The 140,746-nt window shown below is 41.3% G+C and overlaps 4 protein-coding genes across 5 annotated transcripts; 2 read left to right on the forward strand and 2 right to left on the reverse strand.

The window, feature by feature from the left end:
• Positions 1–11,047: 11,047 nt before the first annotated feature.
• Positions 11,048–25,191, reverse strand: mlycd (malonyl-CoA decarboxylase). Its single transcript, XM_080475822.1, has 5 exons — positions 24,597–25,191; positions 19,487–19,599; positions 18,032–18,188; positions 17,430–17,582; positions 11,048–12,637 (listed from the first exon to the last, which is right to left on the reverse strand). The coding sequence occupies exons 1-5, from the start codon at positions 25,140–25,142 to the stop codon at positions 12,092–12,094; spliced, it is 1,515 nt and encodes a 504-aa protein (XP_080331948.1). The 5' UTR covers positions 25,143–25,191; the 3' UTR covers positions 11,048–12,091.
• Positions 25,192–36,232: 11,041 nt separating this feature from the next.
• On the forward strand, positions 36,233–58,346 carry LOC308116471 (DNA topoisomerase 1; the record flags this gene model as incomplete). The annotated part of the gene is made up of 14 exons (XM_080474702.1): positions 36,233–36,360; positions 36,564–36,679; positions 39,038–39,159; positions 41,922–42,044; positions 42,179–42,366; positions 43,431–43,575; positions 47,098–47,241; positions 47,696–47,881; positions 51,746–51,814; positions 55,227–55,341; positions 55,970–56,097; positions 56,240–56,340; positions 56,903–57,052; positions 58,244–58,346. 14 exons carry the CDS (start codon positions 36,233–36,235, stop codon positions 58,344–58,346), a joined length of 1,818 nt encoding a protein of 605 aa, XP_080330828.1.
• On the reverse strand, positions 57,965–60,741 carry hsbp1b (heat shock factor binding protein 1b). 2 transcript variants are annotated; one of them, XM_080474704.1, is made up of 5 exons: positions 60,713–60,741; positions 60,554–60,634; positions 59,663–59,729; positions 59,316–59,442; positions 57,965–59,201 (listed from the first exon to the last, which is right to left on the reverse strand). In XM_080474704.1, exons 2-4 carry the CDS (start codon positions 60,596–60,598, stop codon positions 59,321–59,323), a joined length of 234 nt encoding a protein of 77 aa, XP_080330830.1. In that variant the 5' UTR covers positions 60,599–60,634; positions 60,713–60,741; the 3' UTR covers positions 57,965–59,201; positions 59,316–59,320. The 2 variants fall into 2 exon arrangements, with proteins under 2 accessions (XP_080330830.1, XP_080330829.1); XM_080474703.1 differs by having other exon boundaries at positions 60,554–60,722.
• A 309-nt stretch (positions 60,742–61,050) lies between these two features.
• Positions 61,051–116,204, forward strand: LOC308116473 (solute carrier family 66 member 2; the record flags this gene model as incomplete). Its single annotated transcript, XM_080474705.1, has 5 exons — positions 61,051–61,153; positions 67,799–68,065; positions 68,584–68,717; positions 99,155–99,371; positions 116,030–116,204. The coding sequence occupies exons 2-5, from the start codon at positions 67,857–67,859 to the stop codon at positions 116,202–116,204; spliced, it is 735 nt and encodes a 244-aa protein (XP_080330831.1). The 5' UTR covers positions 61,051–61,153; positions 67,799–67,856.
• Positions 116,205–140,746: the final 24,542 nt, after the last annotated feature.

The raw sequence follows: 140,746 nt of genomic DNA on the forward strand, positions 1-140,746 counted from the left end.
AGAACTCCTGGGAGAAAATGGAGAAAAGCGTGAACATGGGTGGCATTAACCATCCCTACTTCACATTTTCTGACTAATCCGACACACACACACACACACACACACACACACACACACACACACACACATACATACAAAAAAGAAGATGTGCCCGAATGATGTTTTAAGAATAAGCAGGGAGAAAAGAAAGATGTTATTCTTTTCTCAGCTCTGGGAGAGATGGAACACATTCCTCTGTTTTTTCAAACCTTAAAGTCACTCTGGGTCAGAGCTGTTTCGGTTGCATAAAAAGGGCCTCAACAAAAGCAGTTGGCATTAATGTTGTGACTGATTGGTCTTGTGCGTGTATGTGTGTCTCCTGTTAAGTCATGTCATGTGTTCTCAGCAGGAATGAAGTGCATGCATAAGGATCTCACCAGCTCAGTTCATGCAGTATAGCCTTGGAGCAACAGTTTGCTCTGAATTCCAATGGTACTAATTTGTGCTTCATTGTGGAGCAGGCCAGTCCTCCTTGTTTGGTCATGAAGCACTTTGAGACGTGCATACGAGCAGCATAATACAAATGAATTTAGACACTGTGCACCTTCTCACCCCGATTCAAAGACCTCTTTAAATCATTCATAAATGCTGCCTATGAAGAGCGGTAGAGTGCGCCAGGAGCAAAAGGTTGAGAAGAAGAAAGTAGCAGATGCTTGACGATGAATACACGTGAAGGTGCTCTGCTGTGTTCATCCATCTGCTTGTCTCTGTGTCCTTCTGCTTGCGTCTATTCAATTTAGTCACCACGAACGCTCAACATCCATTCGCGGGTGTTTGTGGAGCGCCCGCTTGTGTGGAGAGAAAGTGAACACGGATTTCATTAAGCGTAAAGCCTGGCATTACAGTGATCAATGACTCCGCTCATCGGTCACCTCGCGTGCCCTAAGTGACCACACCATCAGGATGCGTGAAGGAAATACAATAAAGAAAGTAGGGAGTGGCTGAGATGGAGTGGATGGAGAGAAGGGAAGTGCTTGAGCTGATGAAAGTGAAGGAAAGTGGAGGAAAAAAAGCAAAGGAACGAGACGGATCAGGAATAAGTGCTCACAGTGAACTCCTGACCCCTTTCTGAGTTCAGTAAAATACAGACCTTGCGATTACAGTATAGTTTTGCTTGTCGTTCTTCTTTAGTTAAATCATGGAATATATCCCTGCAGAGTAAATACACGGCTTGTGTAAATGTTACCAAGCCAGGTGTTGCACAGTGTATTTATACAGTACACTTATTGCTGAAAAATGTTCCCGACTTGGTGCTATTTTTCTTTTCTCCCCCCACAGTTGCTATTAATTATGTAGATTAAAGTCACACTATTTTCTGAACAAGTTCATTTTGCATTTGTGCTCAGGTTTGAAAAAGCCATTACGTGCGCAACCCAACAAAAGTGCCACCGTTTCACTTTAAGGACCACACTTATGGCTCGACTGCTTTGAATCCATCACGATGGCTACATTAATATGTGTGTCTCTGAGATTACTTCTGGTCATGTTCCAGCGCATATCACTTCTAAACTGCCTCTTTCAGCTTCAAATCAACCAATTAGTGGCTCTTCATACTAGTATAATTTTTTTATTTTTTTTTGGTGTATATTTTTAGAATTTAAAATCATACTAAAGAGGGGAGATAAAGATTTAGCAGTTGGGCATTAAGACATAACGTTGCTCACATTACTGGAGGTGAAGCAAGCTTGTAACTTAAGGGTTGTTGGTTTGAATCCCTGGACGAGCAAGAGATTGCTTGTCCCCACTCTTAACGTTCACCGCTGCTGGTGTACTGTCATTTTCGAAAATGAGCTCAAAAGGCGCTTAGTCAGTGGGAGTCTGAATGAATCAACACTGAATCAAATTACTCACACATTTCAATGATCTTGTTTACTGGAGTCCACAGATTCCACCAGTCCTTTTAACTAACGTAATGGTTCAAAAGTAACCAAGCGGAACAAACTAATTTCTTTCAAAGATGATCAAAAAAGCGTTTGGCGTGATGCTCACCCTGAAAAGAAATCGCATCCTGCCCTCCATAAATACTTTCTCCACCCACAAATGATCCATCAAGTGAAATATATTTTAAGGAACAAAATAAATAGCCAAAATCAGAAGTTCTTCCTATACAGAGCGAATTTATTCATAAATTTTCATTTGAATCATATTTGGAACTGATATATACAGCAAATGCCCCTAATTATAAAGCAAAAGGTCTTTTCAACAATGGAAGCCTTGTTGCCGCCTGATATTAAAGAAAATTCAGTTTCTTAATACTTAGTCTCTTAATGCAGTATATGTTGTACAGTAGTAGACAGTAGTCAAGCAACACAACCATGCATGTAAACAATACAAGTCTCCACCTACACCCAAAAATCACTCAGTCTTCAGCCAAGGGCCCTAAAACCCCAAAACGCACGAATCTCAATGTAATCCTGTGTACATTAATGAATAAAACAGAACAATAATTGATTCTTTTTCAACATAGAAATAAATTAGGCATCCCAACTGTTAAATTGACAACATCCCACCTACATTTCCAATCAGTAGCAAGGGTGTCTTTGTGTTTCACCTTCCTCAATTAATCAGTTCCCATGATGTTTGGTTTGCTGAGATGAAAGAGTGTCTCTTCAACTGCATTTAATTCATAGCACTACGACTGTATGTGTGGGAATTTAATGGAAAAATGTAAGTGCAGCACCATAAATGTCTCCCTGGACCAATTGCCTGAAAACTTGTATTTCTATTATGATCCCCTCATTGGAGTATGTCAGTAATGTATTGGTTAAAATCTTGTTCATAGTAACATTACTATGAATAGATTAGAGAAACGTGCAGTTTGAGACTGGCCAATCACGGTACAGTATTTCATGTAAGAAGACTGCCGTGCATTGACTTTTTCCTGTAGGGCAGTGACTACTCCAGAGAATGCACCAGCCCGATAGATGAGCAGTCCTTATGTTAAACTCAAATGACGTCGTTGTTGCTTCATAAGAGTTCAAATAAACTAAAAGTCTGACACTGGCAGTAGTCATTATGGCACAGGCCAAATCCAGAATAAAGGTGACATTTCTGGGAGATGCCATGTTATCAACAAAGTTGATTTAGGTAAAACCACTGGCTCAAGTACTGGAGGGTGTGAGGTGGTTTACACATGGACTTTCTGTTTTAATTCGTTTCACTGTGAGCATCAACTTGCAGAATCTGAAAAACATATCTTGGGACAGACAATCCATCGTGCTGAACACCTTCATGTACTTTATTAACACAGCTTGTGGTAACGCTCTGTGGAAATGCAAATCAGCTCGACTTTATGACAGCGCCGTATCAGAATCTGACCTCCGAGTATGCCAATAGAAAGGAAAGGTGTCTGTTTCTGTGTGAGCCCCTTTTGAAAGTATCTTCCTTTTTTTGGCTCGCTGTCAGGGGATTCTCAGTGGGGAAGATTCTTGCTCTCAGTGAGGAAGACCCCCCCCACACACACACACACACACACACACACAATCACACACACACACACACACACACAAACACACAGCCATCATCTCTATCCAGCCTCCTAAAGACACAGCAAGGCCAATTAACCTCCCTCATTACCACAGCCATATAGGGCTTCCGCTCCAAAGGAAAGAGCGAGATGAGAAACCGGATGGGGGAGTGGCAGAGGTGTGTGGGAAGGAGTTGGAGGACGTGTTGATGGGTGGCAATACAGTACAGGGAAGGAATAAATCAGCAAAATGGAAAAAAATAAAAAAAATAAATAAGAAAACGCAATTTGTCACACCATTGTCGGATTTCTCTCTCCCCTTCTCTGCCAATGCAGGGGGAGCAAGGCTTCGCGAGTTGAGGCTTGCGCGTCGCCCAGCTGCTGGATCTATTTAAATGAGACTCACAGCTTCATGAAGTGAGACGGTGTATCCTTTCAATATGCAGCCGTGCAACCGCTGTGCATGTCTGGATGAAGGGAGGTGGAGACAGGGGGAGACGGAGAGGGTGCAGTGTGAACTGATCTGAGGGAGGGAAACAGAATAAACCAATTTTTGAAGATAACTCTGCAGATGCATGAGTGAGATTGAGTGTGTGGGGGAGGTCTATAGCCTTGATGGGTGGCTGGGATGCACACAGTGACTATAAAAGACAAACCACGTTGACAGGAAAACCCAGACTTTTTATTCATTTTTTATTTTTATTTTTTTTTGTGAAAGAAAGTAAGAGGAAAAGTCTCTCAGTCGCTGCATATGTTGTCCAATTCATCACAACAACATTGCAATTTGGAAGTTATACTGTTGCTGGGCTTTCCTTTCAGACGGTACCTGTGAGATACCTTTGAGGTTATCATAAGAAATGAATTAAGAAGATCATTTTATATGAGGCAGTCTAAAGTATTCAAGTAGATTCTTCAAACTATTCTAATCACACTCCACTGAATTTATATATAATGATCAACAGCAACAGCTTCCAAATGGTTTTTGTGAAGCAAAACTTTATGTGTGAGAAATGGCAGCGTCAAGGTCATCTAAGAGTAAGGCTTGGAGATTACATTTTTGAGAGCTTCCTGCGAACTGGGTCATGCAGTTTCAAATGTGCAAATATCAAAAATATCCACAAACGTCTGTTGGATGAGTCGAAATGTAGGATTGAAAATTGACTTTTTTTGAGTTTGACCCATCGGGAGAGTGCGAGTAAGGATATCTCTGCCTCTGCAGCACAGTCTGCGAGTTTATTGGCCACTTTGTCGATATAGTTCAGCAGTTACTTGCTTTAAAATTTAAAAGTGATCAAATTGACCTTGGCATTGCCCATATTGTCAGCCTGAGCCACCACTGGGGTTGCCATTTGTAGTTTGGGTAACATGTACTCATCGAATTAATCAGCTGATGAAATACTCTGATCCGGCTGGAGTGTCACATTTTTAGCCAACTACTGATTTTCTTTAAAATAATGAATTTTGTGCTCATGCAAACTTGCGTTTCCATATTATATACCCTATATTATTGCACTTACTAAATGTAGCTCCTGGTATTTAAGAAGCTAACATTAGCATTTCGCTCAAATCACAGATTTGCCATCGTGGCCGTACAGTTCCAGTTCTAATCAGGCTCAATCTGTCGTGAGATCCTCGGTTAAATGGCAATGTAACGGTAAATGTCAGGAGGAACCCCTTTAATCAGGATCACGTGGTACAGCCTTGTAAAAAAAATAAATAGAAAAAAATCAGGTGTTTCCATCACCACTACTGAATTACCTGGTTAGTTTTCTTGTAAATGCTCATTTCCTGTACTTTTTTTTTTTTTTTTTACCCCGCTGTGTCAGTACTTAAATATTGCTGGAATCCAAAGTGAAGCGAGCAGATGAAACGGTTACAACATCTGCTTTGATGAGTATCCTAACATCTGGCTTGCCTCCCAACCGTCAAAAGTTTGGGGATTTTGAGTCACGCGCAGCAGGAGGTAATTTAAATTAGCAGCGCGAGAGACGGAAAGGTGTTTCCACATTTTTTTATTTATTTTTTTTCCAGGTGGCCCAGTTATCGAGGGTAAAAGACGAGGTGAGGGAGAGCACGGGAATTGGCTTTTCAAGGACTTCGGTTGTTGTGTGAGCGATCCTCACCTCGGACTGTGATCCCTCAAATGCATGCCTATGTACGTTTTATCGAAGGTGTTTAACTGTCTGTTATCTACAGGAGCCATGCAGGGGAGGAGTCGAAGTGTTTTGTGTGAGAGACACGTGGAGACAAGGTGAAAAAGTTCTCACGCTCTCATCTCAATCCTTCTGGCAACTGTATCCGACCTAAAGTGGCTGTCACCCCAGGGTAATGCCACTGCTAGCTCTGCCTGTTTACCTCTTTTTCATTCAATAACCCAATCTGATACAAGGCGTCGGGTCAGCTAATACTGACTAATTGGTATGAATGAAGGGGGGCGGAAAATGCCATCAGCAAGCCAAATGAGTTTTAATTACAGCCTATAACCAGATATAGCCGATCTGTCAATCTCCACCTGACTCCGCGACAGGGACCGAGGGGGTTGGGTGGGGATGTGCTGAAAAGACCAAAGGGATTTGGGAGAGGGCGCAATAAGATGGTAAAAGATGGAGAGAGTGTGGAAAATGAGAAGAAGAAAAAAAAAGGTGCAGGAATAAAGGCATCTGGATTGCCAAAACATCTGGGAAGCATTGTTCAACCTAGGAGCAGCACTCACTTTGAATGAAACTCTGCTGCCCTCTAAAGGCAATGACTTCACAATTTAAAAAAAAAATAAATAAATGTGGCAGTGCATTTGAGAGTGCGTGTGTGTGTGTGTGTGTGTGTGTGTGTGTGTGTGTGTGTGTGTGTGTGTGTGTGTGTGTGTGTGTGTGTGTGTGTGTGTGTGTGTGTGTGTGTGTGTGTGTGTGTGTGTGTGTGTGTGTGTGTGTGTGTGTGTGAGTCTGCACATGTAGGAAGCGTGTAAGTTTGTGTCCTGATTGCTCGCAAAACCGTGAAGCCCTTTGAAGAGGGGCGAAGGGATTGGATGGGCTTCGGGTGCAGGGTCGGGTTACCGGAGGGGAGGAGAAGGAAGAGAATAGTGATGATGTGAGGTGAGAAGCATGAAGGAGGGCCGGGGACAGCAACCAGGAAGAATGGATTAACACACTTGGATGAACCCTCCACTCTCTTTCTCACACACACACACATATACGTGCACACACACACATACACACACACACACACACAGAAGTCAGTGGCCTGCAGGTAAAGCCAGCCCAGTATCAACTGAAAATCCCCCTTTCCTCACATCATCACTTACCTGCAAAGGCTGCGGTGAAAAGACCACACAATGACATTCAGAACATGTGTGCAAAAGCCTTCATTGTAGAAAGCCACCCAGCGCCAAAATGCGGGGTACATTGATTTCCCTCAAATGTCAGGATTGAGTGTTTCAATGAAAAGTCACACCCTCTAAAATTTCAGAGGACACACTGCGATGAAACACTTCATAATTCCTGTTATTTCCATAAATCAGTGGATTTTTTTTTATCTCAACAAATTAATATTCTGAAACTTTAATTGCGTGAGTGTGATAATGTTTGGTAGCTTTTGCATCTTATTATGTATTCTTAGTTAACAATGGATAATTGAAGGAAACATCAGAATACTGAAAGTCGAGCTAATTATGTATTTCTGTTATTATCTGTTAATTGTGTTTCTTTTGAACAACAGTAACAACATAGTGTTTGACCTTTAGCTTCCGCGATGCAGTTCCTACTCCTGGTTGATTCATTTATCATGGAAAATGTGACTAACTAGGCTCGGATATCAGCACTGTACACACAAAAAGTGGCATGTCAAGCACACTTTTTAAGGACTGTAGCAGGGGATCTTAGTTTGAAGCTGTTTAGCGTGATATTCGATCATATAATTTAGATGTATTAATGAATCTCAGTCCTGAGTTCTATATTTTATTTAAAAATTCCCCCAAAAAAATGTGTATGTTCATGCTTTCAGGAGGGATAAACAATAAAATGTCTTAATTTTGTATAACTGAATGACCAAGTTCAACAGTTATATATACTGTATATGATATAGAATATATATACTATTTAAACAAGAATGTGCTAAAAAGTGCTGAAATTGCTCAACACACACTCCCCTGTTTCTCAATGTAAATACTCTCCAGACTTCATATTGTTCCCCCCATTGGTTTCCATCATTTGACCAGGTCCTAAAAAAAAACATTTGCTTCAATTTGAACTTGTCCGCTGTTTACAAGCGTAAATAAAGATATTACGCCACATTTTATCCACTTAATTTTATTTGCACAGGGAACCCTTTTGAAAAGGAAAAAAAAACTCTCTGTGCTGTAAAAACCATATAAAAAAAAGCTTATGTCACACGACGCTTAGCCGTCTTTAAAACAATAATTGAGGTCATCTAAGCCGCTCCTTGTTCGCCCTCCGGATATCAACCTAAAGGGGGCAGTCTTTAAGTACCACCACTCAGCAGTAACAGAAATAACTTGAATTCAGAGCCCCAGGCTGCAGATAAGTCAGCATCAATCCTGTAAATCCGGGACTAGCTGTTCCCCATGCATTGAGAAACAACACAAATTTACATCAAATCAATATGTGGAGTGTAAATATTAAGCTTTTATCCTTAGAATTTTTCCTGAAACAAGCACATTTGTTGTCAGTTAAGTAAGGTCACACAGAGAAACAGACACTCGCATGTTCACATCTGTAGACGATTTAGATCCACCAATTGGAATCAAGTCCTTGTTTTGGGGGAATTCAAACACATCTTTGGCAAGCATCGTGAATAACATGTAAATTCAAGTTTCTGTTTTCTGAATGTATGATGTAAGTAGGCTGTTGCAGTGAAACAAAGACAACAATTCAACTATTTGTCGGCATCAGGCAAAGATCGTGGTTCATCGCGTTCGGCAGAAATTCAAAGGATTCAGGAAGGTGCAGTTTGGAGGGGAAGTTGAGTTGAGAGTACTCTCATCTTGTCTGGATTTCAGCAGATAATTAGATTTGTGTATTTGGGTCTTATTCGAGCCGCTCTCTCTCCTGTAATTGCCTTTGAGGTTGTCGCTGGTGGATTGGATCTGACTTGGCATTTTTGCGCGCGTTTTCCACGGTGGCTCAGCGATCACAAGAAATATTGGACTGCACTGAGTTGGAATGGGTTTGTTTGTGCGCCGTGCCAATGTTTATACTCCATAAAATTTAAAATAATCAAGCACTTCAGTGAAATGGAATGAAAGTATTTTGTTTGGGAGGAAGATGTTACACAGTGTTTTTAGACTTTCTGAGGTGTTATACAATAGCTGAATTCCTGTGTACTGGCCTATCAGAGCAGCGTCATCAGGCCAGCACTTGATATCACCTCAGACTTGTATGGCAGGTGAAGACAAAGGGCTTTTCAAGTTTTAGACCATATCAAGATGAATTAATATGTGAAAATGACAGAGCCACCAGTCTCCTGACTTTTCTGGTCACTGTGATCTGTAAAAAATGGATTAGTTTCATTTTGTAAGGCAATTTCCTCTCAACGAGGACATGAAATGAATGCTCCAGTTCCACACACACACACACTTAATAGCCTTGGGGGGGGGGGGGGGGGGGGGGGGTCTGAATCGTTGAATTATTTTTAGATGAGGCATGAATTTCCACAGCAGACACTTTGTAATCAATTGTAATTAGGTCTTCCAATACTTTTTGGGGGGGAAGTATTGGCTCCAAGACGTGTCAGACAACGGAGTAGTACAATATTGAACTTGGCTATGAATCCGTTATCAACGTGTGCTGGGACTGGAAATGTGACAAAACGCTAATCCGATCAGGCAAAAGGGGAAATCATCAGTGATCAGAATACCTCCTGCTGCATTTGTCCACAAAAAGGTCTGACATAGATGTGTACAGCATTTTGATCTTGAATCTTTGCCGGTATCAAACACCGTCTTTGGTGCATTGAGGTTGAGGCCTCATCTTACTGCATCTAATCGGCCCTCGGACATATTCGTTTGTATGCTGCTCAGATACCTTTATGCATTTCATCCTGTTGAAGCCCAGAGGTGACAAGCACCCTGTATTTAGTTTCATCCAGTTTTATCTGCTGAATACGGGATAAAGGATGAAAAGAATCCAATATCCAGAGATATACAGTAGAGTATGGATGTATGGATGTATGAATGTATGGATGTACGGACAGTCAGTGTCCTGACCCAAGAAAGCAAAGTTAGAACTATGACATGAACAGCCATGAGCACACTGCAACCTAATGAATAATGAACGTCATAACTCTACCAGGCAAATTCTTTATAAACAATAATGTTCAGAACATCTTCATTGAGTTTTTTTTCTCTTTTCTCAAAAACATGTAAACAATCCCAAAAGATCTTAAGTTGTCACAGTGATGTTTTATACCAAAACCTCCTAATTAGAAATATATTCGTTGTATTTGTCTTCTATTATTCGAGTTAATTTTCTTTTTCCTGTTACTTTATATTTTTTGAATTCTCCATTTATATGCTTATATCTCTTGTCACACTGTAGCCTTAAATATAGTTGTTTTTTTTTTTTTGAGAAGACGCAGCAGCTTGTTGAAATGAACTTTTCCTGATTTTCCCCAAAATTTGGCAAAAACTCATCAGATCTGGGAACGCTGCAATACCCTGGACAACATAGAATAACCAATTAACCTCAAACACGTGTTTTTGGCTGGAAGGAATGCCTTGTAACCATAAAACTTGCAAACTCCTTTCAGAACCTCAACACCTACCTACCGTACGTACGTGCGACATTCAGTGATAAAACTTTTTTCTTTAACCTTTGGTTTGATTGGACCCCATAGAATAACATGAAGACGTGATAAACCAAAGTGGGATTGTTGTTCACAGTAATTATTTGGACAGATTAGGCTTGGTTGCAAAGACATTTTCAAATTAGTCTCATTTAAGACCTAAATGGCGGACTTGATTAGCAATTTTTTATTTATTTACCTCTTAAAACAATTAAAAGGCTGACTACCCGCTATGTGGCCACGGACGGTCTCGTCCTCTGAATATCCTCCACTTGGGAGCTTTGTGTCAATTCGTTTAGCACGACTCCACGTATCCGTAAATCACATTTCAGTGCTGTAACTGCTCGCCCTGTGAGCAATTTGTCTTCTTAGTCCAAGGGGAAATACCTGACTTACTACTTTAAAAAAGTCATTACTTCCACTATAGGACATTATTTAGGAAGGAGTTTTTAATTAAATACCAGTGGACTTTTAACCCAACCTGCTTCATGGTCGCCGCCGTCGGTCACTCCAGAGCAAAGGTGACGCAGTACAAGCCCCCCGCTGCCAACCCGCAGGTGAAGAGGTTTCTATGGCAACCCAATCCACAGAGTCCATCCGCCCTCACTGTGAGACGGCCTCTTGGTTGTGCCTCCCCACACACACACACACACACACACGGACCCTGGAGATGTATGGGTCTCACCAATATCTCCAGAGACTCTCAAAATGTCTCTCAAGGACATCCTTTAAACAACTGTCCTTTTTATGCTTCTTTATTCTCCTCCCCCTTCTTCACAACTGAACACCATCAATCTAGCCATTTACTTTAACATTATTTCTCACTCCATTAGTTTCTAGGACACAGAGCGGCACAAAAAGAGAAAAGGGGGGGTTGGAGATAGAGGGTGTAAAAAAAAAAAAAAAAAAATGAAAAAGTTTGGCTCCTTGGAGAGATAAAATGTAATTTCACAGTCAACTTGCTGTGATACATTATTTCACAACAATGGGGTGTAGGCTGATATGAGCCCTGCTTGGCCCCCGTGCAGAGCAGTTAGAACATCAGCGATGGATCCCCGGGGGAGGTTCGTCACTTCTGGATGTGTTTGCACGTGAGGCCATAATTATCATGGAAATAACCTGAATAGAGGCACCAGGAGGGTCTGGTGAGCACCGTCTACGGTAAAATACAGGCAGTCACACATGCGAATAGAAATCCAATTTTGTTTAGTTATTTAATATGAAATAATATTTACAGTCGGTGATTTCATGCCTTTGTGTATCGAGATTCAGAGGGAATAAGCAGAGTAACAGCAGGTGTCGATAAACCCAAACAAAGAAGAAAAAAGATATAATTTTCCTCCACTCTTCACAATTGCAGCAGTTCAGCAAAACGAAAGAATCTAAGCATCATTTATTGTAGTGGTAGCGCTCCCTCATTGCTCCTGCTTTACCATTACACACACTGTTATCCAAGAACATGCCATGGCATTGATCGATGCCTTGTGCTTCATTAGCCACAGTCTGTCCTGGGAATCACTTACACAATATCAAACAGCTTCGGCAAGAAATCTAATGAGGCAAATAGCAGATGGGGCGAGTTACGTCACATGAGAACCGGTCTAATTTGAATTCAAAAAGAATATCAGCCGACGTCTTTTTGGTGGGGCCACTGAAGCTTCCTTTTGGATTGTACGCAGAACGTTTAAAGTTAATTCTCAAAACTGATACACATGTGCAAACAAACCTGCAGAAACGACAACAAGAAAAAAATGGAAGGAAAAAAAAAAATTCGGTAAGTGAATCACCTTCTCACAATTTGCTGTTCTTCTGAAACTGGGACACAAGTCCCATCACCTGCTCTGACGCAGTGATGACCTTGTTCTGGAGGTACAGAGCGCTGTTTTTGGAGGTCTCGTTCAGAAAATAGCGATAGTTCACCATGATGCCGCAGGCGTTTGTCACTCCCCTGGGGCTGGTGTCGGCGTGCCAGTTCAGCCGCCACATGGTGGCGCCGTTCTGCAGGTGGAAGTTCGCCACTGGGTTGAGAGCGTAGCCTCGCCGCTTCTCCCCGTAGAGGTACCAGGCACAGAGACGCATCAGGACGGGCTCCAGGACGCTGGACAGTCTCTCCGACCGCGTCCACTCGCTGGTGCCGATCAGCTTCCGCAAGGCGTCGACGGCCAGCGTCCCCGGGGCCGAGTCGGTAGCCTGCTCCACCTCCTTCCACTCCTGCTCGGAGAGGAGATCGGAGCCCCGGCCCTCCTTCCTGTACTGGCTGAGCAGGCCTTGGAGCCAGGAGGAGAAGCCCGGGATGGGTGACAGGCTGGAGAACTGGACCATGTGAGGGAACTCGCTCTGGAGGAGAGAAGGGACAAATGTGGCATCAATTTCAAAGGGGGTCATGTTATGCAGCTTTTCAACACTTTCACATGGGGGTCGTTGGTCCAAAAAAATGTTGTGCTCAAAGTTTATTGCCCCAAATCCGGCTTTTCTTTGATTTTCATCTGACATCTATCCTTTATACAAAATACTGCTATTGTGATGATGTGAAAACTGTGAAGAATTGAGGAGCTTCAGAGTAGATTTGTTTTTTTAAAGGGCGTAGATACACAGAAAAAAGCAAGGTCTTATTTTATTCAGTTAACACAAATGCATTTTTACTGGCATAAAGACACACTTTCTATGAAGGAAAAAGAAAATACTTGAGAGCTAACTTGCAAACGCTTACAGATTGAGACATTTAGTAAGTCCTTTAAAGGTCACATATAGCTTAATATGTGGCTATTAAAACTTAATAGGATCATTTTGTGTGGGAGTAAAATGTATCCATTAAGTTTCTGTGATATTTTGCCAGTGAGGAGTCATAAAATGATGGTGGCCTTGACCTTTAATCAACAAGCTGTGATCAGTTCATCTTTAAGTTAGAGTGAATAAGTTCTACTTGTATTAATCATGTACCGTATCTGGAAAACATCACCTTTAGCAAGAATGACGCAAACAAAACAATCGGAGCATCATGGCTCACTGACCCTCGATAAGCAAGTTGGGAAGAAAAAGTGAATTATGGGGATTTAAAAAAAGGAATCAAAATCATATGGCTTATTTTCAAGCACGGAATATGTAATTTGCATTCATTTAGAGTCCTACGCACACCTTCCAGAAAACTGTGGGTGAGACTACAACATAAGGAAAACATTTGATAACACCAAGAACGTAAAGTGGGGGGAAAAAAAAAAAAAGGTTTGCAAGAGTGAAAACGCATAAAACGAACGCTCAGCCTTGACATCAAAGCCCAAACAAAGTTTTCTTCTTTGTGCTCAGGCAGCTGCTCGGGCCTTTAAGTTCCTCAGACAGACGCAGCATTACAAATCAACCCCGCCGCTTCGCGATCTGCCTCTCTGATGGAGATGGATGAGCTCCTCTCTCCCTCCTCCTCAGTCTCTTGCACTCTCGCCTTTAATACCTGTCCTCTTTCTGAATTGCGTCCTGCCTGTGTCTCCGTCTCGTCTTTGGCCACCCGCCCACCCAGCCGCCCGACTACAGGAGTTGTCTTCCACCCCTCTGCTGTCATTGAAAGAAAAAAAAAAAAAAAAAGGAAAAGAAAAAAATCCCCCCACTTCTCTCCCCAGCCCATCTTCGAATCTCGGTGTCCAAGTTGATAAGTGATGGAGCAATGTGGCCGTCAAAGAAGAGAAAGGCTGCTGCCAATGAAAGTGGAAGTGTCAGACAACCCCTGGAGGGACACGCCGCTGTCTGTCCGCCTTGTGTTGAAACATTGTTTTCCTTCCTTTCTCCTTTATTTTAAGCTTTCTGCACTTCAAAATCCAGTCTCGCACTCTCCCGTGTCCCGCCGCCTCGCGTACTTCTTCTCACTTGACTACATCGCCATCTCACCTTCCTCTCTCTAACCTCCGCTTATACCTACCGGCTTTGGTAGGGAGTGGTAGGATGGAGGATAAAAGCAGTAGGAAAGGTGACAAGAAAGAACAGGGATGGAAAGGAATCAACCAGAACTGTGCTCCAGGGCCTAATCTCCAAAGACAAGCCAGAAGTCCTCTCTTCACCTTCACTCACGGCTGTGACCTTTTCGTTTCCACTCCATCATCTATCCATCATCACAGCAGTCCCAGCGTGGCCGTGCTATTCCTCCGTTCACCTTTTACGTGAAGGTAAAATCCTGTCAGAGACCCGGGGTCTCTGCAGAATACAAGTGTGCTTTTGTGTAGCCTCCGAGGTAGAGCAGCGCATTTACACTCGCAGGGTTGAGATTCCTGCTCGGCCCATCAAAAATGTATGCACACACAAGCTGCTTTGGATGAAAATAGATTTTTTTTTAAAAAAAAAGGTTGGAAAGTCACACAGAAGTAAACTTTTTACAGGGAAGAAATGCCAAAATGCAGTCAGTGCAGGCCAGTTGCTTTTAAATGGCCGTATAAATAGCCGTGATATTAAGTTATCAGTTTGACATTCGTTAAGATTAAGATTCTGACAATGTTAAAGTATAAATATAATATATTTAATATATTTAATACATTTTAGATAATATAAAACACCTCTGATAGACCTCCAGTTTGAGCCAACCACAATTCAATTTACTTATCTTAATCAACTCTAAAAGATTGACTGACAATCACTAATAATGATTAAAGATTAGGGTTTTTTTTTTTTAAACACAGAAATTATATGAAATTCGCCACTGAAAAAAAAAGTAAAAGAATAACTTACAGTGGTTTAGTGCTAAACACTGTTGCCTCAAGAATAAGATTTTTTTTTCTTAAATTACCTTTATTTACACTAAACAAATGGGAGGGTTTTTTTTATTTCTTTTTAGAAGAAATCATGAAGATAAGAACTATGTAGAGGGTTAAACTGCAGTTCATTTAATTAAACCTGACTTTTTTTATTACAAGAAATCAGTATGAGTAGAAACATTTCTAGTCTCTACCTAAAAACCCACCATTTGTCAAATTATATGCCTGTAATTACCACAAGATGTATTTTATTGCTTGTGGATTTCAACAGCCATTAACCATGATCTATTTTTTAAAGACACATGAAAAATAAAGCATTCGGTCATAAATAACTGTTTCATGTGAACCAAAGCATGCATGAGAAATAGGATTAAGGTTAAAATAGAGATGATAAGAGAGTGCCTGGATTAATTGTTAACTCCAAATTGCTCATGTGGTTTGTGCGTGGGTCATTGTCTGGCGGTGGCAACCTGTCCACATTGCAACCTGCGATATGTGCCGGTTCCTTCATAACAAGTATAGATAGGATAGATTTTTTGGGGGGTGAAATGTCAAAGCAATGAGTAGACGGCTGCAAAGGTGGCTCCCCTGGAGTATTAGAAATACAAACTGCTGACAGGTTTATTTTTTCATATGCTGGTGGCGACTGTATATATGAAGAATTAATTTGTACAATTTCAAAAGATACAGTTCTATACCGTTTGAACAAATGAAGACTGATTATTGTGAAGTGTGGCGAGTTTATTGTTCATGTTGTGCGGACAAAGTTGGCAGCGTGCAGCAGCTTCTCTCGCTCTCGATGTTTGTAGTATAGTTGGCACGACTACTGTCAGTGAACAAGTTCAGCTCAGCTGTGTTACGTTAAGTACAAACAGCCTGAGTCACTGTTGAACTGATCATCACTATAAGCTGTTGCTGCTGTGCAATACTGTAGATATGAAAGTTTTTCTATCTTAGTTTATTCTATTTATAGTTTAGCTTGGTTATTATATTCCATCCTGTTTCTCCTAACCGGATTTATCTGTTTCGTTCTCATAAGGTCACGTGATTTGAATGACAATAAAAGGAATGACGCATCATTTCAAAACAGTTTTGCATTCAGACGGCAGTGGAGAAAAGAGAAACGCTGAAAACGCAACATCACCTGCTTTCCAACAACAAACAGAAACTGTATTTGCAGGGTTTACTACACGCCATGTTTCCATTAATGAACCTGCCAATGAGAAAACAATTTGCAGCAATCGAAGCAGCCCTGTTATATGACCAAATAAAGTGGAAGCCGCTTAAACCTGATTTTTATGAGAAACGCTATAAAGAGCTATTTCCCATCTGCTGGGTAGAGAGGCTTTTGATGTTCCATTCACTGTTCCAGTCATTTACCAAGTGCTAGATGGAGAGGCCTTACATGAAGGGCTCTTCTGTGCTTATTGAGAGGGATGGATGGGATTTCATTACCGCCTATCCAGTGAGCAAACCGCTCTGTTTATGTGGATATGCATTCATGTGTCTCACAACAAGGAGGAGATTTATGATTCGACCCCGAGAACAAAACAGGAGTGAAAACGTCTTGTAAAAAAACGGAAATTTCCAAACCACAGCCGCATCTCTCAGTGGACAAAAAAAAACTGCTACGTCATCCACAACGATGATCTCCGTAGAAGCTCTGTATCTGTGCGCTGTCATGATAAGGAATGATTATATCATTATACGGGGATAAGATGGCTTTTAAGCGTCACTCTGCAAACTGGGTGCTTCATAGTTTAATGTCATCAGATAATCCTTGTTGACTTTATCTCATTGCTCCTCTCACTTGAAGATGTATGGAAGGACCTCTAATGGATATTATATATTTTGCATGACTTTAACAAATCAGATCACAAAATTCACAAAAGACCCTTTTATATTATGCACATATTAAAGCGTTTGTAATAAAAGTATAGGATTTAATAAGTTGTACCTCCTCCCTTAATAGTTCTTTTTTATAAAGTGTTTACAATATACATTTTATCCCATGCGATTACCATGTTGGATTTTTTTTAAACGTTTGAAATAATACATTCAGTCGTACCTCAATCAGAATGTTGCAGGTTCCATTCCCCCTCCTTCCACCTGTCGAAGTGTCTCTGAGCAAGACACTGAACCCCAAAACTGCTGCCTGCCGATGTGAACTGAGCACCTTGTATGGCTGCCGCCTCCACTGGTGTGTGTGTGTGTGTGTGTGTGTGTGTGTGTACTGCTCAAGCGGTGGAAAAGCGATATATAAGTGAATCCAGTACGTGTGTATGTGCGTTTTATGGAAAAACAGTCATATTTATAATGATGTAGACTACTTAACATGACTATTTGGCGGGCTGTCACATCTGCTTCCCAAAAAGTGTGATTCCACTTTCACCCACCTGCAGTTCTCGTACTACCCTCTTGATGAGGTAGTTGCCCAGTTCCACCCCTTGCAGGCCGGTCTGGGTTGAAGAGATGGAGTAAAAAATGGCCGAATTTATCTTATTTACGTCTTCGTCTGAGTCGAGGGTGGCAAATTCACGCACAATGCTCTGGGAGAGGAAAGATAAAACACACACACACAAACAAGCCAATTTGTGCGTCACTCATCCATGTAGAAACTTATTCTCTACCTTCTTAGTTGCACAGGTGAAGCCGCGACAGGATTCATGTACTATTTGAAAGCTGCTGAAGCAAAACTGTGGAAATCATTTCACAGTTTTACACCATGAAATATTCTCAAATCGAAATGTTGTCAAAACCGCCTTTTCCTCACGCAAAACACAAGCGGTAGGAGGAGTGAAACACTCACAGGTCTCTCCCACAGGGATGTCGGGTTTAAAGGTCTGGGTGTTGTTTTTCACGTCGGAACAATCCATTTGTCAGCCGCGGGATGGAGGAGCAGGGTTGTAAATCCCAGCTGTGCAACTACCGGTAAGCTTGGAAGGTGTGGTTTAAGTGAAACAAAGGACCAGAGTCGCCTGCAGCTCCAGCTCCTAACCTGTATGTTGTCGGCGATGTCTTCGGTCAGGGCCACGTGTAGTACAACCAGGGGCTCCCCTGGCATGGCAGCGTGGGTGAAGGCATAGCAGCGTCGGTATGGACCCACTCTGCGCTTCAGGTCGGTCCAGTTTCTCACAGGGTGCACCGCTTCGTACCTGGCAGAGGGCTCACAGTTAATACGCCACTTTTTTGTTAGAATATAAGCAAGGGAATATGCTCACTGTGTACTTAACAAAATAATAATAATTCTTTTTAATTAGCGATGAAGTAAGATTTGTATGGCTAATGGGCGACACAGTGGTGACCGCAGAAAGGGTCCAGACTGGATACAAAACACATGTTTTTGAGGCTAATTGGATATAGTAGTATAAAAGAGGGCAAAACAGTGCCATAATAACCTTAAAAATTAAACTAACCTTTTTCTTTGTTGTGGCGCAGAGTGTACATGTTGAAAACGTCTAGTTTTTCACACCAAACAATTACTTCCAATAATGACTACAATCTCAACAGGAAGCCAGTTGTAATGAAACCTTCTAATGCGAAATACATTGAAATGTCAAAAAAACTTCTCCTAGAGCTGCAGCATTATTGGTGTTTTTACAAACTCACCCAGACGGCACGGCTTGAAGGCTAAAGCTAGTTTGCGGTTTTTCACGGCCGCATCGCCGATATCTCAGCTCGGATCTCAGTGATGCGTTGTGTCCGCTACTCTTAATTAGTTTAAATTTAAAATAAATAAATGCCTTCTTTGAAATTTTGAACAATTTGCTGGGCCTCTTGTGGACCCCTTTTGACTCACGAACTTTCTGTTTGAAAACCCTGAACTCCACGGTTATGTTAATATAAACTTAAGTGAGAGATTATGCTATTCCATACATTCCTTTACACTGGTGTGTTTATGAATAGATTATATGAGTTAACTTTTCTTTTTTTTTTTTTTCAGTGTGCCAGACTTAGAATACGGTAGAGAAAGAGCCGGGTGGACTTTGATCAATAGTTTTCATTGAATTGAATTCCTTTATTATCATTGCATGTTTGTACAGACTCTGAAAGAGAAGATGAGGTGCCCTTTGAAACATTGAACATTTGAAACAATGCCGTTTGGTAACGCCTGTTCTTCCATACAAAACCCAATAAAGGGGTCAAATTATGCAGCTTTTCAACACTTTCACATGGGTCTTGTTGGTCTAAAAACGTTGTACTCCAAGTTTATTGCCACAAATCTAGCTTTTGATTGATTTTCATCCATTTGAATATTGGATCATAATAGCTGCATTCAGAATCTGCTGTGTCTGTGTGACCTGGACTGGCTCCGCCCGCACATCCCCATCTTGGGAAAAGGAGGAAGTACTTTGTAAATGTCATTGGTACTTCTCGTTCTTTCTAATAATGGACCTCTAAGCAATCAGCCTTCAGGCCAAATGAGAAGTCTTGTAGGAGGGAGGAGCCTTACTGGCTGATCTTTTGCAGGATCTCACAGGGGGACTGCCAGGTGATCCTCTCGAGTCCAAGCAGACCAACGGAGAACCACTCGGAAAGCAAACTCTTCAGCGTGGCGTTCAGGTCCTGCGGTAGGAAAAAGTCGAGCCCTTAGATGTACAATCTGCCTCAAGCTGATATCAAAATTCAAGCTCATACTTCCATTTGTTTGCGGGGGGCCATGTTGAAGCATTTTTATCCTCCTGATTTGTGAGACCCTGACGGGAGGATGTGTTATTGTAACGCCGTGTCATCTCACGAAGAGATTTGTTTGCATAATGGAAAATACCAATTAAAGGTTAGAATTTTTCTTTTTTGAAACCAAAAGAAGGTATTTGAATTCACTTTATTCTGATATGCAAGCACCGTAAGGAATGTTATTTTACTGGAATTTGTTGGGGGGGGGGGGGGGGGGGGGGTTATAAGAAAAAAAACACAATTACAATTTTCTGTAGAAAGCACAGCTTTTATATTCCTTTAAAGAAATGAATAGATTGAGACTGCACAACCCCCTGCCCTATTTTATTGAGAGAACTCATAAACTATCTTATTGAGTGGCAGTAAAGTTGCTGAAGTTTGTCTGTAGGCAAAGAACAACTCTCCAGCCCTATCTTACACACCGTGCCGGCAGTGTGGTCTCCTGGGTGTCTGTTTGAATGTTTTCACATTATGAATAGTGATTTGTTGGAGCTTGCAATGGGTGTAGAAGGGGCACTTCAATAAACAACTTGCCATTTCAAAGCAGGCCCGTCCTCCAGCAAAGGTCAGACTTCATTTAAAGCAAATCTCTTGCAAACACACCAACAGGAGCAAGTGGTGCACACACTGAAGCACATAAATACAGCTTATATTGGCTGTTCCATAGGAGGACTTCTCTTCGGGCTTTACTTTAAAGCCAGCTTGTCAATCATAATAACAACTAATACAAACAAACACAGCTACAGTCATGGCAAAAAAGCCACTGACTGAAATCCTCAGTGGGAAGTCATCAGATTCACAACGAACCAAATTGGAAATTCTTCTCCTCGAGTATGAATCAGATCCTGCATTATTCAGCTCTGTGGCTTCGGTTTTACTACTGAGAAATCCTGTTGTGTAAAAAAAAAAAAAAAATGAAGAAAATAAAAGTAAATCAGAAATAACACTGCGAGCGCAAGTTCAGCAAAATCTAACTCGACTGTTAAAGTTACATACCATATTAGTCTGACTATAAAACGGGCTGTATTTTGTTAGTGTCATACCGAGTTCTGCATCACAACATTTATGACAGTCTGGCATACACAAGGGGAAAAATCATCGTTTTCATCCGTCTACACAGCAATGGAGATGGAACGTTTTCAAAAAGTAGCATTTTCATCGGCTCAGAGCACCGTTGTCACAGACACCCGATACGTAGTGAATGTCTTCCCTTTTCGCTTGAAATATGGTCAAATAACATTTGAGCCGCAAATGCTTCTCCAAACACAAGCCGTTGAAGGCGGGGTTTAATGTTATATTCCCAAATGGCCCAAGGTGAAATAATCTACCATGTCCAATAATCCCAGCTTCCCATTTCTAACAAAAAAAAAAAACCCATGAAGAAATAAATAAAGTGCATCAGCAACAGCTTGAGGATGCTGCAGCTGCTGCCTTGGGCAGCCAATTCTCAGGCACACAAAGGGGAGGTCAAACTGAGAGGTGTTTTCCATTGACCGAGCAGAAGATGAAGTCTTTTGAAATGGAAGGGCCCGAGTGAAGCGAGAGATGGCGGAAAGGATGGAAGGGGTAAAGAAGAAAATCCTGCACTCCATTCGAAAGGAAATAGAACAACACTTTTGACACTCTGGCCGAGTCGCTGATGCTGTGAGCTGATACGGCCTCGGCCACAAGGACTCGATCCACGCTGAGCTTATTTTGTGATTAAACAGACTGATTGAGGCTGCGGTGCCTGGACAGTCTCAGTCTGTCAATGCAGGGTCAAAGCTGCTCAAGTGTGTGCGGGTCACGCTGAGCGTGCCAGTACCTTTACTCCAGTGGGCTGCATGCCACTCATAAAAATAGCCACCCAGACACGTTGCCAACGAAAACGGCATGCCAAACTTGGCTTAACATCTTTCACCCACTCACTTTGTGGAAGATATGAATGTAAAGCCTGGAGGTAGAAAAATAGCAAAGTAAAATCAGAACTGAATCATCCAATCAAGAGCAACTAATCTACAGTAGCAGCGCAGTGATAGTGACCTTGTGAAATACAAACTTCAGCAAATACAGAAATTGCTCGGTTATCTTTGTCTGAAGAGGCTTCACTTAATTATAATCATCGTCCCATGATTGCTTGCTTGTTCCGCCCACAGGAAGAGACGCATACCGTCAATAAAAGCACTAAAAGCTTCGTATTTACCAAGACCTTTTCTCGCTTTTAGCTCAATCAATTCCGGCAATAACAACAGGCAAACATTGCCAGACACCACCAAGACCAAGTTTGTTAGTGCTGAGCAGAAGTTAGAACTCTGTCGGTAGCTTAGACCTTTTTGAAGCTACAAAAGCTCTCTGCGGGCCTGGGTTATTGAGATTAAATGCATCTGAACGACCTCGCAGCATGTAATGAAAAAAAAAAAAGGTATTGAGCAGCAAAAGAGAAACAAGAAGCCCTCCGCTGATAGTGCAGCCAGGGTCACAAAAGCCCATATTAAGCAGGAGCAGGTAGAATTTGATAACACTGGACTGTGAGGTTAAAGAACCATAGACTTTGCTCTTTCCTGGAGCGAAACAAAAATTTTTAAAAGTGATTGTAGAGATGATTTTAAAAACCATTTATCTGGTCTGCATTAACTAGCCACTTGTGAATTCATGAAGGGGTGCTCTCAATCTCCTCTGTAATACAGATTGATGACTTACACAAAACTAAATTCACAGATCACCAATTTACATTTGATTACAAAGTTCCTCTGAATTGGACTGATATACATTTGAGTAAATACAGTCGTTTTCTCAATGGTGAGTGTTTGTGCGTTGCTTTGTATCAACATTATTACACTAAGCAGTTTTTTCTCCTCATAGTTTCAATAAAAGTGGAGCTGGTGGCCTGTGAGGCACAGCTATTCTCCAGAACACAAGCTTTTTCTAAAGCCCGCCATCGATTCATGAATCCGGTTTAACATCAAATCAGCAAGAGTTCAATAACAAACATAAAATAATGCAGGTCCCGCTGACAGCGGGCCATGAAGACCAGAGAAAACTGAACCTCAATGCACATTGTGAAGGCTTCAGCACACATGCCAACAGTTTTAGTGCATAAATGCAACAGGTTGTCATTTAGGAAACATATTTATATGGGGAAAACGTTCATATGGGGAATAGTAGAAGTTGGTGAGTCCACAGCTTCACTTTTCATAGGAGACTAACACATTAATGCTGTAGCTTGGATATATTGAGAATGTATATTTCTCATTTTTCCACTGTTGCTGGCTGAATATTATGGGAATGAACAAAAACGCTGACTGATACACTATTTTATAATAAAGAAGTGAATGCCACATTGGCATGAATGTCTTTAAAGGATTTCTTTCTTTTTTTTGCAAATACTTTTATGCGTTCTGTTTTCAGATTTACCCATAATCTTATCATCTAATATTCAAATACTTGAAACACTTTAACAATATTTTTTTCTGGTTTTGTGATCATTTCAATATAGCCTCACAGGTCACATTATAAAGCATTTTTCCCCCTTAGGTTGGGTACATAGTGGTTTGCTCTCTCACCTCACAACAAGACAATCCACCGTTTGAGTCTGGGCTCAGAGGCCCGTCTGCGCGGTTTACATTTCACCCTGGGTTCTCTCAGAGTAAAAAGCTTTTCTGCCACAGTCCCAAAACACACATTTAAGGTAATTTCGTGACTGTGAAATTATGTGCGGTTGTCTGTCTCTTTGTGTTTGTTCTGTGATGGACTGCCAACCTGTCCAGGGTGTGACCTGCCTTCGCTCATAGGGAACTGGGATCAGTTACACTGCTCCGCAACCCTTAATTGGATAAAGTGGAAATTAGTATAGTGGATGCATGAATAGATATTGGTGCCTTGAATGGAGACTCTGTGTAGAAAGAAAGAAACAATAACAATGTTGTGATTCAGACATGAAAAAAAAAAAAAAAAAACCTTCTTTGTACTTCATTGTGAACCACACATGGAGAAAGTTGCAGCAAGGGTCCTGGATTAAAATACCTCACTCAGTTCATTTGTATTCTTAAACAAAGTGAAAGAAATAAACATTAAACTATCAAAGATATTGCACACTTCCTCAATGGTTCACATGAACACCGCCACCCAGCAGAGGTGAACTGAAGAGAAAACTGTAATTATATTTGACTGAACAGTGGGGTACATAACACTGGTTTCTGAAAGATAAGCTGCCCACAATGTGATATTGAGAGGGTAAAGACCATGCGAGCCATGCATATGTGATGAAAAATCTTTTTTTTTCCCCTCTCCCCACTCTTTTACAGCTCTTCCTTGAAGTTTTATTCTAACTTCAACAAATTCATTCAGAAATATTCATTACATGCCTGATTTATATTCAGCTTGTTCTCTTTGTAGCTGCAGCAGAGTAGCTCTTGCATCTCTATGTATATAGGATGAATCATTATGAAGGGGTCCTTTTTTTAAGCACAAGATGTTTCCATTAACAGACGAGGGCAGCTGTGATGAGCCTTTTCTTAAGGGGATCTCTCCAGCTAAGAAATGCAGAACACGTTAAGAGAACTTAGAATGAGAGGTGTGTGGGAAACAAGCGCCTCCCAGGTTGTGTCATAAGAGGAAATAAAAATAGCGAGATTATTTATGTCATCGGGAAAGGGGAGGGGGTAAACTAAACTGGGGCAAAGGTCTTTTGACATTTGAGCAGTGTAATGTTAACCAGGTGGTGTTGGGGGTGAGGGCAGAGCGAGGGGTTCTATTTAACCCCCCGCTGTATTGGTTAGTAAATTGTACAGATGGTTAGAATAGTAATTTACATGGAACGTATCAACAGAGCAGGTTCGCAAAAGCGCGAATCGCACTACTTTGAGTCAAGCGGGCACCCGTAGACAATGTAAACAAAGCATTATTACCCTTATGTGCGGGCTCTCGCTAGCTTTGAAGGACATTATTTCCAGCACATCCGCTCGCAGATCCACCAAAAACTTCACTCCCCCTTCCACCCTGCTTATATGACTGAATAGCTGTCTGTACCGGGGAGTCAAACTGTACCGCAGCCGGTCTTCGACCTGCAAAATGGTCGCCAGGTCTCTCAGCTGTGTGTCCATCAGCTTGACGGCAAGCTCCGACACGGTTTTGTGGTCCACCCCGAAGCCATGCGAGAGCTTCGTCAGGAAATCCTGTTTGTCTTCCCTGTCCAGGGTTCTGTAGAACTGCATGAACTCCACGCTGTTGGACTCCGGAGGTGGGGGGCTCTTGTCTCTCGTTTCGTAGGAGGCCACAGGTGCAACGACCCTGGACAGGATCTCCTCCATGCCCGACGCGACGCCATGGACCGGGGCAGAGTAGCAGCGCCTGCGGACGTCCGAGGCCTTCAGGGCCATTTGGAGGGCAGCTCGGCGTCTCCAGCAGCAACTCACACTGCTCCGGAAAGCCGAGATCACAGGGAGGGATATCATGGCTGGGGGGGAGCTCGGCTGTCTGTTTGGACCCTGCGACCAGTGAACACACAGGGAGGATCAGTTCCGGGTTTCTTAAAGAGACAGTACAGTGCGCGTGACACGCGTCAAGATCACGCTGGAAGCTTGTGCATACATTTTGAACTTCAAATAACCATCTCGGTTTGATGGGAAGATGCAATCTGCTTGTCTGTCCATTTGTTATACACGTTTATTTACTGTGTGCAAAACAACCTGAATCCAGAAAAACCTAGAAATCACATAAAAGCATCCATCCATTTGTCTTTTATTCCGCTTTATCAAGTGCAGGGTTGCAGGGCGCTGGAGCCGATTTCAGCGAACTATGGGAAAGGCCAATGTACACCCTGAACAGGTCTCCAGTGCATCACAGGATAGACAACCACACTTAAGTTCATTTAACTTCACATGCATGATTTTGGACAATGAGAGGAAACCATAGTACCTGGAGGAAACACACGCACGCACAGGGAGAGCATGCAAACAAAATGACCCAGCTAGTATTTGTCACATGAAACTATTTGTGTCGATTTCTCATCAGTCTCATAGAGCCCTAGCTTATGACCCACCCTCGACCCTTCTGCTTAGTGCACACTCCAAGACTTGCAGAATATACTGTAGTTGTTAAAAAAGGATGTTAAAAAAGACAGAATAAAATCGTCTTAGACTTTGTTAGCTTCAAATCGGTGCATCATTAGTCAACCAAGACCAAATTTGCTCCAAAATCTGCAGGTCAATGCCTGCCTTTGGTCTTCCTATCCCACCATCCATTCATTCATCCATCCTTTTGTTGTCAATTTTGTTGTGTTTTTTTAACTGTGTAAGGAAAACGGAGTACTTAAAGAAAATCTACACATGCACATGAAAAACATGCATACTCCGTAAACCATGGACACGATCTTGCTATGACGCAAAATTGCTAACCACTACGTCCCTGTGCAGCTGTGCCGAGCCCATCTTCTGCTTGGTTATATTTGTCAATAGGAGGGATAAAATGTATCTCCCCTATACTTTGAGTATTCTTTCGTGAAACATTTTCTTTCATATCTTTTTGTAGTAAAAATAAATGACTGTAAAAAGATTAATAAGCAAACGTGACATTTAAGCACACACTTGCCAGAGTCAACCTAAGCAGTGGTGAGTCGCCTTCAGATTTGCATTATTCTTTTATTGCAATCATTCAGCAATGTGCTGGAAACACCTCTCGCAAGTTTCATTCCATGAATTACTGCAGCTTTGTCTGCTGCACATCCACAATTCAAATCACCTGTTTCACTTATAGAAGTTAATCTGGTTTAAGTACAATGAACGCATTGTCACGTAAAAGAAATCAGAATTATACATTTTTTTGTTGTTTTCTTGGTAAGTACCGAAGTAGGCTGGGGCAATAAATCATGCATTTTTGATAATAAGATGTCAAAATGTGATCAAATTTGATTGCGGAAGCCATACACATTCATTATATCAGGTTAAGTGTTTGCATTGTTAATGCTAATGATGGCACAGAGAAGAGAAAGGGGTCGTTTGAAAAAAAGAAAAATGGCGGAATTGTGGTTGAGAGGGATGAAGGTGGGAACGTGATGCAGAAATAATAGCGGATGCAATGGAAGCGCGGATGTTATTGTGGTCAATTACTTATACACAATCTCGAGGATATGACTCGAGATTTGAAAGCTTACACGTCTGTCCAGCAAAATACTTCTATGATAACATTATCATAGCGCCAAGGTTATGGGCACCAACATATCAACAACATATCAGGCAATATTCAACATTCAGCAGCCTCTTTCATTTAAATTTATATTATTAGAATTGTGGTCAATCCCATTTCACATATTAATGTTATTCATTTTGCTGTCGAGCATCTGAGTAACAGGGATTTTGCATTTGATGGAACTCATTATCATGCAATTGCAGAATAATTTTCATCAGATTAATTGATAAAATCCAAGTGAGAAAACAGATCAAAATTGGATGTCAGTTTGTTTCACCTCTCACCACATGTAAGCATTCATAAAGGTTTAATTGTTGTTGTTTTTGTTATACCTAATTCTGTTTATTAATTAGAATGTTCTCACCTTGCCATCAGCAACTTAACATTAAGGCAATAGAATGTGATTTATGTACATCCTCTGAATCTGGTTTACATTTTTTACACCTAATGCCACTTCAAACCTGCCTCCAATCATACGGTTGCTATATTATTCTTTTTGATTAAAATACATTAGTTTACTGTGACTTTCGACGTGTGACTTGTTCTTTACTCTGTCAGAGTGGTGACAACCTTGACATTTCCATAATTTACATCTTTGAGTACAACCCAGAGGTGGCAAATGTACTGTTATTTTGGATTTCAGTAGTATAGCTGTGGGGAGAAAAACCACATCCATTTGATTTAGATATTTATAGAAAAGTAAGAAAGTACAGATTCTGAAATGCATCATTGCACAAAAGGCTCAACTTTGTTGATGCATAGTTCTTCTTCGAGACACAAATACAGCAATGCAATATGTGCATCTCATTATTGTTTGTAAAACTATGTTCGTCAGTGTGGTTTTATCTTTGTTTTGTGTTTAAACTATATAATATTCTAATCAACAACAGGTTGAACTTTTGATGAAACCTTGTATTTTGAAATTAAAATTAAAAGTACTGCCGTCTATGATTATTAATGTAATTTCATCATACTGAAATTCATTACCCTTTGTTCCTCAGTATTAATGACTGTGACCAACAGCTGCTTCCACCTTTCACTGTAACTCTGAACCTTCATCTTTGGAAGTAAAAAGCCAGAATTTCAGAATGTACGTAGTTAAAACGTTCAGATATTTTATGTTAAAATGTCGGGAATAAAAGTGAAAATGGCCAGAAGAATACTCAACTGCAAATACCTTAAAAACCTACTTAAGTTTCTTGTTTATTCCTTCAGTATCCCCATCAGTCGTCAAAGTAGTGACAAGTCTTCTTCATGGAGTTCAAAAAGTTATGCACCCGCTACATGATACTCATAGATCACCCCGAAGATAAACATATCCAATACACATAGGAATTACCAGTACAGAGACATTCACAACTAAAACCAGAGCCAAAACAGAACAGAAAGCACCCAAAAATAAAATAAAATTTAATAAAATAAAATACAAATACCTTGTAGTTTGCTTTTTTTTTCGTGCTTTTTTAAAAAAAAATTATATTGCGAACTGCTCTACTACTTTCAAGAGTTATTTGTGGTGGTAGGCTTTTCCACTGTGCATCAATGAAGCACAGATACTTTACTTCCCTCCTCAGGTACAAACTGTGTACTATTGCTTAGTCTGCAACTGTTTTCGAGAAGTCAGGGGCTCGTCCTTCATCCAAAATGAACATATCAACGTGGTGCTGCTAAATACCTTTTTTTCCCCCTGCAAAATACTTACTGTTTATTCATTTAGTTTGATTTGCAACAATTTGAACATGCTATCTCTTGTTCAGGATATAGTAAGACACATAAATCTTTACCAAGACATCAGAGACAGCTGATTGAATTCTCTACTACAATTCCTTGAACAAAAGGCAGTGGATGTGAGAGTAAATCTTGCACACATTAAAAGGGAAGAGGATGCCATTTCCGTTAAACAAACGAAATACTAAGTGCAAATTAAACATATGTCAAGAGGTTATTTGAGGGCTAGAAAGCAGCTAATAGAGTTGAGTGCTTCCTTGCCCTTTTGCAGTCAATGTGTAAAATGAATTTTCAAATGACTGTGACCTCATTTTAATGTGGCATTCTTACAGAATTTCAATTATTTACAGTTTTATTTGTATATACCTGCAGTTTCACCACATTAAACTGGGCATCCCACTGTAGAAGGTGCATTGACTCAGGCTGTGCTGTTGACAAGGTCTAAAGTCTGAGGCTTTTAGTGTATTTTTCACAAAAAACAGAAGCACTGTACAAGAGTGTGAGAGAGGGTAAAGGTGCAGCACGCTTGGAGGAATTCAGGCTGGAGTGAAAAGCTAAAAGCTGGTTCCCACATACTGGCTTTATTTTCCACAGACGTTGGCTCTCTTGAGTCATGAGGTACTGTTGTGTTTGTTTTCCGCTGGACTCTCTTCCCCCAAGGCATCAGATCTACGTGCTCCCTCATGATCCTGCGTTCAAAACACAGGGCAAAGTAGACAAATATGTGCAGGCTGATGTTACGCACTTTCAAGGGCTTTAGTTTGCATCCTTAGAAAACCTTCTGAAAGCAGCGACACACCATGTTTTGGTGTTTGCTGAGTAACTCTGATGACTTTTTGAAAGGCACATTTGTAGAAAGTATTTTGCTTTAACTGACTCTATACTATATGGGAATGGCAAAAAAAAGAGAGACGTTGTAGGAGTTAGTGTTTTAATGTTACAAATAGTTGACAGACTAAAACCAATTAACTTGTTTCTGAATTGTGGGAGGAAACTTAAGTTTCTAGAAAAAACCCACTCAACCTTAAGAAAAACATGCAAACTTTGCACAGAAAGGTTCGCGAGACTCAGAGAGGGGATCTTCACATTGTGTACAACAGTAAGGACACGCAATGGAATGCATATAACATCCAGCAGATGGCAGCAATACGCCAGTGATACGTCGAGTCTCCCTAATTCAAAGAAGAAGAAGTTCAACCACCAATCAGAGTGGAGGCTGGGTAGACGCGTTTGAAACGTTTACATTTCACCCGATAATCTGTCGAGTGTACACGGTAAGAAAATCTGTTGACCTTTATGGTAGCAAGGTATTTATTATTTTAGTGTTCCGCATTGATTATGACTGCAATGTGATTTACGCTCGTTGAGCCTTTCAGTGGCTCGTTAGCTAATTGGCTAACTAACTCCACATGCTGAGAACGTGTGTCTTTTTTTTATTTTTTATAAACCAACACATACATCTGAAACGCCTAATTCGCGATTTGCTGTCTGTTCTTTGTCTTTGACTACAGCTATTTTGGTGAGACATGGGCACAGTGAAGGACGCTAAAGGAGAGAATAAGTCCAGGAAAGCCGCCAAAGTGAAGAATCCGAGTGAGGATGAGCGTGCAGCTGCTGGTGATGTCACGAAGAGCAGGTGAGAGACGGGGAAGATGGCGATCACTTCGTCATACTACCATCATGAGAAACATGGTTTCAGATCTCTAGTGGTAATTAATGTATGCGTGTGACCTGAATGCAAGCGACATCTGCTCAACATATCCAGTGGATCACACGCAAATCCGTGTTTTTTTATGTTGAGACAAATTAATCAAGAAATTTACCAACAGACAAAAATGTATATTTATGTATGTCAATAAATATGGACAATATGGTAGTGGGCGTGAGGTGTTTAGGAGAGATAGCCACTCTGGGGCTGAGCTGTCTGCTGGCATTCATTTCGGTGAGTACAGTGGGTACTCCATCTTCATATGAATAAATTAATTTACTTCGATATCTGATGCGTATATTACCATGCATATGTGAGCAGACAAATGAATGCAGAGTGATCTGTCGCTGGCTAGTGTAATTGATGAGAGCAGAGAGATGAATAGACACCTGTAAGCACCACTGGCGGCAGAGCAGGCAGTTTCTGTGACAGCTCGCCTCGTGTTATTTCACGGCACACTCACTGAATTACTGATTAAGGATCAGCTTGTCCTCCTAAGCTATAGGGAACTCATGGAACTAATTTGCCAGAGAAACAGAATCGTCCTTTCGGTGTCACACCGTCCTCTGTCACATGTTCAAAACTGGGATGTTAAAAAAATTAACATCGCCAGGAAGTAATTGCTGCTCACTTATATGTCACAACCAGCCCCAGAGGTAGGAAAGGTCATGTTGGGGGGGGGGGGGGGGGGGGGGGGGAACTGTTCAGAGTTGTAGGGATGTTGCTTTTCTGACTGTTGGCATTTTACCATGTTGTCTGATTTAAAGATCCTAACTAGACAGGGACATGAGTCTAAGATAATGCCTTTAAGCCATCCTTTAATAACAGTGCAGCTCAGCCTGTCTGTTAGCGACTCTTTTAGTCATTTTTAAAAAGAAGAGAAATGCCTTTTTTTTTTCCTGTTCATTTTTTCCTGTATTTTCCCAACTCTGTGTGTGTTACAAAATTACATAATTTAAAAATAACCCATTACATTTTCTTTCACGGTCGTCCCGGTCCTTATCTTGACATCCTGACGAGCAGCACAAAGCCATCTCTATCTACAGAGACGACTCATAATGGGAAATCGCACAAGAAGGTAAAGTGGGCAATTTCTATTCTCTTTAAAACGGCACCGCCAGAATTTGATCAGATATTCTTATTAGTGTGACCCAAAGTTGGAACATCTCAGTGGCAGTCCGGTATCACCGTGGCCAGCAAAGAGATTGCAGTGGTCATTTGAGTCCATCTGTGACTCTTCCATGCCTGCAGTTGACACACCCGATACCGCGATGGAAACTTCAGCCTCTGTAACACACTGACCTCAGCCTGCCACAGCGACAGTATGCGCTTGTCCCAGTCGCTAACGTCAAATCTATTTATTCCCTCGACATTGTCCCGTGATGTTTACATGCATTCGAGAACCCGAGCGATTATCCCAAGGTAGAGGTTTGATTATGCTTTTAAATCTGGGTTGATTGTTCAAAGTCAAAACAATAGCAACCTTGGTTTTTTTTTTGTTTGTTATGGTTCTATTAAAAGAATCAAACTTTTCAAGAGTTTGAATTAATTTTTCAGCAGTCAAATTCACAATGATGTCAAACAATGATGTCAAACTGTGGGGAAAACTGCTAATCCTCAGTGTAGACCTGCCTTTTGTGTTGCTCGCTATCATGACCCTGCAGTTCTTTCGTCATTGACATCCACCCTTTCAGAGCTCCTTTGTGTGTTGTGATTTCACATTTTTCCTGTTGATTCAGGAAGTGTTTTTACTTTTTTATAAGCTCATTGTGTTTCTATATTTATTCAGAGTAAGTCAAAATCACTTTTTTGTTTAACTTTTGGAGTCCTCTAATTAATTAGTTTGTACTGTTCAAGTCAATGTGCTAATGACTTGAGTGTCTTTGCAGCACAGGTATGTTATGCTGAGTTCATGAATTCATGTCTCCCTTTTAGGTCAAGACGGCAAAGAAAGCAAGTGTGAAGTCAGCCGTCAGTAAGAGGTAGGTATGAAGTCCTTATGCCAGAACACTATATGCTATAAAACACTGAGATAATAAGCTGCTCCAGTGCAGTGGTGCCAGAAATCTCTTCTTTTTTTTTTTTTACCCGCTTCTTTCTTCCTCCCTCCTGCGGTAATGGAAATGAATTCTTTTGTTGTGATGTTCAAGAGCCCCGGACAGAAGCATTTCCATTTTACACAATACGCTAAGCTGTCTCACAGAAAATTAATTTTACTCTGCGCTGAAGACAAATATCTCTGGCTTGTCGGGGAAGTAATAAATGAAGACGTGTGGTTTTGAGTGGCCGGGCGCTCGGAGGGGTTTATTGCCAGGATGGCAGACTGTGGTCGAAGGCCGGCTGCGTCGAATCACTTCTCACAGCAGTGTTTCTATAGAGCCGTTAATGGATTGTTTCCCAGATGTTGATTTGACCCTACCAGATGTAATCAGTGACGTTTCAGAAGACATGTCATTTGGAAAAAGACATTTTTGCTGAATTTGGCTTTTGATAATTTCCCTTTAGGATTTTTTTTTTTTTTCCGCCTTCCATAAAGGTTCAACCGGTAACTCTTGCTTGTGCAGCTGGTTTCATGTAGGGCGGAGGAAGTCTGAGCCATGCAACCAACATAGCAGAGTTGCTGAGGAAAAAAGCTATTAGAACCACCGACTGTAAATGTCAATGGATGCAGTGACCCACCCCCCCTTCTCTATGGCTTTTTATGGATTTTGCTCAGTGGTGCTGTATACTTAAAAAAAAAAAAAAAAAATTTGTACAAGTGGAACTTCTCTTCTTCTGTTCACATGAGGCGTTTGAACTGAACAGCTTGGCTTCCGTGCACCTTTAGTTTTGCAGGGTTTTCAAAAAAAAAAAGTGAGAGAAGGGAACCGTCAGACAAAGGCGTCTCCAAGGTGTTCGGTTCTTTTTTGGTGGATAAAAACGAGCCCCGGCGTTCAATAGTTTGCCTCCTGCAAAGGTAAAGAAGACAGGAGTGTCAGTAATTCCTTGCGAAACGAATGTGAGGATGACGCACTGCGACACCTGCAGGTTGTTTTGGGGGTTTCCGTATTCGCTTGTCACAATAAAAACAGTTGAAACAAAAGGATCATGCTGTAACTTTTAGTTTTTTGGTACTTTGCCTTTTATTTCCCGTTCATATTGTCAGTAAAATGGGTTGAAGACCAATTTTATTATTGTGTGCATTGTGAAAGATTTAGGTGTGATGAATGGCAAAAGGTCAAAAACTGATTAAAATGACAATGTGACGTTTGGTTATGGAAATGATGTTGCAAAGGTCGACGATGACATCCTCGTCTTGTTTTTTCTACTAACTAACATATATGATTGGACGGCAAAGAGGGGTTCTGTCAGTAGTTCGAGGAACGCTTCAGCAGCTTCTGCTTTACGTCTGAAAATGAGCTTCTTCTTCATTTTATCCAGTTAAAGTTAACTTGATTATAACCACATGTACCCGCGATAACGTGGCACTAAAAAAACAAAAAAAAAAAAAACAAACATAAAGCCCATGGGCCAAAACTAGGTCGCTTGAGGCCCCAGTTCGGTCCACCAAACCACCAAGCAAATTGTAAACATTTCAAAGAAAACAGATTTTTTTAAAAAACTTAATATCTTCAGAATAATGAACGCAAAACTGAGACCCGAGCTGAGATATTGGCATGAAAACTCGCCTCAGAGCCATGTGGTCAGGGGGAATTTTGTAAAAACACGCATCATCCAACAGCTATAGGAAAAGGGTTTTTTTGCATCAAAAGGCTTCATTAAAATTGGCTTTATGTTGAGATTGTAGTCATTTGCCACAACAAAGAAAGTTTAAATTTAAGGGTAATTATGGCACGACTTTACTTGTCCGGCCCGCTGAAGATGAAATTTGACTGCAAGTGGCCCTATGAACTAAAATGTGTTTAACAGGGGGCATGGGACTATATTCAAATTTAGTCTCATAATTGTCCTGCTCAAAATAATTGCGATTAATGATATTATCATGACAATCATCAAAATATGCTTACAACTTTGAAACTGTCACCAAAACATACTGGAGTCACTCCACAGAACATTTAGTGGGAAAACAATTATTTATTGCAGTTTTCTCATAATTGAGTATTCTTCAAGTGGAAATAACATGTATTCTTTTTAAATCATGAATTATCTTTTCACAAAAAGGTCCAACTGGCATTGTGGTGTAAAATAAAAAAAAGCCAATTGTCCTGATTAACGATAATCCCAGTAATACAGATTTGCCACGATCAATGAATCTCTAATGTTTTGATCATGATAGATGGTAGAATTGTATATTGTTCCACCCCTATTTGACACTCCTGGGTTCAGGGTTAGTTAAATCTGAAAGGACACAGATGAAGAGCACTAAAGTGCAGGTTGATGATGGCCGGCAGTAGAGAATCATGAACCTCCAGTTTCACCGCAGGATGATCCGTGTAAATGTTCCTGGAAAAAAAACCCTGTTGACTTATTTTCAGGCATAAATGGAAAAATACAGACTTTTGTGAGCATTTTCTTTAAAGTTCATCAACGCCTATAAAAAACGAATTCAATTTTATTATTTATTTTTTTCAATATGTAAAACAAAGGTTCCACGTTTATTTTATTCCTACATTCATGCAGCATTAGCCACAAAGACCAGATGGAGTCACAGAGCCGGGAACCTGGCGGACGGCTCATTACCTTCAATCTGAAACCACAAGGAGTCCGACTGTACAAGTGCAGAGGAGCAGCATTACTCCTCTAAATGTGTACCAGGTAGTTGCTGCTATAGTGGCTTATAATCGGGTGTCGGTGAGCCAATTTAACAATTACGATCCACTGTGCTTTACATTTCCACCGTTAACTAAATTTTATGGGAAGAAACTGAGAACACTGCAATTTATTAGCAGCGGTGACTCTGATTTCTTAATTCGGGCCGTTTTGCTGCCCATCAATTTTTCACTCTGATGGGGAATCCAAGCAGGCAGTTGCGTAATTATTTTATTTCCTACTGCTCTAATTATGTCATTATTACTGTTCCGATAATGTTGCTTAATTACTGCAATTATGTATGATTTCTTGTGGTCAGTGAGTCTTCATTGTGTGGGTATTGTATTTCTTTTCCCCATTGAGGGATTATTATATTCCAAGTCCGCAGCCAACACTGACAAAGGGGTTATTAGGCTTCATTTTGATTTTAGTAGAGGTTAATTCAAAATGAAATCTGATTAGAAAAGACAAAAACACCGAACACTATTTAACATTTTCTTCAGGTCTTACAATAATGAAATCGGTTCCCACTGGGGTCAAAGAAAGTGAAATTGAAAACATTGCTTTCCTTGGATAAATTAGATTTCAAGAAAGGTTTTTTTAAGAAGTAGTTTAGGACCGCGGGCGAGGTATTTCTTTAATTCTATAATGAATTGGCTTCTACTTAAGCCGGAACGAAGTCAGTGAGTGAGATTACAAAGAGCACAGGCCTGTCACCGTCCTCTTTCTTTTCAGTCGGTCGGTGAAAGAAGAACCACGGGATGACGACTTCGCCGAAAAGCCAAAAAGGTCGACGAGGAAAAGAGTGAAAGAGGAACCCTCGGGAGGCTCTTCACAGTCCACTGATTCACCTCCGTAAGTCTGTCCAAGTGTATGAGACACAGTTTTTTGACATTTAAAAACCTTAACATTTTTTAAGTCATTTCTTTGAAATTGTCCAGATCAAAGAAATCACCCAAAAAACGTCGACGCGATGAAGAGAATGACCAACAGCCTCAGAAGAAGAAGTCAAAGAGCTCAGATACGGTGAACACGTGTTTCCCTGCAGTCGTCTGTCTCCTAATGAAATACCAACGACACATGTAGTTTGCTGGTGTTCACAGTTCCAGTGTCTTAGAATCCCCATCTTGAGGAGTTTTCGTTTTTCTTTTTTTCCCCTCCCCCTTTACTCAGATGGTCAAGAAGGAGGAAGGGGAGCATCCGGTGTCCAAAAAACCGAAGAAGACGAAGGAAGAGATTGCAGAAGCAAAACTGTTGAAGATCAAAAAGAAGGAGGAAGAGGAGCAGAGTCGCTGGAGATGGTTGAGAAATGCTGTTCTTTTTAGCTCGTGCTCATCCCAGAACACACACACACACACACACACACACACACACACACACACACACACACACACACACACACACACACACACACACACACCTAACTATGGTGCAACAGGGTAGGTGCAAATTTCCCATAAACACACTTTTTTTTTTTTTTTTCCATCCTTGTGCTTTTTGTCAGGTGGGAGGAGGAGAAGTATGAAGATGGGGTGAAATGGAAGTTCTTGGAACATAATGGACCTTACTTTCCTCCTGAGTACCAGCCTCTTCCCACGAATGTTAACTTCTACTATAATGGTCAGTTGAGGCTAAAAGTGGAAAAGATATTTGTAAAGGCTTTGCACACGCTACTCTGTACTGCCTCTACATATTTTCTCTGTGTAACAGTGATTTCAGATAAGGTTGGCCTCTCACAGAAACAAAGAAAAAACAAAAAACATAAATGTCATGTGCTATAGGAGGTTTTACGTTTGCTGGTTTGTTTACTTGACTTTTCATTGTCCAGTCTTTGTTTTTGAATGTGATTCCAGCCTGACTTGTTAAAATCAATGCTTAATTTTGAGTTTAACACAGATGCCTCTTCTAAAGACAGAAACTAAATGAAATGACAACTTCTGCTCCCACGTGAGCCACATGCTAAAAAACACATTTAGCAGCCATAACTAATGAGCCAATTCAACGACGCAAACCAGGGGTGTCAAACAAAAGGCCCGTGGGCCGAAACTGGCCGCAAGAGGCCACCAAGCAAATCTGTAAACATTTAAAAAAAAAAAAAAAAAAAAACATTGACAACACCGGCCCTCCCGAGCTGAGATGTCTGTGATCCTGCCATGAACCCCAGCAACATCGGAGCTTGAAAACTCGCCTCAAAGCCATGCTGTCAGCGTGAGTTTGTAAAAAATTGTATAATGCACCAGCTATAGGAAAAGCCTTGTAGGACATTTTACAAGGTTTAAAATGACTGTTGAGTTTATGGTCATTTTTGGTAGTAAATATTGACATTCTCGTCCCATATTCTGAGTGGCACAACATAGACCATCTTAAAAGTTTGAGTTAAAAAGTTATTATGGCACGATTTTACTTGTCTGGCACACTCAAGCCAGTACAGCTCCAGCAAAACAAAACAAAAAAAGACTGTTTATATATCTCAATCCTCAATCAAGCCCTCACGATCAGTGTTTTGAATCGTACGGTTTTTGTTCACATTAGCAGTCATCCTCATTCTTCCAGTTGGGATTTTTTATGCAGCATTTCACATATAATCTGAAAAGTGTCCATTCTTCCAAGTCTACAATTGACAAAGCTGCAGCCGTCTTCTGAGCAGCGATGAGTAAAATATTAAATATTTTTGCCTCAATCCAACATCTTAAACTGTCACTGCCAGCAGCTAAAATGACAAATGTTGCCCGGGACCGATCATATCAGCCATCACTAATTAATAACGCCACCAGTGGCTCCATGGCTGGCTAACTTTGCTGTGGCTGGGGTGTCTGTGCACATATGCACAATTATGTTATATATATTTTTTTTAAATCTGTAATTTAAGTGTTTAAAGTTGCTCAACAGAGAGTATATGACCAATGCCATGTCAAGTGTGTGTTCCCGCTCATCATTCCTGGACTGTGACCCAGTTTACTTTATGACTCTCGTGTCTCTTTATACTGCAGGGACATGCAGGTGTCATATTCTAGCAGCGTAGTTACCTTTAGCAATGTACTGAAGCACCAGCAGGGCAGTTTGTTCTTCAGGAAATACCTCGGAGTGTTCAGAGCTCTCACCTCCAACATGCCTGGCGCTCGTACATTTCTTTAACCTTTTGAAACTGAAACCACGCTTCAGAGAAGCGCCAAACGGAGATGTTGAAACGAACAAGCCCTTTTTGAGTCATTTTACTCACCAGACACACAGGTGGCTTCTTTCGGATGCCAGACGTGTGTTGGCTCAAACACTTGATTGATGCTTGTAATTGTTTCTGCTTTGATTAGCAGCCCGGCCGTGATGCTGCCCTATAGGGACTCGGTTTGATCCCTTAATTCCTGTGCATGTTTGTTTTTGTTGCTAACCCCCCCCCCCCCCCCCCGGCAGTGGGCTGGAATGTGGGTCTGTGTCCTTGTGTCCGAAATCAATTCAATAAATTGATGGATTAGTGTGACACCGCGCCGAAGTAGACGTTTGTGAGCAAACTCGGAACTTCCTCTGACCTTTATGTGTAAGTGAATGAAAAACAGAGATTAATGAGAAAGAATAAATGCCACGACAGAAATGTCCTTTACAAACTCTTAACCTTTAATTCAGGACACCTTTTACATCAGTTACAGCACACGCTATCAGTATTATATTAAAGCCACTTGATGTTTGGTATGTTTTATTTTTCTTTGTTTGGGAATATTTTAGAATAACAATTTTGAAAAAATCTGGAAAGAAAAGCAGGTTGTTGACGTGTAGTCTATAAGCATGTACAATTGTTGATGCATTGTCTTTTACATTATTATATCGACTTGCAAAAGAAGAAAAGTTATACATTTTTACTCAAAATTCAGCTGTAGTTGCAGTCTAGATATGTTTTGACCAACAAGTGTATCTAACCAAGATACACTTCTAAAAACTTATGATGCGAATGCTTTTGTGTGTGTGCGTGTGCGTGTGTGTGTGTAGGTAAGAAGGTGAAGCTGAGCCCAGCCACGGAGGAGGTGGCACTGTTCTTCGCACAAATGTTGGACCATGAATACACCACTAAGACGGTGTTCCGGGACAATTTCTTCACGGACTGGAGGAAGGTACAGCGTAAACGCATCACGCAAGATTCATGTGGGGCTGGTTCTGGGGCATCGCCCTTATGTTTTTCACCCCCCGCGTTTAGAGCGTCCAGCTTGCAGCAGAAGGGCGCCCTGTAGCGCCGCGTTATGTAATAACGGTGCAATATCTAATAGTGTATTAAATGTTCAACTCATTATGTAATAACTTGTTACAAATTGCAACGTTATTATAAAATGCAGGTGTGCAGAGTCGAATTATGTAATAATAGTTCAATATGTAATGGAATAAATATTTTATGTGGTTTTATGGTTTGTAGCATATATAATACTGACATAACATGATGCAGGTTGCATGTGTTTGTCTTGCAAAATTTCAGTGCACCCATAATTTTTGTGTCAGTAATAATTAATTGGCGTAGCTTTGTTTCCAGCTTGTGAACACATTCTCCATTACAATGAATACAGTTACATTTGATTTAGGCTTGAGCAATAAAACATCCTATTAGTTTATTTTTTTGTGTTTTTTTTTAACAAATCCTAATGAAGCTGGAATGCTTAATGTTATTCTGATAGTACGATGCTTTTCTAATTCAGACATCAATTTATTACGTGATGTACCAAATTCTTAAAATTTCTTAAAAAAAAGGAGAGCACCCACAACTGTTGCGATATGTAACAAGTTATTACAAAATGCAATGTTTATTAAAAAAAATGCAGCAGATTACAAAATGTGGCATTATTGCATAATGAGTTGAAAATGTATTACATGTTGCACCATTAGTACATAATGCGGCTTTACACACCCGCATTATGTAATAACTGTTGCAATATGTAACAAGTTATTACAAAATGTGGCAAAGTTTATTACATAATGCATTCAAGAATTTGATTTCAAAATGTGGCAGATCATTACAAAGTGCGGTGTTGTTACTCTAGTGGCGTGATTGCATATCGAGTTGAAAATGTATTACATTATTCCATATTGCACCATTGTTACATAATGCGGCGCGACACGCCTTGTCCCGGGTGTATCCTGACAAAGCCAGAGCAGATAGCCACTCGCACTCTCCCCTTCAATCAATAACTCTGAAAGCTGTTTTTCTTACAAGTAATTCCAAATCGGTAATCTGTGTTCCATCTCTGTGTTGGAATATGTGTACGTAGTAAATAGCGTGTGTGTGTGTGTGTGTGTGAGTGAGAGAGGTGGATGCTGGTGTCTGTCAGGGTGTCCTCCGCATGGGGAAAACACCGTGCCAAGCCCGGAGGCATATCATGCAGAATTAATTTTGCGCTGCTTAGTGCTCAATGCACTTGAAAATACGATTTATGTGAAGGCATTGATATGCTAATCCAGACAACTAGCTCCCCTGCATACGAACAAATCCAATTAACTGTTTTATTATAGCCGGAAAAAAACTCTCCTCGCTCCACTGCCCTCGGTGGCCGCCCACTGTCGGGTGTCATTCATGCTTAGACACGTAGACCGAATGCGCATCCGTACTGTCAGTGTTTCTAGAAAGGAAAGTGTGTGTGTTAATGGTGAGATGTATCTGTTATCTTATGACCATGAATGACAAGACAAGGCTATATCAGTACTGCCATAAAAAGCTTGAAGGATGAGTATTAATTTCTTCATTCCCAATATGTTTGTTCAGGATGGATGCTCCTTTGTTTGTCAGCTGCGTAACCATTTTTGTTCTTTTTGAGGCTCGTTTCGAGGAGCACAGACGTTGCTATGAGTGATGGATAAAGGATTCAAATCCCAACCTGAAAAGCATCATTCATCGCTTGCTCAAGAGTACAATTTAAAAAATATATTAAAATAAAAAAATCCATATGGTCAGATGAATCTCTAAAATGTTGTCCTTCAGAGTTTTGTTTTCTTTCCTTTCAAACTGCACAAGGCCAATCTAAAAGCTGCTTTTAATGTGAAGGCACCACAAACATGAATCTGAAAAAGACGCTGAAAAGAAGGCGGGAGTCCTGAAACATTTTTCTCCTTGAAAATGGCTCTTGCACAGACGTGGAGTAGCGAGGAAGAAGTAAAAAGGAAGAAGTAGTGAAAAAGGTGCTTATTGATTTCTGGTCTTAAGACTGTATATCGCGGTTGTTTGTGGCTACCCATTAGCCACGCGCTAAAGCGGCGGGACTTCCGGGTTCCAGTTTGGACCAATCAATGAGCCGTGCTGCTTCTTTACTTCCTCTCTGGTCAGTGTTTGTGCTTGAAACAAGTTTGTGGATCTCTGACATCACGATCACGTGACCACAGCTTGAGCCGCACAAATGGTGGCGTCTGCTCTGAGCTCCAGCTGCTCACAACCAATAGAAAAGCAGCTGAAAATGAAGTGACCCCAAAACGATAGTTTTTCAGATTCCCGTGTTTGTTGGCTCAAGACCACTTCCTCTTTTACAGCCATACAGAGCTTTATGCAGTAAGACCGTCTACCTTTTTTCTTAGACCCTGTTTACACAACGTTTTAAGTGAAAACGCATGATTATTGCTTTTTCGTTTCTGAAAAGTTTTGCGTCTAACACGGCAACGTTTTGAAAACGGAGTACGTTTACACAGAAATGGCAGAAACGCCTCCGAAGGCAACTTTAAATTTTATTGTCTTTACTTTTAACGTGGTCCCATGAGAAGTCCCACAATGACAACTATATGCTTGCCGCAGGTTTTCAAAAGCAATTTAGTTTTTCTTTAAAGAAAGACTCAATTTACCCATAATTTATTCTGTAGCCGATTTTGAGATTGGATTACGCTGTAACGCACTCTGTCTGTTTAGGAAATGACTCATGAAGAACGGTCACTCATTAAAGATCTTGACAAGTGTGACTTCGGAGAATTACACGCCATGCATAAAGCCAAGGTGGAGGAGAGGAAAAACATGACTAAAGAGGAGAAACTGGTAACGTTACTTTGTTTTCATACTCTGTTGCGCCAACCTTTTCTTTTTCTTTCTTTTTTCCGAATGAGAACGAGAGTGCGCTTTTGTTTAAATCCAAGATAGCAGTTGATTGATTTTTGCAATGTCTGTGGTAGGCTTTGAAAGAGGCCAACCAGAAGATAGTGGATGAATATGGATACTGTCTGCTGGACCACCACAAAGAACGCATCGGCAACTTTAAGATCGAGCCGCCGGGGCTTTTCAGAGGCAGAGGCGAGCATCCCAAACAGGGCATGCTGAAGAAAAGGATCCAGCCCGAGGATATCATCATCAACTGTGGCAAGTGAGAGTTTGAGATTGTGATATTGTGGCAAAGGGGTGTTTATCATTGGAGCAACTCAAAGCAGATCTCTTGCTGTGGCCTTTTAGTTTTTAAGAGGACAGTGGAGTCCCTACTGATGTAAACAAGGATTGTTTGCAAATAATATCAAATAAGCTCAGCAATGCCTCAGTGGGGTGCCTCACTGCTGCAATGCTATGCTTTGTTCTCAATAGAAAGTAAGTTAAGATTTCTGCATCATGGGATTGTTTTAAACCTCGTGAAAATTTAATGTTTTAAGTTGCAGGATTTAAATGGCCGTGAGCTGGAGGCCACATTTAACGAAATTGAAATCGGAAGACGGTCTAGTGTTTTGCAGCCGATGTGCATTAAGGCCCGTTTTACACAACGTTCAAGTGAAAGCGTTTTTGTGGAACTTTTTGAAAACGCTTCGTCCCCATGCGGGGAGAAACTGGAGAAACGCTGCTCCTGCGCACCACAACCGTAGTAAATATCTCATCTGCACGTGTGTGTCGATGGACAATAACAACAATGTTTGCCTCCAGAGTGTAATGACTTCTGGGACTTGGTAGTTTTATAGTTGAGTCACCTGCAATAACAATCCAACTTTGTCGTCTGTCCATACAAATGTCTGTGTGCTCCCATTCTTAATGTTTCTAACGTATTGTTCTGTTTTTCTGTATCGTTATGGCAGCCGCCTCCACTGGTGTGTGAATGTGATTAACGATGCAAAGCGTATTGGGGACTGCTTACGCAGAGGAGAAGCGCTATAGAAGTGAACGGCACCCACTAGTGGCCCGACATGAAAACTACATGGTTTTATGCCTTAATGCTATTTCCATTTAAGCGGACATGAGTTTCAAAATGTTGTGGCGTACACGCAAAACTTTTCTGAAACGAAAACGCGAAAACAAAACGCTTCACGTGAAAAGCTGTCGTGTAAATGGGGCCTGAATCTAAAGTTTCTCTACTTGAATAAAGTTGTGATGGAAAAGCGGGCACCTTCTAATGCTGTTTTGTCATCATTACATGTACCTGGTTTGCATAACTTCCCTTCTCCCTGTCAGAGAATCCCGCGTCCCTGCGCCGCCTGCTGGCCATCGGTGGAAGGAAGTTCGACACGACAACTCTGTGACTTGGCTGGTCAGCTGGACAGAAAACATTCAGGGCTCCATTAAGTATATCATGCTCAACGCCAACTCCAAACTCAAGGTAATTGGTCCTGCGGGCTGCAGCTGGAACAAGTTGTCTAAAACTGCCGTCAATTTCAGGATGATTAGGTCTTTCAACTTTTTATTTTTTTTTTTATTTTCATCCACAAAAAGCTTTTCCGTTCCTTCAGTTATAAGATGGACAGGTGCTGCCTCTGTTTAGTGCGGCACCTTCACACAAACAGAATTTCAGTTTTTTTTAGTTTGCTCTTTCAGTTGCTAAATTTATACAACCTTCCCACAAGCACTTGAATGCACCATTAAGTTAGTGTTGCTGTTGCCATAGCAGCCTCTCCACTCAACCGCCTGCCACTCCACAACAATATAACTGACAAAAATGGCAGATGCCATTTCACTTTTTTTTTTCTTTTGTCTTTTTATGCAGACCGGTCACCCACCGTCTGAAAAGCACAAATAAAGCATTCCTCAATACAATCCACACCGGTTTCTGCCTTGAAGAGGAGTAGGTGTGGTCTGTATCTAGTGTAAAAATTCTTAATTTTGGATGAGATGTTTATCCTCATAGCAACACAAAAGAATTAACGCAAGACTTTTAGTTCAGCGGCCACATACAGTCCAATTTCATGTTGAGTGGGCCACAATGGGGAAATAAGCATAACAAATGTTAGCTGACAAATTACAAATGTCTATATTTTCACAAAGCTAAACATTGACTACGGTCTCAACACACAGCCAACTTTAATCATACCTTCAGTGAAATGCCCCCCAAAAATCTTTGTCACCTCAGTTCTGAAGACCTCAGTTCTGAAGATGCGTTCATACGCTCTGAAATTGGATTTCTTTCCATCGCTTGTGAGCCGTTGTGGCCCAAGGGCAGCAAAGCAGCCATAGGTCATGGCACTTACCCTACTCTATCGTCTATCCTTTTCTAAAATGTTCTTACAAAGTAATTCATCATTATTTTCTTAAGGTAACAAAACTGTTTGGATTTTCCCCCCTAAGCTAAAAGTTTTAAAATGTGCGTTCACTTGAGACAATCACATTAATGTTAGTGTATTTAGTTCAAATAGATTGCATTGGTTAATTAATAGCTTTAAAATAGGCTCTCATTTCAATAAACTCTGAATATATGACTACATTCAGATAGTTCCTGCGGGTTCACTTACATATTTCCCTTCAAGGCTTTTTTGTCTTGCGCCCTGAGCAAAACTCCTCAAACTGGCACCAAAAGTGAGAAGCAGGGCGATTATAGAGCTAACTGCAACTTTTGAACACGTCACGGCTCAGGGTGCATCGAACATGTCGTTCGATTTCTCTGAGTCACAAAAGGATTTTGAATGCGTGTATCATTTATTTATTTCCTCTTGTAGCGCGTATTTGTGAGAGAGTGCATTTAAGGCACTGGTGTGACTTGGAAAAGAGTTGCACAAAGTCTGATCAGTTTCGCAGAGTGAAGCCATCTGAGTTGGTATCAGCATCGGCTTGTCAATCTTGTGGGTTGGAGGTCATGGTTACAGTAACCAGCAGAGCACAAAACATGCTTGAATCTGTGACCTGACAGTTTCTAAAGATTTAGAAGAATGCAGGGAACTAAAAAAAGGCCATTCTCCTGTGCTGTTTATTGATTTCAGTCTTTTCTTTTTTGCTTTTTTTCTCAACGTTCAGGAGTGCATTTGGCACTCCACTCTTAAAGCTGTTAAAAGCATTTTATCAGTTTACCTGTGGACAACACTTGCACTTTTCTGAGACATTTTAAATTTACTATATGGATAGATTGCAAGTCTGCAGTTTCACACGCATACGTGCAGGGAACAATACGCTATGAATATTAACAATGAGCATACACAGGACATTTATATAGACGGACGACAAGTTTGATTGTTATTCCGGTGACTGTCGACTATAAAACTGTCAAGTCCCAGGAGATTATGGACTGGAAGTCAAGACACTCTGGAGGCCGCTATTGTTGTTTTTGTCCAGCTACTTGCACATGTGCAGAAGAAATATTAACTACGGCCGTGGAGCGCATGCGTAGCAGGAAAAAAAAGAAGCAGAAATTCCAAACACCTTTTTGAGTCGTTTTCAAAAGGTTTGGTCTGCTTGGAAACGTTTGAACAGAGCCTTGGGCAGACACCTTTTCTTTTTTTTTTTTTTTCCTTCTTTTTTTTTTTACTCTGCTCAGGTCGATATGCAACATATTTTGCAATGCGAGAATGCTCACCTGTTTGCATGTGCATCTGCTGATTAGAAACCTTGCAGGAGCAGAATTTGTGTCTATGCATACTCTCATTGGCCCAGGCAAGAGGCTTCTCGTAGCAGGTCGATTGGACTCTTCTTGGAAGACGATTTAAAACTTCATGATTGCTTGATTGAAAAGTTTATTTCGGACGTGTGGCACACAAAACAACAGCAACAAAATTCAATAAAAACACACAAAACATATAAACATAACGAAGCAAAGCAAAGCCAACAAATAATAAAATGATATAACTAATGCACAACCATGTTCGAAAAGGAGTAGGACGAAGCTTCAGCTTATTTACTCCTACCCCTTCTCCACCGCAGCAATTAATCATTTTATCACCCAATGGTTATTTGTGTTTCTATTTACAAAAAAAATTAATATATATATATCTATCTCCATCCATCCAAGGAGATTCATCAGTTCATGCTCTTCCATTCAATACTCTAAACTGGCGAGTCTCATGATAGGGTGTCGCATAGGTTAAATCACATACATTATTTAATATAAGGGTATTAAAGTCTTTGTAAGGCAGGCAACCTTAAATTACTTCCTTAGAGAAAGCTTAAACTTGAAGTGCCATGAATACAATGGCAGGAAGCACAACATTAAAAAGTAACATATAATTAAGACCTCTTTAGAGACCTCAACTCAAACTGAGCATAATTACTTTTGTAATGGCAAAATATAAAGCAGGACTGTTGTACTGGATCTCATTCGATTGACTAAATTGAGGTCGTCAAGCTGCTTGTGGGTGTTTTTAAACATCAGATTGATACCCCTCCCGCCAGTCTCTTGCTATACACATCAGATTCACTAAACAATTTATATCACAAAAACATAGGTGAGAAAGTTTGAAGGTGCTTCGTCTTTACAGAAAAGTAGATTTGAGAAGCATGTCTGATTAAAATGGCAATGAACTTCTGTAACGTCTCGTTATTTTTTTCCCCTCCTCCGTTTGGCTGACTCCTCTTCCGTCTCTCCGTCTTTCATGGGGAAAGGTTAAGTTATTCCACTGTTAGTCTCCATGACAATATGCCTGTGTGTTGACTGATGGTGGCTTTAATTGTCTCGGGTGCAAAATATAACCAGCAGCTAAACACTTCATTTGATCAAAGTTTTGAATGTTTGTGTTGCATTATAAAACCTTGTGTTCATTCCCTGATTACCATACTGAAGGTATAGATATGAGGCTTCTCAGAGAGAAAATTGCTTTTTGCTATCATGTTGCTGCTATAGTAGTCCTTTGTTTTGCATTTACTTTTCTCTTTATTTATCTCTCCCGCCATCGTTTCCCTTTCTTTCATCGCGTCAATGCAGGGAGAGAAAGATTGGGAGAAATACGAGGTTGCTCGGAAACTAAAGTCGTGCGTGGACGACATCCGAAACCAGTACATGACGGATCTTCACTCTAAAGAGATGGAGAAACGACAGCGAGCGGTGGCCCTTTACTTTATAGACAAGGTCTGTTTTTTTCTTTTTCTTAAGTAATTCCACCTGAAAAACACCAGTAGTTGGAATAAACTGTTATGATTGGACTCTGTGCACTACTGTGGTACAAAAAGATATGTGAACATATTGATTTATTTATTTTTCTTCTTGTCACATAGCTGGATAAAAGACTTATTTTTCTCCAAAGAGAAAAATGGATTAGATGTAGAAGTCTCTCCTCGTGACCCCAGGCTAATTTTCTCAGTCTGTGTGGAATGAAATGATAGATGGTGTATGCGATTGATTGTGACTCATGCCGAATACCTTTTATAATTTGAACTGGGCTTTGTGCGAGTGTGTGTATATTTAATGGCCACCTGATTGACGTACTGTGGGTTTTCTATGTGGAACGTATGAGAATGTGGTGAAAGTGTTTATTTGTGGATTTGGTGTATTTTAATCTCTGTATCTTCTGACCAAAATAAAGCTGGCACTGAGAGCTGGTAATGAGAAGGAGGAGGGAGAGACTGCAGACACAGTGGGTTGCTGCTCGCTTCGCATCGAGCACATCACGCTGCATAAGCAACTGGATGACAAGGAGTATGTGGTGGAATTCGACTTCTTGGGCAAAGACTCCATTCGCTACTACAACAAAGTCCCAGTAATCAAGCAGGTAAAGGATGGAAAATACACACATTCATGTGAGCATTGTCTAATTTGTTGATTATTAAAGACGTGAGAAAGTGTCTTCAAAAAAAAAAAAAAAAAAAAAGTGCTGCAGTTTCATACATATTTTGTAAGATTGTTGACACAATGCAAGTGAGTCTGTTCTCGGCAGGAGAAAAACACAGCAGTGTGTTGTGGAAGTTGGCTGTGATGCAAACCCAATATTTTTTTCCCTCATAAGAATAAAAGTTTTTCCCCTGTGGATTCTGGCCCCACAGGGGAGGTCACTTGCTTGCATATCGATATTCACTGAGGGAATTCAGAATTGTCCTCAGGACTCTGCTTCCTATCGGATTCCCGTGGGTGCAGCGGCTTAATTTGTCTCTGTTCCAATAGCTGAACTGTCCCTCTGCTTGGAGGGTGTTTTTTCTTTTTTTCTGTTTCTTTTTTTAATACACATGCTGAGTTCACTGAGATCGTCAATGCATCGAAGTATCACACTGTGGTTTAGTATACTGTACTATGGCCAAACCAGCAAAAAAAAGACTTTGTCTTGAACGCTCCGGATGGCTGTGATTATTGACTGAGGAGTAGTACGGCGCTTCACATGCAGCAAGCGTGTAGAAGTAAAAGTAGCATTTATATCTGGGCCATCAAACATATGGAGCTCGTGCCAAAACCGGCCTGCAAGAGGCTCCAGTCCGGCCAAACCACCAAGGAAACGGTAAAAACTTCAAAGAAAAAACCTTGATCATTTTTTTTAACACACTGAGACTCAAGCTGAGCTATCGGTGATGCTGCCATGAAAGACCGCTTCCTCGTTGCTATCAAACTACCCTCAAATGCAATAATGCCATAATGCAAGGGGATAGGAGAGGTTCGTTTGTGGTGCATTTTGTACCATTAATTGTTTGGTTTCATGAAAATAGACATTTTCACATCGCATGTGCTCTCCACCACAACAAAGACAAATTGTGGCCCCTGAACTAAACACCCCTGCTCTAGAATATTGTCCTGAATGTGTCAAAAGCTCCAAAACCACACTTCAGTGCAGCTCAGTGACGTCTTCCAGAAGACTGTAGCATCACCTCTAAATGCCAGATTTTAGTAACCGTTGTTTTCTTCTTTCCGAGCACCACTCAGAGCCACATGTGCTTCTCTTGACAAGTTAAATAGACTTTCAAAGCCATTTAAGGGTTGTTTTCACAGTGTAGCAACTGTAATGACGGGAAGCATGTTGAAGCCTACTCAGGATTTCCCCGGTGCTTCAGCCCTTTCACAGTTCACGGTACAACTTAATAGCTTGTTGCTGAGGTTCATGGCTACTTTCCATGTTTATATTAAGCCATTCTGCCTCTTGGGCACCCTATTAGAACACAGGCACGAGGAGTAATCCATGTTGTAATGACTCTTCATATTCTTTGGCCACTCAACTGGCCACATATTCACAAGGGTTCAATCTTAGTTAGTGGGCAACTTTCCGTTGGCTTTGCTGTGATGTTGTTGTTTGTTTTTTTTTCCTCCAAAAGCTGCTTAATGTCAAGTGTTTTGCACAGGCTGGACTAATGTCTACATCCGTACACCCAGCAACACTTCTCAGTAGTTCATCTCGTGCTGTAAATGACGGTCCAGGCTGCAGCCAGCACGTTAGCCGGTGCCACAGTCAAAGGAAAACTTGTTGTTCTTTATAATCGTGTTTGGTTGTCTGCAATCTGTCAAACAGCTGTCATAACCGTGTGTGTGCATGTATGCATATGTAAATTTCCCACCCCTCCCCCTGTGTCAGCCCATGCTATCTTCTACACCAGAGATGGAAAAAGAAATGTTAGCACCTGACAGCCAAAGTGTTTTGTTTCTTGGCAGAACATATAATTATTCAAATGAGTGCATTCAAAAGCATCACATTAGCTAGAATTAATTAGTCCTCGCATATTTTAGCATCATCAATTCGCTGGCAAATGAGGGAGATTGCTGCTAAATGTCACTTGGAATAAAATGGTAGGTTCAACATTTTCGGTTTCTGGCTTGCCAAGATATTGGTTTCTGTTACTTCAGCTGTTTGTTCAGCTTAATCATTACACACTCGACATATGATTACTACTGTATGTGCTGCAGCTTTGCTCCAGAGGACCCAGAGCGCCGCAGTGAAGAAGTACAAAATAAGTATAAAGTGTAGCATTGCAATACATCGTTTGACCACCAGTCTTGCATCTCACACGTCATTTGTTCAAGAAGAAATTGTTTCTCGTTGATGGGAGAGGAGGAATGGGATTATATTTTGAGATTTCTTTGCCTTCACACACACCTATGAAAACCTACTTGCATTTTAAATTATTTATTGGTTAACAAACAATAATCACTACCTCTGTAAAAGTGTGAACAGCTGGCTGATTTCCAACTAAATGCACTGACAGGTGCCACAGTGTATTTTTACTTTGTACTTGTTAATTGATTCACAAGTTGGAGAACTGAACAGCTTCATCAAGGCACAAGCCGGATTGTGCTTACTCCAGTCTGCCCGCTGGGCATTAATTTCTAAATGATTATTTGCTTTTTAGACTCAAAACTACTCCAGCACATTAGGAAAACCAATTACTTGTGCCACCTTTGGTGTCTCTGCTGCTTGGAGACTTTTTCACAGACTCTGATTTACATTTTTAGCCAAAATTTGGCATTTACTTTCAATATTATCTTCTGTATTTTTCCAAGGTGAGCAAGAAGGACTCACAAATCAGCATGTGTGCCAAAAGGCAACACATCTGCAGCTATTGATTGTCGCCTCAAATCTCTTTTTGCTGTTTATTTGGAGGATAGAAGCTTCTGTGGACCCCAGCATGTCAGGCGTAATTGTTCCTGTTTTACTGCTCCTGCGATAATCTGAGTTGAACAAATGAAAAGTCTTGAACTGCACATTCCTCAAAATGAAGCATGTTTAAAGCAGGGCTGTAGATAGAACACTTTGCAATATATATTGCTGGATTCCCTCGTCATGTAATATATGATTGGATTTTTCAAAATATGATCACAGCAAACGCTTAAAGGAAAGTGTGGCTGCATATAGGTTTGATGCGATAAGAACAGTGATCCCTGCCAGTCATCCAACATCAAATTAAATAATAATCTTTTTCTTCCGACGGATTCTCGGCGCATAAAGAGTCCGGCACCGTTGGCAGCACGTATTGAAAAAGCACATTGAAATGTGCTATACCTTCAGTTAACGATTCGAGAAACCGTTTCTGCAAAGCGGAGGGATTTTATCGGAAATGGGAGCGCGTACACAAAAGGCGCATCGAAATGTGCAGAAAATTTGGGATTGGTGTGCTTTGACTTTTTAACATTTGGGCAAACCGTTTTCGTAAAACTGCGTCACTGTCCCTGTCAAAGCGGGTGGGATTTTGGTGAAAGACTTTGCCACCCGCCGTTTGTGAATCACTGTGGTGTGATGCATCCTCAACCATTTCATCCAAAGATTGCAAAGGCCAGATGCACTCAGTCATTACAAATCAACACACTATTTCTAAATCTAATATCATCTTGAGTATATATCGCCACTATCACTGTCTGTGTAATTTTTCCAAATTTGTATTTACTTTCTTATAGTTTGGGTCCCGGAACTTATTTTAGATTGACTTTCAAGAAAGAGCCATCAGATCTGGCTTACTGCTGTTGAATATCTTGAATTCAGCTTTATTTTTGAAGCCAAAATATCCTCAAAGTCCTCAAGCAGGCTTAATCTGTAGATCAATTTTTCTGGTTATTAGATTGAGTAAGTAAGCTTTGGTTATGGTGAATTGGATCAGATTGCTAAACGTTAAGTTTTCACATCTGCAGTATATTAAAGTCCTTCAATCTGTCTGCTTCTCCGTTTCAGGTCTTTAAAAATCTCAAACTTTTCATGGAGAACAAGGAAACGGGTGACGAACTCTTTGACCGCCTTAATGTAAGTGTCTCCTTTATCTCCTCCTTTTACTTGTGCGGTGATTTGATTGTAATTGCTCCGGATGTTAAGTTGTCAAACCTGACATTTTGAGCCAAAAGCAGTGGATTGGTTAAAGAAGCCCGAGTCTTGGTGAATACTGCTCACAAGTGTTTTGAATAATTGCTAACTTGGTGTAAAAAAAAAAATAAAAAAAGGCGAGAGACGGAAATTTTAAACAAGATGGTGAAAGCAAAATAGAATTACTTTTTTTTTTTTTTACTCTCTGTATTTTCTGGGGACTGAAAGCTGCAGTAAAGGAAAAGCCGGGGACTAAATTGTAAGGTGCAAGAGATGAGATTGAATGAGGATGAGCCATTGGTGTGGCGAGATGAAAGGAGTAAAGTGAGGAAACGAGAGGTGAGGAGAAGAGGGGGGGGGAATATTGGAAGCGGGAGGACTGAAAGCAGAAAAGGAGTTTCAAAAGAGAGGGGGTGGACTCCGGCAGATAAAAAAAACAAAACTGAACTGAGTAAAATTTGAGAGTGAACATGCTGGGCGTATGAATTTCCACACAGGGGGAAAATCTGGCCTCCTCTCCGACTCTTCCTCTCGCTGCAGGCAGCAGCTGTACGTACGGTTAGTCCGCCATAGGAGATCGTGTGGCTGCGCTCAGTCCTTATGAAACTGCATTAGTTGTCTCTTAGAGACTGAAAGGAGAGACAATCCTGATAACCAAGCACATGGAAGATTAGAGGGCCAGCCACGTGTCGGTATATTAAGACTGACACTTAGGAAATAAGAAAACACAACCCACGGCGGGGATGCGAGCGCGCGGCGAAGAGACGGAGCAATTGAAGGGAGCGAGCGTGGTGCCCCTGCTCTCTGCCCTCCCGTGTGTCAGGAAATGTCAGTGTGTGTTGGAGGTGGAATGGTAATGGCTGCTGAGGGCAGACCTGATTGACACCCAGAAAGGCCAGGACACCGAGAAAGCGGGCGGAGGAGGGGCGCCGAGAAGGAGATGGAGCAGTGGGAAAGTGACAGCTGGTCCGGGTGAGCGGCGGTTAAGACGAAGGAGGCCGACGAGGACTTGGAAAAAAAGGCAGGGGGTGGGGAAAGAGGGAGGGATAAGGCAAAGGGGAGAAGCGACAGCCAGGCAGCTGACCTGAGGGGGAGGACGAAGATGGAAAATAAGTGGAAACATCGTGTTTGTTCGTCTCCTTATCTGGCCTGGTGTGGCCAGATTCTTCAAGAGCTGGAAAAAAGACAAAAGCTTCAGGCTAAAATGAGGAAAAAAATTTAACTGAAGCATCCTGGTAATGACCTCATAACAAACATGAACATCTACAATGTGAACCCAAATGAACTTGACTGTTGTGCTCCCTGTTAATTGTCCAAATGCTGATTTCTATTGTTCAGCATGTTCTTATGTTCTGTTTCCTACAGGTGAGATTCTGAGTGGAAGTGTTGATGCCTTTCTAAAATATCCTTGATGCTGATCTGTAGCTAGACACAGACTGAGCTAATGATTACTGACATTTCACTTAATACCCGTTTTAAGGGAAATAAATGATATTGTAGTTCATAGTAGGTAGGCACTCGAATCACAATTGAATGATTCATAATGATGCTTTGACAATAGCCGTGTTTAACCAACCGAACGCATCACGTTATGCCACGAGTTTGAGCTGAGAAGGCTCTTGTAGTCCAGTTTGCAATGCAGATTTATCAGTACACAGATATCCACAACACACGACGACTGTGATGTGTATGATTAGCTCATCAAACCCCTCATGTAAAGGGGCTTTAATCACTCCACATAAAGCCACCATGACACTGTTAAAGGTTTTTCTTTGCATTGCAATGCTCGACATATTTCAGGCAACGCCTTATCGACAACGTACAACATCATTTAAAACTGAGCGACACACTGATTGGTTTTGCTGGTTTCGTACGGCAGAGCATGTGAAAGAGGACGTTCAGAAGATCAACAATGGTATTAATGCCATAAAACTACTTACTGGTAGATATTGAACTATCTGATAAGGAGTATTGGCCAATGCTCGTTTTTTGTTTTTTTTTAAGAGACTCTTATCAGGTGGCCGAAAGTTGGAGAAATCTTATCGCATTAACCTGAAGAGGGAGAAACGTTGCTCATCCAAGTAATATTGCAAGATGTGACGCACACAGACGATGCAGCCTCATTGCATTTTCTTTAACCACATCTTATGAATTGAAAGCAGTTTTTTATTGCTATTTTTTTTTTTCTCTCCATGCTCTCATTTTCCTTCCAGCATCCATGACATTCTTAGGGAACTGATTGTCGGAACAAACTGTGGAAAAACCAAAATACAGATCATCAAATTTAGAATAGCCACAATCATGGTTTGTCTCCGGCTTCAGTTTCTATCACCTCCCTGTAGCACCGAGTGCAACGTGCACCCAACACATACTTTGTTGGGCTTTGGAATTGTGGTAATGGCATAGTGTGGTAAGGAGTTACGATGGATGACACACACACACGCACACACACACACACACACACACACACACACACACACACACACACACACACACACACACACACACTCACACTCACACTCACACTCACTAAACCATGCTAAGTGAGCTGGGGGGTGTCAGGCTATTACACTTGCCGAGTCCTTCATTAGCATTGCAAGGGCAAAGCTCTGTAGCTCATTAGCAGGTAATGCACAGCACAACAGCGCCTATTTGCAAATATGCATACCTGTGTCCTTTCCAGCTCCTGGAAAACACACATACAGTATAGTATGCATGAAAACACTCCATTATTCTGTTTCTTATAGGCCCCTGCAGTGACGCGCACGCACACGCACACGCACACGCACACGCACACGCACACGCACACACACACACACACACACACACACACACACAGATGCAGGCCTGTGGCTCCAGACCGCCGGGTCCTGACCCCGCTCTGATTAAACCAGCTACATCATTATTGTAGTCTGCATCACAATCATTTCTTCTTCTGTCAGTGTCGAGAGCTCCTCCGTGGGCACGTGTCTGCTTTTCACAGCTGTGGGCTTTCGTCTATATTTAAAAGTACATATGTTGCCGGTCGTTCCAAGTTCACAGGTTTGCACCTGATGCCAGTACGTATGCAGCAGGTGTGTTTGCTGTACTTTCACAGGGCATGTGTGCCTTTTTGTCGAAACTGCTGTTATTTGACATGAGCTGGTGGCTACCTGACTAACTTGTTAAAATCCCTACAGAAATGTCAGAGGAGAAATGCTATTGTGATCTATTTTAATCTCATTTCTAATAGATGACTATTATATTGAGAGCAGAAGCTTTCAGCGCTGCAGTGGCTCAGTGCCACAGTGCCATCTAGTGGTAGGCAGTATGTGTGTGTTTGTTCTTTATGGCAGTGTGCTCTTTCTGACTGCAGACTGGCCGTCTCAACAAACACCTGAGTTCTCTGATGCCCGGTCTGACTGCAAAGGTCTTCAGGACATATAACGCCTCCATCACCCTGCAGCAGCAGCTCAAAGAGCTCACCAACAGTAAGTTGGACTCTGCCACTGCACTATAAAACAGCCCCACTTCATTTACAACGCCATATGCCATCCACGGGCATCTTAAAGGCTGGACAGCTACCAGAGGCTCTTAAAACCTGCAGCTCATTATCATTCCAGCTGCTCGTGTCGCGGACTCCTGTGAGGGAAGACTGCCACTCCTGAGACTTTTTTTATTTATTTTTAGCTCGCATGATCCAAGATAGCCTGACGTCAGTCAGCTTTTTTCGGCTGTGGCAGGAGTACATTATCACTGTGCCCGGCATCGAGCATCTCTGCCTCGCTCTTATCAGCGTCCCATTGGCTGCACCTGCCACCGTTTCTCATTCAGAGATAGAAGTGTCACACTCCTTATTTCTGGATTACCACTGAGAGCCAATATGTGGCCAGACATGTGGCTGCAGTGTGTTGTGTGAAGTCCAGACTAAAGTTACTGGGAAACTGATAAGGGATCACAACAAATTGAAGGAAATTGGGAAAAATGTAATTGTGTGTGGTGAGGGCACGTGATGACACGAAGGACATTTATCTTTAAAATACGTCTGTGCAATTTCTGCTTATTTGTTCTCAGTTGGATTTACTTGTTTGTTCATTTTTATTCTGTCACCCTTCGAAGAGTCCGATAACGAGGTGGAGAAGCTGCTGTCCTACAACAGGGCAAACAGAGCAGTTGCTGTTCTCTGTAACCACCAGCGGGCGCCGCCAAAGACCTTTGAACAGTCTATGGCTAACCTTCAGGCCAAGGTAAAGGAAACTGGCTCCAGTGCAGTGGACAGAACGACCATACAGTGCCTGAATCGGTTAAAATCTGGATAGTACAGATCGGTTTGTGCCATTTTGACATGTACAGTGTTAGAGAACGGGTGTCTTTGTGTGGCCCACCCAGATCGATGCTCGGAAGGATCAGCTTTCCATCGCCAAGAAGGAGCTGAAAGAGGCCAAGAAGGAGGCCAAGAGCAAAAGAAACCCTGAGGAAAAGGTGCACACGTAAGTCACAATAATGCACACCAGAGTCGACATAAAAATACTATTTCAAATCCGAAATTAGAAATTGCACGCCTTTTATTTCAGCTCGAACTGCAGACCTCTCTTAAAGAAAGATCCCCTACAGATTTAATTGCCTATGAATGACGGTAACTGCCAACTCCAGAACATAGCAGCTATTTAACTTCTTTCCGTCGTGCGGATGCCATGCTGGTAATTTGGAAGTGAGCTCTATAAGTAATTAACATTTTGCCCGTGTACCTAGAATACTGTCAGTAAGAGTGCGGCGAGGCATCAACATATGGATCACCGCGCCTGTGTGGACGTGGCATTTAATCCATGACTGGAGTTTATTCTGATGGGATATTTTGACAGACGACTGAAACGCCCGTGTGGCACATAAAAGCCTGTATTTCAGGAAAACTTTGTAGAAAGTGGCCTGCGGTGTAGTGATTGGCACTTGCTCCATTCATGTTCAGCACGCTTTAGGATTTCTTTCACCACTGTCTCTCGGTATCTCTTGGTAACGATTCTCCCGCCTGAACCTTCTGTGTTGGCCGGTCAGGCTGGTGGAGCGGAAGGAGGCTGCAGTGACTCGCTGTAAAGAGCAGCTGCTGAAGATGGAGGTTCAGGCCACCGACAGAGAGGAGAACAAACAGATCGCCCTGGGTACCTCCAAACTCAACTACTTGGACCCACGCATCAGCGTGGCCTGGTGAGTAGACACTAACATGAGACTTCAAACCAGGGGTGTTAAAATAGTGTCATAATAACATTAAAATGTTTTCTTTGTTGTGGTGCAGAGCGTACGTGAGGAAATAGTCAATATTTTCATAAAACTATTATGGAAAATGACTGAAATGTCAACATAAAGCCAATTATAATGAAACCTTCTCACCCTGACAACACGGCTTTGAGGCTAGTTTGATAGCAACCAGCAGCGTCATCGAGATATCAGCTCGTGTCTCAATGTTTTGTTGTGTCCTCCACACTTGAGAAATGTGTTTTAAAAATCTTTTCCTTCCAATTTCCTTGGTGTTTGACAGCCACTTCAAACCAACTTGATGCTTCAGGGAAACACACCAACTATCAAATATACTGAAATATGTTCAAGTAGAAGCACAGATACTTCTTAACCCAATTAAAAGTACAAATGTATTGGTTCTGAAAGGCACTCAAGTGAAAATTGATTTTAAAGTTGATTTACATTGAATCTTGAAGCTTTTTATGATGATAGTGGTGTGTGGTATGTACATGTACACACAGAATATTGTAATAGTGATCATGATTAAACTTGTTTTATCTTAAAATGTAGCTTCTGCTCTGAAACTACAGTACAAATAACTTGTCTGGAATTGATATCATACATGTCTTCTATTTACAACTGGGAGTGATCAGATAAGTTCTGAAGTTTCAGAACAGAAATAATCAATTAACCTTAGTTTATACGTGCCAGACCATTTTCTGATTTCTACGTATGAAGTGTAAAGTGTTTAACATTTAGATTTCTTACTTGAGCTGTATTCTGATGTGAATCCATTTTAACCACGATGATCTGTTCAAATTTGATCAGAAAGTCTAACAACCTAACTCATCGGGCCCACAAGAAATGAAATGTATAAAATGTACAGAATAAGAACAAAAGACAAAACACCCTTTATACAGTTACTTTTTTTTTTAAAGATCATTTTATCACAGATATATCAGAAATGTTTGCATAACTCTATTGACACTTTCAAGATACGCTAGTAGACAGTCAGTGTCAATAATACAGAACACAAGGGGTTAAAAATATGTATCTAGCTGGTTATGGTCTCATGTCGCTATAAATCTCTACATCTCTGTAAGTGACCGGATGTTGAAGACGTGCGAGTGAAGTGAATGAAATGCCCTCCTTTTTATTCAGGTGTAAGAACATGGAGGTGGCTGTGGAAAAAATCTACAATAAGTCTCAACGGGATAAGTTCGCCTGGGCCATCGACATGACGGAGGCAGACTTCGTGTTCTAACTCGACAATTCACTTACTTTTTCACACGACAATACCGATTTCTAAAGGCTGTGTGATGCATACCGTTGTCATGTTGTTTAGTTTGTTGCAATTAATTTTAGTTACTTTTGGCACTCAATTTATATGCTGTCTTTGTTTGCATTCATCCAAATAAAGGTTCTATGAAATTTGCAAATCTGGTTTCATCTGGTTAAAGTTTTACTTTTGTACAAATATTTCACACTCTTGGACCGTCATGCGTCTTAGCAAACCTTTAACTAACGCAGTTTCAATACACTATAAACAGCCGAGACAAAGAAAACAGCATGCAACATTGAGACGTTCCAAATAATCTGCATTGAAAAAAAAGTCTGGCTTGAAAAAATAAACGCAGAGAAACACTGAGCACCGCAGAGTTAATTGTATATTTAAAAAAATTTACTCAGCACCTGGCCAAACAGCAGTATTAAATATCTTTAATAGAAGGAAATCAGAATTGGAATGCATCGCACACCTTGTTAGTGACAGTGCCGTTTGTCAAACACCGCGGGGTTCCTCCGGCCAGTTGGCCAGAGCGAGAGTGTCCTCATCGGGGGTTTAATTTCTGTGAAACGTGTGTACGACAGCAGCAAAAATTAACTTCCCGGTTGGTGCATCGACTCCACAAGCTGCATTCCTGCACATCACACTAGTCTAGCTCACAAAGAACGCTCAACTTTTCAAGTCATTTACATTACTGTAACCATTTCACAATATTCAATATGTATAAAAGTATTTCACACGACGACACACCAAATCAAAAGAAGTCATTTTTTTCAGAATGGAAAAGTCTGCTGCTCCTGAATGAGGGACTGACTTCACACCTGGGTTAGAAACCTGTGGTACAAAGAAGGGAGAAAACTTATAGTGAGTCGATTCAGAAAACATTCAGCACTGTGAAGAAATCTGAATAGAAGTCGCTGGACGGTCGTTTCGAGATGGATTTCTTACCGTCATTATGATCCTTGACCCTCTTTAGCCTTCTCTGGCGGCGCTTCAATCTCCTCGACACCAGCTTGGGTCATCAGGTCTGCAATGTTTTTCTCCAAATCATCAATCCGTGTGCTCATCTCATCGAGTGAAGATCTCATTAAGGTAAATAATTATCAGAGCTCACAAAGTGTTAGTCTCCCCCCCCCCCCCCCCCATTCAGTGTGAAAGTCATTACTTTGACAGAGAAAGCTGAAAAGGGTAAAAAAAAAAAAAAAAGCCTTCATTGAACTATCCACAAAATCGACCAACGATTGACTTTATAATCAGGAAAGAACTGTTGGTATTTTATACAGTTGTAAGGATATTCCTTCCAATAATCTGGTCCGACATGGTCTGGAACTTGTCCTGCATCTGCTGCAGCAGTGTCTGGACCTGTAGAGACGATGACAAAAGAAGCGATACGTGCATTAACAAAAGCCTTTTACTAAACCTTATCTTTAGTCGTGAAATGGCAACACTGCCAGAAAACCACATCTAGTCCTCAAAGTGTTTTAAATCTTGCCTCTGAGTCACATTTCCAAGCACAGTGTTTAGCTGTGACTGTAATCCCCACTAATGTGAAATGCTGTGGCTTTTAAAGGGATGTCTCTGAGGATGCAACCCTCATGTGCCATAGAGTCATTTCTCCTCCTTCAAGGCAGTGTGTTGAGATGCATTCAAAACTATGGAAACTAAAGGGCACACAAGAGAATAAACATTGAAGGTTTGTGCTCGTGATGCCTCGTTCCACCTTCATCTCCATGGCAACACTCAGAAACTTCACTGCAGTGTAACAAGGTTTCTTCAAACAACATCTGCACAGCGAGTTACGCAAGTTCAAAGAGTGAAACTCTAAATGAGAAAAAACTGAGGATAGACTAAGATCCACATACGAATAAACATGCGGTCAATGTGAAAGAATGTGGTTTGTTTGCTTGTGATTTGGCGATGTCATTCTATTGTATCTACACGACCGACTGACCATTACATAACGCGGCGAGGCTAAACAAAGTGTTTGGAACTCAAACACCTCGGCAACCTGTAAATCCTGCTCCACCGCGCATAAAACGAACATCACGGGGAAGCTGCAGGTCCACTTCACTCCGACAAAACTTTGCTCGCCCAGTGGCCGCAAACATTAGCTCCGCCATCGTTAGCATTTTTAGCCACCGAGCTAATGCAGCCAAATGCTAGCTTGAAGCGCCGTCACGACTTACAACGTTGGTGAGGTCCTGCACCGACTTGGGATCCGTCTCGGCCATGCTGGGGCGTAAATGATTATCGCTGCCTAAACAGAACTGAAATATCAAAGGTTAACCCTCGAATAGTTTCGGTAACACGCTGTTCCAAATAAGCAGTTTAATGGCACCACCCACCGCGCAGTCAGCTGTTCCACAACACGGGAAGTCTCGCGAGAACACGCGAGAAGGAGCCGCTCAGTGTCTGGGAAATGGAGTTTTGGAAACGGGCGCAAACGGAGAAGTATTAAGTTTTGTTTACCACCCCCCCCCCCCCCCCCCCCCCCCCCCCCCCCCCCCCAACACCCTTTAAGACGACCCCCGTGATAAGGGAAGTCTTCACCGAGGAGTGCTGCGTCCCGCTAGGAGCCTCGTTCTGAGCGACGTAAACATTTTTAAAGTTTGTGATAGTAACGCTGAGGAAACGGTGTTGTGCGTGTGCATGCGCGTGGATACGCACGCGTCCGTGTCTCCTCCTCTGATTCTTGGGAATGGGATTTGAAAGTTGTAACCCGGCGGGCTTCCATCGTCCGTACATTAAGTTTTTCTTTTTTTAAATAAACTTACGGGAATTTGCTGGTAAGTAACATTTCAAGATCGTTATAGAAAATGTCATTCTGAAACTCCACCGATTTTACTCGACTGTATGTGAGACGAGATACATTGTATTTATGAGTGTCACTGCTTTTCAAACTAAATTACACACGCTCTTTGATTTAGTTTTACCCCATTTGAATCTCTCTCTTTTTTAAAACAGCATTTACTCCTTTGATAAGCTGCCCCTTTGTGTGATCTGACTGTAGTTGCTGTAAAACTAGCCCAGTAGCCAAAATAAATGAATAAAAAAAGGATGTGTGTAAGTTGAGACATGTTGGCCCAACCCCATGAAGCTATGCTTTGCTGACATAACACAGCCTGTTCTGTTATGAGTGCTGCACCGGTGCATTTAAGCTGCTGGTTTACTCTTTACACCAGACTGGGAAAAGAAACACCTGAAGGCATCTTGGATTGGTACATTTTAAACTTTTATGATGGCCTACATGCAAATTTTCATTGGCGCTATTTTTATTAACCTTAAAAAAATAAAAAAATCCTATATCTGCATGTTTTTATGGGCTGATGTAGATTTACATCCATTATTATTTGTAATCTTACACTTTGAAATGGTTTACATTGGTGCAGAAACTGCATTGGACATAAAACCCACCAAAGGTTTACATGCACTCTATTGGTATGAATGATCTACAGGACATAAGTGCAGAAACGCCATGGTTCAGGTGCATGTTAAAGGACTACTTAAGGTGGTCATATACCCTTTGATGGTATTTTAAGCTTTAAAATGATCTACAGAACAGCTATGTTAAATCGGCACAGTGCAATCAGTGGATGCATGTTTTACCAGTGGACGTAAGTTTCCATGTATTATTTGTTTACAGACATTTTGATGGTTTGCAAAACTCAGGTGGAAAAACAGTATACAACATAGGTGTAAGTGTTTAAGGGCGACAGTGGTAATATTATTTAATAAAGTGGTAATATTAGTCTTTAAAATGATCTAGAGGACATTGCTTTACAACCTATGAAGGACGTGGTTTCGTGTATCTACAGTGCTGCTGTGGTATTCACACTTTTTTAATGGTACAACTAATAATCTCTGACACGATCTTCAGCAAATGGGGAAAAAAACTGAGATATAGTTATAATTTGAAGCATTCTTGCAGCTGAGTTTTAAGATGTCTCACATGTAATAATACTCTATTCATCTGGTTTTTCTCTGGCATCAACAAAACTGTTTTTTGAGTTTTCATTTTCCTTTAGCCTGAAGCATTGTGTTGTGTTGGACCTCTTATTCAGTGGCTCTCTAAGCGTATACACAGTGATCAGTCAGCTGACAGCGGCGACCAGTATAGCTATGGGAGGAATGTATAAACATGCTGGCCCTCTCCTTCTCAGGTTCGGTAGCAAATGGCACACTCGTGTAACCTCAGTTTGATTGCAAGATGACAAAAACAAGCAGTCACACAAGAGCCCGGAGAAGCTCCCTGTGCTTTTCACTCTTGTCTCAGAATGGGCAGGTCCTGGTTTTGTTTACACAGCAAGAAACTGGTTGTTTCCTAAATCTGAACATCCGCGGGCTGTTTGCAAGGAAGTGCGGGAAGATCACAAAGAGTGTTCCGAATAAAGACCTGTCGTTTTCAGTTTGAAAAGACAGAATTGTTTGAGTAGTACATTGCAGGCAGGACACATTTGCAATGAAGCCTGTGCTTTGTTACATTCTGACAAAAGTCAGTTGGCAGGAGGAAATACAGACTTTCATTTTAGCTTCTTATCTGCGTACTGTGGCAGTTAAAACTGACACCAAGCACCAAAGTCTCCTCAGACATGCTCCTTATGCTCCTCACATCCGCCCGCCGACTCTTTAACCTTTATTAAGGGTCCGAGCCAAAGCGAGACCCAAGGCAAGGCAAGGCAAATTTATTTATAGAGCACCATTGAAACGCAGGGCAATTCACGGTGCTTTACAAAGAAATTAAAGAAATACACAAAAGCTTTACAAATTCCTATTGAAATGCAAGGAATTATTGTTATTGTTATTATTAGGGTCTGAGCACTGAAATTTCCTTCGATTATTATACTTATTATTATTATTACTATTATTATTCGTCAAAACGAATCACACTTTTGAGGGACTTATCATACATAACTTTTTGTGAAACATTGCACAGTACCTCAGGTCCGGTGAAAAATTTTATAAATTCTGTCAGTCACACATGTGACTTATGAAATAGTTTAATGGCGCCACCTGCAAAATTAGAACAAGGTAGCCCAAGAATCCCTTTTCACCGAGAGCTACGAAAACTGGCACACATATGCAACACCCCAAGACGCAAAGAAAAGTCCTTCACACACACACATACTGAAAACTCAACAGGAATTCTGCCATTTTATATGTTCAGGATTTTCTCCGATTTTGGACCAAATTGAATGTTGTAGAGAGAACTAGTCCCAGGGGGGAAATCCCAAATTACCTGAACATTGGCGAGTATCATACCGTTTGTTTGTCTTATTTTAACATCAGCTGCTGCTAACGGCTTGTGGCAGAAGTCACCAGTTAACAGGGCCGCCAGTGAAACCGAAACATGTGAAAGACGAAGGACAGTGAAGCACGATCGTAACGATCCACATTTTGTAATATTATTAATAAACTTTTAAGTTAATTTATTATTTGAGCTGATATCCAATTCACATTCGCTACGCAGTATATTGGGGGGTGATTACTTGTACACGATGGGGGAAAACTCAGATAACTCTGCCCGGGCCCTGGTGGAACCATATTGTATTAGAAAACAACCGAGGATGAGGCGAGTAAGTCGAGCAATAATGAAAACAATAATATTAAAGCAAGTCAAGCTCTGGTATCAGAAAAGTATCATTATGTGCAGATATCCAAATTCAGGTATCGGGATCAGATTAGAAGTAAAAAAAAAAACGTGGATCGGTGCCTCCCTAAACGGATGCAGACATTTACATTAAAGATATAAACTTAGAACAGTTCAGCACACACTGAATAAACAAACCATCAAGCCGGACAACTCAAGCTGCTGGATCGTTATGTCCAGATCATCATTATTTAAATTCTGTGCTGGACTTCCAATTAACATAACAGCTCTCAACAAAGACAGTTTCGATTAACAACAGAATTCAGAAGATTTTACATAAAAAGATCTTTATTACATTGGGGGGGGGGGTTGAAATTACTGATTTCTCAGAACTTTAACCCTCTTCAGTCTCCTTTTTGGTTCTCCGGAACAACCTGCGCCAGAAACTGTCTTTCTTGGCCTTCTTCTGTTGACTTTTGGCTTTATTCTTGGAGAACAGCCTCCGGAAGCGTCCTTTCCCCTCTGAGATGTTGTTGGCCTCTTTCAGTCTGATATTTTCTGCACAGAGGATCTCTATCTCAGCTTGGAGGACCTGATTCTTGGCGTTAAGGGTTTCATTGTCAGCACGGAGGTCCTCTCTCTCAGTGCAGAAGTTCTCCTCAATAGTACGAATGAGGTTCTTGTAAACACGGAGGATCTCTTGCTCAGCCCGGAGAGTCTCCCAGTCCGTGCAGAGGTTCTCCCACTCAATGCAGAGGTTCTCTTTCTCTGCCTCGATGGCCTCCCTCTCAACCCGGACGCGCTCCATGGTTTTTTGCAGCCCGATGTGAAAGTGCATCCCGGGAACACCACCAGACCGAGTTTCAGCCATTTCGCAAAGGATTTTTTTTTAACCCTAGAACAGAAACATAACAATTAGTAACACCATCACTAACGTTGGATATATTTTACCCGATATAATATTCCCAATACAACATACCGCTCAGAGAAATATATTAAAGTACATCAATACATGGCAAAATGAAGTACTCATCGTCAATTTTCCCATTTACAACATCTCATTTCCACATCCATTTACATGGGAAGAAAAATGTGGAAAAGTTTAAAATCTTTATAAAGGTACAACATAGCAAGACTGTCTTTAAAAGACAACACATTTTGATATTTGAATGGTTCAGATCAGCTAAAGACTGTAGAAGTAATTCAGAAAATGCAAAGAATTCTCAGAATTTGCTTCAACATATTCAAATGTAAACAATTGCGTGGGTGAAAATCACCCAACATTAGTGATCTCTGGTTGAAAAATACTACTAACCAGGTGCAAAGTTGTTGTCCTCACGATGTCTACACAGTTGATATTTTGTCAGCAGCTGCCACACACTAGTAGTCGTCACGATGTCCAGTCGTTAAGATATTTGGGAATGAAATTGACTTTGATATGCACCTGCAATAGAAACTGATGCTCTTCTGACAGTCACCTCTCACAATGTTCACGGATGGGATGTCATCTGCCTTTGAGCTTGGGGGCATCACGTGATAGCATCTAGGACTCCATTGGCCAATTAGGTCAAGTCATGTGACATAATATGCAAATTGAACCACGCCCCCGGTCAAAATGGAAGGCGGGGGGGAGCTGAGGGGGCTACTCGCTTAAAGAGCAGGGGTTGATCTTAACGTCAGTCCGAAGCTAGTACATATTTCTACGGACTACTACACATTTCCGATTCAACCTGCGGAGATTTCTGATCCATGAAGCCTCGTCTGTGCTTTACTGTTTTTGAAATGACTCCACAAGTGTTTCCCTGCCAGCTGCCCTGCTCGCTGGCTGCAAAATGTGGAATGGATTTCCGGAAGGGAGGTGAGGCTCAATGACACGCGAAGTAATGAGTCAGGAAATCCATTCCACAGTTTGCAGCCAACTGGGAAGCTATCGTCGTAGCACTGTGCTATCCCACTTTTTATGACAACATGTTGCTGTTTGGATGGATTTTACACTCAGAACACCACAAAACAACACATCAACGTGGATGTTTGCAAAGCCGTAGTACAGCCAGGCGGTCGCTCTGCCGCCAGACGTCACCGTTTTTAAACGCCGAGGAGAGCAGCACTGACTGCGGCATTAGAATGAACAGCAGTCCCTCTGCTGCCGCAGGCGACTCGCAACTCCGTGAATCTGCGTCTTACTCCGCTTAAAACTCCCTGAAAATAGTCCCAATCATTCGTGTTGTGTTAGAGCTGGAAACACTGCTGTTTGTGCTGCGTTGCTAAAGACTTTCCCCAGAGATTAATAAAGTGATTCTGAGGTTTTAAAGATAGAACTAGTTTATTATGAGATGATGACGTCACGTAGACCCCCACATTGTCCAAATGGAACAATAATAGTTTGTACCGCTTCCCTTTCTGACCTTATACTAACCTCAAGTTGCCTTTTGAGAGAATACATGCATACATTTGTACATTTCATTCTTGCCTGTAGAGAGAGTTTATTACAGCCTCATATTAAATCAACAATAATGATAATTATAATATTATTATAATATATAACAAGCAGATCTATGGTATCGGAATGGTATCGTATTGGCAGATATACAAATTTGGGTATCAGGATCGGATCGGAAGTGAAAAAACGTGGATCGGTGCATCCATACTGTAATGTAGATGAGCAAGTTCCTGAAGCTGTCCCTCGATCAGACACCTGAAATAAGAACATTTGAATGTTCACGAATTGTGCTTCAATGCTTGTTTTCAAAATATGTTAGTGACGACAAACTGGATACACATTTCGTCAGTTTGTGTTATACATTACTGGACTCTGTCATGCATCGGTTTTGTGTTTTTTTATTGGTGTACTCTAGTCACTGAATCATATCATTTCATGTATGTTACTACTAATTTATTTTTTGTCTAAAACTAGTCTTTAATTCCCTAGTATGCACAAGAATTTAATTATTCCCTTTAAATCATTAATGCACTACTTGTGTATAATACAGACAGTTGTTTTCAACTATTCTAAGGTAATTGAAATTACTCTGTTAATGTGTAAATAAATTTAATATGTAAATGAACTCTGATAGGCTATGCCGTAAGAAAGTGCAGCCACATATCAGCAGCTTTTCAAAAAAGATGCACAGTTAACAGATCATTTGGCAACATATCCTCAGTTGGCATCTAGTAAACTAGAAAACCACGTTTAGTTGAAGCACCAGTTTTAAACGGGTTGACAAAATGGGAACATTAACTTTTTTTTGCCAAAAATTGATTTCCCTGCCCGAAACTGATTCTCGTCCACGGGAGCTATATATATATAGATATAGATATAGATAGATAGATTGATAGATAGATAGATATATTGATAGCATCTATCTATCTATCTATCTATCTATCTATCTATCTATCTATCTATCTATATAAAAACCTTATCTAATTGTTGAATTTTGCAGCCTTTTGTGTGCATGTTTTTACTAACTCACCCTGACAGCATGGCTTTGAGGCTAGTTCCATAGCAATGAGGTCGCTGCTCGCTTGAGTGTCAGTGTCGTGTTTATGTCCACGATTCTAAAGAAAACTGTTAAAAAGTTGATGGTTCCTTTGCAATTCTCACAATTCTTTGCCTTGTCGTTTCCTGGGCTGGATTAGAGCCTCTTGCAGGGCTTATGTTTGACATCTCTACTGTACTAAAAATAATTTTTTTAGTATTTTGACATACAAAGGAAGTGTTATTCAAACCACACAGGATAGCAGACTGGTCTTCACTTAATTGAGGCAGTAGAGTGTAATCATCTCTATAGGATTTCGTGGTTTTCGGCACCTCAGCATTGTGACTTTGGTACCTTTTTCCTGCCAGCCTTCCGGGTGCCACCACAAGACCTTCTGGACCTCCCCCCTGAGGTACAGCTGCCGCGATGGATGCAGAGGTGGTTCTGCAGGAGGAGGACACGGAGGGCTCGTGGACGCTGCTGTCATGGCTGGCGTCCCTGGTCATGGTGTTCGGAGGAGCGCTGCCCTACGTGCCGCAGTTCCACGAGATCCAGAGAAGCGGCAACACCGAGGGCTTCTCCACCCAAGTGTGCCTGGTGCTGCTCGTAGCCAACATCCTGCGTATATTCTTCTGGTGAGGATGATCCAGGAAGGGTTTGATCTACCTTCACAGATACAGACAGCTTTGTTTTGTTGCTGCTTTTCCATTTATTTAAAAAAAAAAAAAAAAAAGTATTATCCCTTATTTGAATTTCAACAGATGTTAGGAAAGTTAAAACAATTGGTTCTTATTTATGTTTGTTCTTATTTTATTGATCTTATTTACATTCTACACAACACACTGTCCCGGCCTTTTTAGACTACACATAGTCTTTATTCTGAATCATGAGTTTCCCTTTCCTCTGCACTGCTGTTTGTTACACTCGACAAATCTTTGTTATTGAATCGTGACACGGGAAAGACATTTTTATAATGTGTTAAGAATGTTGTGTAGCTGAGATAATTAAATTTAATAGTCCTCTTAACTGCTCTGTTTGCCTGCATAGATTGTTTTTTTGTTTTGTTTTTTAGTGTTATTATTAAAATCTTTATTGGAAAAGCTGTATCAGTTTGTTTGTCTTATAACTGGCTGTTTTGGCCTCGTCTTCACAGGATAGGGAAGCAGTTTGAGCTGACGTTGCTGCTTCAGAGTGTGGTGATGATCCTCGCCATGTTTGCCATGCTCCACCTCTGCTGCACGGTGCAAAACACCAACCGTGTGAGCACCAAGCAGCATCGACTCGCAGGTAAATGCATCACTCGCCTGTTTACATATTCAGCTGCACAATCACTTTTATTACAAGCCAGTTCTGGGCAGCAAGTGACACGCTCTGCACTACTTCTCTGTGCCAGCAGTTTATTTGCAAAGTCCCTCGAGTCTCAGCTCTTGCCAAAAGAGGGAGCCATTGTCATAGCAAAAAGAGTACCTTCCCTCTGAAGCTTTCCTATTGTTGTCCTTCCATTCCTCTTATTCTTTTTTACCAGGATAACAAAGCTTACTATGACCTTCATGTGTCTTGACCTCACAACATTGTTGTATACTGTATTTACGGGTGATATATAGTCGAGGGTGTGAAGTGGTTGTGAGATCTTACAACAAGGATTACAGCCTCACTGCCTGAACTCTGGCAGCTCATTCCTAGAAAAAGACAAATTCTACATCTGGAATTTGTACTGCCATGCATGCATTTGTTCCTTGAAAATAAAATTAAGTAATACATTGATTTGGAGTCATTTCCAATGGTTCAAATTTGTTTGTCCTTCCACTAATTGTGAAACCGATATTCGATTATTTGAGTGAATAGCAAAACATAGGCCTGTTGGCTTCTAGTTTCACTATTTCTGCCTTACTTGATCACGGTTTAAATATGAATTAGTCCTCAGATTCTACAATGGTAGACTTGATACAGGAAATAAGGGTGAAGACTTGGTTTTTTAGATAATTTTTGAGGTTGATTCTCCCGGAAATTAACTTAAGTCGATCTAATATCCTGTAACCTGATGAGCGTGCGTGCGGAACACATCCAAGATTAAGTTCAGGGTCACTTCTATAGGATGCTGTGTTTTATGGGTAATTCTGATTTGTGGTTTTGTGTTTTTGTTTTTGTAGACGCTCGAGTTGATTGCTTTTGCAATTTGGCCGACAGAAATTCAATCTAAGTACAGTGTTGTTGTTTTTTGTATTATATTAGACAACAGCCTGTGGAGTTAAATTGAAGGATGGACTCATGTTAACTCCGATCATACGGAGCGCAATGCATTATTGCAGACGTGGATTAGATATTGTGTGTGCAAAGAAAGACACTCGTATATGAAACATAGTGCATCTGTTGTGCTGTTAGTGGCAAATCATTTCATATGAGTTTTGATTAAGAAACTGGAGATTGAGTTTGGACATGAGATCTTATCTGTCGTTAAGCATCTGCGTTGTTCTGAGCGAAAGAGCTGGTGTATTGCTCATCGCCATCCCTCCGTTTTTATAAACCACAGCCCACGCTGAACATTATTCTTGGTGAATAAAATCATTTATGACAAGTGGTGATGGAGTTTCTGTTTTTCTCAGAGGGTGGATTCCATCAGCTTCATATCCGTCTGTGTTAAGTGTTTGTGGAGAAAATCAGTTGGCCGGAAGTCTGCCTGCCTTGCCATTGTTCTTCTTTTGAAGCAAAACGGAGGGAGGATTGATTGAAAGTGATCAAATCGTCACGCGCGAGCTTGTGCTCGGTGACGTCGGTTGCTAACGCACGTCGAGCCCCCGTCCTCCTTCTGGAGGGCAGTCCGGAGGTCCGGTTTCGCAGAAAGCAGGCGTGCTGGGGGATGGTGGGGTCAGGACGAGAATAGATCAGACCCAATACTTCGTCCAAACTGTCCGCTCCTCCCTCCCTCCACCGTTAAGCCTCTCCAACAGATCAGGGTCATCAGTATGTAAATTAGCTGCTTCTTCCAAAGGTCCATCATGGGATTGTTTCCTCTCATGGACTTTATATTTCCTGTCATTTCTCAGCCGCTCTGCTCTTTATTTTCTCTTCTTTTTTTCCCCACCTTCCTCTACTGCCCCCCCCCCCCTTTCTGCTGGTCAATCTGTTGTATTTTAACTCCCACCTCTTTTTCCTTCACTTGGTTTCTGTAGTTTTTGTTTTTGTAAATTTGACATGTGAGACTGACAACGTCCACGACCTCCGAGTTCTTCTCCACCACCCCATCCTCTGCTCACCAACCTCACTTTAGTGATCTCCAAGCCACACACGGACTGAAATTGTAGACTTTTACTTGTTTGTGCAACATGCAGCTTCTGTTGATTTGTGCCTATTATATGCTGTTGAGACTACTTGTACTGAACTTCCCCCTCTCCTCCACCTGTTCTGCTTTTCTTTTTTTAATACTTGAGAAGTAATTTCTTGCTATCTGCATCAGACATACTCTAAGTTGAATAACCTTGCTTTTTTTTTCAATTGAATCACCCTCTGTGTATTGCCTGAGGGGTGTACAGTGTGTTTCTGATGGAATCTGGCGTGCCGCGTTGGTTCATTTATGGTTCAACCACACATAAAGAACTTTTCCCGCGCCCTGGAGTTGAGGATGCATTGTTGCCAGTTTCTAAAATCATAGGACTGTCGGGCTGAACTGTGTGAGTCCCAGTCTAAATGTGATTTTCCTCTATCTCAGAAACCTGCCGGTCCTTTATACCATTGTTTCCACCAATTGTATGTTTGTGTAGTGATTTTGTTTTAACGAACCGTAGGTGTTCGCCGTGGTTGCCAGGAAACAATGCCAGCTTCCGTTCCCCGACAAAAACAAGAAATGGTGTAAAGGTGGCGCCGTGCTGGCGCCGATAAAAAGAAGGTGGTAGTCAAAGAAGTAAACAATGAGCTCCTTATTTTCTTTTATTCTCAAAGGAAAGAGTCGCTGTGCAGTAACAAGTTCGGCCCGTGGAGCTTTTAACATGCTCACACCTCAGCATCGTGCGCCTCATTGTGTCTGTGAAATGATGTAATTACAGTAATCACATTTTGCCATGTGCACAATTTAGTATTGTCTCCCAACCCCACACACACACACACACACACACACACACACACACACTTTGGTTTTGGTTTGCACTTTTGCTGCAAATTCGAAAAGAATCTGCACTTATTGTTTCCTTGGTCATTTTTAGACTGCATATAGTCATTCAGTGTCCAGATTAAAACCTCTGGAAGGCCAGTGTTGATCCATGGAACACATGTTTGACAACCCTGCTCTCACTTGTCTGTAAATATTTTTACCGCAACATAGATAAAGCATTTATAGAAAATGGATAGATAATGTTTTTTGCTGCCTCTAGGAAGTATGCACTAAAACTATCCATGAGGCAAGTATCTTTTCAAAAAAGCATCCTGACAAAGCATTTTCTTAAAGTCTGTTCTCCAGTGCATCCTCTTTAAAATGCAAGTTAGCTGTGAATCAATATAATGAATCGTGAGGTTTTTTTCCCCCCAAGTGGTTTTGTGTGTGTACGTGCACATGTGCGCGTGGACATAGCTCTTGCTTTTTACTTAAATGTATTGATCATACATCAACAGAATGAAATATCTGCAAAAACACAAAACTTTGGAGAGCAGCAATACTACAATGCTCACAACATAATTTCCCTTCATAAAATCCCTAATAGACATGAAACTCCATAGATCTGGACATGGTTTGTTTTAAACTAAAAGCCTATCATAGATAGATGATCCTTGCAATAATTAGTCATTGTAATGGTGCGTTCAGTGAGCTGACTCAGTTCTGACTTTGCAGTGACTTCTAGTAGCTGCCCCGGGGTGCCACATTATGTGCGTGAGGCAAGAATCGCTCGTCTCATGGGAGATAATATGTTCAAAGGCAAACGTGACCTCAAGGTACATGCCAGGTTTGGTGTGATTAATGAGCATCATCGAAGGGGACACACACACACACACACACACACACACACACACACACACACACACACACACACACACACACACACACACACACACACACACACACACAACACAGACTCATTGTAACCAGAATGGGAACCTTTGTATTGTGTGTTGATGTGTTAACAGTTAAGTGCAGGTGATGAGTTTATCAGTGACCTTGAGTTTATCCTTAGATGAAACAACATCCTCCTCTACTGGTTGAAGCAGGTAAAACATAATTCGACTGTTTTACGGGTGTTTGATATTTGTGAATTGTTGTTTATCGTGTGAGCTTGTCAGACTATAACTAAATGAGAAGATCCGCATACAGCCACATTGCCACCCTAACCTTTAGATATAAACTTTGTTGATGTTGACTCCCCTACTTTAAACTGTTCACAGTCGCCTCTTAGGGAGACGATAATAGAGCAAACCAACAAAACGTGAGAGGGATTGTTTGAATAGTGTGTTTGTTAGGTCAGTCTCTAATTCATTATCTGCAATGTTGCAAATATGAACTTTGCTTTTCTTATATTTATGCCTGTTGAATTAAAAAAATTGGTCTGAATTTGTATTTTCATGCAGTTTGTGTCTTGTAAAACTTAGTAAGGTTTTATGCCTTAGTTCGTAGGACGTGTTATCTTTCACTTGTAAGGTTGCAGGTTGGATCACCCAAGGCGTCCTTCGGCAAGACACTGAGCTCTAAATGTGTGAATTTGACTAACATAGAGAAGCACTGTGGATTGTGGAAAAGCACTATATAATCAGTGAAATCCATTTATTGCGTTCTGTTTTCTTGTGCATTCCCCCATTTAGATATGTATTGTAGTTTCAGGGACAAACTTATCACGCACAGAACGTACGAGGGGTTTATGTTCGAAGGGTTGGTGCTGAAAATTCTGTACATGTGACACTGATTACCAAAATGCTCACACAGCCACACACTGATTGCACAGCAATTCAAACAATCTTAAATATTTGTACATGAATAAATGCTGCAGTTCATGTTTTTTCCTCAGCAAAACAAACTGTACTGCGTGAAGCATGACCTTACAGTGGGCAGTAGAGGTCCATCTATACTCTTTTATGCTCAAGGAAGTGAATTTTCAAAACAAGCAGCGCCTGTTTAAGTAGTGAATTTGAATTGAAGGAACAGGTATTTCTGTGTGTTGGTTGTGTGATGGACAGTCAGTCACATACCCGCCGGGATACACCGACGAACAGAAATGTCCATCCAGTTTTTCAAAGAATATTTCTGTTGCTTTATGTGTGAAATAAAATGAGCTACATGTTATTGCTGGCGATATGTTATCTTGCAGTGAGTGTTGTTCTGATTCGGGGGGGGGCAGGTGGTCTGCGCATAAGACCCACACGGGACGTCTGAACAGTGTCTGCCAGCAACTTTACTGTTTCAGCATCACCGCAATTATCATCGCCAGCGGTGGCATCTGTTACATCGTTCAGCTCCCTGAGACACAATCTCACAATCTTGGCTTCCTTACGTTATGTTTTATGTATGCCCTTCCAGCTGCAGTCCAACGCTGCAGCTGTTATTAAGTTGGGGCAAAGATTTTATTGAGTCCAAATTACTCTATGGTTTAGTGTCTCTAATGTCTGACTGCCGACTGGCACAGCAGCAGGACTTTTGGAAACCGAAGTGCGGTGGTAAATTGAAATGGGTTTGTGTGAGGGAAGCCTGACAGCAGCGAGGCCCGCTGTCGCCGTGACAAATGCTTTCAAAGTGGAAATACACCAGCTATCAGCTCTGAGCCCTTTCATGGTTACAGTGGCTGTAGACGGGCGAACAGATGAAGTCTGCGTACGCGGTCTCCGCAGGGTCTGATGTTTGCAGGTGACACAGTGATCTGCAGCCCGAGGAGAACCTGGAGAAGTGGAGGTTTGCATTAGAGAAGAGAGGAAGGGCGGTAATGTAGGGGTAAAACAGTACACTGACTCCAATGCTGAATTGAACTGTGGCAGACAGAGTTGAAGATGTTGAGGGTTTCACTGGAAGTGACCAGAACAAACAGGATTAAGAATGAGTTCACTTGAGGGGCAGCTTGTGTTGGACAGTTGTAGTAGGAATAGAGAGAAAAACAACATTGAGTTTGTCTGGACGTGTATGTAGGCGAGATATGTATAAAAAGAAATGTCATGATGAGGGTGAAGCTGTCGGGCAAGACGGGATTTACGGATGCAGTGAAAGAGGATATGCAGGCGAATGCTGTGAGGAAGGAGAAAACATACAGATGACAGAGGATGATCCACTGAGGAGAACGAGGAAGTACTAAACCGCTGTACAGTACAATGGCTCTGCCAGTCACACTTATCTCAGGCAGCACTTGGACGCCACCGTAGCGGGACAAATCACATATAACGCACACACACAAACAAACACACACTGAGACCTCGAGCTTCATTTCCATATCCTCCAACCCACAAACGTGCTCTGCTTACTTACTTACATTCAAGTATTTTTAATTAAATAACTGATAAGTGCAAAGTTTAATTTGCAAGTCAAATGAAGCCAAGTGAGTGGCACTTTATTGGAAGCAGAGCATATTGGCTTTCTTAAACTGGACAGTTAAAAAAATGGAAATCAAATTAAATGCCCTGGGGATGTTTGTGAAGATTGGTATTTGTCTCAAAACGGTTCACAGTAGTGTAGCATTGTATTTCCTTTTCTTCCCGAAACAAAGTTTGCAATTAACTTTTGGATTAGGTTTGGTTGTTTTTTTGTTTTTATCACTGTTTTGCTTAATTCGTCTTTTTCATATGATACATTTTCCAGAAGAAGCAGTAGTTTTATCTTCCATTAGTTATTAAAATAGGAAGCTGGACGACTCAGTGTTTTGTTGATAGATTAAAACATTATTAAATAAGTTGGTTAGACTTGTTAAGATGAGTCTTTTTGGGGTTCGAAAGAATCAAACAAATAGATGAAACAGGATTCATCACGTGAATAAACAAATGTAGATTAAGTTTGTTTACACCCCATCAATCCATCCATCCGTCCATCTCTGTGCTTGCCCTGTGATGGACTGGTGACCTGTCCAAGGCGGAGCTAGGAATTGATGAAAAATTATCAATGCTATTATTGATCCTGCTGACCAATTACTGAGGCCTTCCTGTTTTGTAAGGGAGTCATTCGGGATTTATGTTCTGATGCAAACGACCAACCAATCCACTTAACAAATTCTTCAAACATCAAAAGCTTTAAATATATATATTTTATTTTTTGTTTGTGTTTTGTTCGTTTATGTTTTGTTTCATAAGCTAAATGAAGATCTCCAAAGAAAGACTTAGTCTATTTATTTTATAAGTGGCACAAATGCTGAAAACAGTGTAGTTAGCATTTTGGGCTACTAGTGGGTGCTGCTGTTCCTTAACAAAATGCAATAAACATTTAAAATGGGAGTATATGGACATTCGTATAGACAGATGAAGAAGTTGGATTGTTATTACAGGTGAATCAACTCTAAAACCACCAAGTCCCAGGAGAATACTGGGAGTCGTGACACTCTGGAAGCTGCCATTGTTGTTATTGTCCATTGTCCAGTGGTGCACATGCACAGTAGCATCGTTTCAGAAAAGTTGCATTTTCCCTCATTGACGTGTGTTTTACAGTGGCTCCAAGCACCGTTGTCGATTAAACGGACCCCTGAAACGCACCAACAGATTTCCATTTTCACTTGAAAATGTTGTCGTGGAAACGGGTTTCTGTGGTTCCTCGTCTCCTGCAAGTTATGATTGTTTTACTTTGATGACAAACTGTCAGCTTTCTTTGCAAAATGCATCCATGTTTTGATGCGGCTTGTGGAATCATGCTGCGCAATGCTGGAACAAGCCCCTGTCGGTAGGAATAATCGTTACAGCAATCTATAATAGATGAATCACAGCAATAAGAGTCGTTTCCAAATTGGAATCTACTTTCATTTGCCATCTTTAGCCCAGTTTGAATCCTGGAAATCCTTGGTTTGCCCCATTGGCAGCTTGATTTAGCTCCATCACCTGTGACCTTAGATAAGTTGAGTAAAATGCTAAAGAAGTTTGATTAATGGATGAACCTTTCGGGCCTCAGCAGTTATATATTATTCTCATAGACAGTGAGATGTGTTATTGGGGAGAAAGCAAGAAAAAAGTCCAAAAGTCAAGTTTAATTCAATTTACCTCACTCTCTAATCTGAGAAAGTCAACCAAAAGGACTTTGGGCAACTTCTCAAATCCGTAGCCTTCACACACTCCTGCACACTTGTCTTTTCATTTATTTTCGCCTCAGTTCAGCACTGATCAGGGAACACAGCCGAGTCCCTCCACCATTACCTGTGTTGAACCTAATAGATCGAGCCAAGTTCAACCTGAGCCTCAGGGAAAATTACCCAGTAAGTGAAAACACTTGTGTGTGGGAGCTAAAAGCCGAGAGCAACAAAAGCTGATTGAGAAAACTGAAGTCGTGTTTTCTAAAAAATTTACAATATTGGTTATTTACATTCAAAACATGCAAGACCTGCTAGGTTTGCTTTCTTTTTTTTTTTTCCTTGACCTGAATTGACTTCTTTCAGCTTTGATAAAGACAAATTCATGAGGACACCTCTCATGAAACATTTAATGGCTCGTACAACTCTTAAATTCTCTCCTAATGGACTCACCTGATCCAGAAAAGTCAAGCGGAACACAAAATCACTCCTGGCACTCTAATGAAATATTTGATATTGAGCAAATTTTCTCAGCCCCTCTCTGAGGGTCTGCCCTGATACCTTGTGGTTATTTATGGATGTGGGTTAGTAATTCATGAACTCGTCTCTGACCCTGTTGAACTGGTTGTGTCAGCCAGGACAGTGTGTCACCTCATTAGAAGAGCACTTGAGAGAAGCCCTGACAAACGGACACCATCTATCACCATCCATCTCCGTCATATAACCTGACAGGTGTGTGTGTGTGTGTGTGTGTGTGTGTGTGTGTGTGTGTGTGTGTGTGTGTGTGTGTGTGTGTGTGTGTGTGTGTGTGTGTGTGTGTGTGTGTGTGTGTGTGTGTGTGTGTGTGTGTGTGTGTGTGTGTGTGTGTGTGTGTGTGTGTGTGTGTGTGTGTGTGTGTGTGTGTGTGTGTGTGTGTGTGTGTGTGTGTGTGTAAGGAGCCGGCGTCATGTGTACCCATGTGATGTGTGTACTATATATGACTATGCGCGGGGAAGGGAGCGAGTCTCAAGGCATGTTGCACATCTGTTTTTGTTTTAGTGTGTTAAGTCAACATGGACCGGCATATATTAGGCCAGCCAGATGCCTGCTAACCGAACATGAAGTCACTACATCCTAAGACCTTTTTAGTTAATCAATAAGGAGCCTAAGCTCTCCATATAAAGTAAAAACTGTATTAAAACAAAAATGAAAGAAAAAAAAGTTTTATTGAAAGAATAAGTATTTTCTTCTTCTCAGAGGCTGCCACCACTAATTGGAATTTGCTTTATTGCTTTCCAGATGCAGAATCACTCTTTAACTGTGGTATATTAGTGTGTTGGGCAGTTTTTGAGGTCATACCAGCTCCTGCGTGAGCCTCTTATTTCATGCACTCTGTTCATTCAGTGGAATGCCACCTTTAAATGTGATGGATGAGGAGACTGGCCCTGTCCCAGTTTGCCCTCTCGTTGGGTAATAATCATTTGCAGTTGTATATAGTTGGTCCAGCAGCCTGGCTGTTGTCAACCGAACCATCCACTCCAATTCTATCTGATTATTTAGCTCACTTTGTCAGCTTCTTTTTTTTTTTTTTGCTGCATGGGGAAGGTCTAATAAAGATAGGTTATCAGTCATATTTGTGTTCATGTTTAGCCTGTAGTATCGCTGGTGTGTGAGCCCTCGATGTAAAATCTTCCTGGATCCACGGAATAATTAAACTGCTGAGCAACAACGAGCAAACTCTTCTGGAGATTATTTAGATTTTTGAACAATTTGTTCCCATAGCGCCACCTTCCTCGCTGCAGCGAGGCGGTCAGGATGAGCAACACGGTGACTCATGCCACAGTTAATGCACAGTTGTCCTTGACTTCGCAATGTCAAGGAGGCAGCATGATAAACACTGATTGCTGTGAGGTTTAAGCTCATTATTCCCTCATTGAGTTGGAGTGAAATGAGCTTGGCCTCAGCCGCGCAGCCTTCGCTATCTCACTGCGTCCTTTCTCAGCGTGTTGTGCTCTGATCAGACCTGATCACAGGGAGGATGATAGACTTTGAAAACCCTCAGGCTTCCTCATTAAGAAGGACCTTTACAGCTCATATTCTGTCTCATATGTGGAACCAGAGGCACAGATACCGCTGCCTCGTATGAAATATCCATACCAAGAACACCACTTGCCAAAAGCACAGTATGTAGGCTGATGGGGAGTTTGAAACATGCTTCAATCTGTCTTTAAATTCAACTTGCTTTTCGATGTGCATGCGTCACTGAACCGTTTAAGCTCAACCTGCACTTATTATCATGTGAAACCCTTCTAAAGTTGTCTTGTGCTCCACTCTCCAACGTTTCATAGACAATCAAGTTTTCTAGGCGAACAGGAACTTCAAAAGCAGTGTGTACAGTAGATATGACGTAGCAGACTGTACTTCCCCTCTTTAATTGGAAGGGTGATGTTGTGCCCTGGGCATCCTGATATCCAGACCTCTGACTTGTCTCCAACGTGTCAAACTGTACTTCCTGAGAACATCAGTGCCTGCAGGACTACCATGCAGTCAGACCATGACAAAACTGGACCCAACAAATTGCGACCTCTCTGTGCCGCTGAAACAGCCCAGGTGACGTGAGTTTGTTGTTTGTTGACAGTGTTTTGGTGAGTAATTCCGTAACTTCTCCTCAGCTGGAGCTTCCACTGTTTACACATTAAATGGTTCCCCGAATCACAGTGATCATCAAGCAGCTCCGGTAATTAGTCAAGCAAATAGCAACAAATGGCGATGGCAGCTGTTGCGATACGTAATCACTGCATGTTGAGTTGTGGCCACACAAACACAAAGGATTGTGATTGTCGGCTAATGGCGCCTTGCAGCAAGAAGATCCTGTTGCAGTGATGGGCTGAGTTTGATCTCTCTGCATGTGGGGGAGGCTTTCTTGGGGTTTCCGCCCTCCTCCTACAGTCCAAAAACATTCACAGTAGATAGACGTGTATGTCGCCCATCCTCACGGGAATAACAGATGAAAGATTTTCTTCAGTATTATGCCTATATTTGTATATATCTGTATATTTATACAGATGGTTACTACTTTGAAAAAAGATTTAATTTAAGTTAAGAGTAACACTCTCAGGCAGGGATAAACTGCAAAACCAAAAAGGCATTTTGAAAAGTCACATTTATTGGGACTCCTGCATAGCCCCAAACTTGACTTAAATTTAAATAGTGCCCACAAATTATGATTTTGTGGCCAGAAATTACTCTTTCGTGGCAACAAAACAGTATTTCATGGACAGAAATCACATTTTGTGCCCTCTAATTACTATTTCATTACCATAAATTGCCATTTCGTGGCCTCGAATTACTACTTCATGGCCACAAAATACAAATTTGTGGCCACAAAATACTAACTTGTGGCCACAATTTAAAGCTTTCTTTCAGATGTCATGTATGGGGCTCTGTAGGCTCCACAGATGGATAACAGACACTTTGGGGCCATTAGGATAGTCCCTGACTCGGTTCACTCGAGAGGGAGGGGAGCCGAGAATTTTCACACCTTCATTTGGTTCGGGTCGTGTTTACGTTCACTTTTGTGACCGGACCAAACTGCCTGGAAAGTGTTACGCAATTACAACAGCTGCTCGTTTGGGGGCGCTGTCGCCTGAAACAAACAAAAGTGAAGTAGAAACACGGCTCATTGATTGGTCCGGACAAAAAACGGAAGTCCTGCCACTTTAGCCCATGGTGGCTAGGCTAGTTAGCTGGTGGCTAATGGGTAGCCACAAACAACCACTATATATAGTCTTCAGAGCAGATATCAATAAGCACCTTTTTCACTACTTCTTCCTCACTACTCCACGTCTGGCCGTGAGATATTTTCCAACTTTTTCTTTCTGTGTCTAGTTATTCTGATTCATGCGGTTGTTTGTTTACTACCCAGAATGCATTGCACACTATGTCACGTCCTCTCATCCGTCCTCTTCACCCCACCTGCTAAAAAGATCGTTTGTAAAAGAACCGAGATGGTTTTTAAAGGGACCATCGATCTCTTGTTTGCTCCGAGTCAGAGTTCGTGGGCATGTTCTCTTCGCCCAAACGAATCGGTTTTTCCCTGAAGGGAACTGCGGTCCGGACCAAACAGGGGAATGTGAACACGCCCTTTGACACTGTCGACACATTAAATCAAAATTTTAAGTTATTTCAATTATATCCTCAGTCACATATCTTTATTCTTCATCCTCTTGTTATCTGGGTAGAATCCTCAGCTTTAACACAAATCTACCCACAATGCTATTTTCAGTTTATTATCCCTCTTTTTGCCATCTTTATTGATACTCTTTAAATTGTTGAAGCCAGCAAGCGGACACTGATGCAACTTCACAGCAACAACAGGACTGCTGACGCTCAGGTTTTTCATGTATTTTAGCACAAAGCAAGCACAGAGAGCACAAACCACGACAGGGGAGAAACATGACTTATCTACATCCTGTAAAGGTGTTTGTGAATAAGTCCTGTCAGGACACAATCAAAAAACCCACTTTGTTATTTGTATCGTGGTCAGTTTTACGTAACTAATGAACACTGAGCTTTGCAAAACACGACATCTTGTAATTATCTGTGACATGAAAGAAATGTTTGATCTGCGCCTGCAGGAATTGTGAAGCCTGTTCTTCCTGCTGCTGATGACATCTGTTCATCCTTAAAGGCCTTACACAACAACGTTTTGAACATCATTTTTGCATTTCCGTATCAGAAAAGTTTTGTGTTTCAAGTGAAAAGTCATCGTTCTTGTTTCGGAAAAGTTTCGCACTTAAACAGAATTGTTTTGAAAATGATGTCCATTTCCACGGGAACGGCAGAAACAGTGAGAACGATGTAACATGTAATCCAGTGAGTGATGTTGTTCGTTTCAACACCACGCACACGTGTGTGTGCGTGGTAATGAAACCACGCACACACACGTATGCAGAGAACAATCTATAAACATTAACAATGGCGATTAGACAGACAACGTTGAATTACCAAACTACTGAGTCCGGGGAGTATATGGACTGGACCCAATGAGACTGGACCTACTGGATGGTAGTGAGACCAGCTATGTTGTTTGGTATAGAGACGATGGCACTAACCAACAGACAGGAGGCTCGACTGGAAGCTGCAGAACTGAAGATGTTGAGGTTCTTCAGTGGAAGCGGCGAGAATACACAGGATTGAGAAAGACTACATAGGGAAAGTGCTCGTTGGACAGTTTACTGGGGAAGCGAGAGATGAGCTTGAGTGTGTTTGGTTATGGGTGTCGGAGAGATCACCGCTTTGGGGATGGAGCTGCCAGGCAAGAAGAGAAGAGAAAAAGCCAGTGAGGGGGTTGATGAATGCAGTGAGGGAGGAGGACACGGGAGGTGACGAAGATCATCTGCTGTGGCGACCTCTACATATCATGACTTGAAACCATCAAATTTTAATGTCGAGGATCCATCCCGCCAACCAACCACCATGTTATATGCCCATTTCGTCTGGCAAAGGGTACCTGGACCTGGACAGGTCACTTGTCAGAGTTTTTCAGATCACTCTTACATTACTAAAAACACATGATGTCAAAAGCACACTGGAATATTTAAGGCTCAGAGTTGTGTAGTTTTCTTACTATGCGCTTCCTATAGATGGTGAAATGATTGTTCTGTACTGACACCCACACAGTTTTATCGTCGCAGTAAAGTATAAACACTCCTATTTAATTGCGGTAGACATCATGTGTGGGCAGTGGCCGCACGGAGAAACAAAACAATGGAGCTGATTATGTGGTGAGGAAGGTCAATGGACATTCTATCTAAATAATGACTTTTAATGAGTCGCCGCTGTGCTAATTACTGTGAATTTAGACTAGGTGATGTGGTAATTGTAGCTTGAGGTGTGTGTGTGTGTGTGTGTGTGTGTGTGTGTGTGTGTGTGTGTGTGTGTGTGTGTGTGTGTGTGTGTGTGTGCGCGTGCGCGTGCGCGTGCGTGTGCTTGTCGGCGTGCACAACACTGGATTCATATAGCCTGTGTATCCTGCAGTTGCATTTAAATTCCTATGATTTTCTGGTCCACTTACCCATTTCATTTATCACATCACATTATCAGATTTTTTTTGCTCACATGACAAATTAGTCTGTGGTTAACCGTGTGCGGTCATGTAAAACACACCGAGATGGGTCTTTTTACCGTGTGTACGGTCCTTCCTTTTTTTTAATGTATTCAGCCTCAAACTGACTCGGTTACATTTTTCATTTGATTTTTATTCTCTTTTCTTTCTTTCTACAAATTTTGTTAATTTCTCACTTAACATTTTAAGTATGTTTTACTCTTTTGGGGAGTACTCTTTTTACTTCCTCTCCTTTTTATTGATTTGATTTTAGATGTTGTTTCCAATACGTAGTTTACCATTCTATACACATTTCATCGGCTTATTATGTCTTTGTCGAACTCTTTTTTAAATGTGTCTTTATCTCCCTGTTGATTTGTGAAATTACTCTGAATATTTGTGCGTCTATATTTTTTGTATACACGTTTGTCTGTAAACAGCACATATACAGTACATGTGAAGATGTATGCAAATGTCCATTTTAATGTTTTTGTTAATCATTTGAGTTGCAATTATTTTCGCAGAGGTGCCTTATAAATTAAGGTTGATTTTTTATGGATTCATTGAATGTTATCTCTTGTTGGCAGCAGACGTTGCGGGTGAGTTTTCCAACCAAATCCATGAACGTATCAAGTCTTACAGCATAAGATGGACTTCACTCTTGGGCCAGTTTAGCAATAATTAATTATATATGGAAATTCTGAGATATAGTGTAGTATGGTAGTATAAACATCATTAGTCCATAATGCCTTTTGTGTCGCTCTAGGCAAGCCATCGCTTTGTAAGGCTACAACTTATTCACACACCGATAAACACAAAAATAAAAGTGATGTGAACAAAAGCCTTTATACAGCCTCATACCGAGACATGCTGCATTGTGCTCTGGCAGCTCTGTGAGGAATGTCACGTAGCTGGAACAGCGGAGCCTTTCACATCCACAATGTAATTCTGCAGCGAATAATAGTCCCATTGCTCCTGCTGAGTTTGTTTCCTGGTCACGTTATCTTTAATTTACACCTGCTTATCGCTGAAGGAAGAAAGCCAGCTACTGATAATGTGTCTGCCCTAGTTGACCCTAATAAATAGTCTGGCCCGCATTTGGTCCAGCGTGTTACTATATTCTTATCTGGACCTCCCGACTTTTCCATCTGGTCAGCGGCTGATCGTTATCTCACCAGATCACCTTCACACACAGGGGAGCTTAACTTTCACTGCATGAGTGCGTGTTAACCAGGAAGGCAATCAGAGTTATGAACACAGCGTACAAAGATGGGCCACAACATTATGACCACCTCTTGCTTACAAAACATACACCTTTAAATACCCATAACGTTAAGAGGTGGGGCTTTCATGGACTTGACTCTTATTTTTTGTTCCAAAGCATCCCACAGGTGCTCAGCTGAATTGAGATCTGGTTAATATGGAGGCCAAGTCACTCACTCCCCCTCAGAACCACTGAAAATGCACTTTTTTGAATTAAATAGATATAGAATAAAACTATGCGCAACTTTTTTAAAACACACTTTCATGATACTGAAAATGTTGGAATAATAGGATGATAGTAGCAGGTTGTACACAAACCTTTAATAACATTCACTTGAGTAACTTTTTGCATGAATTGTACTTGTGGGAGTAGTTTCAAAGCAAACTAGGTTTTTATTTATTTTACTAGTGGAATCCTGAAGAACACAAACATGACTTTCATGCCGTAATGCCCCTTTTTAACTTTGATACAATCTCAGTGACTTTACTGTGGTGGAGAGACATCCGCTTCAGACCCGATCACCTGACTCCAGGTGTGACCAATCAGATGACAGTACAGGAAGGAAAAACACTCCTCACATTTTAGTCATTGGGTTGCGCACCCATTTGTATAAATATACTCAGGGTCAGGATAGACAATTCAGTTGAAAGACCCTTTCAACCCTTTCTCTCTATAACTACACATTAATTCAATTGAATTAATTTCTTACAAAATCTTTCTCGCTGAAGTTGAATTAATGTGTTATTTTGGCTAAGATTTGGTGTGTGTGTGTGTGTGTGTGTGCGTGTGCGTGTGGAAAGATGGCAGAATGAGTCAAGAAGGGACAAGCGAAGCACTGAGCCAAAGTGGAGTTAATTTGATCTCCCACTCCCTCGTCTTTGTAATACTCTCGCAGCATGTGTCAGGATGGGCAGAGCGCTCCAGTGATGCTTCACTTCCTCACTTTCATCTGCTCTCCTCCTTCATCCCGAGCACCAAGGTCACTGCCGCTCAGCACTTTGGCTCCGGCACTTTGCCCTGTTATCGGCCATCAGTCACAGAGTGCCACGCTTCACTAAAGTGGTATTTTTCAACAATCCGGGTTTTTTTTAAAAACCTTTCAAATCTGCTGTGATGAACGAAGAGCCGACTCCTTTTAACAATTGAACAACCACTCGTCCGGAGTCGCTCTCAATTCGCTAGCTCAGGTAATTTAAGTTTTTTTTTTTTGTTTTTTTTAAGGTAAGGTCTAAAAACTAATAAGGACTTTTAGATATTTCTTGCCTTAATGGTCAGTGGCGGAGCCAGCCTGTGAGATAAAGTTTGCTGGTTGAGAGAAACTTCTTCCTGCGTTGATCTTCTGCAGGCTGGATTATTGTATCGGTGTGTTTACAGTCTGTTAGGCAGCTCATGGAGCTCCTTACACCCGAGCTTCAATCTCTGCACTGGCTGCCTGTGTGTCACAGGATCATCTTCACAATCCTACTTCTGGTTTATAAAGCTTCGAATGGTGTTGGGCTGAAATACAGATTTGCTTGTAGAATATGAAACATCCAGTTTACTGAATGTCCCCAGGGTCACAAGAAACGAGGTGAAGCAGCTTTTAGTCCCTACGCTCCTCACCTGTGGAGCAAACTTCCTAACACACACACACACACACACACACACACACACACACACACACACACACACACACACACACTTCTTTTAAATCGAGCTTTAAAACACAATTATTTGCTCCAGCTTTACATTATACAATATATTTTAGTTGTTTTATATCCTTTATCACCATAAAACTTTTACCTTAATTCTTCTTCATTTTTTATTTTTTTTCTTAATCACTTTCTTTTAATGTATTTCCTTGTAAAGCAAGTGTGACTGAACGGTGCAATATAAATAATGGTTCGAAGCCCAATGCCAATTTGACTCTACTTTGAGTTCTAGAGCAACGTTCCAACCCTGAACAGCTCTTGGCTGTGCCACGGAGATCATCCACCGTAAATCATATCAAACACATGTACTAAATGATTTTTAGTTGCCACCTAGAAAGAGCAGCCAAAACACCACGAATGAGAAAAATCTGATAAAAGAAGAATTGGCAAAAACATGTTATTCACCAAATTAATACTTGCCGAATTGTTCTGATTATAAATGATCTCCATGCTGTTAGTTTTGTCCTAATATTTCCCAACTGTGTTTCTCCCCAGTGCCGTTTCTGACACATCTAAATTTATGAAGTTTTTCACGGCTGATTATCACGCACGTGACGACAAGCTTCACAGTATGAGTTTCTCATTTTTATCCTCTTTGTGAATAAAACCTACCCACATATTATGTAAATTTATATCTCATTAACCTCTTTTTGGAAAAAAAAAAAAAAAAGACATTCAACTTGGTTAATTAATTTATAACAAAGCTTGTGAATGAGAATGAGACAAATGTAAGATATAATAAAAAATGTTCCTGGTTGGAATGTACACGAAGAGTGGATTATTACATGACCAGTCTCCGCTGGAAGGAAGAAGGTATAAATGTGACCAGTGTCACTTTTTAATCTGTCCAGTGAGACGACGCATTGCAGGTTGAGCAAGCGAGCGAGCCTGTGTACCTGAACTAAGACGTTTCCTCACATTTCCAGCTTCTCTGTGCTCAAAAAAACGTTTGAGTTGCAGCTCAGTCAGTACAGAGAGGAACATCAAGCATTTTAAAGCAGAAAACCAGTTTGTCCATAAGATGTTGTAGTCCGTTTCATTTCTGATCAGATGTGCTGAAATACAGCCATCGTCGACTCTCCTGGACTGACAGCTCCGATGTTACGTTATCAAATTTGCAAACCCAAGCCCATCGTCATCCGTCAACAATGGCTGCCAGGGCTTGTTGAAAGATCCGCGGAGAATAACAAATAAAAAGTGAAGGAACACTTCACTACATCTGACAATCCCCAAGTAGCCCGAGCTCTTAATCTACTACAAGTGAAAACAGAGACTTAGATCAGCCTTAAAAACTTCCTGAAACAAAAGAAAATTGAAAGATTGATGGAAGTGACTATCTGCTGAGACTGGCAGCTCTTCAGCTAACGCTGTCACTAATCAGACAATACTGCTCACTCATCGTTCGGTAACACCTTTCAGAAAAAAAGTCCTAAAACTGCTGAAGACCAACACTTTCTATGTCAAACTTTCATTTTGCTGCAGACAGCAAATCCCAAACAAGCAATGAAGTTCAAAGAAAGCACATTGAAGTTTCTCCGGGCCAAACCACCTGCAGATGCAGCCAAACTCGTGTGATCTTTAGAAGATTGGAGATATATCTGGATTTAACTGGCATGCAAGCCCAGATATAAAGGCTTATGCAGCAGCTATCAGGACAAATGAAGGACAATGCCCCACGAGGGCTTTCTTATCTCTTCTTAATGAAACTTGCAGTGTTGGAGAGATACAGAGGAAAGACTGTGGGGCGGAAAGGGAGAAACAGCTGGGATCCACATGGCAGGAAGAGAAGGAAAAAAAAAAAGAAGCAGAGAATCAAATGAAAGGAGTCTGTGCACTAGAGGTAAAAAAAAAAAGACAAATCTTCGAGATCTTGTCCTTCAAACGAGGAGCAGACTCCTGATCCTGGCCATTATTTCAAGGTTTTTGATGTGGCCTCATTGTGTTGTCAATCTGTCCGATGTCTAACAAAGGAAAGTCTATCGTGGCCTCTGGTGTCGAGACAATCATACTACAAACAATGCATCCAGGATAGGATAACATCTGTTTAGTAGGAAGTTCATTAAGGATGTGACATGCAGTGCTTCCAATTACTGGAAGCAGTTTTGAATCTGGTTTAATTACTGTATGTTTGGGTTTGTTTAGCTATATAAGACTCACTGTGGGATCCCATTGGTTTATGGTTTTGCCTCAGTGATGATAACCTCGGTTTGATTCGGGGCTCCGGGTCTTTTTTGTTTGGTGTTTTCATGTTTTCGCCCCCTGCTTGTCTAAACGCGTGTATTAATGTAGAGTTAGGTTTTATACCACGTGGCTCATATCTGTGCATTTTTCATCGTCTCTTAATGTTCAACCCAGTGAATCCTGAGGACATGATGGTATACTCATACTGAGTGGTATCATCTCATTAGTTTGAAGTTTACAAAGTAAAAAAAAAAAAAAAATGAATGATGATTATTGATTAGAGATGTGAAAAATGAAAGCAGCTTTTATACTTTCTCAAAACCGCAGGCTAGTCCGAGTTGAGACGGGAAATTAAAGTGTTTTATTAAGACACAGGAGACTTCATTGTCATTGTACAACTGTTCGAGGGAAGAATGATTGAGTGCAAGACTGACGAAACATAAAAACTCATCATCTTGAACATGACGCAATATCATAATTTCAAATTTCAAACTATCACTTGGTCTTTCATTTACTTAATAAATGGACACCATCTCAATTTCGAGCTCATTGGTTGGGACATGAAATGCGAGATAACTGACTTTTTTTGTATAATATATAAAATGTTCTCTTTCTCTGCTTTGACCTCGCAGGTCAAACACCTTTTAAACAGGAAATGGCATGTTGTACTATTTTGAAAGCATCAAAATGGCTTTGAATAGTTGTTCAGGATACTACAGATATATAATGTACATTACAGCTCAAAAATGTATGGATCCTAATAGAATTCAGTTCAATTTGATTTAAACTGAGGCTCCGTTTATAACAAGTGAAAACGCAAAACCTTTGGTGCATTTTGGGAGTCCGTTTACACGACAACGGTGCCTGGAGCCGCTTAAAATGCAACTTTTCAAGAACGGCTCCCAAAGTGGAACTATTTGCTCCGACTCCGTCACCATGTAAACGAAGAAAACGCCACTTTTTGAAAGTAGTAGTTTTATAGTTGAGAGCCCATCCGTACGAATGTCCGTGTACTTGATATGGTTCATGTTTATAGTGTATTGTCCTTAGTGGCCGTGTGTGTGTGGTTTTATTCACAAAAACAACCAAAAGCACCTAATAGTGGCTCTACATAGTAAACGACATTGTTTTCAGCGTTTCTGCTGTAAAAAGCCGACTTTTTCAGAACGTTGCCAACATGAAACTTTTCTGAAATGAAAATGCCACGTCTGAAACGTTGTCATGGAAACATGGCCTATTGCTCAGTTCTGCATGACCCTACAGGGGGGGAAAAATATACAACCAAAACTGCGCATTCGTGACTGGAAACATGTCTTTGCACCTGACTTGATGGGATTTTATTTATGAATTCTTTTTAGTAATCTTCACATACTAAAGCTGCACAGTTCACTCTCATTTTTATCAGACTTGCATGTGCCAGCCGACTTTTTAAGACCTAAAATGGGCAGAGGCACTGAAGCGAGGATGGATGTGAAAAGGGAGCTCAGATGGTGGTGGAGGACGAGGGAAGTTGACAGTATACAGGGGGTGTCGGCAGACCTGATGCTGAGCAAATGTTTTCAGCTGAGGAGATGTCATGTACTCATGTCACTGATATATGGTGTTCTGTCAAGGCGTATTCAAACGAGAATAGCGGGAGGCTGTCGGTCTTCCTGTTGTTAAGCTTTCATCAGCGTGTTTACCGTAAAATGTTCTGGTGGACCTTTCCTGCTTCCGTCCATCCATTAATAGGAGTTTCTCACTGAAAGGGCTCCATTTGTATGTATGGTGTTAAGGATGTCCGGTCTGCTTGGTGAAGGAAGTATTTGCTCCGACTTTGATATGGAGCCCTTAGGTATCCTGGAATGATTATTTCATGAAACGAGTCCAAATGTGGAATCCATTAGTATATAGCAGAGGCCAAAGTGTTCACCGAATGTTTGTTGTGGGTTGTTGGCGCCAATAGAGCTCATTAGTTAAGCCTCGTCTCGGTCAAAATGCAAGAACGAGCACACACAAACTGAGGGTGGAAGCAATCGTTGGTGGAAAAACAGAGTCATGGTTCACCAGCAAGGTCAAAGCAGTTTGAGAGGAGCCACTGCACCAGAACGTCAGACGAAAAAGTGTTTTTTTGATAATAGAATATTAGCTCAAACTCCGAATAACTGATTATTTTTTTCTCTTTTAGCTCCTTTCTTTTTAAAGTGGGCATACTTGCTTCTGCTTTTTTTTTTCATCAATAGTAAAAGAGTTGATTTACAGAGCTGTCTTATTAGTGGAGATGGAAAAGAGGATTCAGTTACGGGCCGGCAAATTGCATGTCTCCAAATCCTTCTAAAAATCCAATGTGTTTTAAGGTTGGGTGCTTGATCATTACTGATCACCCATCTCAATCTGTGTCTGGATGATCGACATTGTTTTTTCAGCCCTGAGACTTGCAATCAGTGTAGGAGTTCTATCCCACATCACACATTTTCACATATAGAGCAAGAGTGAAAGATTAATGGATGTTTCAGGAATTTTTGTGATTTTTTTTTTCTCTTCTCAAGAGAAAACAGTTTGTGATGTGATATGACAAATATGAAGAGATTTGTTTGGTTTGAGCTTCAAACTTTTTTAATAAGGCGACATTAAAGACATTAACATCATCCACGTAAGTGTCTGTATAAATCGCAAACCACATCGTTACTGCAATACTCAACATCATCGCCTGTTCACCTGATATTGTGCAGCCCTACTTAGCAACTTGTTCCATATTCATTCCTGACTTTTCAATGTCACACTTTATAGCCGAGCATTTTATTTGACGTTGCACATCGGAGAGCTGATTGAAAGTCGCACAGTGCTTTACCAGCAGGCTCCGAGGCAGGCCACTGCAAACTATTGACTTCTGAATGCATTACTGGGATGTTTCTGCATGAATGAGTTTTGAAATACACAACATATTATGCAAATGAAACTGCGAGTCGTCCTTGTGAAAAGCTATGCAGAAGAGGATCCGGGCTGGCATTCTTGTTTTGGCAGATGTGACCGAATAGAGGCGGCGGGAGAAACACTGCAGTGCTGTCTGGAATTACAGAACAAATGTGGCCTCCTGTCACAATTTAATTTATTTTGTTAACGCACTCTGTACAAAAGATTAAAATAGGAGGGGGAGAGCTGACAACAAATTGGGCACTGAAGCAACAAATCCAAAAGTGGATTAGACATGTAAGCCGAAAAGATAATGAAACTGAAAGTGAAATTCAAATACATCGGGCAGTGTGTTGCGGTATGCGCGATCCCTCGGCAGAAGACACACAGATAAAATAGGACATTCAAAAGGTTATGGTAATTGCAACTGCATGTTGAGAATGACCTTTGTATTGTATGTCAGGAATATTTTATGAGAAAGGTCTTTTTTTCTTTTTCTTTCTATCAAGTACATAAGTATTCTCTAAGTCTTGTGTTCAATCATCACCCTGGATAGATGGACTTGTATGCTTAAACTGTCCAATTCCGTTAAGATGTAATGCAATACACATGGAGAATGTTGGACGAAGTAGTCTGCAAACTTGTGTTATTTTGTAGATTTACTGGCCAGACATTAATGGATAAAAATAAAAAATATGGCCCTGTTTACACGACAACGTTTGCGGAAAATAAAAAATGCATCTTTTTCATTTTGAGAACAATTTCTGTTTAAACTGACGCCCAAAGCTCAACGCAAGATTTCCGTTTTCACTTGAAAACATTGTCGTGTACACAGGACCTGATTAGGCTACAGCGTTCCACTGTTGTTGGCTGCAATTTTAAAATTTGAAGGTATTGAGATATCAAGAGTAGGAAGGAGAGTGTGGAGTGACATTTGCATGCACACCGTGTGCATGACAGTGTAACCCAGTGGCTGCTGTAGGACAGAGAATAACCAGGGGTCAAATAAATTGAAAGAGTGCCGGAAGAGATCTCAAGCGGCAGACCAGGATCCACAAACGTGCTTCGCTTTTTGACTACTGAATATGGTAAAGAAGTGAACCACGGTGTTAGTATTGGCATTACTCCTGAGGGCTAAAGCAGGAAAATGTAACATTTGGAAACGCACTCGTGGATGAAAACAACATCCACACTCAGCTGTCCTGTTGTTGCGAGGCTGGACTGTCGTGACCATGCGTTTTCGACTGTTGAGATTCGCTGATAAGACACCTTGTTGCCTCCTGGCTGAAGATTTAAACGCAGAACAGCCCAGTGTGCCATTTATAGTTCCTTTATATAGTTTCCCACCATTAGCTGGTAAGACACCCATCAGAGTTTAGTTGGAGAGCAGCTGCCTCATGTCATGTACTCAAAATCCACTGTAATGGTACCAGTATAACACTTATTCTATTTATAAGACTGTATTGAAGGTATAAGATCAGAACATATCATATTAAGGGCAACAGGTCTCTATATCCAGGAGATATATCTATGTATCTAAACAAGAGCGAGTGTTCTTGGATCTTTTATAAACACGGAGGAGGCCAATTAGCAGGCTCTCTGTGTGGGTTAGATGTTTCTTTTTTTAACCACTGGAGACGTACAGTTGTACACCTCTCAAGACTGGCTTGAAAGGTTGCAGAAATAGCAACATTTTTTAATACAAATAATCCCTGCAACGCTTGATCGATCCAAGCAGCCCGAGTGTCTCCACTCTTACATTGTCCAACACCTGCAGTAAATATTCCTCACTGCTGGCAATGGGATCATTTGGTACATTTTTATATTCAAATGAAATATAATGATGCTTGTTATTATTCCCTTTTTTTTGCTGGTTTAGGTAGTTTTGCTATTGAACAGTCAGTGTGTTTTTCGGGTGAGCTTGTGTGATGTTGATTGCTCAAATTGGATCAATATTTGCTCAAAATAATGTGCTTCGTTTGGTCTCTTTTGAGGTTTCCACAGCGGATCATGTGATCTGCATGGTTGATTTCCTGATGCATGCCCAGCAGCTGTGGGGATGGAGCCACCTAATGTCTGAGCAAGTTTGCTTCCTTAACTCCTAGGCCACAATTGCTCCAGATATCCACATTCATCAGTTTCAAAGTTAAAATTTTAACTAGTTCAGAAAAGGGAATCCACTGGGAAGGCTATTTTCTCCTGTGTTTGCCCCTGTGTATTACACTCCCAGTGTAACTTAATGAGTGAACATTATTTTAGAAGCTGTTGCATTATTCATCGAGGTGCCCAAACAAATATAGGCCGAGTGTAGTGGACCCTTTCCTCTCCCTTCACTTGTACCTGTTAAACTGCTGAATCAACTTGTGCCTCTGCACCCCCCCCCCCCCCCCCCCCCCCCCACACACACACACACACACACACTCACACACACACACAGTAATTTTTCAGTCATTTAAGAGAGAGACCACACAATAGTTAAAAATCGTTCAGTGGCTTTCTGCCTCTCAGAATGATTGCAAAGCGCCTGCCCTGTCCCTATTAGAGATGTCAAAGTTTTTTTTTTTTTTTTTTTTCCTGACATGTCTGTACTGTCAATACTCTATGGAGCTCAAGCTGCAAGCAAAGCCCTTATGTAGGCTCAGTTTATAGATTCAGTGACGGGCCATTGACCGCACTTACAGGGTCAGATCAGGAGTTGGCGTATACACGGCACAATATGCCAGGGGGATGTCTACATTTCCCAACCTTTGGCTTGTTTTCCTTTTTTTTCTCTCTTTTTTTTAAACCCAGCGGGTGAAACCTATCTCCTCTCATCGTGATTAAACCTACTTCATTAACAAGGCTGCCAACTCCAACACATCACATTGAAACTGCAATTACCTCGAACCTCACACACACACGCGATGCATTATTCATACACTACACATGTAATAATGTTTGGTTCGCTCCCTAAAGAGTCTCGCATAAAAACATATTGTTGTAAACAGCTTGTGGTATCGTTTTGTCGTCCAGTTAAAGGCTTTGAAAGGTACGATACGTCGTAGGTGTTACCATGATAGTTTTTCAGTGTAGATTAGTGTCCCATTTAATTTCTCAGTATTACACCTACATTATTTTCACATGGAAATATATGGGAGTCGTTCTAAAACAAATTGTGTGTTCAGTGGCTCCAAGCACCGTCGTTATGTAAACAGACGCCTCAAAACTACGTGTGTAACGATACACACAAGTCAGAGTTCGGTGCACACCTAGGTGTGGTGGTCGCAGTTTGGTACGGGTTCGGTACCACGGGGGAAAAAAAGCAATAAAAAGTCAGACATGTACAAGGCAAACTTTTATACACCATTCATTAATTCTGTTCATATAGAGGAAAAGAAAAACGTATTTCTTGTAGGGGGATATGTATGTGTTGATTGCTTCTGTGACGAATCTGGTCTTGTGTTCATGTCAAGAGGCTGCGGGGAAAAGTTGTTGCACACAAGTTGTTTTTGTAAATGACTGCTGCTTCTTCTGTAATCATGTTTGATGGCGGCTTTCAGGCTCATTACCGCCACTTGGATTGACGGAAGGACTTATTATTATCGACTTTTGTGGCTCTCGTGGTATGACTCCGTGCACCGACACCCAGAACGTGACGACATGGACAATGTACTACCTAAAACGAAATGGTTTTGCATTTTCACTTGGAATCGTTGCGTAAACAGGCCTTAAATTAAGCAATCACTTCTTGAACCTCTTTTTCATCGTGATTTCAGGTTTTACTTTGAGTTGTAGACAAATCGTCTAAGTTTAATTCTTAATTTTTTGGGGGGTTGCACAACCAAAATGATCATTACTTGAAAATTGTGATGTTTATAAATAACATTTGGGAGGTAAAACTACTCTGTGGCTCTATTTATGGCGCTCTTCCCTGTGGGACAATACCATACCTCCTTGCAGACGAAACCAGTGAACTGAGCTGTGGACAGACTACAGGAGATGTCAAACACTAACTTTCACACATCTTGAAACACAGAGGCGACTTCACGGAGCTGACTCGTTGTTCTACCAGACTGACAAACCTGAGTCAGTCAACTCACAGTTCACGGGCTGTCACTGTCAATTCTTGTTTCTGTCTCTGACTCCTTTCAGCTGCACTCTCTCTTTGTAGCTGATGTGAAGATGCCACCAGTTTGGCCTCCACTCTGTGGGTCTGCTTGACTGTCTCAGGGCTTCTTTCCTTCTGACACACTCACGCTCTCCGTGTGTCCTTCCCTCCTTCAGGCCCCGTTTACACAACGCTTTCAGTGTTAATTTACACAACAATGCTGGTTGGCGTCACAACTTTTTGAAAATGGCTCCCAGGGTGGAACATTTTGAGAACGCTCGGGTTCATCTTTGTGTCGATAGCCTAAACGCTGCTGCTGCAGATGTGCACCACGGCCGTAGTAGCTCATCTTCTGCACATCTGCAAGTGCATGGTCAAAAACAAAACAATGGCTGCCTCCAGAGTATCTTGACTCCCAGTCCATATTCTCCTGGTACTTAGTAGTTTTATCGTTGACAGTCACTGTAATAACAATCCAACTTGGTCGTTTGTCCATACGAATGTCTGTGTACTCCAATTGTTTATGTTTATCACATTTCGTTCTTTGCCCACGTGTGTGGTTCGATTACCAAAAGAAACATCAATACCAACTAGTGGCCCGACAGGAAAAGTACATAATTTTTAGTGTTCCTGCCAATGATCGTTTTCAAAACATTGCCGTGCAAACGCACAGCTTTTCCAAAACAAAAAAACACAAACAGTCCATTTTCACTTGAAAGCTTGTCTTGTAAATGGGGCGTAGGTTTCTCCTCAATTATTCTCTCCCCTGTGCAACCTGCACAAGATTTCCATGAGATATAACACAGTTTATACATCTGACCCACTTCTTTCCAATTGCTCACACCGACACACATTTCAGTTGACTGACTTATCCTTTTGGACCAACCTCACATCTCCTCTGAGTAGCTTTACACACAGGCATCAACATCTGCAGGGCTGATTTCTTTATCGTTTCAGTAATTAAAGTGTTTGATCACCTTCAGACTTTGTGTAAACCAGAAGGTTGTGCGAAGTGACTCTCTCCAGGGATCTCCACGAATCTTGAAAAACACCGGCCAGTATGATGCTGTTTGGAAAGGACCCAGCAACTTGTTTCACTCTGTATGAGACGGTAAAGGAGAAAATGTCTGCATAATTTTTTTTTTTTTCTTTAGTCAGTGGAATGTGTGAAAAAAGAACGGAAACATGTAGGGGAAAGGACTTGGCTGGTCAGGGAAAGGAAGCCAGGGCTGATGCATGATATATGAGAGAAGGACAAATAAAAGAGATGACTCCATGAATGATGCATAGAACTCTCTCTCTCTCTGTCTCTCTCTCTCTCTTCATTATGCTCTTCTGGGCAATTTGATTATGCAGGTAAACATACCATGTTGTATAAGTGAGAGATGAAATGGGATCGCGGTAGAGAGAAAGAGAGCATGGAAAAGAGGAAGGGAAGTTGAGATACTTTCCTATGTAATAAGATGATTTGGCATTGTGAGAGGACTCGTGTGTGTGTATGTGCGTGTGTGCGTGCGCGTGTGTGTGTGTGTGTGTAGCTGATAATTAGAAGGCGTGAGGGAGATTTGAACATGGTGCAGTCGTCTCAGATGGAGGTTTGCGATGCTGAAAAGTTGACGGTGGTTCTGAAATGTCAATACTCTCACAGTTGCTGTTGTCAGCATGTTTATAGTTCACCGCCTTTCCCTCAGTCAAAAGGAAGTGAAAGTGCTTTCATGCTGATAATAAAGAGCCTCTCCTGACTTTTCAGCCTTCTCGTACCGTCTACCTTGGCTGCAGCGTCTCATATTTGACGTTTTGTTGTGAAAGAGCATCAGGAGGTTCATGAAGAGAGATACGTCGGTATGCCAGCCTGTCTGTCTGCACTTTGGCCTCGGTGCAAGTTCGTGAGTACATGTATGGGAAGAATGCACACTTAGTGTGTTGCGTTGTGCTGCTTTTGCCACCTGGCGCCTGTCGACGGCAGTGGGCGATGTGTCTTTTGTGGCTCTTGTTAATAAACCCATTAATCACGTTCCCTGTTTGCCACAAACATGCCACACTGCGCTCGCAGTGAGACGTCTCATTCGGTCTATTCCGAGACGCAACGGCAGATACAGCTCACTGGAGTGAAAACTTTTCCGCCTGGTGTTGGGCGGGTGTGTACAAGCGTGGTTGGTGGTGTAACATATTCATCACGTAATGGTATGAATTGTGTGTCTGTAATTCAAACATAAAATTATGGGAAGTGCGACATGCCAAACAACAACAACAACCAAGACCACTTTTTTCAAAGTACGAGTACTAACCTTTAGCCACTACAGTACACAAGACACAGTGTGTAGTATCCACGCACTGCTCTATTCATACTGGAGACTCTAGACCGAGGGACTGAGCTACACGCTCCAGCTCGCTGTTAATGAGTGTATCAGTCATACTGTAATCATGTGTAACATGTAGCATCGCTGGCGTGTGAGCCCTGAAACGCTTTAGCATGTAGCATGTAGCGCAGCGCCGAGTAAAATCCTCCTGGACCCACTGAGCAGTTAAACTAATGAGCGACGATGTTGTATGAACTATCTTTCACTCCCCCTTGATATTTTGTCAGAACATAATTTACAGTCTTGTCTCACTTTTGTCATTCTCATTAATATTAACGAATCTCCAAACCGCTGACATCGCAGTACCGGACCTATTACCGGCGTTGGTATTGTGCATCTCGCCTGTCTTCACATTTTCATGCAGAAATCAGATGCTGTCTTCAGATTAATTGATAATGTTCCCAAAGAGAGATGATTTCACATATTCTTCTCAGGGGTGTTAAAATAATGATTGTCAAGTGTGATACCTGGCTCTGCAACCCAATGTGATTAGTTTGCGTTACATGTATGCAGTTTATCGAGGCCAATTGTTCACATCAGCTGTCCTTAAAACCATCGGATTGCACACTCGAAAATCAATATTTAATTACTAGGTAAACACAAAGTCATGCAACAGCTTGCCTGCATCTTTTGTCTCTTTTATTGTCATTTTTTTGTTTTTCTCTATAAGCATTTTAAATCGAGGATCTCTGCGTTGCAGACTTATTTATTGAATAGAAAAGCAGTGTGACTTCTCCTTGACTTCTAATATTGTGAGGGATTTCTCTCTTCATTGTAGCTTTTAATCAATCTTCCTTGGTTTATTCAATACTCCTAGGTAAAGACAAGGTATATGTAAGAAAAAAGGGTCCTTGTGTGTTATCAAACTCTATTCCGTGGCATTGAGCTAAAGCACCAATTAAAGATGCATTCAGTGTTATGACAACATTGGTTGTTTAATCAGAAATTGTTGTGAACTGAAAGATCCACCTCAAAACCACCTCTCCCTTGCAAAATGATATTTCAAATCTCTTAAGTCAGCGCAAATTCCAGCACATATGTAAATGTTCACACATGTTGTGTACACACTAAATTAAAAAGTTACTGCCTGTGTGGCTGATTGAAACGCCAGCACAAGTCCAATGCTCCACTGCATGATGCAAAGTCATGAGTGAGCCACCGCACTAAGTAATGTGCTCTTATTCGGTCATCAATCCCCTTTAGCTGATGTCAGCTGGTTCTCCACAGCTCGATGGTCATGCATAGGCAATGAGAGCGTGTTGATCATCTCACATTATGGTCCATTGAGGAGATGGCTGAGGGTGATGGGAGTCAGATGCTTCAACGTGTAGGCGACTCACTGTCATTAAAGGTGGCAGAACAGAAATGTGTCGCCAGACAACTCTAGCTATTGGTGCTTTTATTGATTTTTTTTTTTATTCTTTTCACAATCACATGGAAAAGCTTCCTCTCTTTATATTCTCTGAGTTCAAAAGATGCCCATGATGAATGGGGTTGTTCACTGAAAGGATTGCTCCAAACTAAAGGTAATTTAGTTTAATGTATAGGCTGGCCCTGCTAAAGGCCAGGTTATTCCAAAGTAATAGAAATGTAAAAGCTTTTACATGACTCATTTATCTTTGTTCGTGCAGTATTGATTTAAGAGTGCTGTCTTTACGGAATTTTCTATGCATTCTTTAATGAAACTCTCTCATTCCTACACTTTGCTCCTGGCTTTTATTTTTCTCCTCTTATAATGCCATTACTGATTCTAATCTCTGCCCGTCATCCTTGCTTCTCTCTCTTTCTCCATCTGTGCATATTATTACCACCTCTCACCCTTAAGCACTACACATTTTTCAACATGTTTTTGTGTGGTGAACTATTCAGGTTCTCCTGTCAGCTTTTTGTCCTTTTAAGCTTTACTTTCTATTTCTTCTCCACCTGCTGTTTGTTGAGCTCATAATAAATTGCGATCGTTGGATTTGACTTAATTGCGTTTGCTTGATTCTGCCCACCTGCAGACTTGAACTTGCACTACTTCTGGAAATGGAGCGCGTTCGAGGACTACCTCCTCTTCTGCTTCGGTTTCACCGTGCTGTGTGCAGTGGTCACCCTGCTGCTGCTGGACTCCGCTGTGTTCGTGGAGACTCTGGGCTCTCTGGCTGTGATGTTTGAAGCCATGCTGGGTCTCCCGCAGCTCCTGCAAAACCTCCAGAACCGCTCCACCAAAGGCATGAGGTACGGCACGCTCCGAGGTCAGAAAGAGCTTTGCGGAAAGTATAAAAGTCACATCAGCGTGCGGGGGCACTTTTACATTTATTTATTTTTATTTATTTTTATTGAACTGTATTAATCCCCGAGGGGCAATTCATACCGATTGACCCATCGGTAGCAGCCGCACAGAGCAGCGCTCGAGGGGAGCTGGGGGGAGATGGGGGGTCTGGTATCATCTGGTTGACTCCTGCTCACACAGCTGAACATAAGTTAACGTACACCTTTCTGAAGTCCAGTCACATGTACAGAAAACTTTCCTCTACTGTCCTTACTGTTTCCAAATCTCAGGCTTATTTCCCCATGCTGAAATTCTCCAAGAAGTATTGCACATTAGGTTGTCCCTATGCTGTTTTAATAATAAATTACAAAGATGTAGAGGGCAATGGGCCTCTCTTTATAGCCTTTATTTTTAGTCAGCAGGTTTTCTGCCGCATGCACACAGTGGCCAGGCCTGTCAACTGGAGATATGTAAATGTCTGCTGGTGCGCCCTGTGATGAAAACCTCGAGGTCAAGTAAACCCTACAGTTTTCTGTGTATATCTCCAGTGCCCAAAGAGGAAAACCTGTAATCGCGGACAACTGGGCGGCGATAGTTCAGTCGCTAAAGAGAGTCGGCTTCCAGGTGCAATGTTGTGGGTTCGATTCTTCATTTTGCTGCGATCATATGTCAGTGTCCTTGAGCAAGACACTGAAAACCCAAGTTGCGGCGTTTCGTCATCATCAGTGTGCAAGTAAACGAAAGCTGAATGTCATTGAGACTTCTTAAATCGGGAGTGTCGTACAAAAGAAAATTGTAAAAGAGTCAAAGAAAACATTGATTCTTGAACAAATGTCTTAAGAGAAACAGACACATTAGTAATTGTTTGTTTTTCTGTGAACATATTGACATAGTCGTCATGTATACTCTGCGCCACAATAAATAATAAGTTAAAATTTAAAGGTTACTATGGCACTATTCACCAGTCTGGCCCACTCAGAATAAAATTGAGCTGTTTGCGGCTCCTGAAATAAAACGAATTTGACCCCTCAAATGTCCTACATAAGTTAAATTTAATTTATCGATAATGCAAAGGAAAAACAAAACAATTAATCCTGTTTCAATGATTCTGGTTAAATGCATTCCCAACAATGAGCACTTAGAACAAAATAACATGTTTTACAATAATTCCTTTTAGCTATTTGATTAAAATTGCAACAAACATAGAATAAAAGCCTTCAACCTAGTTGCTTGCCAGTTAAAAGAATCAAAAGATCCTTTACAAGAAAACCCCCACATCTAATTCTTAAACACTCTTTGAATGCAAAGGTGACTCTCGTGGTTCGGGATGTGCCTGCTTTAAATTCACAGTCACTTTGAATGATGAGAAAAGTAGAGGGTAACGGATTAATTCCCACGAAAAACCCTTAGGTTACATTTGAATTTATTTTTTATTTTTTTAATTCTCGTTAAGATAATATGAATGTTTAAAGGTCAGTGGGTTTTCTTATTAGCTTTGCAGGTAGGTGACGGAGAGATCTGTTCCCCACCTGATAGCACAGAGCCTCATGCTAATTATGATAAGTATTTCCTCATTGTGTGTCTCTTGTCTGTTATCAGTTCAACCAGTGTGTACTGTGTATGTATGTATGTATGTTTCTGTGTGTGGTCAGTTATAAGTAATGGAGGGCATCTCATAATGCAGACTTGTTTTCCCCGTGAAGAATGAAAAGCAAGTCATCTTAGCTGATATCATTACATTTTGGCTCAAGGTTAGATATGTAATATTTATTATTGAGTTGAGAACAAGTCAGTTGTAAATAAATATTCCTACATGTACTGTCCTGGTAAGTCAAGGAGACACCACTTTCTATGTTCGTGATGCAATAACATGCTCTGCTGATCACATTTGCCCAAGTAAAGCCTCAAGAAATGACATAAATGATTCATTGTTCCCCTCTAGGAAGGCTCTGCCATGTTTTGTTTTTGGTAGATGCTCCAGGAAATCTCGAAGTCTGAAACAACTTTACATGCATACCAGGGGAATGTAATGAAAAGAGGGAGGGCGACTTTTAAGAATTTTCTGTGGGTGAAGTTTGGAGGAACAACTCTCTCTGGAATTTGTTTTTTAGAATTGAACTTGCTCCACAATTGCATGATGGCTGTGTGTTTGTGGGCGTGCATTCACCACCGGAAAGTGTCACTAATCAGGAAAATCAATGTGTAGACATATTAACAAGACGCCATTCAGAGCAGGACAAGCAGCAGTTATGACTGAGGTTAGATCAAGTCTGGCCGAAATTAATAAAAGTCAGCAAATTGCTCCCAGAAGGCATGAAAATGTGCGTATCAGCTCGAACAATTATTTCTCTGCTTATTGTCTCAATCATGTGATTATTTGGTTTGCTGTCTTAAATGTGAGTCATCTTAGGATTCCTCTCTGGCAGTGCTTCGACACAGCAGTCTGATCTCGCTGATGCAGCTTATACAGTGGCCCGGCTAATATTTGAGTATGTTTACATTACAGTTTGATAAAAAATAATTATGTCCATGTAATTAATTTGAGAGCAAGCCTGCACTTGTTTAAATGATGTTTAAATATTTGCAGTTTTGAAACCAAAAATCATGTGTTCTGTGGGTTTTAAGAGTCCACATATTGTATGGCGCTGAGGCGGCAGTGCATGTAATGGCAACAGCTCGCAACCTTTACAAATGAATTCCTCATTTATCCTCCTCACCTCTTCCAACTTGTCAAATCCTCCTTTATGTTTTCCCATGTGTGCAATTTTTTGTTGCTCTGCCCTTTGGAACAAAACCATGAAATAAGACGGCTCTTGTTTCATATTTGCACTGCTGATGCTTTCCCGAGACATGCCGGAGGCTAACGTCAGCTGCATATATTCCCAACGTACTGCTCCATACTACACATATCGCCCTATGGAAATGGGAATTAAAGGCCCTCGCATAATGTCTGCCAAGCATCAGTAAAATCAAGACAATAGCTCTGACAATATTTTTGTTCTTCTGTGTATACTCAGTGCTCTCGCTGGATAATTTACTCAGCTTTCAACATGGCCCCAGGGTTTGCCTCTGGGCTTCAACATTCAGTTCATTGTCCTTCCCGCTCATTGATTATTCAATTGCAGCGATTTCTCTGACATTAAAACACAATGACCCTTATAGTTGTTGTTTTTTTTTTAGCTTAGTGAAAAATATAAACTAAATAATATAAAACGATTATTTCAGGAAATAACATAAATTGTAGTTGAGGGGTGTGAAACATAAGGCCCATGGGCCAAAATCGTCCCACAAGAGGCTCCAGTCCAGCCAAACCACCAAGCAAATAGTACACATTTCAAAGAAAACATTGATTTTATTTATTTATTTTTTTTAACAAATTCCCTAAGAGTAGCAGACAGAACACAACACTGAGACCCCAGCTCAGATATCTATGATGCTGCCATGAAAGCCAGCAAAGCAGCATTAGCCTTAAAGTCGTCCTGTCAGGGTGAGTTTAGTAAAGCCATGCATAATGCAACAGCTACAGGAGAGAATTTCTTTTTACTTTTTACTGTATTTTGCCCCAGAAAGTTTCACAAAAATTGGCTTTTTTGTTTTCTGTAGGGATTGTTTGGTTTTGTGAAAATATAGACATTTTCCTCACGTATGCCCTGCGCCACAGCAAAGATTAAGAATGAGCACATTATAGCGCATGGTCGACATGTCGAATGAGAAGGATGTCGGGGATGTGAACCACAGAAAAGTGATGCTTAGGATAGAGCTGCCGAACAGGAAGAGGGGAGGAATTTATGACGAGCTTACACAGTGGTGCCTCATAAGAACAATACCCCTGTCTCCAGTCTTGGCTCTGGACCGTTCTGTGTGGAGTTTTCATGTTCTCCCCCTGTGCAGGGATGGATTTTCTCTGGCTTCTTTGCACAGCCCCTCTGTGACAAATCATGTAGAGAATATAGATGGATCAATGAATGTATAGTTTATAACCTCCTCGTTAATCTCTGAGGCCTAATTGCAAAAATGACCCTGCTGGATGGAAAATGCGCAATCAGCTCTTGTTTCAGATGTTATGACCCTTATCATGTGTACTTAAGGACAGCCCACTTTGTTCAGTGAAGCCTGAGCAAACCGTTTCCCAGATATGACGCTCATGTGCGTAGTCAGCACTTTTGCTCTTGGTCCACATGAAAGTTTCCTGTTGTGTACAGTCAGGTCCCACTGAGCCCCATTACTGAGGTATTACACTGACTGTATGGATTGTTTCATCACAGACTGCTCACCTTTTCCAGGTCATTGAAATGATCATTTCCACGAAGATACAAGTTGTGGAAAAGCTGTGCAGAGGGAGGATAGGAAGGATGGAGAGGGGTGGGGGGGTAGAAGACATCTACGTTCAATCACACTCTGTGTAATTATGCTGCCCGACCGCTATTGACATTTTTTTTTTTTTTTCACCTCATTCACACTCACCGCCACTACTCCAGGGAAATCGAGGAAGGAGCAGAATGGTGATGGGGAGATACAATGAATGAGTGGAAGACTAGATGAGGTGTAGAAAAGCATGACTAATGTGATGAGGAAATTCACTTTGAAAAGGAAAAGTAGGTACACCCTGTGGATTTGCCTTCATGTGTGAATAATTTTGTCTTCAATTTGTCAGATCTTTAATTAAATCTATTATACAATCTACACTATTAATAACAATCATGCACCTGCCCAGTTGGTGAATGACCAGTTAGTCCAGAATAGTTTTTAATAGTTTGGTGTGAGTACTTAACAGACCACTGATATCTCTGGAAGTAGTTAGAAAGATTGTTTTGTTTTTTTTATTTCAAGTTTTCCAGAGTTTAAACCGATCATATTTTACAGCTTTTCAACACGTTCACATGGGTCTCGTTGGTCCAAAGTTTATTGCCCCAAATCTAGCTTTTCCTTGATTTTCAGCCATTTGAATATTGGATCATAGGAGCTACATTCAGAATCTGCTGTGTCTGTGTGAGCTGGACTGGCTCCGCCCACACATGCCCATCTTGGGAAGAAGAGAAAGTACTTCCTCTTGTGGTGCCATGTGCCAGAGCAGAGCTGCCCAATTGTGGGAGGAGTCAAAGGGAGGGGCTGCCTTGATTGGGATTGGCTAAACCCCCGATGACACTATAAAGGGTTTGATTTCTGATTGGCTCACTGGAGCAACACACTTTTTAAAAATTGAAACAAGCCAGAGAGAGAGGTGACAGACTTCCTTCACTTCAGCGGCGTCATTCCCAGAGGTGTGGGGACACATGTTGGAAAACCATTAGAAAGTGATTTTTGCATATTATGACCCCTTTAAGAAATAAGCTATTCTCTGTATTCATTCAACGTAATAGGTGTGCTGGGATTACATCTGACACCATTTGGTTGTTAAGTGTCACCTGCGCGGCATTTCGGAGCCGTCATCACTCAGGTGGAAGCGGCAATAGAATGGTAATGTTGCGATTTGTTTATATTAACCGTGTGTTTCTGTGAGTTTGAATGAGTGATTGCTCAGCACCCTTCACTCGGCTGCCTGGAGAGAGCCTGCCTCCTGTTTTTCCTCTTCCTTCTCATTAAACTTTGTGTTCTGTTTCCCAGCTCATATTTCTCGCCTAGCTCGGCAGCAAAGCCGAGCCGACCTTCACAATGTCACTCCGTGACAGCGGAGGAGACGCTTACAGTCGCGGAGTATCTGTTGTACTGGCACCAAAGTGTGCAGAGAAATAGTGTTTTGTTTTTTTTCACTTCTTCCTCATTCCTTTTCCCACTTCCCTGTGAATTCAGTTTGCCGTCCATTATTTTGACAACAGTAACGGAAGTGCCTTGGAGGGAAGGTTTACAGATCGTAGGGTATGTCTGTCCTTTACTTTGACACCCTCACAGCCGGCACCTTGTTTCTTCCTTTCGGGTCAGCGTAACACCCTTCAAACGTTACTGACACTCCTATTACTCTATCCCCATGATCACGGCCTAATGTTGGTTTCACGTTTGTCTTGAGGTGCCCATCACTGCAAGACCCTTTCAGCCAGGACCTTTACCTTTACAGTGTGACTCTGGGGGATATGGTTCAGACACGGGAATGACCTCAAAGCAATTTGTGGCCTGTGTGCTGGAGCCGTGTCCCAGAAGAACCCACAAGTGTGAGGCTGACGGTAGCTGCACTCAGTGACCGACCATTGGCAGCACAGAAATTGCACAGACAAACAAAATGTTGTTTGTGTCAGCTTATGAATATTGGAGTAAAATATTTTCAGTCTGGTTATATAGTGTTACTGCACAATGAGGCGCTCAGAACTGAAGTGTCGTAGAGGGACGGCGTCTCATACATGTTTGTAATTCATCCTTGCACAGTGTATGTATGTAAAGCACGCGCAGCAGCTTTTCTTCTACAGTCTTGTAAGTTGTCACAGTGATAGAAAATCAACTCACCGATGAAGTTAAATCAACACTTGGAACTCAGGCTTTGTAGAGATGAATAGAAAATCCATACCTCCTGGTGAAACTGGGTAAACTTACTCTCCAGGACAGAAATCAAATCAGATACCACGTGACAAATAGTTCATTTAAGATGATCATTTTCACAGTATCATTTTTGAAGGGTGGATTTTGCACGGAAACAGTAAATTATCCCTACATGAACTTTGACCCTCAAGTTAGGCGAGTTTGCATTTCACCCACCAAGGTTACAACAGCAGGTCATGTGATTCATATGACTGATTTAATCCAAATTTGCCTGATACAACTGATCAACATGGAGGTGGTTACGGACCTGAAGAGGTTGGTGGGATTTGAACCAGTGGTTACAGGTTTGCTGCTTTAATAGGTTTTACCTATTTATCAACATAACAAAAGTCCAGAAAGTGATGCTGTTTTCCATTTGCCTCTGGGTTCTGAGTTACCTACCTCAGAATAACTTCATTCATTATTTAATTTTTCTCTACAGCACTGTAAACAACTCAAAATTCTGAAAACCAAAGCAGCATAAAAGTTAGTGATGATTTGTTGACCTTGAAAAAAGTAAAACTTCACAAGACCAAGTGTTTCTGTCGCATTATTGATTAAAAAAATAAATAAATAAAAAAAATCATATGAAACTTTTCATATAAAGCAGAGAAGAACTGAAAGACAGCAGCAAGGACAAACACTGCCTCTCATTAACAATTTAAAAAAATTTTATATGAAAAATGTGAACAAATGTTAAATCGTTTCTGCTTTTTGGATGCTGACTGTATAGATGCTGCTATTGTCACAGGTTAGGTGCTTATTTAGTCATCATAAAAAGAACTTTGGACTGTATGCCTTCACACTTGTTATTGAAAATTGCACTTTATAACATGGCAGATTCATGCTCCATCCATCTGTTGGTGTTTTATGTCACCTTTTGTCTATACTGTGACAAACTGGGGTAATTCATGGGTTAATAGCATTACATATGTATCCTAGTCTTTCTATGAACACCAACTCATGCTTTTCTAAAGGGAAATAGCTCAGAGAGGGCCTTACATAAGATGAATTAAATAAGCCAGCTGATAGAGGCATCAGCAATGCCTCTTAATGTTTTTTTTTTCTGTATTGTTTGCATACTGCAAAGAGGCATCCGAATTATCCCGAGGCAAACTCTGTGTAATACTCTTTCCCCTTCCTTCCCGTCCACTTCATTTTGTGAAGCAGAATCCATCTTTTCCTGGCTTGTTGAGAACTTTTCGGTGTTTGCCTGCGCGCGATCGATCAACATGCATAATTCATAGTTAGTGGGTTAAGAGCAGCTCGGCTTCTCTCGTCAGGGCCCCTTTGATTTTCATCTCTCGATGTGCCCCCACCCTTCGGTAGAGCTACAGCCTTGCTACTAAATCAACTCACACACATCATTGTGTGTGGGCGCACACATGAACCAGCATGAGTAGGTAAAAAAAAAAAAAAAGAAGAAGAATCCATCGCCCCAATGCAAACATGCATGGCTGTGCTGTTGAAGAGGAGGAAGAGGTTGCAGAAGCTCCTCGGAGTTTTAAACATCAGCCCCCGCTGTTCAAGTGTGCCTCTTAACATCATGCTTTGTATCTGTACTCTCAACCAATTAAATGGACTATCTACCCCTGAGCCCCCCGCAAACCCTGGAGACTGTTTAAGACCCATAAAGTGGGATTTCACATTTAAAGATGAAAGCCTCCGTTGAGATTTTTAGGAGCTCATCAGCAGACTTGTCGTTTTGGAGGAGCAGTAGAAAATGTACCGTTTCCACTGGGACCACTGCTTTCACATTTGGTCGTCGGACTTTTCCCAAATCATTCTGAGAATCAAAAGTTCATACCAGAAAGCAGTGCATTAGTACTCTTAAGCTAACTCCAGCACATTGTTATTGACATAGCTGTCACCATCTCATTTGTACTCCAGGCTGCACTCTGAAAGTCTGTGGCTACAAACCATCGGTCTGTCCATCTGGTGGTCTCTTGGGGAGAGGGCAAGGCAAATGGCCGCAGGGGATGCTGGGAAATGAAAATAACAAGTCATTTGTTGACAGAAGTAAAGTTGGATAAGGAAATAAGGGCTTGGGGTATAAGGATTTAGAAGCGAGGGTGTTGGTGGAGGGTGTGAGGGGAGACGGCAGAAAGACAAACAGGCTGGAATAAACCAGACCGGGGCTGGCAAGATTGGAGCCATTGGGCTTTCAAGGAAGGTAGAAATATAGAAAATGGACTGAAATTAGAGCTCACATAGAAGAACATCTGCGCCAATGACACACAGGGTCTTCAGTAACGCAGCCAGCTGTAAGAGTAGTAGAGATCCATTATCACTTTAGCTTCTCAACATTTATGGATATGTTGCATTTATTAGACGAGTGATTCAGCAGAGTACCGGTCGTTAATTTCTTGCTGCTCGATTTGTCAGCTAATTGAATAATTCATCTTCCTGAATTACCAAACCACCTTGTTAATTTGGAGGAACTCCATATGAGGAACTTTAAGCATAACTCTACCAAAAAGTGCTGGCATCCTGCTTCAGACTGTTTGTGTGTTTAATTAGCACATGGGTTTTGGCGCACAACCCTAAATAAGAAAAAAGAAAAGGAAAAAAAAAGGTTGGAGATATGTCTAACATTTGTGTAGGTAGTAAACATAAAAAGGAAATTACAGCACGTTTCATTAAAAGTTTCATTAAAATTGAAATTACGTTGAGATTGTTGTCATTTCCGGGAGTAATTGTTTGATTTTGTGAAAATATCAACATTCTCATCACGTACACTCTGCGCCACAACAAAGAAAAACTTTAAAGTAAAAATATGAAGGTTTTTATGGCACTATTTTACCAGTTCGGCCCACTCGAGATGAAACTGGGACGTGTGTGGCTCCTGTACTGAAATATGTTTGACACCCCTGGCCGACATGATATATGTAATCCAACAGCTTTATTTTTTTATTTTGTAGGCGACAGTGCCGTTGACAGCTGTGAAGGATTTAAGAATTACTTCAACATTCAGTGTTTGAAGGTGACATTTAAAGACGCAGCCGGGTGCTTGGTAAATAATTGAGATGGGAAATCAGTAAACTGCACCAAAAGCACATGCCCTTTTTTTTATTTATTTTTTGAAATCTCCCTGCCTCTCGTTCTCTCTTGTCTCAGTTTCTAAATGTCACTCAGACCCGTTCCCGTTAGTAGTGTTCCACTTGTCCGGTCCTGCCGCTTAGAAGAGCTAATAGCTGGCCTGACAGCCCTCGTTCAATACGCAGCACAATTACTGCCAGACACAGTGCAATCACCCCCCCACCCCCCTCCTCCACCACCACCACCACCACTTTCACTATCGCTCTACCCTGTCCCGTCACTCTGCAAATATCAGGTTGGCTTCGTTTCTCAGCCCACTATAGATTTATCTCCCAGCCACCCAGCTGACACCGTCATCCATCTCTCATCATTTACCTTTTACCGCCGTCATCACATCTCCGCAAGCCTTTCTCTTTCCATCCCCGGAGCGCCCACTTCAAGTATGGCCCCCTCTCTCATCTCGAGCCTCTTCGCTCAGATGAAGGTGTCAGGTCAGGGGTAATCAATGCAAGACGTGCTCAGGCTGAGATGAACCCAGCTTAAATTTCTTTGTGTTTTTGTGGGTGTTCATGCGCTTTGGGGGGGTGAAGGCATGGTGGTGAAGGGAGGGAAGATTAGGTAGCACCAGTGATATAGGCGAATAAAAAACAAAAAATAAACGGATAATGAAAGTTTTACAGTTCCAAGGGCAAACACACGGTTTAGAAATAAAGCAGTGAAGCATGCCGAATTAATAGTTAAACATTTCCATGAGCCGTGTTTCTTACTGGCCAAATCTTCATTTTATTACAGTCTTTCCTCTCTGTCTGTAGTATTTGGGCAATTTAACCGTGAACTTTTGGTGCACATTCCTTTTATGATGTTACACACAGTAACTCTACCACAGATGTAAAAAAAGATGATTAAATTTAATACGAGGGGCACTAACACAGAGTCGCAGCTGCAATTAATCACCTTTTTTTTTGCGTCACGATGGAGTACATCCACTTAATTTATCGAACAAGATCTGCTCATTATTGCAGGTGAATCCAAAAAATAATAATTGACTTGCCAGTTTCACTGGTGTCACTCTAATTAGTAGTAATTGTGCCTCGACATCATAGGCACAAGCTTTAGATCAGATAGTAAAACGGTAATATTTCTGGGGTGCAGATCAGCTTCTTGCGTTGCTATTTGGGTCATAGTAGCAATGTCTGCTTCAATTACAAGATTTACAAATGACCCCGAAATTAAACTATACTGGACTTTATTGAAGAGTAACCATCCACGCAGATTTTGGTCTTTTAAGAAGTCTGGCATTACACATCTTACCTGGATCATTTAAAAAAAAAAAAACAATCAAAAAATTCATGCATTAAAGATTGTATGAAGCTTTTCATCAGCAACGTTGTGCTACTTGTAATCTATTCACACAAACCATGCGCTGAGGCTTCATTTATGCACAAAAACAAAGCTTCCATGCTTACAACGGAATTATCATTTAGCATCTAATCCACTGTAAAACAACACTCAGCCAAATACCAAGAAGAAGAGTAGTTCTTTTCTGATGGCAGAGGACTAAAGAGCACTAATGTTTGTATTCAAAAAGGCACAATCAACCACACTTTGAGAGTAGAGACAGCAGGTCGTATCTGTATGCGTATCGGACACCAAGCATGAAGTATTGTAATAGCCGTAATACCTTTTTTTGTGTTTTCAATATTTGGGTGTAAAATATGCACACAAGGCCAACTACAACAGTGTTTTCAGTTTAAATCGGTGCAAACTTTACAACTTTGGTTTAAAAAGGAGGATTTTCCACGTATACGGGTATTGATTGCCATTACTGAGGCTGTGTACTTCGCAAAGTCAACTCTGACCTTTTCTATCTGTGGTGCACAGTGCACACCGCATTACTGCTGATGAAGTGTTTTGGGTGTTATGTTTTATTCATCAGCACAATTCACCATTTTTATGTTATAAAAATGTAACTGCAGAGTTGAGTGATCATCAAACTGACCAAACCAAACAACAATGGCTGATATACAAGGAGAGGCAATACCTGACATCTATTGACAATAGCCAGATGCTGCAGTATCATAAGTTTCTACAGCTGGAATGACTAAGACTCTATTTACGTAACGTTTCCAAGTGAAAATGCAAAACTTTAGTTGCATTTTAGGTGTCGTTTAAACGACAACCAAGGTCAGAGCCACTGAAAACACAACTTTTTGAAAACGCTTCGTCCCCGTGTAGAAGGTGGAAACGCTGCTAGATATTATTAGTTTTAATTTACAAGCAGTTAGTATTTTTAATATTTACACTTTAAAAAAAAACACCCTTGAACACATGATGTTTAGGACGATTTCTGTCAGTCACTGTACTGCTCTGTAAAATGCAATTTTCATATGTGGCTTATCAGTGTTCGCAGTTACAGGATGATAAAAGTCTTAATGAATTATAATATAAAACTCCCTTTTTATATGTGGAAGAGAGGAACGGCAATGACAGAGGCAATAAAAGTTAAGATGACAGTTGAGCAGAACAACGGAGAAAGGAAAAAGCGAGCAGAGATGAAACGAGGAATCTGAAGTTCAACTCATCTTCTGTGAAAAAGAAAAACTTCAGTGCAACAAAAAGAAAGTATTTTTTCCCTCTGGAGTACTGGCAGCTTAGAGACAAGAGGAGAGGGAGGAATGACGACTGAATATTCTTTTACCACGCTTATTTTTAGAGCAGTTCAATCAAATCCTGGAGCGTTTACCCCGGACGTTTCAATCGCTGGTAGGAGCGAGCACATCAGTGAAAACCAGACGCTCTAAACAAACAGTCCCCGACCGGCCTTTGGGAGTGATGGAAATAGTGTGAATCCGAGCAGAGCCGGAGGGGTTAAATTGGAGGTGGGAGGATCAGTTGGAAACACGCGGGGAAGAAGCAAGAGAGTCATGTTTTGTATTTTGTGTTGTTGGCTCGACTCTTCTCTTATATCTGCTGGACCTTTGTTTGCTTCGGATCGAAACGCTGCATCGATTTCGAGCAACACCGGGCAACGTTGGCAAATACTTTATCCACTAATAAATGTCAGATGCTGTGAAACATATGCTGGGGGACCAGTTTTCAGGATATTTCCCCTCATCTTAGACTGAAGGTTTGTGCTTTAGATTTTATCATTAGATTGGTTTTACTGTGACACAAACTGAACATAATATTCCTGCATGCACTGAAACCACTCGAGCCTCTGAAGGACGTAGAGGCAGTGATGGTTTCCCACGTTGACACTTCCACTGTCGCTGTGGCAGCCAATCCGACTGCCAGTGCTGACTCGAGAACAGTATCCAGCTGGAAAGTCATACATTCTCAGCAGTTTGCAAACATTCAAATGCAAATGGCAGGGATGATTGGTTTGAGAGCTGACTCAATCATTTGTATACATGGTGAACAGAAAGGGCCGGATGCATCCTCGGGAAGCCAATTGTGCTTCTCACTGCGTTATCAGAAGTGTCGACTACATTTTAATTTGCCGTGATGTCTTTGTTTTTTATTTATTTATTTTTAAACCAACTTTAACCAAAAGGACTTTACCAAACTGGTATTTATAAGCAAAGTGTGTGGCCAAATAGTAAACTGGCATTACCCTCAAAGCCATGTGGAATATGTGAATACATGCATAATGCGACGGCTTCAGGGGCAGTTGTTTGGACGTTTCACCGCATTTTCCGCCTGAAAGTTTCATTAAAACTTTATGTTGAGATTGTAGTCATTTTCTGTAGTAGTTGTTTGGCTTTGTGAAAATATAAGTGTCTTCATCATGTATATTAGAACTTGTGAACTAAAATGTGTTTGACACCCCTGCTTAAAGTCATCCTGAAATCTCCATTTTTGTCTACTTTCGACACACAAAGTGGTTGACTAAATGTACTGAAGCACCTTCTATATATTTTTCATTTCGTTATATGTGTGTCTTTCCACCGCATATCTTTGTGGTTTCGGTTTTAGTTTCACTCCGACGCTCATTTGTTTGATGCCGACTGATTGCCTCCGTGTTTATTGGAGCTGCTGAGAGTTAAACCCTTCATTCTGCCACCGCTTCACTTTAAAACCATCCTGCTGGCAAAACAGTGGGGGGGTCCTTCCTATGAAGAAGTTAGAGGAAATGCAGTGTGTTTTTAAGCTGGCTGGTGAATTTTATTGGATAAATAACTGAACGATTCAGAGACCACACACGCAAAAACGATCTGCAGGAAACTGCATCATTTTGCTGTTTTCGTTTCAGAGAAGTCTCACTTTCAGATGGCAGCGTTGCAACTGCTGGCCATGCATGGCAATTTTTTTTTTCTGTTTACATGGAGAAGGAGACAGGAAAAACCTTTCAAAATGCATTTCGAGATTTGCACCGCTGTACACAAACGGTTAAAACGTGATGAAAGTTTGTCGTCTTCATTCGGAAACGACGTTGAAGACGTCTGCACAAGTATCATCCCCCCGACTTATTGTCTTAGCAAGAGGTGGATTCAGTTAGTCAGGCTGGAGAAAAGTCCAGTCCTGGTCCTGGAAATCCTTTGTCCGACATGTTTTCGGCCTTGCTTGCACAACTTTCAAATAAAAATCCATTGTTTTTGTGTTTTGGTTTCAGAAAAGTTAGGCGTTTACATGGCGACATTTTTCAAAGCGATGTTCGTTTGCGGGGAAATTGCGCAAATGCACATTGGCAGAGGAACTATTTACCACGGTCGTGGAGCGCGTGCACAGTCACAGCATTTCAGAAAAAATGCGTTTTCCTCCGTCTCCGCGGAGATGGAGTCGTACCGTTTTCAGTGGCTCCGAAGCACCGTTGTCTTGTAAACAGACCCTCAAAACGCAACAAAAGTTTCTCATTTTGAATTGAAAACGTTGTGTAAACGGGGTTTTTAGCTGTCTCTCTGCTTTTCAATGCAAAGTTGAGGAACTGATTCACGTCTCCACTCAAACGCTGAACCTCAAGTTGTTCCCAATGTTAAATACTGCAACACCATCCAGTGTTGTAGTTGTTCAGCACTGAAGCCTCACAGCCAGGATACCTAAATATGATCCTGGATTTGGAGCCTTTTTTTTTTCCTCAGTGGAGTTTCTTCCTGTATATCTTCCTCCTACAGTCCAAAAAGATACTTGATTGGTCAGTTGGGGATTCTTAATTGCCTGTAGGTGTTTGTGTGATAGTCTCATTGTGTTACCAGCATGGCAGACTGTTAACATATCAAGAGTTGCCTCAGAGTAGCCAGTGTCGTCTTCAGACCCGGAATTAGACGGAGCAGGCATAGAAAATGTTTGTTTTGGGGTTTATTTACCAGCATTATAAAAATTGGAGCTCAAACGGCAAGCTCCTCCAGTTTCTTGGGTCTAGTTTGTCAGGATGGCAGCATCTTGTAGCTGGAGTGAGAAAGTTTAAGTATTAAAATGAGAACTGTGTGTAAAGTTAGCATTGCACTGCAGTTACCATATCAGCTCCATTTTCTGTGGAAAGTAATTTTTCTCTGCTTCATGCATTTGGTACATTTATAGACATTTCTGAATAATGTGGTCCTCATTTCTCTGCCATTTCCATGGAAGGACAGCAGTGATTTTACGACTAATGTTTCGGTTCCTCATCAGGGCCTGAAGGGTGCCCAGGGGAGGGTTTGATGGGACTGCAAGGACGGCTGAAGGATGGTGCAGGACTGTCCCTACAGTCATTAAGCTGCCTCCACCCCAATACACACTCATCATCCTCCGCTCTTTCACCGAGTTCTCCTCCTCATCCACCGAGGTCCCTTGCTTCCTCCCCGGTGGTTGTGATGTCTCAACCCTGTCGCTCTCCTTGCATGCTAGATAAATGCTGTCCTCTGCAGGCTCTCCGTGTTTCTCCTTTTCCTTTCCCCCTTTCCCCTCTTTACGTGACCCTTACAGCATGTTTCACTGATGACTGATGGTCCTGCTGTGTCCCCGAGCCCAGTCGGCCTTAATATGAAGAATAAACTCATATTACATTCATACCTGTGGGACTTTGCCGTCCACAGAAGCAAGAATGAAGCAGAGAGGAGGGGAGAGGGTGGCGTGAGAGTGAGGCGCCGGCGCTAAGTGTGAAGGGTACAAGTTACGGAAACAGGATAGTAAATGAGTCAAGACTGAAACGAGATGGGATGGAAGAGAATGATAATGCAGTGCAGGAAGAAAGAGGGAAACCAATGACGTATGAGGACAGATAATGATGATCGGAGGAGTGCGCTGCGTTGAAATCAGCCTGTCAGCTCTGTGGAGGGCTTGTGCTCTCTGTAGTTTCCTCTCAGGCCCTGCATAACTGCTCTCAGATGTGTGTCTCTGTGTTTGATTCACATTCTCACGATGGATCTGATCAATAAATTTTACCCAAGCATCACTCTGATCCGTGCCACTCCCTTCCCTGCATTTCCCTTCCAACACATTTAATACATCTTCAAATCAATAGTGAATGGAAGAATTTTCCTTCGGGTTACTGTGAGGGCGTCAGCTCTTACCTCCTGTGAGTTGTGGATTCTGACATCATCACTCTGTAATGGAAAGGAAAACATTGTTAACAGCTGAAAGTTTTGCCTCCTGTTCTACTTTTAAAAAACCTAAGAACCAGAATCCAGTAAGCCTTCACTCTGAGAACGAAGTGTACTACCGGGGTAATAAGGGTTTCAATCCCCTAACCATGTGTTGTATTTGGAGCTATAGGAATTGAATTGAATTGTTGGACATATTGAAGAATAATATTTCCTTTCTTTTATACATTGTCTGAAATATATAGTGTGTGTGAAGAGCCGTTAATCAAAAAACTTCAACAACTAAATCAGATTTTAAATGCAACTACAAGGTACATTGTGTGCCCCGCACTTTGTATACACCTATAAACTTGTCAAAGGTGTTTTTGCATGTGCTTTCAAAAAAGAATAAATTAGACAAGCGAGACGGTGGGTAGATTTGCATTCAAACAGGGCTGAGCCAGCTGCATTTGCATGGCTTCGGCCCTGTTAATGTGCCAACAAAACTTTAGTGTCGATCTCGGTGTCACACAATGACTTTGTCATCCACTCAATGTCTCTCTCTGTCTCTATTTTTTCAGTGTGAAGATGGTGCTGCTCTGGACGGCCGGCGACGTCTTCAAGACCACCTACTTTGTACTGAACGAAAGCCCGGCCCAGTTCTGGGTGTGTGGTTCAGTCCAGATCCTGGTCGACGTGGCCATCCTGCTGCAGGTGCTGTTTTACAGCCGAGACTCACGAGTCAAACTGGGCTGAGTGTGACTGTAAAACAGAGAAGTCCGGTCGGGCAGCTTTTTCTAAAGCTTTTTTTTTTTTAAATTATTATTATTATATATTTTTCTTATTATTTATTTCCCCTCATTATATGGATTCCTGATGTGCGGTGGACATGGAAACTGTGAGACGGAAACATCGCTCACTTTGGCAGCTCACTAACAGCATATCTTTGCTGCTGTAATGGTAACTGTACAAGTCCGTCCTGCACCGGCAGCCCTGCGCTGGAATCTACAGCCTGAGTGATGGGTTTGGCTGTCTGGCACTCCTCACTTCACTGGAGTGTGTGTGTGTGCGTGCATGCCTCCATGTGTGTGTGTGTGTGTGTTTGTGTGTGTTGGCACCCCTGCTAATGTGTCTGTAGCTGATATTGATTTTTGCCGCCGGCATACCGCACCAAGCCAAGCCCACACTACGTACACGTAAAGTTAAACACACAGGCCATCCGTCTGCCTGATATGAGGTCATTTTGCTTCGTGGTTTGATTGACAACCAAAGCAGGTCTCTCACAAAGGAAAGCAAAAACCATGAGAATGCTGCAGTGTATTGCACTATAACCAAAATAGTTTTATAGACTCGGAAAAACGTGTCAAACTTCAGGTCAATTTGACTTTTGCTATTTTTAATGCAACAGTATTACTTAATACATTCTTATTTAAACAGAATGTCATACTCACAGTGTTTTATCTTTGCACTTCCTTTATTTATTGTCTCCTGGCTTTGTGGTGTCTTTTCTCGTTTAAAAACCTTTAATTTTCTTCAAACACAGCCACGGAAACGCAAATACTCATAACCATGAGAAGTAATGTTTATAATGAATCTGCCAGGAGTGTCTGGAAGGGAACTTACTCACTTGTTACGACCTCTCATCCAGACTTGAAATTCTGGGTTAGAAAATATTGTAATGTGCCTATTTCTTTCAAACATAAATGCTGTCCAGGTAGAAAAATGGGTTAGATGAATTCTATTAAATACTGTGAACAATGTCAATGCAAATGTTACTCACTCAGTTCAAGAAGTGAAACTAAAAAGAGTCTGAATTCAAGAACATGAAAAACATCTCTTCAGCAAAACTGAAATCTGAAATGAACTGAAATTACTTTCATAGACTGGCTGGAGAAAAGATTAGTTTTGTATATTATGCAGCAGAACCTTCCCACCTTTCATGTGTGCTGAGCTAAATGCAGTTTTATGGTTATTTTGGCAGTACTTTTCCTATCTAAGAGCCCTCAGAGACTCATAAGTTTTACTGTAAAAGGAAGAACTCTTGATTTGTCCGTTGCACTCGCCAACAAATATTTCACTGTCGTCACATCCGTTGCTTCAGACTTCGGTGATATGTAAAACAAACCACATTAGAGCTGGATGTGGTGGAGCGTTGCTCTTTAAGTGACAAACACATGAAAAACCTGTAAAGATACGACCGCGCACTTAAAGACGAGACGAGCAGGTAAATGTTTTCAAGCAAACTTTACATAACATTGTGATCACAGCTTTGAGAGGGTCAAATGTAGCTCAAAGTGATCAACAACAAAAAACACCAAAAAAACCCACATCAACACAGCTCCACCATATCAGGGGAACATTTAAGAGTGTGACTATTATGATGAAAATTAGCCAAGATAATGAAGGATGTCAACTTATTATCAGTTATTCAATCGATGAAGTTGAACTAAATTCAAAAATAAACTAAAAACCATTAATGCACATGAATACATATTTTATTGTCAGCCTCTTGCAATATATATAATGCGCATGATTTTATTGCGATAACGATACGTTTGCAATAGATTGTGCCGCCCTGTTATAAAATGCACCTGTGCAAATGCATACGCAGACAAAAACTCTCTCCACACACACATTCATGTACAACGCGCCTTGAAATTAAATTGAATGACCAATCCACGCCCTGAACCCTCAAACAAAAGCATTTAGGCACATTCGTACACATCTACCAATAAATATATGTATGCATGCATATAATATACTGAACAATGAAATTTAGAAACTAATGCAATAATGAAACTGAAAAAAATATAAGCCAACGAAAAGCCTTTCGTCTTAAAAACACCAACACCAGCAACACGTCACAATTTCCACTCTTGGATTGTGTTCAAACTGTAGTTTTTTTTTTAATTAGAATAGTAATCGATCTTTAAGTTGTCTTGAATCACCCGGTAATGGTCCATTAGACAGCGCGCGGCTCACGTAAAGCGCAGTAATGTTTTCTCTTCACATTCTTCTCACTGTCACGCGCTGCTGAGCTGTGACTTAGAGGCAGGAGCAGCTGAGTTGTGGACGGCGTTTTTATCTGTGACGGGGTCCTTTACATCTTATTAGCCTGCCTGCCGCTGCATTTTGCTACGTGCCGTATTTCGACTCACCCAACCTAAGTGCCGATGGGCGCTGTGGGGAAATGAACTGAAACTTGATTCAGCCTGTCCAGCCTTCCAAAAATGAAAAGAAGAAAGTTAATGCTTTTTTTTTCTTTTTAATCTAAAAGCTTTCTTCATAATTGAAAACACTAATTTAATTGTATTGCCTGAAGGTGCGCTGTGGTTCCTTCTCCTACGTCTTGATAGCCGCGTCTTCCAAAACCACTGCAGGGTGTAACAAACCAGCAGCAGCTGATCAACAGTCAGTGCAGCTTTCCTAACACTCCCCTCCGCATGATTTAATTAAGTCATAAAGCTACGTGCTGATTAAGTCCTGCAGCCACCTTTTTAACCGGACAGATTGTGTCCATCTGTTACTCTCTACCTGCCCTTTCTTCTCAGTGAACACGGTATACAAACTGCACACTGCAGTGGGTCGGCTACTGCTTGTGTCTTGGAGGCAGGCCGTGCATGCAGAAGCCAGAGTGCCTGAGCCACAAGACGCCATCTGCAATACCGAGAGTGTTGGAATGCATGCCCGATGCTATTGGGATAGGTCAAAATTATAATTATCAACAAGCCGGCGGCGAGTTTGATTCCCGCCACTGTGTTGCTCTCTTGTTCATGTGTGTGTTCTTCAAATCTGTTCATCTGTGAGCCATGTAGTGAGCTGTATGTGTTCCACCTCTGGCATGTTGTTTTGCAGTCACATTATTTTTGTATTACTCAAGTCTTATCAGCCGATGTGTATCCGTGTATTATTTCCCCACCTCAGCTGAGCCTGGGAGCGCCCCGCCCCCCCCCATTGGCTTCAGTTTAACAACTGGGCGCCCGGTAGCCTTTTGCTTCTCAAGGGCAGCGGAACAGATTAACACAAACACGGCCCGAGTGCGATAATATTTCATATTCACGTCGTGGTGAATGTATTTGCTGCTACGACACTGATAAGGTGGTTCCTCCGTCTTTCCGCCCCGATGCAACATCTGTTGTGTATTTCAGTTGTAATGACATACATTTTAGTAGTTGCAGCGATAATTTCAGTCACTGTTTTTATGTTCCTTTTTTGTGTTTTGTTGAAGTGAACCATTGAGAGGCAAATAACTAAAATGGTGACATTTGACATCAGGTGTGCAACAGGATTATCTCACTGTCCACATACGTTTTACTGTCTGATGGCGACTGTGAAATATTTCATCATGTTTGTTTTCTCAAATATAAAGTATTTATATTGCATCGTGTTGCACTGTGTTGTTATTAACGCTGTAAAATGGAGGAGTGTCCTCGAGCACGTTAAGAGTTTGCCTTTGACGGCGAAAAAGCAAAACAGAAAGTCAAGTCCAGTGGTCAGAAATACTGTCACTTCCAGCCTGCCTAAAAATAAATAAATAAATAAATAAAAGCCCTAATACCTCGCGTGAACCCTTTTTACCTCGCAGCCAGCCCACCCAGGAAAGCCAGACCCGAATCGCACTTGGATGAAAATCAGCTTTTATATTCCTCCATATAAATCCAGTCTATAGAGAAAATCCCACTGCTGCTATCATGCAGAGCGGTGATGCAGAGTGCAGTGACACGGGGGGGGGGGGACTAGAAATTGCTTCATTTGAAATGGACTGGGCAACAAATGAATCATGAAGGAGATTGAAAATGGGCTGAGACTTGTTTTGTCGCCAGACACTACGCGGGGAAACCGATGAGTGGGGGTTAATTAAGACTTGAAATGCCTCCAGGGCTTTAATCCCCTCCTGCTAATGCAACATCACACACTCAGACGCACGCGGCACCACCAGGTAACACCACTGACGGTCAGCACTGCGGTACGGACGGTAAAATATTAACCTGGAGCCGGCGGATAATGGGAGGCTCTCTATGGTTTATGAATGAGTGAGACGAGGACAGACCAGTTGGTGCCTTCGCTGGCCTCTTCTCCTCGCTCGCCTCCTGCATCCGGTGTTTATCACTACTTCATGAGCTTCAGTAATTCTCTCCCAGTCGGTGCGACTCTACGCTGTGGTTGCAGTCGTACAGATTCGCTGGGAGGTTTATGACTTGTTTTGTCAAAAGCTATTAAAAATAACTCTCATTATAGGATCTAGATTCGATCAGACTGGATTCACATTTTCCATTTAACGCTCTCTGTCTTCGAGTTCAGCAAGAGTTTGTGTCCAAATAATAGAAGTAACTCATCCAACAAGTCACGTTAAGCTAAACTATTGTTACACGTTATGTTCTTGTAGTTTGAGTGGAGCCAGAGTCCCAACTCCGGGCTTGAAGTTCTTTCTGTCTAAAGTTTGTGTACGCGTGTTTGCATTGTGATGAACTGGCGACCCGTCCAGGGTGTACCTTGCATTTACTCCTCTTGGATCGACGCCAGCATCCCGCGATCATAATATGTCAAAACTTGCAATCTGCACATTCAATATACGGTCTCTTTGATCGGTATTGCTTATATGTCCAGCAAATAGAAAATATGACTCCTCTGATGATGCGTTTAAAACATTCCCCAGTATATCTTCTGCCTAATGGCCAAGCCTGGCCGCCTGCCATCGCCTCCTCTCCTGACTTGTGTCCACTCATCCATCAGCAGGTGGTCCAACATGAATGTCTATACAGTGGCTTGTTTTAATGATAAATGAGGCCAGCTAAAATAAGTCCACCTGCGCACCTCGTCTGTGATGTGCCACTCGGCCCTGTCCTCCATTTATTAATGATGGCGGCGCCGTTATGCTGTGAAAGACGGGAGTGTGCACTTTTCATTCCATCTAATGTCGCAAACCTTTGAGTGTTTTCATCAAAAGTCTTAGTGTGTTAGTGCAGCGAAGGTTCGTATGTGTACGATGAAAACATCTCTATTATTCACCGCCATGTGTTGATCACTACAAAATGTGGTTCATTTTGCTTTTATTTATTTTTTTCAGCAGAAATCGTGATTTAAAAAAGTACAAAATGTATGTGAAAATTAAATGTAAGCAACTGTTGGATGTTTTAAGTGAAACAAAAGTAGTGAATGTATGAAAGGCAGTTTAAAAAGAAAGAAAAAAGATAAAGTATAATGCTCTACTATATATTATAGTAGTATACTCTATTATTCTATTATTATTATTAGAATGTAATAATTTTTGTATTTCTGTATTTGAGCTTTCACGTGTTTTCTGAGCTATCAGCTAAGTTAGTAATCATAACTATAATAATTGAGGGGAGGGGTTTGGGGGCATAGGATAGAAGGAAAATCGCCTCATCTTCCAGCAAATCCCACTCTTCTTATTTCATATGTGACACGTGTTGAGTTAATCCTGTTTCACATTGTTTCCCACGTAGAAGTACCACCTGACTGGGTTTAGTAATCCGTCCATCCTTCATTCTTCTTCATCCAATTCAGATCCCGACGGAGAAAGGTACACTTTGCACAGGTCCATATGTTCAATCTCATTAGCACAACTTCACCAGAAAGCTGTGAAGGAATATCTTTAACTTTGTCTCACACATTTGCAGCCTGATTAGAATTTGCCAGCCAGAGGCTATGATATCTTTACAATCGCCTTTGTTTCACTTTTCCCTGAAAGATAATCTGAGGAGAGCCTTTACTTACATTTCTACCTACAATACTAATGTTGCTCGGTGTCATTTGTGCCCTTTCTGGCTGTGGGGGTGGTATTCACAGTTTGAAACAGGAGGACTTGGGACAACTTTTTTGGCCTTCGGTCGAGTCTGGTGGGTTCGGCACAAGCAGGATAAAACCATGGCAGCCTGCAGCTTGTCTGTAGCCTGAGAGGCAATCACTCACCGCCGCTTGTAAAGCTTTAATGCTGTAAATCCCCATTGAAATAACTCAAGGTGACTGACTATTTAACGTTTGGACCAAATAAGAGCCTCTCCCTTTGGGATTTTAGTGCTTGTACTGTATAAGGACACGGTGTAGTGGTCTATTAGCGACTGGCTCACTGAAATCTTTGAAAGCAACGGAGACAAAAATAGGATTTATGACATTTCCTCCCAATTCTCGGTGGAATGGAAGTACCAGACTGCAGAATCAGACTCTCACTGCTGTATAAAACCCATGAAAAGAAAAATACATTGTCACTGTTATTTTCTGTGCCTGTAATTCTTCAGTTATCTCCTGATCCTGTGTTTAATAATTGTCCAACAAATAGGGTATTTTTGTCCTTTTAAAATCCTGTATCAAATTTCAAATGACTGATCATGAGCTCTCAGGCTTTTCTTTCACGACACTTAAAAAAAAAACCTGATCTGCTCCGACTGCAGTGTTTGTTCACATCCTGGCACTGTGACTGTGCATGCGCAGAGGTCGAGGACACGATGTAAACAACAACATCCAGCTGAAAATAGTCAAAGATTTTCACAAAGTTTGGAAAAATGTTGCAGGGAAATTAATTCACCACATTCATTCAAACTGACTAAATAAAAGACATATGAGTGTCTAATAAAACACAGGAAAGAAATTGAATATAACATGATTTGTGGATTGGCTGAAAACATTGTTCAGCTGCATAAATCCCAGGAATTATGACTTTTAATGAACATGTAGGGGGACAGGGAGGATTGTTACACTGAATCTAAAAGAAATATTTAATATAACTGAGTTGACCTATTTTATAGTATGTAAGGAAGTCATTTTTGCTGCATGCTGTTATTTAGAAACCACTTAGGTTTCAGAAAGAGTTTCATGGTGCTATTTCCTTTAAAATGTTATTTATGTTTTTTCACTCTTTAATGTGCACAATAAAATTGCTTCTATTGTCAAAAACAGGAGCGTCAAACAGCCATACATGCATATGATTTTAACTGGGGCAGATTACTCCAAAGACATCAGTTGTTCAGTTTACATATCAGAAAGATGTTTGATTAACATGAGCATATTGAGTTTCTCGATGTTAAATGGTTAATTCTAATACATGTTGTTCAGAAAACGTGATTCAAAACAATTCAATCTACTTAATCTGAATAGATAGAAATGTGTGACATAATTAAATTACATTAACTCAACAATCTTTTTCGTGTGTGGAAATGACGAAGAAGGATTTTTTTGCAGTGTCGTAAGGCAAACTTAAAAACACTAAAAATCCCTTCTTTTTTTTTTAATCAGTTTCTGTATTCTGTTGCAGGGATTTGTATGTTGCATGTCATCCTCTAAAGCCAGAACTTAACAACTTTATTTATGTGTTTCAGACACACATATACATAAAAAAAAAAAAGCCTGTGAATGTTAAGTTTTATAAGAGTAGCTTTAGTAGTATTTCACTATGTGTTTAGAGACTCCAGTAGTCTGTTGTCTTATTTGGCAGCTATAAACACTTCCTGGTGAATTGTTTGATAGTGAAACTGCCTCAGCTGTTGATGGAAACGATTAGCTGCCTGCTCGACTGTGGCCAACAAGTTCATGAATGTCACAATTTGCTTTCCAAACTGCTGTCACCTCTTTTAGTGAATGATTTATTCCTGAAGTTAAATCTTCTCCCATTTGTATAAGAATGTTGTTTCAAACCAACAGGATCCACATGCAGAACATCTTTACCGGCCGCTTTTCTCGTACCGGGGTAGCTCTGGTCATCTTCTTTATTAAAGCCTAAATAATAGCAGATGAAAGAAAGAATCAGCAGGAGAGTTCAAACCCATTTTCTTCCCGAGGAATTGGGCCAAAAGCAGGCAGATGGTCTCCTGTTAATGAGCCCAGGTGAGCAGCTCAGCCTCTCAGAAAGCTCTTCAGCTGGAAGATGTGAGGAAAATTGAGCTTTTATCATGTCGTCAAGACCAATAAAAGCCTTTCAGCGCTCATTTCTTGAACAAACCACTTCAGAAATTGACCTCTGACATTGTTCTTGTTCAAAAAGTGGATGACAGCATAGAGAGAAAACGGCTTTAGGGGAGTGATTGGGCGAGCGGGCAAAGTCAAAAATATCATGGTGGAGGTTAAGTGCTCTGGTCTCACAGCTGGAACGCCACAGTTTGATCATTGGGTATTTCTATGTTGAGTTTGCAATTTCTCCCTGAGCATGTGTGGATTTTCTCACATGACTGTCGCCTCAGGAAGGAGATCAAGGTTTCACATTTGGGTTTGGGTTTGAATCGTTTACAAGTGAAAACGAATGACATTCATCGCGTTTTGGGTGTCTGTTCGCACGACGGCGATGCCTGGAGCCACTGAAAACACAACTTTTCGAAAGCAGCCTCCAAAGTGGAACTTTTTGAAAACGGGTAGAAAAAGGGCAACTGTTTTTTAATCTCTGCTACTGCGCATGCACATCACAGCTTCTTCAGGGCAAGCAGGTTAATGTCTATAGAATATCATTACAAAAACAAATAACAGCACCTCCCAGTGGCCCAACATGACACTGCATCGTTTTCTGCCATTTTCAAAACGTCACGTTTACGAGAGAAAAAACCTGATGCGTTTTTACTTCAAATGTCACGTAAACAAGGCCTATGTTGGCCGTAGGTGGCGCTGCTTGCAACATGTCACTGCAACGCACACAGACGTACTAGTGATGTGAGAACAAGGAAGCAAAACGAGGCGATATCACACAAGACGTCAGAGAAAGGTTTCACATTGAAAAGCGTAAGATTAGTAGGGAATGACAGGCACTGGAGGGAAAGACAAAATGCAAGTCACACCGAATGCTTTTGGGGAATGTAGCATAGCCAGATGGTTCCGGGTTTAGAGCAGCGTCGTGGTCCCACAGTCCAGGACAGTCTTCCCCCACAGGCATGTAATGACAGGCCTGGCGCCACGGGACAGGATCAAACTCTCAAGATGGATGAGGGAGTTTTTTTCCGAGGTCACAGAATACAGAGGAGGAAGAAGGAAGGGAGTGAAGGACAAAGAACCGAAAGGGATGAAGTTTGAATTACACTCGGGAATGTCTTTCTTTTGTTTTTTTGTTAAATGATGTGTTTAAAAATGTAAAGGGATAAGTTAAACTTTTTAAAGATCTATCATTTAAATCTCAACCGAAGCCCCTCAATTCAGATTTTAAATCAATGCTGCATAACATGAAGTCCCAGTGATACATTATTTTATGTTGCGGCCCTGGAGTGTCTTGATGTGGAAACATTCATCATGCATTAAGAATTAAAGACATATTATATGGAGTCAAACACTTAAAAGCATGCAGGGAGTCCATCTGAGTTTCAATTATTCTGCACACCTCAGCAGGAAAAGTCTTATAGGTGCATCACTTTTTATAAAAACTGGCAAAGAGCTTCAGCTTTTGTTTGCTTTGGCTTTTTTTTTTTTCAAACATGTTTGTTAAACTGCTTTTTTGGGGGGATTCTGGGCCACAACAATGTGACATATTGTGCACGCACCACACAATTTTCCAGTCACTCACTAATAAATAACTTTGATGGAATGACAATGTTCATATCTTATTTCAAAATAAGTGAGGAAAATTTTTTACAGATATTTATTGACTTTTTTTGGTCTGGTCTGCTGATGAAGCAGCTGCTGATACAGGTTTGTTGTTGTTGTTTTTTATCCCTCCCTGAGGTCCAGTGTGTGTGTGTGTGTGTGCAAATGTGCAAACTCCGAACTGTCACTCATACTTCATAAAGGTAAGTTTAGTGTTTGTTGTGTTGAAGTGTTTGTTAGAATATCGATGTGCACACACCGTGTAAATCAAATGCTTTACATCTGATCGCAGCTGTCACAACGAGGACTACTTTTTCCATTTTCTTCATCTGGGAAACAAACAACACGTTCACTGATAATGAGTTTCTGTCCTCATATTCTTTTTGCAAGCTGCAGCTCGTAATCGTCCGTCTGTCAGGGAGTTTGTCACGTGATGAGATCCAGACACGACGTCCCGCTGTGATCGGTCAGAGTGGGAGAAAGGAACCAGGTGGTGGCGCTGCTCCACGCGGCACGAACGCGATGCAGGGACCCATCAGGACGAGGATCTCGTGGCGTCATCTGGTCTTTAGTGTCGCGCACGAGGTCAGATACCAGAGTCACACGTCATACATTGCATAGATCACGACTGCATGAACAGATCTGACTGAGTTACCCCCACAGATGGTACGCTTCTGGGGTGGGTTTTCTAATATCAAACATTAGTTTGTTTTTTGGGTTTTTTTTTTTTCTCCGTCGCCTTGAGGATAAACAATCTTTAGTTGCCCTCACTTCTCCAACCGCTCCCCTACGGAGTGCATGTTTTCCCTCTGCTTCCACTGACACTCCTCCATCTGAAGATCAAGTCCACAGATGGCCAGATCGCTCTTTTTACATCATGTCCTTCTCCATCAGATTTGTTTTTGAATCACTAGCCAAGCGAAGAAGACACATTCCTTCATTTTTTTTTTTTAAATGTATTTTTACATTTTTTTTTTTATATATCTGGAGTTTCTGTGCATGAGTGGCTGTGCGTCTGCTGTCTTATCATGGTGCCAGTGTCATGTTATATAGGGACATTAGCTGCCGCTGCTGCAGTGGAGCCAGACAACACAGCGGTCAGCCAGTAAACAGATGAGCAGCGACATAAACTTGGATAACGTATTGAGAATGCATGAAACAATAGACAACGTCACGTGAAAGTTCACTGAACTGACTGATTCACTGATTCAGGACCTCCACAGAGCAGCAGCAGCTGAACGGGACCAAAACAAACTAAACTCTGAGGGTTTGTTTTTTTGTCCTGCCTGCATCCGAATTATCACCTATTTTGTAATGGTGTCTTCAACATTTCCTTTATAGGAGTCATGAAATATTGAACGAGGCATCATAAAAACTCCATCTGATGATAATTTACCCAAACACCTTTATCCCATCATGCATTGTGCTGGAATAATATGCAGCTCCTGAATAACAGAGAGGTTCATCATACTAATGTAGAAATATTTTCTAATAGGATAGAGAAATACATAATACACTTTGTGGAAGAAGAAGAAGAAGAATATAATATAACATAGTGAACAAATAATCTGACTTGCAGTATGTTTGAGAAGTATTCTTATCTTCTCATTAAATGAATGCAAAGTGGCTCTTTTGCTTTAATTGAATTAGTTTTGTGTGCTGGGAGTAGTAGTGCGATAATGCAAGCCTAAATCAGTGTAGAGCAATTTCAGCGACACTTCTTTTTTTTTTCTTTTTTTTTAAATTATAATCATTATTTATTCATACAGCAATTTTCTTAATGTTGCAAAGTATTTAACGTACATAGCAATGCGTCGACGCAGAGACTCTCCGGAGGTGGTTCGCAGTAACGCGTAGCCCTCATGTATCGTTTGCGTATGAAGTATAAATTAGGCTTAATGGCTTTTACTGAGTACTCATACATGTAATCGGCATCGGCAAGTAACTACAGGTTAGTAGTTGTACTTGTACTCATCCTTTATAAAAAACAAGTGCCGTAATGCCAACCCTATTTCAAAGAGTATTTTAGGAGCCGTATTCCTGACAGATACTGTAACAGCTCCTTGTTTCACTCCTTCTCTTGCACTCCTTTTTTTTTTTCTATCTTTTAATCCTCGTTCTGTCCCACTCCAACCCCCCCACACACACACTCTCCCTCCTGAGCCACGTTAAATGACTCCATAAGTTAGTTTAATAGAGGCGAGTGCAGACCAGAGTGAGATATCCACCCTGTCGCTGTGCCACAGCTGGCCTTCAATTTCAGACCCAATAGCCAGCATTTTGTGTTGTTTGCCCATATGTTCTGTGTGTGTGTGTGTGTGTGTGTGTGTGTGTGTGTGTGTGTGTGTGTGTGTGTGTGTGTGTGTGTGTGTGTGTGTGTGTGTGTGTGTGTGTGTGTGTGTGTGTGTGTGTGTGTGTGTGTGTGTGTGTGTGTGTGTGTGTGTATGTGTGTGTGTGTGTGTGTGTGTGTGTGTGTAGTCCACAGCCCCTTTTCGCCTCATGATTGCCTCAGCAGCACTCTGCTGCTTTTCTCTCCTCTATTCACTAGTTGGCATGTAAGGTCACACATGCAGTATGCTCTTATAACCACATCTACTCATCCACCCACACACACGCACACACACACACACACACACACACACACACACACACACACACACACACACACACACACACACACACACACACACACACACACACACGCACACACACACACACACACACACACACAAAGTCGAACAGACTCGCGCGCCAGCTGTTTTGCCCTCACTAAGACAAAGTGCTGCAGCAGACAGAAGCTTCCCTGCAAACTTGGGCTGCACATTTACATAAATACATAAATTCATACGACCTCGTGCTCCTGCTCACTGTTTAGGGTCTTTAAAAAATTATTATTTTCTTTATTTGAGCAATCCTTTACAGCATTCATACTCAATTCCTCCCTTCCCCGAGCAATTAGCTCAGGATTAGATTGAGGTCAATACCCTCACCTCTAATGCATTCCCATTCTGTGGAACATTCTAATCAATTCCAAGCGGCCCGCTCACAAGAAAACAAGTTTCCTTGTCACCTTCCTCCCCCGTGTTTTTATGCCTCAATTTAGATTCAAATTAAACTACATCTAATCTGGCAGTTAAGCCCAACACTGGAAGCCTTTTCGTAGCTTCTCGGGCTATTAATCTTCTGGTGGAAGCTATTTTTCCGCTCTCAGGTGAGGTAATTAGAGGGTCTTTTGGTGTGGGAGGGAGTTTACGGATCAGAGGGGCCGTACACGTTGTAAAACTGCACATCGCCACCCGACGACGTGGACAGATGATGGATGGGAGCGGGGCTGATAATGATGGCAACAATGACCAACATGGAAATGACGAAGATGACGATATGGGTCACAAGCCTCAATGCCGTGCGCCTGGACCCGTCTCCTCGGGGAGGAGTCAGGAGGGGCAGCTCGCAGTGTTTCGCGGTCCGTGGGGTTTACTCACCATTACTGCTCTCGCCATTGGATCTCATTTGCATGTTCCGGTGCTGCATTAGCTTGATGGTCTCGGGCTTTACGGCAAATGGCCGAGCATGTGGCTCGCGGGGGTTTAACCAAAGGTCATCGGTGCCGTGCGCACGCCGAAATAACATCAACTTCTTGGCATTAAGTCTCGCCTCATTAGTCACATGCCATAAGACCAAGGAGATACACAAGAACTCCATTAAGCTCAACTTTTAATCACAGTGAGCAGAGCCGCTGAACGTTTCTGCTGCAAAACTGTAAACACAAAGCTCATAACGTGCTGAATTCACGATAAATCCTCGGACAAGAGCCTGCTAATCCTGTGATGTCAGGCTGAGCTGCTCTTAAATGCTTTGTTGCTGCAAAACGGCCGGCCTCAATTTAAAGGGAGAACTCAATTAACCAACATCATACCAGCATTGTAAATACATTTTAGAGCAAACGTGGGCGATGTTTACTGAAATACCCACTCAATATGCAATATGAATTATCAAACTTTCTACTATCCACAGCTTCATGTCAAAAAAAACTAAGGCCGTTTGATCACTTTTTTCTTTTTCTCACCTCTTGTGCATTTTCAATAGTTAAACGAAGAAATAGCAGAAGCAGGAGATATTGTTTGTAAAGCGAATAGTTCCACTAGCAATCAAAAACTATATATAAAAAAAAAAAATAATAATAAAATTGGTTGAATATGAAGAAAATGTGACACTGTCATGAGCTCAGTTTGCTCATTATTGATATATTGATACATAGATAATAGAGATATTGATATTATAGATGGACATTTAACAATGTTTGCTTCCTCCCAGTCCATATTCTCCTGGGACTTGTTAGTTTTATAGTTGAAAGTCCACAACAGCGCCCACTAGTGGCCTGACATGGAAACTACATCATTTTCAACTTTTTTTGTGTGTAAATAGACACCCTTTTCAAAATGTTCCCACGTAAACGCACAACTTAAATGAAATTACACACACACAAAAAAACGATGTTCAAAATTAAAACTCGTGGAAAAAATGAAGTTTTAGAATATTTTGAGCAAAGGACTTAAATAAAGGGTTAATTTCAAAGGGTAGCATTTGAATGTACGCATTATTAATGAACTGCTGTTAAAAACTATTACTGCTGCTTGTGGAGACGATATATGCGTGTGCTCCTGCTGTCTAACGACTGAACGGCACATTTTAACACGTCACAGCAAGGAAATTACACATGTAATCAAACATATTAACCATGGCTACATTTCATGCCTCAGTTCCCGGGCCATTGCATTAAATGCTTCCTGCCATCACCTACTAGTCAGGTCCTACAATAAAATCCTAAAGCTGTCGGCTTGGTGGCAGCTCGCCGTCACACATGTTAACTCAAGGCTTCGCAGTATGCGGAGAATAGAAGAAGATATATGTAGTTCTAGTGGTGACTTTCTACTTTATAGAAACACTGATGACTTTATGTATAAATAAGTGGCAAATAAACTTGAATATGAGTGAATTTCTGGTGGATAAAGAAAATAAAAAGATTTAAAAAAAAATTGATCTGGAAGGTTTTGTATTAGACCTAAAGATTAAAGATGTTGGTTACGTATTTTAGAATGAATTGGTGAAAGTTTTAATCTCTTAATCAGAGGTGCAGATGGCTCACAGCTAATGGAGTTGAAAATCATACTTTTAAAAAGGTATGTGATTGCGGTGCAAAGAGTAAGTAACAGTCTAAATAATATCAAATGATAGATTGTTATTATCTCTTTACAAAGCCACTCCAGTTCAGATTCTCTAAGATTAATCCTTTCCGAGAATTCATTTGTCTAATCTCAAATAAATAGAGAAGCTACATGATATAACTTAATCTTTTTTTTATGACTTAATCTTTTTTTGATTTTTTTTGTGTGTGTGTGGGGGGGGGATATGCAGAATGATGTAGCTGCCTCAGCAGAGTTTCACGGTGCAGTGGGTTCACCGTCACCTTCCTCAGTGATGAAAGCTAAAATCTCCACACAGATGTTGGCAGCATTTGTGAGATCCAAGGGCAAAGGTGTCCTCCCCTGCCTCACCCTGAGGGAGATAACTGATGGCTGCAGGGTGAGAGGACAGAGGAAGAGGAGGAGGAGGAGGAGGAGGAGGAGGAGGACTCAAAAAGCCTTGAAAGGAGAGACTGTATGGCGAGAATCGTAACATAAAAAGTGTAAAGTATAAGAATTTAAAGGCTGTAAAGGATATTTAACGTGCGTGCTTCCAGTTCTCCTTCATACATGAATGCCTCTGCAGTATTCCTCCGGGTGAGCTCAGCTGTAAAACACAGTAATAAAAGGCTCCTCCATCACTGTAAAGGTTTATTCCCCCAATGTGAGGATGGAATAAAGAATGTCTTTCACATGGCAGTGTCGCGTCGAATCACTGCTCCCCGACAAACAGTAGCTCCACATTTCATGCGCACGGGGTCGATGAATCACACACGACTTACAATAATGGAAATGTGACGCTCGTGGACGCACGTGTGTCCACGCCGCTCAAATATCACTCGCCGTGATGCTGACTTATGGATGACATCGGCATTATTTCAGCGCCGTTCAATGAAATGTGGTGAGTTTCAGTTCAGACGCTCGCTGCTCGACCTTGGGTGTGCAGCAGAGGAGCTGGATAGTGGAAAAGGACAGGGTGGGAACGAGGGCAGAGCAAAGTTATTAAGAGAAGCTGTGAGGGAAAAAAGGGCAGCGGAGCAGATTATTTGAATACGTAGTTTTATAATAACAATGGATGAAATGAGAACGTGAAGTGTTGAAGGTTTTGCTGCAAAGCTGAAGGTGATTTTTTTTTTTTGGGGGGGGGGGGGGCTGTTCACATGACAACGGCGCTCGGAGACACTGAAAACACTACTTTTTGAAAGGTTTTCCCAAGGTGGAACTTTTTGAAAATACTGTCACCATGGAAATGGGGTTCATGCAACTTTTTGAAAATGGTGTGTCTCCTTGGAAATGTTGCAAAAGGTAAGTTTTTGAAAATGCTCCGACTGTGTCCCCATGGAAACAGCGGTAAACGCAATTTTTTGAAAATGCTCTGAGTCCATCGCCGTGGAAATGCTACTTTTTGAAAACACTCAAACACCACGTCCTTGGAAACGCAACTTTTTGAAAATGCTCTCACTACATCCCTATGGAAAAGGAGAGGAAAAGTGATCAAAATAGAAAATGTAAAACGGAGGACATGATATTTTTTTTACATTTTACTCTTTTGCACAAGGAAACAATGTTGGAAATAGCATATTGTTGAAAATGCAACCCTGATTTGTGGCTAAAGAAAAGATATAACCTTTTGTGGAGGGTGGAAAACAAAAACAGAGCTGAAATAGGTTAACTTAATTATGTGTGCGGCAGCAATCACATTTGAAGCAGACAAATTTGATTTCCACTTGCATCATTTTCCTAGTTTCACCAAGAGCTTTCAGCAGCAAGTAAACGAGGCAGCAATCAATGTACCAAGATGTGTTTCTATGGCCCATTCGAGAGTATAAAGATATATCGATAAAAAGTTATTTAAACTGACTCAAATCACACAGATTTCTCCAGTTCTTCTTATAAGATCTCCCCTTAAAGATTACATATACATTATTGAGTACTACTACTACTCTCCCACGATGTTATTCACAAGAAAAATACACAAAATTCAACCTACTACACTTATTTGGTGTATGTTTAAAAACACAGTTTTTCACGGTTGCACCAACTGGGAATGAGAAAAGCTTTGCCAAATCAAATGGCTTTTATAATATTTCATATTAGTTCTCTCAGTTTTGGACCGTTAGTTCTGAGGAAAACATAAAATAATGCAGCGTTGAGAAATATGATCAATGGCCTCATAATGGGGTTGTGACTTCGACTCTTCAGTAAAATGCGAAGCGTCTCTGAGCTAATTTCCTAAACTATTCCTCATTTTTGTTGTCCCGGGTTTTCCAACAGCACCTGCAGATGGGTAAGTGGCTTACGCTCGTGCATACATGAGAACAAATCCGTAAACCCAAAGGGCATTTTTATTTCAGAAAAAGAAACTTAACCTCCTAAAAAAAAAAGAGTGTGGTTTGTGTTTGCTGCTTTAAGCCGCAAGGACGCCTCACACTTCACTTGTATTTGAAAGTCCCTCAAATTATTCCAATCCTCACAGAACGAAGACGCTTCCAGTCTGAGACGCGACAATGAATGAAGCGCTGAGCCGATAATGCTTCTGCTTGCGAAGGCGACACGAGGAGGCAGAACAGCAGAAATCCTCCCATGAATGAAGGTAAATATAAATGGGAGGAACTGAGACACAGAAGGGCGGGAAGTGAAAACACATGAAAGATAAACATGAAGGAGATCGCGAAACAGACAAACTTGAATTTGTTGGCAACCACATGGCACAAGATGAATAAGTACCTCAATATATATAGAAAATTCTATATTTCACAATATATATTAACTTGAGAGAGGATGCATTTGGATTTTATCGTCAGGCGATGACCTCTGTTCCCAGGATTGTACCTGTCGTACGGAGGAGGGGGAAATACTAGAATATGAGTGAAGTGAAAAGCTATTAGTGCGGCTTGTGTTCTGCATTGACCAAACCATTACCTTGATTTACGTAGTGAGAACGACTAAGTGGCTTTCCACTGCTGCTGCTGGCCAGGACGCTCTGAGTGAGTCCAAACCGAGGCTGCTCATTTTCTTCAAACAAAATGTCTGTAAAACAACTATGTATAGATTATTGAAATTAAAGGGAACAAAGTAGCTGGATTTTTTATTTTTTTTAATCTATCAGTACTGTGCAGTAGTATTCACATTTATGACAACTTTTTCCGTTTACTCCCTACGTTTTAAAGGGGACATATCATGCTAAATCCACTTTTTTAGCCCTTAAATGCATTTTGTTGTATATTTAGAGTGTTTAGAAGTACAGAAAAGTTCAAAGTAGTCTCTTCAGCTGCTCCGTTGATATCTTTATATTCTGTTTTGGTCATATTTTGCGATCGGTTTCGATTTTTCTATTCTCTATTACGTTTTTTGAACAATGACGTCACAGTATTCTCAGCGGAACTGCCAAATTAGGACATCGACATTTCGAGCAATCCGCCATTTTTGTTTCTCGCTGCGATTTTGTAGTCCAACCGAAGTTACGAGAGGATAAGTTGAAATGTTCGGTTGTTGGATGTAGTAACCCACAAGCTTCGTTACACCGTCTCCCAGCATCAGAACCTTTTCGAAGTGCCTGGTTGAGTTTTATTTTTCACAGAAATGTACCCACATCTGTGGGTAAGGTCATTTTTGTGTGCGCGAATCACTTTAAGGACGACTGCTTCAACAACCTCCGCCAGTATAAAGAAGGATTTGCCGAAAGACTTGGTCTGATTGAGCGGTCAGTTCCTTCTATCTATGGAGACGACGAACAGAGCACTTCGGTAAGCTGTATATAACGCTAAAAAAGTGTGATGATAAGACGTCCCTGTCATTGTTTTGTTAGCATTAGCAGTTGCACCGTCTTCATATGTTAGCGCTGTGTGCTTGTTTTAGATTATAATGTAACTTCTGTGTTAAATAGTCATTGTAATACAGGCAGTATTGTAGTAGTGGGCATGGATGGAGAAGTTAGTGTAAATATAGTAACACACCATTGCGTTACATCCATATGAAGACGTTGTTCTGTAGGTGCATCATCGTCATTTTCATCTCACTCCGCCGGGTCCGACTCTGGCTCCAACATGTATGGCTGGATGGACAAATCTTCCGTTGTTGACATTTTGTAAATAATGTGTGAATATAAAGTTTCTGCGCCGCTAGATAATTGTATCTGTTCTATCAAACTACAAAGATGGCCGAACAGGGTGACGTTGAACCGAGTGTGACCTCTGCAACCTGGAGAGGAGGCGGGGTATGAAGTGTGTCATTTGCATTTGAAGAGACCGCCCCAAAAACGAGTTGCTCTCAGAAGCACATCAGAAAAGGGGTTGAAAAGGGGCCTGTGGAGCTCTAATAATGAGGAATTCAGACCCAAGCATTGCAGTTCCGCTTTATATAGACCACAACTGTATGATTTATATGTAAAAAGGAAGGATTTAAAAGCATGATATGTCTCCTTTAAGACCAATAAGTACTTTTCTCTATTTGCTTTCCAGTGAGATCAGAGTGTTTGTACTCATAGTTCTCAAAACCTGCACGACAACGTTTTCAAATGAAGACGGGAACCTTTTGTGCGTTCTGAAAACTTTTCTGAAATAAAAATGCTAAATAAAATATGCGCTTCCTCATGAAAATATTGTCATTTAAAGGGGTCTGTACTTCTAAAGTAAAGAGAACTTTCAGTTTTGCTACATAAATACAGTAATAAATAATCAATTATCATGTAATTATAATTAATTATTTTCTACCATTCATGATATATATTTTTCATCCAACCAATGGTAACTCCCCCCAAAAACATGACGTTTATTTATTACACTGCACGGATCTTAAAAAATAACAATGACGATAGTGTAAATTCTGTGTCTCAATTACCAGCTAAGATGCATCAAACCTTCATTTGTAGACGTATCACGTTATACCGTATCTAAAATCCTCCTACGTCTCAACAACACAGACAAAAGCACACTTAGTCACCAAGTATAAAGCACACACACACACACGCACGCACGCACGCACGCACGCACACACACACACACACGCGCACACACACGCACATACACACGCACACACACACACACACACACACACACACACACACACACACACACACACACGCACGCACGCACGCACGCACGCACACACACACACACACGCGCACACACACGCACATACACACGCACACACACACACACACACACACACACACACACACACACACACACACACACACACACACACACACACACACACACACACACACACACACACACACACACACATCATTCCACAGAGGAAGCCCACTGAGTCTCTTCTCTGCTGATAAACAACTGCTTGACCTTTTTTTTTTTTTGGTCTTGTATCCTCTGTGTCACTTACCTGCCCACATGGAGTGCTTGCATGGCTGAATCACATGTACAGATGTGGACACACACACACACACACACACACACACACACACACACACACACACACATCTTTCCTCTCGCTTGTCTCTTGTTGATCTGAGAGGAAGAAAGAGAGGGCGAGTGAGCTTGACACAGAGCCACAGCGTTCTATAACAGGCTCATCTTTCCCTCCGCTCTGTGGCCGAGCTATCGTTGGGAGCCTGGATGTGCCTCTTGTTCCCACTGTGAATTATTAACCACGGCTCTACAGTGCCAGACAGGCTGCTGGAAAGAAGAGCATTTCTCAAACGTCCGGCTGAAAAGATGAGAACTCCTGGTTTGTTTTTTAAGCGAGTGCTTCCGTCTCACTTCCCAGCAAGCTGTGCGCGCACACTTGATAAAAGAAATTAAGTAAAAACAAAATGTGGAAGGTGAGACCTGCTGCTCCATCACTGTTTGCTCACAAATGGCAGCATCTGCAAGTACGTGCAGCTTTCTCTGTTTGGGAGTCAATAATGAATGTTGAGCCGAAAGAAATCCAATGCCAGGTGATGGAGGAGACAGAAATCAATGGGAATTATGACAGTTGTGTGTGTGTGTGTGCATGGTAGGGATTATCCTGTTACTGTTACACTGCTTTAAAGCATCAGGCTGTGATTTCATTAAGCCTCTCCAGCCGCTGAGTCTCAGCATGCAGAGGAACAGGCTGAATGGGTTTGTGATCTTCTTTGCGGCTTCCTGTCATGCTGCTTTGTCTCAGACTCCCCGGTGCTTGAAAAGAGAAACAGCAACTCTCCACGCGTGCTCAGTGTGAGGCATGGCAGCGAGAGCAGAGGCGTCCACACAGTAATTAACAGACAAACACAATAGATATAGTAGTACGTTTAGTCGCTTTAATGAATTCCTGAACTGAGTAAGTGGTGCTGCTGAACCACATCCTGCCCACCCCTGCGTGAGACGGACGTGCAGGAGCAGACGATGCGTCTCTGTCGGCGAGACGCGTCTGGAGCCACTGTCCACGCCGCAGAGTGCAAGCGCTGCGTTAAACTGCATGTCACAGCGAGTCACTGATTCAGAGAGCGGAAATCATTTGATCATCTGATTATTATGGATCCCCAGTTCCTTTGAACGGATCATTTCAGGCGTGTGATATGTGACTCCTCGCCTGTCCACTGATAGCTTGTAATGATAATCAAAGCAGGCCGAATATAGACACGAGTCCCACACAAGACTGGGGAAACGGGCTCATGAGTGGTCACTTTGGTTTTACTGGGCAAACCAGGAAATAAATAAATAAGAAAGAAAGAAAGCAAGCTCCACTGGAAGTTGTGTTTGATGTTTCCCATCAAAGTTTGTATTTGTTTCCCCTAAGCAGCAGTTGATGAGCTGTAATCTTCCCTTTTTCACCCAGTCGGCCATTGTTTCGTTTCATTTGATCATGATGTTTTTCTTTTTCATTTTTCAAGAAGGAATCATGAAATATAATACAAGGTACGTATCGGAATAGAAGTAAATATTTTGCATGTGCGAAGTGGTTTAACAGCTCTTTGAAAACTATTCGTTTGTTTGTTTATTGTTACTATCAGTATTACTGTATTACTGTAATACAATACAATACAATTCTAGAAAGGAGGTTCAACAGACTCTGAGTCTCTCCCTGAACTTTCAGTCGACTCACTCTGAGATGAGGAACTCAAAAGTTTCCGGTTCTGTAACAGCTGATTCAACACAAAGTACTCCATTGACTCAACATTTAACTTAAGATCGCATATACGGGTAGAAATAATACAAAGGTGTGAAATCAGAATTTCATTTCGGTGCAATCCACCAAGTAAAAGGCGACTTGGGAGCAGTTAGAATGAAATTAAAAACATTATTCATACACTTATACCCCGCCCCGCCCCGTCCTATCACATACGGCGCGGTGGGACCGCGGCTGTTGTTTTTGTAATGAAACCACACAATATGCTCTAAACATTAACAATGGCGAGTACACAGACATTCGATGGACAGATGATGATGTTGCTTTGCTATTACAGGTGACTTTCAACTCTAAAAGTACCAAGTCCCAGGAGAATATGGACTTGCGAGTCTGGAGGCCACCATTGTTATTATTGTCCATCGAGTCGCGATGTGATAGGGCTGATTGTCTGACAGTCCCCCAAAATAACATTGACTACCAATTTAAAGTGCTTGCATTCATAAATATGAACTATTGTGGATGTCTACCACATTCAACCAAATACTGGGGAGGTATTTATGTTGTGCAACGCGCAATGTGATTTTCAACATCTGAAGCTTCTTGCTTCTCATGATTTTTTTTTAATTAGACTGTTTCTGGGTTGCACCCTGCTTCAGGCCTGCCATCGTTTCTGAGCCTCTTCCATTGCTCTTCTTTTCCCACCAGCTTTGACTTTGTGACAGATCACGCCCCATATTGCGTTAGATAACGTCCAGCTCCAGCGTATCGCATTTCATTTTGTGGTTGTGGAGATCTGGAGCTCCTGCAACCTGGAACATGGAAACCTCCAGCAGATTGTTCCCAGGTAAACAACAGCTGACGCACCCTCATTTGTAGGTATGTTCCTGTTTGAGTAAGATGTGGCATTTAAGCATATTTAATACTGAATCTTAGTAAATCAGGGTTTTTTCCACTTAATTTGAGCATTGTGTTGTCATTTATTATAGAGAATATGATTAAAAAACATACAGATGTCCAATAGCCATCAAGTCAAGGGATATGAAATTTGAAATTTCTGATTTATCCTGAGGGAATTTCCCAATTTGGCACGATTAGGAGAAGTAAACAAGACACCTTGAGAAGAGTTCGTAGAAGAGTTCACCACACAGGCGTGACACCCATCAAGCCGACAGGGACTGAACGGAAAAGTACTGGTAGAGAATAAAGAGAAGTTCATAGAGACCTGACAATGCATAAATCCCCCAAAAAATTTAATAGTAAGAACAGATGAAATGACAAGACATGAACGTGTCCCGGGCACCAAACAAAGCAAAACGCCAACGTGTTGTAACGTGTGCACACTTTCTCACCGTGAACAATTTCATAGGAAACAGAGACTGCTCATTTCAGAGTGTGATGTGGCAATGTTACTTTTGATTTATGTATTTTCCCTCCTCAAACAACCAAAAACAACCAAAAGACAAACGTATTTGTATGCCTGATTAAATCTTGCTCGGCTGAAATTGCTAATTAGTTTCGATGCCCCATTCTCAGTGATGCACAGTGTGTTGTCGCTGTAATTTAAGATCGAATCGAGCAAAGTGAAAAGTTGTGAATCACACATTGACAGGAAGTCCTCCAGCTTCCAAACATGGCGTTCAGCCAGCTCGTTTCTTATTTCTATAATATCCTCCGAAACCAGCTGTGGCGCGCCAAAAGAGCGAGTCTGATTAAATCAGAGAGTCGCGACACAGTTTTTTTTTTAGTTTTTTTTCATTTGAATACTTTGATTGGCCGCGTCTTGGCAACTGTTGTATTCCAGAAGAAGACAAATGAATCACGAGGAAGCAGAAAGTTACAACTGAGCCAATTACGCAGCCTTCAGAAACGGCTTTTGTTCGGAAAAGAAATAAAAAAATCAAACCAATTTGATTTGTGAATGAGAGTGAAGTGATTGGAAATTAGAGAAACCAGATTCAGGAAAAAGAAAATCATGGGAAGCTATAATATAATTATGATTTAATAAATAAAAACATTTAATGTATTCTAATTATTTTGATGATGACTTATTTTAGCTGATAAGATGTTTCCCACATGGGCAGTGAGAAGGAATTTTAAAGTTGGAGCACAGAGGGAACCACAAGTTAAACTAAGGGGAACCAAAAAGACTTCAGTCTGGTTATTTAATGTTTTTGTTGTTTTTTTTCATCATGCCTGCAGTGAATGGAGTTATGTCTGTTTGCTTGTTGCTCCCTGTCTCAGTTTAATCCTTTTCTCTTCTTCTATCCCTTAAACCCAACCGGAACAGCAAACACGTTCTACCTCTGAGCCTGGTTCTGCAGAAAGTCTCCACCACAGCAAATGGTTCTGCAGGGTTCTTCTGGTTAAAAGGGAGTTTTCCCCTTTCGACCATCTTCTATGCTTTGCTCATTTAGAATTGTTGGGTTTTTCTCAGTAAAGGAGCGATTCCATCACACAGTATGACGTCCATTTGACTCATTTCATTGGACTTCATAAGTCTAGTCCGAAACCTCCAGTTCAAATATTATACATAATAAGAATAATAAT

Source organism: Lipophrys pholis (assembly GCF_963383615.2).
Source record: "Lipophrys pholis genome assembly, chromosome: 11".
Classification (NCBI taxonomy): domain Eukaryota; kingdom Metazoa; phylum Chordata; class Actinopteri; order Blenniiformes; family Blenniidae; genus Lipophrys; species Lipophrys pholis.

Bases quoted from the DNA above. Each gene is read 5' to 3' on its own strand.
- hsbp1b (XM_080474704.1), bottom strand. From the start codon at position 60,598: ATGGCCGAGACGGATCCCAAGTCGGTGCAGGACCTCACCAACGTT. The intron at 59,730-60,553 runs GTAAGTCGTGAC...TCGTCTCTACAG, and splicing joins TGCAGGACCTCACCAACGTT to GTCCAGACACTGCTGCAGCA. The intron at 59,443-59,662 runs ATATCCTTACAA...TGAGATCTTCAC, and splicing joins GGACCAGATTATTGGAAGGA to TCGATGAGATGAGCACACGG.
- mlycd (XM_080475822.1), bottom strand. From the start codon at position 25,142: ATGATATCCCTCCCTGTGATCTCGGCTTTCCGGAGCAGTGTGAGTTGC. The intron at 17,583-18,031 runs GTTAGGAGCTGG...TTCCTCTCCCAG, and splicing joins ACATCGCCGACAACATACAG to AGCATTGTGCGTGAATTTGC. The intron at 12,638-17,429 runs GTGGGTGAAAGT...TCTCTCCTCCAG, and splicing joins GGGTAGTACGAGAACTGCAG to AGCGAGTTCCCTCACATGGT.